Source organism: Macaca fascicularis, chromosome 2, assembly GCF_037993035.2.
Source record: "Macaca fascicularis isolate 582-1 chromosome 2, T2T-MFA8v1.1".
Taxonomy (NCBI): Eukaryota; Metazoa; Chordata; class Mammalia; order Primates; family Cercopithecidae; genus Macaca; species Macaca fascicularis.
Window position 1 is genome coordinate 132,060,002 of NC_088376.1, and position 115,378 is coordinate 132,175,379.

A 115,378-nucleotide genomic window follows, 5' to 3' on the forward strand; every position below is an offset into this window, starting at 1 on the left:
TGGTGAAGGCACTGCCTGGGCCCCCTTTCCCCAGAAGGGGGCTTTAGCCATGGCAAATGCTTAGGGTAGCCTGCCTGGAGTGGGATTCTTGCAACACCAATCCTCATACCTCTTGAAGAAAAGATTCCATGGTCAAATAAACTTGCACGCAGTGCAGTGGCGGGATCTTGGCTCACTGAAACCTCTGCCTCCTGAGTTCAAGCGATTTTCCTGCCTCAGCCTCCCGAGTGGTTGGGACTACAGGTGCATGCCACCATGCCCGGCTAATTTTTATATTTTTAGTAGAGACGGGGTTTCCTTATGTTGGCCAGGATGGTCTCGAACTCTTGACCTCGTGATCAGCCCGCCTCAGCCTCCCAAAGTGCTGGGATTACAGGCGTGAGCCACCATGCCCGGCTGTAACCTATTTTTTATGGAACATCTTATGGACACTCAGTGGAAGATACTTTGGCAAATTCTGGCTTAGACCTCATGAACTGTCTACTGCCACCAGCTTCATCAGTGTCTCCAGAACAGCAGTTCCCAACCCCTGTATATCAGAACCACCTGGGAACATTTAACAAAATATAGTCAGCCAGACTGTGCCGCTAGGGATTCTGATTTACTTGGTCTGAGGAGAGGTCTGGAGATCAGAATTTAAATGCTTCCCAGGTATTAGACCCTTAAATAATAACTCCATGTGTAATAGCGCAATAATAGCATTTACTAAACATGTTTTGTGCCAGGCACTAGGTAAGTGTGACATTATTCTCTTAATTTATCCTTATAGGAACCCTGCCTAATGTATATTACCACCAATCTACAAGTAAAAAAATATAACCTAGAAAACCAACATAAATTTGGTCTGAAGAATTGAAGAGTTCATGTGCCAGCTATAGATCCTAAATAGAACTAGAGTCCTCATCAAATTATCTACCAAGTCAAAAAGAATGCATTCCCCTAAGCAGCTTCTGTCACTAGAAATCATCTTCTGAGAACCAAGCACTCTTCCCACAAGATGATCAGGAGATATTATACAGGATCCAGCTATTGGCGGCAGCTAAGCAATTCCACACTTAAACCTGAAAGCCGTCCGTGATCATTTTCCCACATTCCCTCAAATCAGGAATAACAAAATCCATCACACTCAGAAGAAAGGCCTTACTCCTAACACTCAGGTGCCTGGAATCTGCAATGAAATTCAGACATCGGGCTTCAGACCACCCAAGAGGCCATTTGGAAGGGCTTGACTGCCACCTTGTGGTCCTGTGCACTACCAGCCAAGGCGAGGGCACACAGCTAGCGAGAAAGAATATGTGAGCAAACTGCTTTAACCCACTTCTGTTTTGACAAGAACGGTTATAACATCTTTTGACATGGCCCAGTAAGCTGAAAGAGAACAAAGGTATTAAAATATTCTGGCAACAGCCCTTGCTTGGGAGCAGGTTATTTTAAACAATTGCTTTCTCCAGGGCAATCATACCTGAGTTGATTTGTGTATACGTTCCTAGTTTAGAAAAAGTATTTTCCATATTTTCTCTCTACTGACTAGGTTTCAAAAAATAACTATTTTGGGCCAAGAGTGGTGGCTCACACCTGTAATCCAAGCATTTTGGGAGGCTGAGACCAGAGGATCTCTTAAGCTCAGAGTTTGAGACCAGCCTGGGCAACATAGTGAGATCCCATCTCAACAAAATATGAAAAATTATCCAGGCCTGGTGGTGCATGCCTGTAGTCCCAGCTACTTAGGAAGCTGAGGCAGGAAGATCACTTGAGCCCAAGAGTGACCTATGATTGCGCTGCTGCACTCCGGCCTGGGTGACAGAGGGAGACCTGTCTGAAAACAAACTAAGAAACAAAACAAAAAATTCATTTTGTAGCGGCAAGAAAAGGCCCAACCACAGGACTGTTTTCTCCATGTTCTATATCCCCCAACTAATTTCTCCCTTATCTTTCCCTTCCTTCTTCCCTTCCTCCCTTCCTTCCTTCCTCCCTTTCTTTCCTCCTCGACCTCCTTCCTTCCTACATTACATGTAAACATCCCTATTTAACTCGAAATTCCTTCACCAAGAAAGCCCTATGTCCAATCCTTCTGCTACTGACTGTGTGACTTTGGCCAAGTTCCTTAACCTCTATTTAAACATCTTAGAAGAATGGTTTTTACATTTCTAAAAGACTGCAGGAGGAGGGCAACAAATAATAACACGCAACAGAGACCATATGTGGCCCACAAAGCCTAAAATATTCACTATCAGCCCTGTACAGTGTGCTGACCCCTCCCCTAGACTTCTACCATGTGAAGTACACAGTACAAACTGTAAGTATTCTTTAAAAATAGACATTAAATCTGAATCTTAAGGAGATTTTAGATGCAACTTCCAGTTGACAGGAAGCAGGAGGGAGAGTAGGACAAGCTAAACGCACCACCTTGGCACCACCTCACCTGCTGAGCTCCCCTCCAGACTGGAGCACTCAGTCCCCAGATTGCTTGAAATGTGGCCGCTGATGGTTCACAGCTGAGCTCCTCACCAGGCCTTGCCCTCAAATGAAGGGAGTGGCCTTGCTAAGGCCCCACCCTTCCCTGGGATGGCCCCTATTTGAACTTGTTATGTGCATTTCTTGCCTCATCTGGGGACCTCACTGAAGGACCACACCAGCTCTACAGCACCCCACTGAGGCCTCACCTGACATTGCCCCTCTATTTCTCCCTCTGCCCAAGCCTGGACCCCTTACATCCTCACAGGTATTGTGAGAACCTTCCCCCGCAAAAAACTATCTGCATTCAAATCTCCATCCCAGAGTCTGTTTTCCTAAGCCATCCCTCCACACCATATTCTCAGCATAACAGCTGTTATGAGATAAGGCAGGTCTTTACCCCTTTACTCAGATCCCTTCAATGGCTTCCATCTCATCAGAACCGTGCCATCTACACCCTTGTTGCATTATTGCTTGACTTCGCCTCCTACTCCTCTGCCTTTGATCACACCAGCGACACTGGCTTCCTTGCTGTTCCTCAAACATACCAGGCATGCTCCTGCCTTGGGGCCTTTGCACGTGCTCTTCTAGCTTCCTGGAATGCTCCTTTTCCAGTTGTCTGCATAACTCCATCCCTCATCTCCTTCTAGTCTTCAGTCAATGAAGACTTCCCTGACCCCCTACTTAAGTGTGCAGGACTCCACCGAACCCCAGACTCCATATCCCTCTTTGGTTTCTCCATAGCATGTATCAGAATCTGGCACACTGTACATCTTATTTATGTTAATGTCTGTCGCCACCAGAATGTAAGCTCCATGAGGGCAATGACTTTTATCTAGTCGTTTCTTTGCTATATTCCCAGAACTTAGAATAGTAACTGATACAAAGTTGCGGCTCAGTCAATATTTATTGAATGAACAAGTAAATAAATGAATGGAAGACTGTGAACGTGGAATCAGAAGGCTTTTGATCTTTAGGGAAGTCCCATAACTTCCCTAAAGTGGAATGGAAGACTTCCCTAAACGAATGGAAGACTGTGGATGTAGAACCAGAAGGCTTGTGATCTTTAGGGAAGCAATCTTCACATGAAAAACAGGAACCATAATTCTCATGTCATTTTGGTAATGATTATACAATGTACCATTTATAGAGGCATCATGTAATAAACTGCTAAATAAAAGGTATAATTTTTGATCAAACTGAATTCTTCACCAGAGAGGTACTTAATTTTTATAATCTACGAGCTACCAGATTGCCAAAAAGGAAGCACAGAAACATTCAGACACAGAAAACCTTACCAATGGTTCTGATATTCAAATAAGATATAAAACGATTTATTCCAAAGCCATACCCAAAACATACAATGAAATGCATCCCTGTTAAAGACTTAATAAAAAGAGCAATCTTTACATTTTATAAGGTGAAGAACTTCTGTTCCCACAAAAAGTCTCATGAAAGTTAATTCCATAAAGTGTCAAATGTATTTTCCTGTTTATATAAAATGTATCTCTTTAAATGCAAAATATTCAAATACAGCATTTTATTTCAAAATTGTTCTCAATTTCTGAAATTCTCACTACTCTACAGCATCCCATTTCCACACGCTTCTTAAAATGAGGTAAGAAGACAAACGGTGAAACCTTTTTTTCAGAGCATTTTTTCAGAAGTCAGTGCCTTGCTGACGCGAAGTACAACATGCTTTTGTCATTCCTTTCATCTGAACTATTTTCCCAGTGGTTACTCAGTATTTTGCACAAAAAAAAAACTTGCAATACCTGTCATTTAAAAATCTGTAACATGTAATTCTTTTTATACGATTTTAAGATCTGAATCAAAGCTATTGCTACAGTGATTCACTATTTTCTTTACAGGTACTTTAATAAATATTCCTCAATTCTAGAAGACTATTCAAATCCTTTAAAATGGGGGTCAGCAAACATCTTCTGTAAAGGTCCAGATATTTTGTTTTGTGTGTCATTTTTCTGATGCATATTTTTTACAACTGTAAAATGTTTTTAAAAAATTATTTAGCTATTCTGTAATTTGCTACCCCACTATTTTAAAAAATAGAACTAGTCTCTAAATTAGACTACTCAAGTGTTAATAAAATGTAAACTTCACATTGTACAGTAAAATAAATCCACGGTTTCTGACTACTAAATTGAAAGTTCATAAGCAGTAAGAAATGGATCCCATTCAAAGAGTAGGGCTACATTCCAGATATTCTTTTTAATCAACGACACTTTCTTGTGGCTTTTCACTTTGATTGAATGTCACACATCTGTAGTTTGTTTTTTCTTGGTCTTACTTTTTTATAGAGAAAAATTATCCTCATGAGGCTAATTTGAAGTTTTTGAAATTAAAGACTAGAATACTTTGATGCTGACAGAGGTAGATGCACACACACTGGTATATGCAGTTACAAATACTCACATAAAATGGAAACCACTATTTCATTTACAAATTAATCACAAATGCACTCCATGGCTAAGGAGGAATCAGTGGAAACCAGATAGAAGGTATGCAAAACAGTCCTACAGAATATTCTAATTTTCTTTTACCACATATAGTTGCTACATTTTAGGAAAACATGATTTGAATATGAAACATGTAAATATAAATTAATATAGTGGCATGATTTATTCAGGTTCTTGATGCATATAAACTGGAGGTGACTAAACTGATCTATATAACATGGTCCTATACCTTGGTACTGAGAATCACAACTCTGCGTGTGTGTGTGTGTGTGTGTGTGCGCGCACGTGTGTGTGTGTTGCATGTTTTCCTTTCCTACTACAAACAGTGTTATAACCAGATTATGGCAAATAAAAGAAGAGTTGTAAATTTACCCAAATATATCATAAACAAGTTGGAACACTCTGGAATTAGAGTCATATGATATTCCACAAAAATATTTACAAATTCTAAAGCTGAAAAAGTTGAAAACTTTGGTATCCGTAAAAAGAGAAAGTTCAGGACCATGCGTGGTGACTCACACCTGTAATCCCAGCACTTTGAGAGGCCAAGGTGAGAGGATTTCTTGAACCCAGAGTTCAAGACCAGCCTGGCCAACATGGTAAAATCCCATCTCTATCAAAAACACAAAAATTAACCGGGCGTGGTGGTACACGCCTCTAATCCCACCTACTTGGGAGGCTGAGGCACAAGAATCACTTGAACAGAAGGCAGAGGTTGCAGTGAGCTGAGATCATGCCACTGCAGTCCAGCCTGGGTGATAGAGTGAAACTGTGTCTCAAAAAAAAAAAAAAAAAAAAAAAATTAGCCAGGTGTGGTGGTGCAGGCTGTAATCCCAGCTACTCAGGTGGCTGAGGCAAAAGAATCGCTTGAACCTGGGAGGTGGAGGTTGCACAAACTGAGATCATACCACTGCACTCCAGCCTGGAGTTAAGCAACCTATATCTTTAACGTTATAAAGTCAGCTTCATGAAATTTGGGCTTAGAAAAATCTATTAGGTTATATATATCTATTAGGTTTTTTTTTTCTGTTTCAGAAAAAAAAAAAGAAAGAAAGGTAAAGTGTACCAGGGAGTCCATGCTCAATTTTTGAACTATAAAAAGATTTCAGTGCAAAATTATTGCTATTGATAAATAGCAATGACACAAAAACCACATGAAACACTTAACGTCTACAAAACACATAACAATATCCTGAAGGTATGTTTTGGCATAGAAAAGGTAATTCGGGGATAGGAAATAACAGATTGCTTTACTGATTTAATTCTAAGTCTGGGTGCTGGAGTGTTTAAACACTCTCTTTTTGCAAACAGACTCAACATATTTATAGCTCATCACGTTTCTTCTTAAATGGCCACTTTGGGTGTTGCAATACGTGGTCTGCAGCCTGAAGGACAAGATACATAAATTCTTCTACATCGAAAGAGTAGTTGGTGAACTTCGGGTGCTCCCCCAGGGTTGGATGGTGGCCCTGCGAAAACAAACCAAAACACGAATCCATAACTCACTAAGGGCATGGTTTTCTCTACAGCAAGAAAATTATGTTACTTTGGCTAAGGCAACTAATTTATGTTCTACATCAGAGACCAGCAAACTTTTCCTGTTAAGGGCCAGAAGATAAATATTTTCAGCTCTGCTGACTCTAAGGTCTCAGTCACAGTTACTCCACTCTGTCACTGAAGTGCACGAACAACTAGAGACAGCGCATAAACAGACAGGCATGACTGTGCTTTCTTTACAAAAACATGTCATGGGCTGGATTTGCCCACAGGGCTGTTGCTTCTTGATCCCCTCTCTATATATAATCTAGTAGATTTTTCTAAGCTCAAATTTCACGAAGCTGCCTGTACAACATTAAAGATACAGGTTGCTTAATTCCCCCTTTTCTCCTATTTGCAAATATAAAATAAAACAATTCAGTATTCCAGAGAACAGTTTATCTTTGCAGCACTCAAGTTCAATAACTGTTTTTCATATCAATAATTGGATACTTTAAACCAATTAAAAATGAAGCAAGGTAAGTTTTGTGATTGAACTTTACCTTATCCTGAGGAAAGACTTTGTTCTGCCTTTGCCAAGTGATGTAGTGAATGCCTCTCAGCCTGGCCAAGTCTAAGTAACAGCGTTCATCTTCACAGTTGTACCTAAGGACACAAGGGTGTCACAACATGAGGCTTTTGTCCAAGGTTTCTGCCAAATCAACAACTCTCTGTGAAAATAAAATGCAGCTCCCAAATATGTCCTTGCAAAAGGTTGTAAACAAGACTGAGGAAGATAGTAAACAAGACTGAGGAAGAGAAAGTAAAAATATTCTCTGAACTAAATGAACTTAACTTTTAAAAAACAAAATAGGGTCATGGAATGGAAAGAACTGACCTTGTTCAGTAGGGCCTGCTGCCTATGAACTTGACATCACCTTATAATACCTGTCTTCAAATGTATTTAAGTGGCAAGGGGGATAGGTAACACTTCCAAGGTCATATAACTAAATAGTGAAGGATGCAAAAGTAGAACCCAGGCCGGGCGTGGTGGCTCAAGCCTGTAATCCCAGCACTTTGGGAGGCCGAGGCGGGTGGATCACGAGGTCAGGAGATCGAGACTATCCTGGCTAACATGGTGAAACCCCGTCTCTACTAAAAATACAAAAAACTAGCCAGGCGTGGTGGCGGGCGCCTGTAGTCTCAGCTACTTGGGAGGCTGAGGCAGGAGAATGGCGTGAACCCGGGAGGCGGAGCTTGCAGTGAGCCGAGATCACGCCACTGCACTCCAGCCTGGGAGACACAGCGAGACTCCGTCTCAAAAAAAAAAAAAAAAAAAAAAAAAAGTAGAACGCAGGTCCATTAGACTCTAAGGCTTGAGTTTTCTCAGTTACATTTCTCTCCCTTCTCTCTCCTTTTTTCCATCCTTCCTTCTCTCTCTATAGGAGAAATGACAGAGACAGAATCCATTATCTGGCTATTTCTCTACATATATCATATATATTTTTGAAATGTTTTGCAGGGCATTGGAAGTTCATGACAACTTTTTTTCCTAAATAGCCTCCTATATAAATACAGAGTCAAATCATTTTTCAAATGAAACCATAGAATCCAGATATTTAGCATAATGGGGGGAAACAGGTAACAGTAACTGCTATTAGTGTCTCAAGAACTAAAATGGAACACAGTGTCAATAGCAGAATTATTATGAGAGGGAAGGCCATGTCTCCATAAACGAACCACTGAGTTAAAAGCATGCCCTGGGCAAGTCACTAGCACCCAAGGGCCTCAGTTTCCCTGTGTATGGGATCAGCAAGCACTAAGTGAAGTGATTGGCTTGTGTTTTGGAGCTATGTTGTGCATGAGCCATTAATGCTTTCTTTTAACACAATAACTACACTGTTTGCAAGAAGACGCTCAGAGTTTGGGAGGTATGCAGGAACAAACTCAGAATAAGGAAACCACAGATTCACATCTTCCGTATCATGCTGGGGATGGGAAGATGAAGGGGTAATTGGCTTACTAAGCGCAATGGCAGGCTACGGACTTTGTATTTTTAGCTTCAGGCCTTTTTTCTTTCCAGATGTCTATATGATGTGACTTCTGTTTTTGAATGATTAAATATTAAGCCTTTTGATGCTCAGCATGAAAGCCTTAGCATGCATAAAAAGCATTATCAGTTGCTTCAATGTAAAACTGCCTCCAAACACTTACAGTTCAAATACAGCAGCCCAGTCTGGAAGGAAAAGTAAATGGGTCAGACCAGCTCCATGCATTCCAATAAATATGTCTGTGTTGTGTGTGATCCTCAGTTGATCCAAAAACCCAAGTTCTCTGTGAACATACAGAGTAACACGAGAGAGATGGGGAGAAGGGAGAAGTATCAGGTTGAGTTAGTTCATGATTCACAGTAAGGATATTTATAAAAGTGTATTGCCCATTTTAAACCACATTCCATTTTTAGAAGCATTTTTGCCAATTTCAAGTGCTCTCCAGTAATTAATAAATTTCTTAATAATTTAACATATTTTCTAAGTAAGCTCACCTATCCTTTTAGGTTTAAGCATATTTAGTTTTAAAGGAAACTTTAACATCTGTCTTAAATGGAAAATCAGTGACATATGACATTAACAAAATTGTAAAAATTGACACAATCAAACTAAGTAGTGTTCAAATCGAGATAGATACTATTGCAAGACAAAGCTCAGAGCCTGAGGCCTGCTCTTTCTTCATGAAAAAGAGAAATTGGCACGGTGGCTCAAGCCTGTAATCCCAGCACTTTGGGAGGCCGAGACGGGCGGATCACGAGGTCAGGAGATCGAGACCATCCTGGCTAACACGGTGAAACCCCGTCTCTACTAAAAAATACAAAAAACTAGCCGGGCGAGGTGGCGGGCGCCTGTAGTCCCAGCTACTCGGGAGGCTGAGGCGGGAGAATGGTCTAAACCCGGGAGGCGGAGCTTGCAGTGAGCTGAGATCCGGCCACTGCACCCCAGCCTGGGCGACAGAGCAAGACTCCGTCTCAAAAAAAAAAAAAAAAAAAAAGGAAAAAGAGAAATTGGCAAGTGTTAAAGAGATGTTATGACACGCTAGCACTAAATTAAAAACTATTTCCTTAGGATAATATAAGGACTTCTCAAAAAGAAAAATTTCTCCTTATGTGATTTAAGTTTTTTAATGCCAGCTGGGTACATCCAAAATTATCTCAGATACCATCAAGGCATTATCCTGCCTTTGGAACAGACAAATACGCAATTTTATCCATGTTAGGACTGTACAAGTGTTCTCTAAACCCAAGACACTAATAAGTGTGTAACCCTTGAACCAAAAATCAGTCCCCAAACAGTTCACTGAGGTGAGGCTAGGGAGAAATGTAGGAATAAGGGTGACACTCTGAATAAACAGAAAGAAATGAGATCTCCCAGCCCCATTTTACCCAAAGTAAAGAAAAAGAAATGATCAAGATTATTTTGGATCTAAGAAGGGAAGGTGAATTCCCTTTTACACCAGCTAATAACAAAACTCCGCAGAGGAAAAGGAAGACAGCTCCATGCGTATATGTATCGCAATAAGAACATGTGCCTCAGTTTCTCCAGGAATGTGAACTGGTGCCAAGGGAAGGACGGCCATTCACCCAGATGAACATACCCCTGGAGCTGCCAGTTGTGGAAACGCCTGTGGTCAGCACTCACCAATCCCCATGCTAACATGTTACTAATATTTCCCGCAGACTGGCAAGATACGAATTCATTGTCATTCTTGCTTATCTGAGAAACTACAACATATCCTTAAAAGCCAGTCAATGATACAACCTCAGAGGTGCCCTCCCCAGTTCCTTCCATTTCTTCCCAGCCTCATCTCAGTGAATGGTTTTGGGACTGATGTGGGGGCCCCATCTTGGCTCACTCATTTCTTCAAGCAACACTGACACAACATTTCTTCAGCACTGCAGAGTATAATCTGTAAAATGGGACTGGATGGGCCAACTCAGAAGACTGTTGAAAGCATGAGATGAGATAAATAATAGCTGTTTTTACGATTGCTATTTATCTCTATTCAGTGTCTGAGATCCTCAAGACCAGGGCTATGCCATCCGCCATAATGGGATGGGATTCCTACTGCTGAGACTGGCGACCAGCTCATGGGTCCCCAGTAGAGATTTACTGCACAAATGAACTAATGTATGATGAATGAAGTGCAAAGCTCCCATGCTTACATTCTCTGAAATTAAGTGTATCTATATTAGATACCCACATGCTGGGACGTGTACTTCTTTTAACTGGAAAGTCTTCATAGTGTTAGATTTGGGAAACACAGCTGTGATTGCAGGTGGACATGGAGACAAAAGTTTTCACTTTTCCTTTTGATCTTTTCTATACTGCTTGACTTTTTCAACCAGAAACATGTACTACTTTTACCAGTAAGATGTAATTCTAGCAACAGGAATTACCTAAACTGTGAATAATAGACATATTCTGTCTTTCTAAGTCTTTTAGTTGTATTAAGAGTTTTAAAAGAAATGTAAATATTTCATAACATTTTTTAAAATTTCATGTTATTCTGACCCTCAAATTATCCCCATATAAATAATTTTAAGTCAGATGTTGAAATCTGGCAGCAGGCAGGGCAAATTAGGTTTATAACATCTGTAAATTTTGAACTAGTTGCCCTTTTTTTAAATTTTTTATTTTTTGGAGACGGAGTCTCGTACTGTCACACAGGCTGGAGTGCAATGGTGCGATGTCAGCTCACTGCAACTTCCACCTCCCGGGTTCAAGCCATTCTCCTGCCTCAGCATCCTGAATAGCTGAGACTACAGGCACATGCTGCCACACCCGGCTCATTTTTTGTATTTTTTAGTAGAGATGGGTTTCACCATGTTGCCCAAGCTGGTTTCCAACACCTGAGCTCAGGCAATCTGCCCTTCTCGGCCTCCAAAATGCTAGGATTACAGGCATGAGCCACCGTATCCAATCTGCTAATTTTTTAAAATTATGAAATTTTAGGCCGAGTGTGGTGGCTCATGCCTGTAATCGCAGCACTTTGGGAGGCAGAGGTGGGCGGATCACTTGAGGTCAGGACTTCAAGACCAGCCTGGCTAACATGGTGAAACCTCATCCATACTGAAAATATAAAAATTAGCCGGACATGGTGGCACATGCCTGTAGTCCCAGTTACTCGGGAGGCAGAGGCAGAAGAAATACTTGAACCCAGGAGGTGGAGGTTACAGTGAGCCGAGGTGGCACCACTGCACTCCAGCCTGGGCGACGGAGCAAGACTCTGTCTCAAAAACAAACAAACAAACAAACAAAAAATTTCTGAAATTTTAAATGAAAATCTGAATTCATCACTTCTTTTGAATAAGGAGATGGAGTCCCAACATCAGGCCCCAGAAAGAAAAAGAGTAACTGCCCTCGTTCCCAGGGCCCTCACCTGCCCATTTCATTCATTTATAAGATCTACTTGTCCCTTCTGGGCCTACAAATGCCAATGACTCCCACTGGAAAAATGCTTCCTAGCCCCCTTGACCTCATCCAAGCAAAAGTTGACAGTGTCTGCTGAGATTGGCTATTACTTACCTATACTTGTAATCAACAATCTGGACTTCAAATGTAGGTACTGTTTTCAGTGCATTTACAAGCTGGGAAAAAAGAGAAACATTTAGCATCTCTTTTCCTTCTTTCTCTTCTGTTTTTCCTTTATGAGTCCTAAAATTTCTTTTTTTGCATATACTATTTCAGAGATTAAATATCATTTCGTAACAACAACAACAAATAAAAAGAAAATAAATATCATTTGGGTCAACAGTTTTGAACTGTCATTAAGTTCAAATCCAGGCTCCACCTGTGAACACATGACTCTACCTCCCTCAATACCAATGCACTGTGTTGTTGTGAGGCTGAAAGGAAAAGAAAATTCATGGAAGCAAAGTGCTAGGCACAGAAGTACACTAATCATTAACTGTTACTCCAGCCTTTACCTTAGAGTTTTTGTCCCATCCATTATCTCATTTCAGACAAACCACTAGTGCTTTGAACTTCATCCTCTGAAAATACTAAGGTCTTGGCAGAAAAACATTTTCAGTACTTCTACATAGAAAAACTATTACTCTTCTAGCAAACAGAAAGTAACAAAGCATTGTTAATCTGTTATGAAAAATATAGTCATGGTTCTCTGTCCCTCACAATTAGGTCATAGAGGATCACCACCATTCAGAAATGTCTGCACCTGAATCATGTTGCCTTGTGGCATGCACTACACTGCAATAGCAACATCAATAGTTGCATGTATCACTGACGGGGCATATAAGTGGTGCTGGCATTTCTAAGTGTGTCATTAGGCTTACTTCACTTAATCCTCATAAGAATCATACCAGTGGCCAGGCGCAGTGGCTCACGCCTATAATCCCAGCACTTTGGGAGGCCAAGGTGGGCAGATCACCTGAGGTCAGGAGTTCGAGGCCAACCTGACCAACATGGTGAAATCCCATCTCTACTAAAAATACAAAATTAGCTGGGTGTGGTGGCGCATGCCTGTAATCCCAGCTATTCAGGAGGCTAAGAGAGGAGAATCACTTGAACCCAAGAGATGGAGGTTACAGTGAGCCGAGATCATGCCATTGCACTCCAGCCTGGGCAACAAGAGCAAAACTCTGTCTGAAAAAAAAAAAATCATACCAAGTAAGTATTAGTACTATGCCCACTTGATAAATTACACAAGATAGGCTCAGAGAAGTGAAATAACTTTCTCAGGATCTCACAGCTCCCAAATGCACAGCCAAAAATAAATCTAGGTCTTCTGACCCCAGAACCTGTGTTCTTAACCTTCTTAACCAGTGCGCTCTATTGTCCTGCTTACAGAAAGCAACAAGCAGTGACCAAGATTGAATCCCCCCCATGTCACTCACACACACATACACACACACACACACAGAGAGTCGTGACTGGAAATTTCTCTCTCCAGACAGCCCCTGAACTCTTATGAAGAGTTGAAGGGGTAAGAAGATTAGCATTCTGTTTTACAGGAGAGATGGCAGATGGCATAAGCGTTGGTCTTTTTTTTTTTTTTTTGAGACGGAGTCTCGCTCCGTCGCCCAAGCTGGAGTGCAGTGGCGCGATCCTGGCTCACTGCAAGCTCCGCCTCCTGGGTTCACGCCATTCTCCTGCCTCAGCCTCCCGAGTGGCTGGACCTACAGGCGCCCGCCACCGCGCCCGGCTCATTTTTTTTTGTATTTTTAGTAGAGACGGGGTTTCACCATGGTCTCGATCTCCTGACCTTGTGATCCGCCCGCCTCGGCCTCCCAAAGTGCTGGGATTACAGGCGTGAGCCACCGCGCCCGGCAAGCATTGGTCTTTTAACGAGATTGCCCACATAAAAGGAATCACGTGTGCTGAGGGTCTCAAGGTAAGCATGCCCTTTTTCATGACTTCTAGTTGCACGAGAAAGGTGGCCCTATCCCTTCCAATAGCTATTCAAACCCTGCAGTTGGGCAGGATTCCACAAGCCATGATTTAATGAGGCTATTTAGGTTGTATTATCTATTTATTAATCAAAGTATAGCCAAAGGTGCTTTCTTCCCTGCCCGGGAGCTGCCTTTCTAGTGAGATCCAATCCTCAGGACAGAAGCAGCCAGTTGGGTGCTCTTTGGTTTGGAGTTGGGGGCTGAATGATCAAATTTCACCTTTGGGCACCATCATCTGGGCAATGTGCATGACTGAATCTGAAAATCTCACGCCTGCATTAAAGCATCTACCAGCACCACACCTTTCTTTCTTTTTTTTTTTTCATTATACTTTTCAGTTCTAGGGTACATGTGCACAACATGCAGGTTTTTTACATATGTATACATGTGCCATGTTGGTGTGCTGCACCCATTAACTAGTCATTTACATTAGGTATATCTCCTAATGCTATCCCTCCGCTTTTCCACCTCCCCACAACAGGCCCCGGTGTGTGATGTTCCCCACCCTGTGTCCAAGCGTTCTCATTGTTCAATTCCCACCTCTGAGTGCGAGCATGCAGTGTTTGGTTTTCTGTTCTTGAGATAGTTTGCTGAGAATGATGGTTTCTAGCTGCATCCATGTCCCTACAAAGGACATGAACTCATCCTTTTTTATGGTTGCATAGTATTCCATGGTGTATATGCGCCACATTTTCTTAATCCAGTCTGTCACTGATGGACATTTGGGTTGGTTCCAAGTCTCTGCTATTGTGAATAGCACTATACCTTTCTACTGGACTTCTCTGCAGCAGCCTGATGCTGTTCCTCAGCCTGCCCCTTCCTGATGGACAGGGGCCAGAGGTAGATTCTGCCTCCTCTGAAATCTATTCGCTGTTTCAGTAGTAGCACACTCTGGCTAGGAAAGCAGTTTCAGTCCCCGACTACCTTGACTCATGTCCTCGTTACTCTAATCACCAGCTGGGTGACCTTAGGCATGTTTTTTAACCTCTGAGTCTCAGTGTCCTTGTCTAGGATAGAGGATAATAATACAATACCTACCTCATGGGTTTGCTGGGAGGGTTGGGGGGCACAATGTACAAAAGGAGCACACAATAATATGCGTGACCTCCAATTGCACTCAATATGTATGGTCCATACCAATATATACTGTTGATCTGTTGGCTACTGAGGTTTCCCATTTGTATACCCAACATTGCACTATTTGATACGTTATTTCTAGGTCTTTAAACACACACATACAAACACACACACCCTCCACACACACACTGCTCATTTCTTCCATCCACAGAGCTTACAATTAACACCTCATTATGCCATATGTTCATGTCCTCTGTAATCCATATGGGTCTCAGGAAGAGACGTTAATTACATAATTCTGATCAGCTTCTTAGGCAGCCAAATTAGTCTGTGTAAAATATTTTACCCATCAAAACATGACCCCCCTCCCCCAACTTCCCTCTTAATAAGTATTGTCCAGTTTGTTCCCACTTACCTGCTCAAGTTAAAAGCCTCAAATCACACTTGATCCTTGATACTTTTCCTGGCCTTCTCTAGTGTGAATGTACTTCTGCATTCCAAAAGTAAGTATCATAGGTCCTATCTCCAAAATATATCTTGAATCCATCTACCATGTCATCTCTACTGTCATCACTTTGGCTAAACGCTCTCCCCTGGGCCACAATAACAGCTTCTGATCAGTCTCCTTGCTCTCACTCTTGCAGGCAGAATGACTTAAAAATAAATGTCAATTCATGTCTCTCCCTCTGTATTTGTTTTCTATTTGCTGCTGTAACAAACTGCCACAAATCTAGCAGCTCAACACAACACAATTTATCCCCTTACAGTTCTGCAGGCCTGGAGCCTGACATGGGTCTCACTGGGCTAACATCAGGGTGTCAGCAGGGCTGTGTTCCTCCTGCAAGCTCCAGGGAAGAACCCACTGCCTTGCCTTTTCCAGCTTCTAGAAGCCCTCCACACTCCATGACTCAAGGCCTGCCCCCTTCATCTTCGAAGCCAGCAACATGGCATCTCTCTGGCCCCATTTCCCTTAGATCTCCTTCTCTGACTCTCTTTCCTGCCTCCCTCTCCCACTTTTAAGGAAATGATGAACTGAGATCTGATCAGTGAGAAGAAGCCAGTGAAGAAAAGAGCTGTCCAGGCAGAGGCAAAAGTTCTCTGGCAGATGGATTTTAAGGCCCATTTTGTGATTTATACTGGGCTCACATGGATAATCCAGGAAAATCTCCTTACTTTTAGGACAGTTGGTTGGGGACCTTAATCCCATCTGCAACCTTACTTTCCCTATGCCATGTAACCTAACCTGTTCGCAAGTTCCAGGGATTTGGATGTGGACATCTTTCGGGAGGAGGAGGAAGAGACATTATTCTACCAACAATGCCTTGCTTTAAAACTTCACAGTGGCTTTCCCCTACACTGGAATAAAATCCCTCTCCACCAAGGTCTAGAAGGCTGATATGATCTGTGACCTCCCTGCCCCATGCCTAACTTCTTGGATATTGCCCCACCTCTCTCAAGATGTTACAGTCATATTGGTATTCTCTCTGTTTCTAGAATACTGAAAGCTCAGTCCACTAGAATACATTTGGCTCTGCCTGGGAGGCTCTTTCCCTTGCTAGATCCTTCTCTGATTAGGTCTCAGTCTAAGCAGTGTCTCTTTGATGCCCTCATGTGAGTACCAACCCCCTCCATCCACATTCCCAGTCTCTATGACATCACCCTGGTTCATATCCTTCGAAGCACTTATCACTGCCTGACATCACCGCACTTACTGACTTTTTTACTTACTTCTTATCTGTCTCTCACCTCTAGAGTGTAAGCTGCATGAGGTCAGGCACCTTCCCCATCTTTGCTCTACTCTATCTCCAGGACCTAGAACATGGCCTGACACATAGCAGGTGCTCAATTAACTATTGTAGAATAAATTCTTACTACTGAGAGGCTACCTTCAGGCCATGATGTTGTAGGTAGTGGACCTGCATGGTGATCTCATTGAGGTTAAATATAATTTATGAGTTGGTGCTACTGCAATGAGTCAGGATGCCGAAAATGCAGTTTCTAAGACATGGTCATGTAACAGAATAGAGATTCTTCCAACTGAATCTGCTGCTGATACCACAGGATTAATGGCCTCAACCATCTTTTGCATCAACTATGCAAAGAAAGTCTTGCCTTTTTGCTACTTGTTTGTCTGGATGCCCTCTACTGCAGTCAAGGCAAGATTCAGACAGCTTTCTCCAGGCTGAGTTGATGCAGATGAACATTTACTATAAGGCAAAGCTAGTTTGCCCATGGTTGGTTTGGTGAATCTCACTAGAAATTCAAATCCAATAAATAAACTGGGTATAGGCCATCGAACTTTTCTCAAAACTAATAGTTTTAAACCAAAGCTTTTCTTTTTTTTTTTTTTTTTTTTTTGAGACGGAGTCTTGCTCTGTCGCCCAGGCTGGAGTGCAGTGGCCGGATCTCAGCTCACTGCAAGCTCCACCTCCCGGGTTCATGCCATTCTCCTGCCTCAGCCTCCGGAGTACCTGGGACTACAGGGCCCGTCACCTCGCCCGGCTAGTTTTTTTTTTGTATTTTTTTAGTAGAGACAGGGTTTCACCGGATTAGCCAGGATGCTCTCGATCTCCTGACCTCGTGATCCGCCCGTCTCGGCCTCCTAAAGTGCTGGGATTACAGGCTTGAGCCACCGCGCCTGGCCTAAACCAAAGCTTTTAATTGTAATGCAAAAAAAAGCACAATTTCCTTTATAAATTCAATATGAAGGCATTAAAAACGCATACCAAAAACTAACCTCATTTTGGTTTAAGATTTTCCGGTATTCTGTGCTCCGTGCAAGAATGGTGACTCGAATTTTTCCATCCTGTAATCAAAATGAAATAGTAAAATAACACTGTATATGCCTGGGTAGATGAAAGAACATCTGAACCTAAAATGTGATTTTCACCAAGAGATGAAACTCAACCAGGATACATTAATAGAACTATTCTTTTTTAGCCTGATTCCTTCACCACTCTCAGAGAATAAAAACGTGTCCACTTCAACCACCGAAGGCAAAAATCAGTTCATTACATTGTCTGTTTGGTTGGGTGGGTGAATTTTTTGGCAGGGGTTGTGTAAGTTAAATGAACATTTGTGGAGGTGAGGGAGATATAGCCAATGAAGGGGGAAAGGAGGGCACGAGGAAGCACATTCTTGCAATATCCCTTAGTTTCTCTTTTACAGGTTTTTGACATCTGGTTTCAGATGACTCCAGGTCAGAAAATGTTTTTGGGTTTTGTTTTGGGACAGCATCTTGCTCTGTCACCCAGGCAGAAGTGCAGTGGCATGGTCTTGGCTCCCTGCAGCCTCTGCCTCCTGGGTTCAAGCAATTCTCGTGCCCCAGTCTCCTGAGAAGCTGGGACTACAGGCACGTGCCACCACGTCCAGCTAATTTTTGTATTTTTTGCAGAGATGGGGTTTTGCCATGTTGGCCAGGCTGGTCTTGAAATCCTGGACTCAAGTGATCCACCTGCCTTGGCCTCCCCAGAAAATGTTAACACGAAAACATGGTCTCCTGATTATTTCTGTTTCTGAAAAGGTGGTATCAACTTTTATTAGGGAAGAAAACTCAAGCCCATCTCAGAATCCATTACCTTGGGTCCTTCTTGTGTGATGTTTAGTCTGTGTAGCACATGCTGGGAAAATGCCCTGAATAGTCCAGTATTTTGACAGCCAGATATCTAAAATAAAAACACTGGTTGATATTACAATGAATACTTCTGTATTATAATTTAAAATACTGTCAAGTTATGTATAAATGTTATAATGTCTGTAAATATGAATGCTAATGGTAGACAGCATGCTTACCAGAGGAGTATTATAGAACAGCCCATACCTCATGCGGGGGAGTAATGAAAAAACAGCTTCTTTAAAACATACCTAAGAACAAAGATACATTAAAAGATAAGAGGATGTAATTTGCACCCTTCACACCAAAATAGCATGTATAATTTTGAAAAACTGATTTCAATTAATCTCCATTTTGCATTAAGATTGTTTGAATAGCATGCTATTTCATTCAAAGAGAACAGAATTCATATTTTTGGAAAGATTATAGAAAAAAGTTTTCAAAGGCTGCATGATTAACAACACTGAGGATTCTAATTATAATAAAAGAAATTCAGAATTCAGAAATCAGTGGTAATGGCTAATAGGAACTCATAATAAATGTTTATTTTATGAGTGAGTCATCTGCACTCAAGAGATATTCACAAACATTTCAGGAAAATTTCCAGTACCCTTTTGGAATCATAAGTTTTCAAATGTATAATGTCATAATCAGTAAATGCATTCCATGTGTCGGAGAATAGGTCACCATATCCGTAAGAACTCTGAAAGTAGAAACAAAACAAGGTTTTAGGGCAATGAAAGGATACAACATGACTTTTCAAAGATGCAACAAAATACCTGAATTTGCTTGTGTTAAAAACTAACAATCCTACACAAAATCCGTATAAGCAAAATGGATCTTCATCTTGGGCCAGAGCAAATGCCTAATTTCATGAAATATCATCAGAAATAATTATCACAATTATACTCTTAGCCATTAACAGTGTTTCATTTTTCTACCTAAACTTCTTTTATTCTCACGTCTTTGAAGTTGTAGTTCAGGGTTTTTTCCTGTGAACATCTTATCCAAATTATAGATGCACACCACACACACATATGCCACCGTTTGTACACACTCTGTTATGCTCAGTGTGCAAAAACCATCAGGGTGAATGAAAAATACTTTAGAAAAAAATTTCAGAGCAAGAAAATGGGTTCAAAGTTTTAACATTGGCTGGGTGCAGTGGCTCACAGCTGTAATCCCAGCACTTTGGGAGGCTGAGGCAGGCAGATCACCTGAGGTCAGGAGTTCAAGACCAGCCTGACCAATATGATGAAACCCTGTCTCGACTAAAAATACAAAAATTAGCTGGGCTTGGTGGCATGTGCCTGTAATCCCAGCTACTCGGGAGGCTGAGACAGAAGAATCACTTGAACCCGGGAGGCAGGGGTTGCAGTGAGCCGAGATCATGCCATTGCACTCCAGCCTGAGCAACAAGAATGAAACTCAGTCTCAAAAAAAGAAAAAAAGAAAGTTTTAACATTAAAAATAAAGGCTGGTCATAGTGGCTCATGCCTGTAATTCCAGCACTTTGGGAGGCAAAGGTGGGAGGATCACTTGAGCCTTGAAGTTTAAGGCTGCAGTGAGCTATGATCATGCCATATACTCCAGCTTGGGCAACAGAGCAAGACCTTGTCTTTAATAAAATAAAATAAAAATATATAATATATGTAATTCTATGAAATATTCCCCCACCCATTGACTAGTGAATAAAAAGTGGTAATTTCCGATTAATATTAATGGTGTCAATAACAACTTTATATAATAATAATAGCATCCTACACACTTCCTGTGTTCCAGGCACTGTTTTGGGCACTTGACATTATTAATGTACATTAAGCCACCCACAAGCCTAATGAGTAGATAATATCATTTTCCCTATTTTGCAGATGAGGAAACTGAGACACAATTTTAAGTCATTTGCCTATACTGCAAAGCAGCTGAGTTATAGAGCTGGGATTCAACCTAGCCTTTGCTGCCAGCTCCATCTGACAGTTGCCTCTCAGTGGGAATTAGTTCTTTCTAGTATAATCACATGGTTTTTTGGTTTTTTGTTTTGCTTTGTTTTTGTTTTGAGATGGAGTCTCACCCTGTCGCCCAGGCTAGAGTGCAATCTGGGCTCACTGCAACCTCTGCCTCCCAAGTTCAAGCAATTCTCCTGCCCCAGCCTCCCGAGTAGCTGGGATTACAGGCGCACGCCACCACATCCAGCTAATTTTTGTATTTTTTGATAGAGACAGGGTTTCACCATATTGGCCAGGCTGGTCTCAAACTCCTGAGCTCAAGTGATCTGCCCACCTCGGCCTCCTAAAGTGCTGGAATTAAAGAAACCACACCCAGCCTCATTTCTCTTTTGAAAAGTAGTTAATTACAAGCTCCATTAGCTAAGAAGAAGATCAATTAATTTTTAAATGGTTTCACTTAGATTGAAAAATTCAGCCAACAGAAATCAGAAATATGCATTGTAGCATTACATTCAAGCTCATATATAGACATTATGTTCATGTCTTTTTATCTTTATAGCATTTTCTCAGATTTTGAAAATTTTATGTTGCACATACTGCAGTTATTTCAAAGTTACTGAGATCTGTTGGACGTGAAAATTAAAAAAAAAAAAAAAAGGCTTCTTTCCATGTTCCTCCAATGCCATTCTAATAAAGGCCCTTCTCAACACCATCTAAAATGAAATGTCCCTGTTCTGGCTCAATAATAAATAAAGGGCAATTAAAAGAAGTGATTCTGGGTGGTTTCCTGAGATAAAATACTCCAGATAAAATAAGATATGTTTGAAAGGAAATTTTAATAATAAAATACTATAATCCTGACCGATCCTTCCTCAGGGAAGTCATACATTATTTAATAAGAACCACTTCCAGAAGCTTCTTTTCCATGTTTCCCAAGTCCAAATTATCTACCATGAGGGAAGGAGGGGCTTCTTCCTACACTCATGTTGAAGAATATTTGGATAGTCTTCAAGATGACACAAAATTTCCTTTAGTGTGTCTCAAATTTAAACATGCACATAATCTATGACTTAGAAATTCCACTTACAGGAATCTGTCCTACAGAAATGCTAGGATGAGGATGTGAAGATATAGGTATATTGAAAGGATGTATGTGTTTACAGTAACATTTCAGTAAATATCAAAGAACGAAACAAAACCAAATGTGATGGGGGGGCGGTGGGGTGGGAAATGAATACATGCACTGATGCATGCATCCAACTTCCAAAACATCCATTAAACAGAATACCACATAACACCTAAAGCAAGGATAGCCCTAAAGGTACTGACTTAAAAAGACATTCCAGAGATAATACTAAGGTGGCAATATGAGACAGAGAGTGTATTTTCCACAAGAATATAAACATATTGGCCAGGCATGGTGACTCATGGCTGTAATCCCAGTGCTTTGGGAGGCTGAGGTGGGAGGATCACTTGAGGCCAGGAGTTCAAGACTGTATTAGTCAGTTTTCACGCTGCTGATAAAGACATACCTGAGACTGGGAAGAAAAAAAGTTTAATTGGACTTACAGTTCCACATGGCTGGGGAGGCCTCAGAACCATGGCGGGAGGTGAAAGACACTTCTTACATGGCAGCAGCAAGAGAAAATGAGGAAGAAGCAAAAGCGGAAACCCCTGATAAACCCATCAGATCTCATGAGACTTATTCACTATCACGAGAACAGCATGGGAAAGACTAGCCCTCATGATTCAATTACCTCCCCCCGGGTCCCTCCCATAACATGTGGGAATTCTGGGAGATACAATTCAAGCTGAGATTTGGTGGGGACATAGCCAAATCATATCATTCTGCCCCAGGCCCCTCTAAATCTCATGTCCTTACATTTCAAAACAAGCCATGCCTTCCCAACAGTCCCCCAAAGTCTTAACTCATTTCAGCATTAACCCAAAAGTCCAGAGTCCAAAGTCTCATCTGAGACAAGGCAAGTCCCTTCTACCTATGAGTCTGTAAAACCAAAAGAAGGCTAGTTACTTCCTAGATATGATGAGGGTATAGGTATTGGGTAAACACAGCCGTTCCAAATGGGAGAAATTGGCCAAAACAAAAGGGTTACAGGGCCCATGCAAGTCCGAAATCCAGCATGGCAGTCAAACTTTAAAACTCCAAAATGATCTCCTTTGACTCCAGCTCTCACATCCAGGTTACGCTGAAGCATGAGGTGGGTTCCCACAGTCTTGGGCAGCTCTGCCTCTGTGGTTTTGCAGGGTATAGCCTCCATTCCAGCTGCTTTCACGGGCTGGCATTGAGTATCTGCAGCTTTTCCAGGTGCACAGTTCAAGCTGTCAGTGGATCTACCATTCTGGGGTCTGGAGAATGGTGGCCCTCTTCTCACAGCTCCACTAGGCAGCACCCCACTAAGGACTCTGTGTGGAGGCTCCAACCCCACATTTCCCTTCCACACTGCCTTAGCAGAGGTTCTCCATGAGGGCCCCACCCCTGCAGCAAACTTCTGCCTGGGCATCTAGGTATTTCCATACATCTTCTGAAATCTAGGTGGAGGTTCCCAAACCTCAATTCTTGACTTCTGTGCACCACAGGCTCAACACCACATGAAAGCTGCCAAGGCTTGGGGCTTCCATCCTCTGAAGCCACAGCCCAAGCTGTACATTGGCCCCTTTCAGTCATGGCTGGAGCGGCTAGGACACAGGGCACCAAGTCTCTAGGCTGCACACAGCATGGGGACCCTAGGCCCAGCCCACGAAACCACTTTTTCCTCCTAGGCCTCCAGACCTGTGATGGGAGCAGCTGCCATGAAGGTTTCTGACGTGGCTTGAAGACATTTTCCCCACGGTGTTGGGAATTAACATTAGGCTCCTTGCTATTTATGCAAATTTCTGCAGCCGACTTGAAATTCTCCCCAGAAAACAGGTTTTTATTTTCTATTGCACAGTCAGGCTGCAAATTTTCTGAACTTTTATGCTCCGTTTCCCTTTTGAAACTGAGTGTCTTTAACAGCACCCAAATCACCTTTTGAATAGTTGTCTGCTTAGAAATTTCTTCTGCCAAATACCCTAAATCATCTCTCTCAAGTTTAAAGTTCCACAAATCTCTAGGGCAGGGGCAAAATACCGCCACTCTCTTTGCTAAAACATAACAAGAGTCACCTTTGCTCCAGTTCCCAACAGGTTCCTCATCTCCATCTGAGACCAACTCAGCCTGGATTTTATTGTCCATTTCACTATCAGCATTTTGGACAAAGCTATTCAACAAGTCTCCAGGATGTTGCAAACTTTCCCACATTTTCCCGTCTTCTTCTGGGCCCTTCAAACTGTTCCAATTGCTGCCTGTTACCCAGTTCCAAAGTCACCTCCACATTTTCGGGTATCTTTTCAGCAACACCCCACTCTACTGGTACCAGTTTACTGCATTTGTCCGTTTTCAGTCTGCTGATAAAGATATACCCAAGACTGGGAAGAAAAAGAGGTTTAATTGGACTTACAGTTCCACATGGCTGGGGAGGCCTCAGAATCATGGTGGGAGGTAAAAGGCACTTCTTACATGGTGGCGGCAAGGGAAAATGAGGAAGAAGCAAAAGCGGAAAACCCTGATAAACCCATCAGATCTCATGAGACTTATTCACTATCACAGGAATAGCACCAGAAAGACCAGCCCTCATGATTCAATTACCTCCCCCGGGTCCCTCCCACAACATGTGGGAATTCTGGGAGATACAATTCAAGCTGAGATTTGGTGGGGACACAGCCAAACTATATCAAGGACCAATCTGGGTACTATAACAAGATCTTATCTCTACAGAAAATAAATTAAAAAATTAGCCAGATGTCAAATCAGAAGACAGTAATATATATTATATATACACACACCCATGTATATATGTTATGACAATATATATATTGTCATAACACATATATAACATATTTATGGAAAAGAACAGCCAGGGATGGTGGCATGCACGTATAGTCCTAGTTACTTGGGAGTCTGAGGCAGGAAGATCACCTGAGCCCAGGAGAGCAAGGCTGCAGTGAGCTAGGATCATATTCCTGGACTTTAGCCTGGTGACATATTTGCACTTATTAAAATAAAGAGTCCTGCAAGGGACTCACATACAACTGCAGTTACCCTTGGGGGAACAGGGAATTGGAGAGGAAGAAGGAGACTTCTTAAAAAACTTTGCATACTTCTGTGTTGTTTGAATTCATTATAAACAGGTATTACTTTCATAATTAAAAAAGTAATCACGGCTGGACATGGTGGCTCACATCTGTAATCCCAGCCCTTTGGGAAGCCGAGGCAGGCAGATCACCTACGGTCAGGAGTTCAAAACCAGCCTGGTCAACATAGTGAAACCCTATCTCTACTGAAAATATAAAAATTAGCCAGGCGTGCTGGCACACACTGTAATCCCAGCTACTAGGGAGGCTGAGGCAGGAGAATCACTTGAACCTGGGAGGCGAAGGTTGCAGTGAGCCAAGATTGCAACACTGCACTTCAACCTGGGTGACAAGGCAAGACTCTGTCTCAAAAACAAAAAAAAAGTAATCATAAAGCTATACTACTTCTCAGCACAAGCAAATGTGGAAAGCCTACAGTAATTTCTCCTTTTATTCATTCTGCTTGATAAGAGCAACCCTGCTGTGCCCAGAGAGGCAACTGAAGATGGGTCCCTTTATGCATGTTTGCAGGTTGGTGGCCTTGCCCATCCCACTGAGGATGCCACATGCTGAAGGAGGTAAACTGCAGAGCTTTTCAAGGAGGAGAGGGAAGGCCCCATAGGCTTCCTTGTGGGGACAGCTTGGAAAATATCACCAAGATGTGAACTGCAGTAACAGCAACCTCCCTGCTCTTCCCTGGGCAAACTGCTCGTCCAAAACCATCAGGACTCTGGCAACACTATCCACTGTGAAGGATTCATGTCATAGTCAGCCTGCAGGTCACAGTGCTGCTTAATTTAAGGCCTTACCAACAAAAGGGAAACAGCAGCCACACAAACCCTTACTTAGTGCCATCCCCATCCAACCTACCATCTTCTCTGGGCCTGATTTCTGGAGCAATCTGGCAGAGCTGCCTGTCCTAAGAACCTGGCTTAGTAAATGGCAAAGACTTCTTTGACCAAGAATGCAGGTTTAAAATGGATGCACAGGGAGTGGTAAAGGAGGGGGGGTAACACCGAGCAGCCACCCTACTGGGCTACCCCCATCCTGCCTATCTGTGCCAGAGCGGAGGTCAGACTGCCCTCATGTCTCATGCTCAGCAGACTGAATAACCTGGAGTCTTCATGGTGGCCGTGCATCCTACTCCAGTAGCCACAGAGAAGGGGAGGGTTGTAGAAGCTGGCTCACTATAACAGTCCATTTGAGGAAGATGTGGAAAAGCACGCAACAGGTACAAGGAAGCTTCTGGAAGGCATCTGATAAATTTCTGTCAACTTAGTTTGGCAACTTAGGTACAGTCCTCTTCAGAGGACTTTAAGAAGACGACACAGCACTGTGGTGTCCAAGCACAGGTCTGGGGTCAGGCTGCCTGGATGGAAACCTTGGTTCTGCCCTCACTGACTGCATTATCTTACAACACTCACCTGCTGCTCAGGCCTCGGCCTCTTGTCTGTAAAATAAGCTAATGAAAACTCAAGTCCATAGGGTGTCATGAGCAGGAAATGAAGTAACATAATTTATGTTAATTACAAAATTTAAAAATAATTTTGTTTAAAAAGGGCAAAACAACCATGAATTAATAATTTAGGGCTTGTAATGGCTGCTGAGTGTGGCCTGACTTCACTGATACAAAAAGAAGAAAAGAAAGGGACTGTTGTTCCCTTTGCTCACAAAACATTTCCAAGAAATGAAACTGTGGTGGCAGCAAAACTGAAATACAAAAGGGAAACGTAAATGTATATAGATGGAAAATAAAAGAAAGTATTAACATACCAAGAATTATAGTCTCATCAGACTTCAAAATCTAACTCAAAGTCTAGGGAGCAGTTTTCCTGAAAACCTTTTTACACAGCTCTACTACAAGCCTCTTATCAGTGAAAAAAGGGTCAGCAAAACTATCTCTCCTTCTGCATGAGAATTTGACCTCCTGTTAACTAGCTAACTCAGCTCTCTGGAAATGGCAATGGCTTGTGTCAACCGTGCACCTAGGCAGCATTGCTTCTGATCTAAACAGATAGATGCTTGATGGGTAAATTGCATCTGGACTGGGAAAGCCATGTTCCAGCTTTCCTGAGTACACTGACTCCTGAAACCAGGCATGTCTCTTTCAGGGGTCCTGGGGACTTTGCCAATGCAGTTGTGTCAGGAGATGTTGGGCTCTACAGGATATGAGGCTCTTAAGCCAAGGCATCGCCTGTGCCTGCCCCAGGCGAATCTTGTCTCCTTGCACCTGAGCTGTGCTGTGTGAACTGCTAGCACTCCCTCTGGAAGAAACACCTGAGGATGCCCTGCCAGCAAGCTGTGGTTCCCCTGCAATGTCATCCTGAATAGACTCACATCAAGAGCCGAGCATATGAATGTCGTGAGTCAGAATGTTGAGTGGAACCTTATATGACCCCTTGGTAGGTGTTCCAACTTCCCAGTATAGGCAACCTCTCTCATGTACACTACAAACCATTTATTCTCCTTATTGTAATTGTCACAGTTAACATTCAGAGCACAAGTACTGTGTACCAGGCATTGCGACTGTTCATTCACTATATGGTTCATTCTCAAAGTGACACCTAGGTAAGCGTCATTATCTCACTATCTCATTTCAGAGCTGAAGATTCTGGGGCACATCTTGGGGTTTCCTTAGCAGGTGGAGGGGCCAGATATGGGAAGAAGCAGGGAAAAGGCAGGCAAAGAGAGAGAAGGAAAAAAGATTGCACTAAAAACAAATAAATAGCAGTTGTCACTCAATGCATGTATTTATGGGCATGCCTAAGAACTGCCCTATACAGTGAGCTGAAACTCACAGCATAATTCAGCACAAAGGACATAGTAACGGGGAAGCTGCTATTAAGCAAAGGCAGACAGTAAATGCAAAAGGTCAAACAGTAAACAGAGGCAAGCACTTCCAACAAAGGTTATACAGGTTGAGTGAACGACAGCCTTTTTTTTTTGAGACAGAGTCTTGCTCTGTCACTCAGGTTGCAGTGCAGTGGCATGATCTTGGCTCAATGCAACCTCCACCTCCCAGGTTCAAGTGATTCTCCGACCACAGCCTCTTGAGTAGCTGGGACTACATGTGTGTGCCACCACATCTGGCTAATTTTTGTATTTTTAGTAGAAACAAGATTTCACCATGTTGGCCAGGCCAGTCTCGAACTCCTGGCCCCAAGTGATCCACCCGCCTCGGCCTCCCAAAGTGCTGTGATTACAGGTGTGAGCCATCACACCCAGCTGAATGGCAGTCTTTCATATGTGTGTCCCAGAGGAACACTGAGCCAAAGTCACTAAATCTCTGGCCTTGGGAGCTCCACCCATCCAGAAAGGGAAAGAAACCTTCCCCACTGCCTCATTCTAAAATTCAAAGAACGAAGGTACACACATACGTACCTATCTGCCTATATGTATATGCACATGTCAACACATATATGTACAGATGATACATTTGCACCCATCCGCATATGCGCGGGAGTGTATATTGAAAAGTATGTGTCTGAAAATTCTGTTTCACAACATCAGAGTCACACACTAATAGAGTCACACAAGGGAAAGACAGTACTGAAGCAGAGAGCACATTCATACTTACAGTGTCCCACATCACGATGTACACGTCAGTACTGAATGAGCTATTAACATGCTGAGTAAGATAAAGATTGATGAAATCACAGAAGTGATGATACATGTTAACACCTAGTGTTGGAAAATGAAACTACATTAATTAACACCAAAGAGTACATGATCAAGCAAGTTTTATTCTATCCCATCTATTTACGGTTTAAGAGAATTTTAGTTGAAATAAATGGGGGAAAAATAACTGTTTTGTTTTTCCAAACATGAAATGATCTAGATACATAGGTAGTCCTCCATTTACAGCCTGAATCGGTTTCAAAAGTCACTCTAAAATTGGTTATTTAAAATCAGGAATGCATTTCCCCATATATCCCAAGTAACAAGTGATCATTAAGTTTCCAGAAAAAAACAAGGTAGGTCTATTGAACTCAAAACCGAGTTGAACTACAGGGCCAGGAAGACAACTCATTCTTTCTTCTGACTTTATTTATTTATTTTTTATCAGGGGTAGGGTCTTGCTATGGTGGCATGTGCCACCGTGCCTAGCTTGATCGTTTATTTTTTAAAGTCAATTAAGGGGCCAGGCGCAGTGGCTCACACTTGTAATCATAGCACTTTGGGAGGCTGAGGCAGGCCAATCACTTGAGGTCAGGAGTTCAAGAACAGCCTGGCCAACATGGTGAAATCTCGTCTCTACTAAAAATACAAAAATTAGGCAGGCGTGGTGGTGCCTGCCTGTAATCCCAGCCACTCAGGAGGCTGAGGCAAGAGAATTTGCTTGAACCTGGGAGGCGGAGGTTGCAGTGAACCAAGATCACACCACTGTACTCCAGCCTGAGCGACAGAGTGAGACCGGATCTCAAAAAAAAAAAAAAAAAGAAAGAAAGAAAAAGAAAAAAAAAAGCAATTAAGCAACATCTGTTCATCATGGAAGTATTGGCAATGATGGCAACTAATATTTTGGTAATTTTCATTCCTGTCTCTTTTTTCCCTATTTAATTATTATATATATCATTCCGGGAAAAACATTAACCAACTATCATATAAAAGAGGTGAATGTCTTGTGTTCTGATTGAAAGAGAAGGAATTCTGGAGTAAGAAGCTGAATTCCAGCACAGCCATGCATGTGCAACATTCTTAGATGAGTTCATCAAGTCCCTAAGCTTTAGCTTCTCTATAGAAATGGGAAATAGTTACCTAAGTGCCAGCTTTATTATGAGAAACCCAAAGATAATACATCTTAAAGTACCCATCCCAGTGCCAGGCACATAGGAAGACCTGAATGAAGACTAGCTGGATCCCACTAGGTCAGATAGAGTGGAGAGGGCTGTGGGTGCCACTATTTGTAAGTTCACATTCCACTCATTAAAAAGAAACAGAACATGCACCCTCTCCACTTAGGTATGCAGGACCCAATATTCATCCTGGAAATGTACAAATCTAAATGGGATGAAATTCCAAGAACTGACACTTAGAGCATGCATTTTAAAGGTGGGAAAATGTTAAGTAAAAAAAAAACAGGGAGTCTCAAAAGCAGAAATCATAAAATATTCTGACTTCATTCCCACAGTGAATAACAACATTGTGTGCCAGAAATAACAGTATAAAAATACTCTGTTTTTTTCAGCCTGGTTATCTTAGATGATTGTTTGGAAGGGCTAATTTTTTCATCCAGAAAAAAACCTGGCAAAGAATGTATTTTCAAATTAACAAGAAAAATAAAGTTCTATCAGAATCCATCGTCTTTTCCCAAGTTAGCCATAGAGCACACACAAGCTCTTTCACATAACGTTTAGTGAGTTCCTAACAGTTACTGAGGAATGCAGCAGGCACCAATCAGTGCTTGGGGCTGCAAGAATTTATAAACAGAGAAGAAAACATAAGCTCCATCCTTGAGGAATGTGCCCCCTAATGAGTCTTGATCTGTAGAATTCTCATTTTCCTAAGGTACAAGTTAACATGAAAAGGAAAACTGAACCAGGCACAGTTACTCACACCTGTAATCCCAGAACTTTGGGAGGCCAAGGCAGGAGGATCACTTAAGCCCAGGAGTTCAAGACCAGCCTGAGCAACCTAGTGAGATCCCGTCTCTAAAAAAATATTTTAAAAATTAGCCAGGCATGGTGGTGCATGCCTGTGGTCCCAGCTACTTGGGAGGCCAAGGTGGGAGGATCACTTGAGCCCAGGAGGTTGAGGCTGCAGTGAGCTGTGATCATGCCACTGTACTCCAGCCTGGGCAATAGAGCAAGACTCTGTCTCTAAAGAAAGAAAAGTAAAATTGGAAGACAGCATAATTTAGAAGAAAAAAAGCAGAGTTATGAATATAGGAAAGAAATGGGACATGTCTACTCTAGCCTATTATTCTCACTTTATATACTTTATTGTATAAGTATCTGCATAAATTTAATAGCTCACACATATTTGCCACTTTTACAGGCAGTTCAGTGTTTTCTTTGCCCCTTTTTAATCTTCATATTTTAAAAACGAGTCAAAACCTGGAACATAGCATTTTTACTTGCTCTTAGTTCAAAAATCTAAACTTGTCTGATTTCTGAATTTAATACTCTGTAATACAAGAATTATGACTTCAGAAGGCAGAGCACATTAAAACTATGATCAATAAATTATAGTAATTCTGAAATATGTGTGACAGAGGCTCTCTATATTTCACTGTAAACCCAACCTCTCATGAATTTTGATATGATCTAGCACAGTATTCCTTGTCTCTCATAATGAGAGAGACAATATAGTACAATCTGTGTTTCTCCTCTCCAGTGTAACTAGTTCACAAAGTTAAAGCTCTACTTGCAAGCTGAGAAAGAGGCTATAAGTATAAATGATAAAATAATTTTAATCTTATTTCAAGAATAAATTACACTGGTAACTTCCAGAAGAATTTTAAGTTCACTTTAGTCATGGAAATTACATAGAAGGTTTGCTAGCACAGGTCATGGACACTTCTTTCCCACCCATACTATACACATGGATTTTAATATTTTTTTAAATTTATTTTTTATTTTTAAGACGGAGTCTTGCTCTGTCGCCAGGCTGGAGTGCAGTGGCGCGATCTTGGCTTACTGCAACCTCCACCTCCTGGGTTCAAGTGTTTCCCCTGCTTCAACCTCCTGAGTGGCTGGGACTACAGGCGCCCACCACCACACCCAGCTAATTTTTTGTATTTTTTTAGTAGAGATGGGGTTTCACCATGTTGGCCAGGATGGTCTTGATATCCTGACCTCATGATCTGCCTGCCTGTGCCTCCCAAAGTGCTGGGATTACAGGCGTGAGCCACCGCGCCCAGTCCGGCTTTTGATTTTAAACATCTTTTAATGAAAGACCATCTAAATCAAGTGATTAGAGAAACGAGATGGGGTAAATTTAGTTACAAAAGCATAAATATGCCTTCATCTCTCATTCTTTGATTTTGGTTAAGTCCTTTGATACAAATGTGAAGGTTTCTTCTAAAATGCCAAACGTGTAAAATAATGGGAAGTTCAAACTAGTTCAACTACTACATCAGAGAAGAAAGCAAAAAAACAAATCTACTGTTTGTCATACTGCCTCCAAAAAATTCATAGAGAATTACTGCATCCAAAAAAAGGAATAACGTCTCATTAACAAATACACAAATAACAGACAAATTAACTTCTCACCTGCATCTAATTTCATGAAATATGTTGGTTTTTCAATGACAATGTCACATTTAGCATCTTCTATAGGTGTGAAGTTGAGCTGAGTATAGCTTTGTAGCTCAGCAAACCTGAAATTATGAATTAGGATATGACTTTAAACTGATTCTCCCAAACTTCCTATTACAACATTGTAACTTAGGATCTGTTCATTAGGCAGATTTTACCTCTAGTTGCTAGAGACACTCCTATGGACACTTGTAACTTCTAAAACTTACATTTATATAGGTTGATATCAATTTTAATGTTAAGACAAAGAACACGCCAGGTGCGATGGCTCACGCCTGTAATCCCAGCACTTTGGAAGGCAGAGGCAGTCCAATCACGAGGTCAGGAAATCAAGACCATCCTGGCCAACATGGTGAAACCCCATCTCTACTAAAAATACAAAAATTAGCTGGGCATAGTGGTGAGAGCCTGTAGTCCCAGCTACTCAGGAGGCTGAAGCAGGAGAATCGCTTGAACACGGGAAGCGGAGCTTGTAGTGAGCCGAGACTGCGCCACTGCACTCCAGCCTGGGCAAGAGAGCAAGACTCCATCTCAAAAAAAAAAAAAAAAAAAAAAAATGACAAGGAACAAAAATTATTTTAAAATTCAATCTTATGTGCAAGATAGTTAGACTGGGAACTTACCACACAAAGAAGATATTTATATATTGGGTTGTCTAAATAACCTACCAGTAAAAGGAGAAGACTCAAAAGATTTCCCAACGAGGCTCAAAAAGAACAATGAGCCAGAGGAACTCTTGACAGACTTCTTGGATTCTGAGAGACAGCATTCCAAGAATCACCCAGTGCCTCAGAAAGACAGCGGAGACAGCTAAGCGTCCCAGAAGAAAGGAAGTTTATCTCTTGGAAAACATCTTTGGAAGCCACACAGCACAATTTTCTTCCAAACAAAAGAAGACAATCCCAAGCATGAATCATCTGTACCTCTTCCTTCAGATCATACCTCATGTAAAACAAATACCAAATAGATCCTTTTAAAACACAATGCCAACATAGTGTGGTGGTTTCAAACATAGGTCTACAAACTCTTTAAAACCTCTCTCTTCAAGAGGAAGAAGTTAATTCCCTCCCTTTAAGAGTGGGCTGGACTTAGTGACTCACTCCTAACAGGCAGAATACAGCAGAACTGATGGTAGGACACTTCTGGGATTAAGTTATACAAGTACTGTGGCTTCCATCTCAGAGCATGTACTCCCTCAGACCATGTGCTCCTGGGAAAGCCAGGAGCCATGCTGTGAGCAGCAGTAGGGAGAGGCGCATATGATCAACACTGAAGTCCCTGGTCAAGAGGAGACAAGGCTTACAACAACAACCTGAGTGAGTTTAGCAGCAGATTCCCCAGGCCCAGGTTGAGTCTAGAGATGGCTACAGCCCTGGCCAACTCAGCCAAGCTGCTCCCAAACCCTGACCTTCAGAAGTATTGTGAGATAATAAATGTCTGTATTTTAAGCTGCTAAATTTTAGAGTGATTTGTTATACACAATAGGTAATAAATACAAATATACCCTAGGGTACACTTTGGAATAACCTGTCACACAGCAATAAGTAACTAATACAATTAAGCCCTGTGCAACTACCATGTGGAATCAAATATCAAAAAGTATCAGGAATCAAAAAGCCCACTTGATTATAGAAACTACCTCTTGTAAAAGTCTGCTAAGTGACTTGAGAGACTGCATTGCAGACTGCAAAATGCCAGATAAATGTGTGGTAGATTATTATTCTGAATGGTCTGCAGCCAGGCAGTGAGGCCTCTTTGAGGAAAAAAAAAGGGTTTGCTCAACATGAATTTTTTTTTTTTTGAGACAGGGTCTTGGTCCATCACCCAGGCTGGAGTGCAGTGATACAATCATAGCTCACTGCAGCCTCAACCTCCTGAGCTCAAGCAAACCTCCCAGCTCAGCCTCCCAAGTAGCTAGGATTATAGTGGCGTGCCACCTCACCCAGCTAATTATGTTTTATTTTTTATTTTTTAGAGATGAGTTCTCATCCTGTTGCCCAGGCTGGTCTTGAACTCCTGGCCTCAAGTAATACTCCTGCCTTGGCCTCCCAAAGTGCTGCAATTATAGGCATGAGCTGCCATTCCTGGCCTTGGCATGGACGTTTGACCTTGAAAATTAACATTATGTAAGTAACCTATGTGACTATACAGGAGTAGCAGGAGAGTTTCTTTGGGATGATGGAACGATACTGCATCCTGATTATGGTGGTCCCCACCCCACCTCCCCCTCCCCCTTCCTCTACTGCTCCCTACCTACACACCCGCACCTACACACATGATAAAATTTTAATGAGTGCAGGTAATTGCTGGTGAAACCTGCACAAGTTAATACTACTGTACCAATGTCAATTTCATTGTTGTGATCATTGTGCCATGGTTATATGAGATATTATCATTAGAGGAAGCTCAGGGAATTAGACAATGTACAAGTTCTCCTTGTACTATGATATGGTTTGGCTGTGTCTCCACCCAAATCTCATCTTGAACTGTAGCTCCCATCATGGGAGGGACCCAGTGGGAGATAACTGAGTCATGGGGGTGGGTTTTTCCTGTGCTGTTCTCAAGATCTGATGGTTTTATAAAGGGCATTTCCCTCTGCACACACTCTCTTGCCTGCTGCCATTTAAGACATACCTTTGTTCCTCCTTTGCCTTCTACCATGATTGTGAGGCCTCCCCAGCCATGTGGAACTGTCAGGACATTAAACCTCTTTCCTTTAAAAATTACTCAGTCTTGGGTATATCCTTATAGTAGCTTGAGAACGGACTAATACATACTATTTTTAAACTTCTATGAGTCTAAAATTATTTTAAAATAAAAATTTTTTAAATTCAAAAAGCTGGCCAATGATGTTAACAGTCAGAGTAGCATTTACCTTTGGAGAGGGGGATGGGGGTAGAGCCTGGAAGGGAGCCTGAGGTGCGCACGATGTTCTATTTTTGGACCTGGGTAAAAGTTACATGGGTGGGTTCACTTTTTCACAATCCAAACTGTACCTTTTTCTGTATGCTTGTTACATATTTTAATATATGTGTATTGTTTTTTAAATGTGTTCCCCAAAAGACATTTTTATTTTTTAGAGATGAGGTCTCATCATGTTGCCCAGGCTAGCCTTGAACTCCCGGGCTCAAGGAATACTTCTACCTTGGCCTCCCAAAGTGCTGCAATTATAGGCATGAGCCACCATTCCTGGCCTTGGCATGGACGTTTGACCTTAAAAATTAACATTATGTAAGTAACCTATGTGACTTTGTAAGTGAATAAAACTCAGCAATTGTGAGTTAATAAAAATGGATTTTTGAGCTGATTTTTTCTTTCATTAGCAAACAGTAAGTACTATATCTACTATTATAAACACATATTTAATTCAGATGCAGCTGAGGGATTCACTCGGTTTCTGTCACTTCCCAGAAGCTCACGCCAAATTATGTACAAATGAAGTAACATTTTCCATTTGAGAGTCCCCATTAATATCTGCAAGTGCCAAAAATAACGGCAAATATTTCTGAAACAGATATGTTAAAAATATCTTACCATGACTGCAGAGGGCTTTTGCGCTGACCTTCAGACATCAATGTACGGATGTCAAGTTGACAGTGCCCTCCAATTTCACCACGCTGGAAAAAGTCCTCCTTAAATCTGGTGTAAAACAAAACATTAAGGAGAGTTCAGAAAATTTCTTCACGACCCAAGCACGTGGATTGTAACTAAAGAGGGTTACCAACTTCCAAACTCAATTTTTTAAAAGAATTCAACTATTTATAATAGAAAATTTCAAGTGTATATGAAAGTAACAGAATCATATCAGGACCTAATGTATCTACAACCCAACTTTGCGACGCGATCTGAGTCATCCATCCCCCATCCATTCCCCAACCCCTCTGCCATATCATCAAAAACAAACTCAAGAAATATCCCTTCAGCCAGACCTGGTGGCTCACACCTATAATCCCAGCACTTTGGGAGGCTGAGGTGGGGGGATCACCTGAGCTCAGGAGTTTTAGACCAGCCTGGGCGATGCTGGGAGACCCCATCTCTTCAAAAATTAAAAAACTAGCCAAGCTTTGTGGTGCACTTCTGTAGTCCCAGCTACTTGAGAGGCTCAAGTGGGAGGATCACTTGGGTTTGGGAGGTCACAGCTGCAGTGAGCCATGATTACACCGCTGCACTTCAGCCTGGGCAACACAGCAAGACCCTGTCTCAAAAAAAAAAAAAAAAAAATCCCTGGATCTGAAAATATTTCACAATTTATATTAGATGTTAACATTAACCACTTAAGTACCTGTCATGATTTCTCTTGATGTTTCTTAAATCAAGGTAGAGATTGGTTGCTCTGCAGTACTGAAGATAACGGGAACACATCAGACTTGAGTCACTCTGAAGGTTGTGTAAAAGAAAAAAGTAACCATAAGTATTAACACAGCAAAGACTCACCCAGACTTGCTGGACATGTTGACAGCATGGATACCCTCACGTTCGAACCACACGACGTGACAAGGAAGGCTCTCCAAAGACTGCATCTGCTGAAGGATATTTTCTCCTTCCCAGCTGACCCTGGCCAAGCACACTTTTGCCAGTTTCCCACTTTTAAGGTACTATGGAGAACTCCCAAACAATCTGTCACCTCAAATTTTAAAACCAAGAGCTGTAGAGGTGGCTCAGTTCAGTCCCCTTTAAAAGAAAAAAAAGCACCCAGAAACAGTACTACTACCCCCACAGCTACGTGAAAAAGCAGCTTTCAAAAGCAAGCCAAAAGAAACAAGAAAAATGCACACGTAAGAGACATTAAAAGCAGGGAGGGAAGTTTGCCAGTTTTCATAAGAGGTACTTTCTGCAAACCGTAAAGCTTGTGGGAGCCTCTATCTCAACAGCAACATGAGGGCAATATTTTCTAAATAATTGAAGAAAGGAATTGAAGAGTCAGCTACCAGAGTCTGATTCTATTTCAACCAATCTGGGTTGTGCTGAGAGCTTCAAAAACTTTTATCTGCTCTGGGTTTTATTTATCGATTTAAATGTCATTTTCATTGTTTTTCCCATAACTCCCAATGAACACAAAGCCTTAATCTTGACCTGCATGGCGTTTTGGAGTCTGTAGTTGGTAAAAGATTGCAATGGACTGAATGTTTGTGTCTCTGCCAAATTCATATGTTGAAATTCTAACCCCCAATGTGATGATATTGTTTAGAAGCCACCCAGTCTATGGTATTTTGTTATAACAGCCCAAACAACTAAGACAAGGATCATACTCTGCTAGCACAAAGCAAATCAAGGTAAATCTTAGCCAAAAGAACATTCTACAAGCCATCTTGAAAGAGGCGTGCAAGATAGGGGTTGTCATTCTTCTCTTGCCTTTTCCACGTGAACAGCTAGACTTGAGCCAAGTGTGCAAGACAGAACAGAACTCTGTTAAAGATACCCTGCAGCCGTGCAGTTTAATGGCATGCCTCACATCCTCAGGCCTCATTCTCCTTGCTAGAATGCTCAAAGCTCTATGACGTGACACCCCCCAATAGCTCTATAAAGCATATAATCAGTCTTTGAATGTGAGTAAATTAAAAAGTTTTTTAGGTCCCCAGTGTGGTTGGAGATTGGAGACCCCTGAGATGTTAGAGACTCAGGGTTCAGGATCATTGAGTTAAAGAATAGTGTACCTTAATCGTAAGTGCTTACAACTTCACCAACCTTTAAAAAATAATGCTGAGCCCTTTGCTGGGAATCAGGCCCTGCTGCACTGAGCATTTTTATCTGCAGAACCTCATTTCTTCCTTACCATATACTACGTAATGGGCATGGCTTTAAGGCAGAGGAAATTGAAACAAGGAAAGCCTAAGTACCTTGTCCAAGACTCAGGATCTGAGTTGTAGTTGAGAGCCTGCTCTTGTATTTACTACCCCAAACCACCTCTGGACAACGTGTTTATCTGATCCACTGAGGTACAATATGGTATGGTTGAAAGTAAACTGGAAAAAACCTGCATTTTAATCCTAGATGTATAATTAATTCTAAAGGGCAGCTGTGCAGTCTTGGAGAAGTTGCTTAACTCCTCTGAGGATCCTGTTTTGCACACTGATAAAGTGGCATCAGTAGTATCTGCTATAACGCTTATGAGCATCAAACCAGATAACATACATAAAAGCTTTCTGCAAACTGTAAAGCTCTGGGCAAACATAGAGCGGTATGGTGGTATTATATCATCTGTCCCAAACTATCTGAGAATAAATTTGTAAAGATGCAATTTATCAACTTCTCTTCTTTAGCATATGTTTGGGGGAAAGATTCTAAACCTAAAAATATTTCAACTGTCTTAAAATATGACTATCTGATAAACGTGGGATAAGGAGGACAGGGTTTCCAAAGGAAAGAGAACAACCTATTTAGGAAAGTTACATAAAATTCTAAGCCAATAACTAAGTGAGAGTGAGGAATTCCTTTCATAGTGCCGTCTATCTTATTTTTACATTACAACCTAAATGATAAATATTAAAAATCAATAATCAATAAATAATAAAAATAAAACAGCTTGGTTGGACACAGTGGCTCACACCTGTAATCCCAGCACTTTGGGAGGCTGAGGTGGGCGGATCCGTTGAGGTCAGGAGTTCGAGATCAGCCTGGCAACATGGCAAAACCCTGTCTTTACTAAAAATACAAAAATCAGCTGGGAGGGGTGGCACACGCCTGTAATCCCAGGTACTCGGGAGGCTGAAGCAGGAGAATCCCTTGAACTCAGGAGGCAGAGGTTGCAGTGAGCCAGGATTGTGCCACTGCACTCCAGCCTGGGCAACAGAGAGAGACTCCGTCTCAAAAATAAATAAAATTAAAATTAAATAAACAAGCTTATTTAGTAAGGAGCGAAATACCCACCGTTTCCTTAGGCTGACAGAGCACATGCATCTCCTCCAGCCTCTCTCTGGCATATCCAAAGTCAGCCTGTTTCCAGAATATGTCCTCAGCTGACTCAAGAGTGTCCGTCCTATTTGCAAACAAAAATATTCTGTGGTTTTTTTCTTTTTACTTTTTTTGGACCTTGAATTTTTATTCTAAAGGTTAAAATGCTAAAGGTTCCTTATTACTTTAATTTTGTTACAGTATACTATCATCATAGTTTTTCCAAAACTATGCCTCACTATATGAAATTACCAAACTAAGTTATTTACAGAATTATTCCCTTATCATAAAAATATGTAACAGACATGTATGAAGTTATCCCCTGAAACTGAAGACAATGACGCATTCTTAATTACTATGTTTTCTTTACCACATTAACACTGCATGTATTAGAAGTACTAATTACACTTAATTCTCCCAGGAAGAATCAAGAGGAAACCATCCATTTATCTTTTTAGTATACACTGGGGGAAAACATCATCTATGGTCCCGGCTGTTTCTCCCTCTGGCAGAGGAAATGACAGATATTCCTATCCCAGTGTGCAATAGTCAAGTTGAATTCATGACTGTGTAAGCAAATTAATATCTAACTGAATTACTATCTAAAACCAAAAGAATCCAGCTAGAAATTAGGGCATCAACATACACTGTATAGAAAGAAGAAGACTTGAAGAGGGTATTCCATAAGGAAACTTACCATCCCATGTCGACATAGCTGCAAACTGGGTAACCAAACCTGAACTCTGGTTTACAGGATTTCTCATAACCCCAGCAGTACTTTAGCTTTTCTAGGTGTTTCTAGAACATAAAACTTACATTGATTTCCCTTCTTCTGACATTTAGAGAAGACTCTTACATTTTTCCATTAAGAAAACAAATCATTATAGAGCATTCATATTTACCTTTTATAATATGTCATCTTATCATAATAAATTTAAAACTTACAGTTAATTCTAAAAAGAGCAGTCTCAAGGTTCTTAACAATCCTCCTTCCTTATCACCCCCACCATATCTGTCCCCTAACCAAAAGTCTGGGCTTTACCTAGATGCTCAAAGACCACTTGAATTTGAATTTCTTGAAGTAGCTTAAGAAACTGCCTTTCTCAGTGAGCAAGCAGATTCTAAAATCAGTCCCTAAAAGACATATAAACTGGAATTTGTGCTACCAAAGGAATCACAGCTAAAGTGAATGAATCAGCAACTTTACTCAGCAATCGAGATCAGCAGAGACCCCACAACACATGGACAACTCTGCCACCCTTGGGAACCGCCCAGCTGCTGCTGGACAAGGAGCTCAGAATGCATTTCTGCACGGCCCCAGGAGCGATGCTGGTCTGGTTCCCAAGTCTGCTTTTCCATATGCTTCCTGTGCCAGCACCATGGGAAAGGAAGTGTCTCACAATGCCCAGCTTTGATCTCTGAGGCCCTGTGAGATGTCTTAATGGGCTCCTATTTGAGACCTTTCCAACTCCTCTAAAACAGAAAGAAAGCCACAGTAACAGGCTTAATTATGTGGAGTCAGAGGCTGAGGTGTCATTACTGAAATTAAGTGCTAAGCGATCCTCTTATGTGCCATTTAAGAAAGAAGAGGTGTGAAATTCTTTAGTTACTTTAAACAAGATGTTCTTTCCTGCATAAAATCTAATTGCTTCTTTACAGAGTTTACAAATAGTAAACTTGTTTTAGAAGTGATTTCGATTTTAAATTTCTCTCTTACGAATGGGACATAATTTTAAGCAGTTTAGTCACTTAGAAGTATTATATGAAACTGAAACAATGATTAACTTATACAGTGACAACCAAAAATTAGAATTCTACCTTCAGCTTCAGGTTATAAAGCAGAACCAGTAAGCCAGCCAAAATTGCATCCTCATAAAAATAAGGAAAGAAGAAATAATACCTACCTTATATGGACAAAGAGAGTCTTTCTTACAGACAGTGGCAATATGCCTATTGTTGTGCAAAAAGAAGGGAATGTGCTCCTCCGGCAAGCGGATACTGGCATAGTTATACAGAGGTTCGCCTGGAATGCTGTGAGTGTTAGGAGGAGCTTCATTCTGATCACTCAGTGGGACTTCATGAAGTAAGACTCCAAAGACAAACAACATTAACATAGCAACCCACAAACCTAGAGATCAAATTGAAGACATCTTTGTTAACAAATTTCCTTTAAAAGCCAAAACAACAACAACAACAACAACAACAACAAAGGGTCAAGAGCTAAGTATAATTACAAAGCACTTTGCTATCCCACTGTGTAATGTTCCTTTGTTAAATTTTCTTTTAGCACTTGCTTGGTGCCAGGCACCACATTAGCAAATGGGTATACAGAGGTGAACAAAACAAGAAAGAGCCTGGCTCTCATGGTGCCTTTAAACCTAGTACGACTGTCGTAAACAAGCAATCAAATAAATAAACAACTTCAGCGGATGACTGGGCCTGTGACTCAAACCAACTAGGGGCCAGCAAACTTTTCCTGTAAAGGAGAAGCAGTAAATATTTTTGGCTTTGCCAGACATAAGATCTCTGTGACAACTACACAATGCCTCTGTCCAGAAAGTAGCCATGGTCTATTATAAAAGAAAGGATGAGGCTGTGTTCCAATAAAACTTTATAACTTAAAAAAATTATGGAAGGGCTTGATAGGATCCAGTTTAGTGATACCTGAAATAAAATAAAGCAATATAATAGACAACGTAGCATGGTGGTTAAGAACCTGAACCTTTAAAGCTTAACCACCTGGATTTGAATCGCAAATCTGCAGCTTCCCAGCTGTTAAGACTTGAACAAGTTACTTAACCTTTCTGCACCTAAGCATTCCTCATCTGTAAAATGGAAATAATAATAAACCTTCATTGTAGAGCTGTCGTGAGTTAAATGAGTTAATTATTGGTAAAGTGTTTAGAAAACTATCTGGCACACACTAAATGCTATGGAAGTGTTTATTAAGTAACTGTTTAAAGCCATGTGGGGCAGAAAAGGGGCCCAAATAATATTGGAGCTGAGATCTGAATGATGAGTAGGGGAAAAAGCATCGGTGAGAGAGCAAAGGGAGTGGGATGGCTCCAAACAAGTGTGTGTCTGCTGAATAAAAAATTATAATCACAATCAAGGTGTGAGAACAATGTTCCAGGAGCTCTTCTGAACCCAGGATACAGCAAAGAAGGTGCAGTCATGAACTAAACTCATTGCCCTTATGAAGCTTACATGCTAGTAAGTATAATAATCAGCTATGATAATAGCTAAGACTTAGAAACTCCAGGAGTGATATTAAGCAGTCTGCGTCAATGACTGCGCCCTTAAACTCTCCCTTCACGCCTCTACATTGTGAACACTGACAATGGTCACAAACCTCACTGCACTTCTAACTCACCCAGTAAGTGTTAAATCTCTTAGACCAGATTTCTCCTATATATCCCAGACAATGATCCTGCCATTCTCAAATGCGGTGGCTCATCCCTGAAATAGCAGCACTTTGAGAGGCCGAGAATGGCAGATAAGCTGCTTGACTCCCTGAGTTTGAGATCAGCCTGGGCAACATGGTGAAACCCGGTCTCTGCTAAGAATACAAAAAATCAGCTGTAGTCCCAGCTGAAGCGAGAGGATCGCTTTAGCCTGGGAAGTCAAGGCTGCAGTGAGTAGTGATCTCGCCGCTGCAGTGAGTAGTGATCTCGCCACTGCACTCCAGCCTGGGCAATGCCAGGGAGACCCTGTCTCAAAAAAAAAAAAAGAAAGAAAGAAAGAAAAATGGAAATTGACTGCTATGTTCCATCAAACCTCAAGTTCCAAGGCCATGGAATTCTAAGTGAACAGTGGGGACACCCAGAAGAAATCCATTTTCCCCCATTTTTCCCCCCTGGAGTAGTTAAGTACTACAGATTTTCACTTTGGCAACCCTCAAGAGTATGGTGTTATCTGCTGTAAATCTGATCTGAATTATAATAATATTTTCACTTGGGGCTTTTACCCAAGAATGAGTTGACAGTAGTGTTATAAAAATTTAAAAACACATATTCATAGTAACAATGACTCTACTTAAAAATATTTACCTCTTGAATCCTCAGAACCACTCAGAAGCTTCTGTGATGTTTCAGGTCTCTAAAACCTGTCAGAAATGAAACATATTACCTTAAAAGGATGCTAAAGTAAACTTGATCATTCAGGTGATGTTGTGAATTAAAGGAAATATTAAGAAAGAAAATAATGTAACGGGATAACCCTCAGCCAGAGGGCCTGGCCGGTGGTGCGCTTTCTTTTCCTTAATGAATACCACACTGCTAACCGAGTTCACAGGCACCACCCCCAACACAGCAACTCTGACCAGATTCCAATGGGGAACAGGAGGAGGTGGCCCACTTTCTACAGGCATCCACTGGAACCGGCCAACAGGATAGTTAATGGATCAAACATTCTCAGGAGCAAACAACTGTCCCATTCTCACAGCAGTAATCCCCGTTGGCTGAATCACAGTGCTACCCACCTAGAGTGGCATGCCTGAGGGTTCCGAGGCCTTCCTATTTTTTGAATTGTCCTTCCCGGTAATAAAGTCATTGTTATGACCAAGCCCTGACCCTTGTTATCCAAGTCCATTGTCCTCCAGTGAGCTCTGGCCATCACTAAACTCACCGATCAGTTGAGAAGTAACGCTCAGGCGATGGAAAAAATCTAAAGACGCAGATCAGAAAGCTGGCTTCTGGCGACGGCATGTACCCACTTGCATAAGGCGGGTGGGGGTGGCTGCCGGGCCTGGCACAAAGCCTTCCTGGTGTCAGTCCTCCTGCAAGGCCCGCGGGGATGGGTGGCTGCACTCCTCCAGCACAGGGACGCTTTGGTGGCCAGGCTACTTTTCCTTCAGCTCAAAGCAGCTGGACTCACTCCACTCCAGAAACCCTTGATTTGATTTCCACAGGCCTAATGAGGGAGGAAAAAAGGGAAACATCTGAAAGATGATGGATAGGAGGCAAAACCTGGGGCTGACACAGTGGGCGAAATGGGGCAATGTTGCAGAGAGACAAAGCTTGGAAAAGTTTAAAGAAGGCAGTGGGCAAATGCAAAGTTCAAGACGTGAGACTCCGAATGACTCCTCAACGGCTGGCCCCCACTTGAGCCAAAAAGTCTCTCGGCGGGTGCCAGGCAGGGCTCAGGAAGTGCTCGGCTGCCCGAGAGCCCAGCTGTCCGCTTGAACGTCAGTCCCGGCCCAGGGCTGAGGGGTCAGCGGCGAGCGCCCCGCCGCGGCTGAGACGACGCGCTGGGGTTCTGGACCGTGGGTGCTGCCAGGGGCTGCTTTGGGGGTGGAGATCTCCCGGGGCCGCCGGCCACCCTGCACCGCGGCGCCCCGGGTCCCCAGCGCGCCTGGGAGGGGCCCCGGGGAGCGGCTCCGCCCCGGCTGGAAACCTGGTCAACGCGGCTAGGGCCCGGGGCCCGCCTGCGCTCCGGACGCAGGGAAGGGGCAGTGCGCCCGGGGCCGGGGAGGGCCAGGATCGGCTTCCGACGCCCGCCTCCCAGCCCGCAGGGAATGGGAAGGCGCGGGCTGAGTACGTGCGCAGGCTATAGCCCTCCGGGAAGCCGCGCCGGGAGCTGGAACCACCCGGGGCAGGAGCGGCGCAGAGCGCGGCCGCGGCGGGAAGGAGAGCGGGGGAAGGCTCCGCAGACTGCGGGCGAGTCCCACCTGGAGCCGCTGCAGCCGTGACTATCGAGGAGGAGGCGGAGGAGACTGCGGCTGTTGCAGAGGAGGGAGTCGTCATAACCGGCTACTGCCGCTCACCGGAAACCTCGGGCGCCGGAGCTGGGCCAGGGGGCGCCAAGGAGCAGCTGGGACACCTTGGCCAGCCGGCGCCGTGGGCGGGCTCGGGCCCCGCAGAGGCAGGACCGGACGACACCCGGGAAGGCCAGGGCACGGGGTCCGACGCGCGGAGCGGCTTCAATCCGGCTAGCGGCCTGGACCCGGAGAGCGCGGCAGGGAGGTGCTCAAAGTGAGGGAACCATCTGCCTTTCGTGGCGCTCTTCCGCGAAGGTTGGCGCGAGTCCGCCAGCTCCCTCACCAGGGCCGGAAAGACCCGCGGCACGTGCCGGAGCCGGCCGCCCATGTCCATCGCAGCAGCCTGCGCCTTCTTGAGCGAGAGCGTTAAAGCGCTCAGAGGATATTAGGGCCTGGTGGGTAGAAAACCTGACTCTTCTGCTTGCACTGTGGCGGATTTTTACTTTTGTCTTATTTCAGGCAGAAATTGCCCCCCAACTTAAAAATTTCAGGACTGAACATTGTTCACCGAATACACTTTGTGATGGTGAGGATACTTTGGAGCCAACACACATTTTAAAAGCAGTATAGTTTTACCTATCTGTAAACGCATCAAGTTCAAGTACTACTCTGTGGAGTTTAATTTTTATGGTTTTGTTAATTTACTTTATTACTGGTTATTTATAATTATTTGAACTCCCATTCCCCCATTGTCTTTTCCTCTAAACTCCCCCAGGCCTACTATTCCATCTGCAGCACAGTAGAGTTGATCATTAATGACTAAAGTTGAACTGATTATATGAAGGTGATGCCTTCAAAATAGACATGCTCAAATGCATCAAGTCACCAGAAGTTAAGTAATATCATAAGGAAACAAGTTTGTTTCCAAAGGCTTACATGCTTTTTACGTAATTTTTTAAAGTAATGTTGTTTAAGAATTATTACAAGTTCCATTAGTGACTTGCTAAATTAGGAATCTTATCTGGATTTTTTTTCAGATAATAACAGCAAAAACATATGTGGTGGTTAACATGTGCCAAACATTATTCTAAAGCACTTTACAGTATTTATTTATTCTTTTTATTAAAAAGATTTTGCCTCTAAGGGAACTGTCAGAGGTATGTGAACCAGAGCAACACCATCTTAAATAGGAGCTGAGTAAAATGAGGTTGAAACCTACTGGGCTGCATTCCCAGACTGTTAAGGCATTCTAAGTCACGGGATGAGATAGGAGGTCAGCACAAGATACAGATCATAAAAACCTTGTTGATAAAACAGATTGCAGTAAAGAAGCCGGCTAAATCCCACCGAAACCAAGATGGCCATGAAAGAGACCTCTGGTAGTCCTCACTACTACACTCCCATCAGCGCCATGACAGTTTACGAATGCCATGGCAGTGTCAGGAAGTTACCCTATATGGTCTTAAAAGGGGAGGCATCAATAATCCACCCATTTAGCGTATCATCAAGCAATAACCATAAAAATGGGCAACCAGCAGCCCTCAGGGCTGCTTTGTCTATGGAGTAGCCATTCTTTTATTCCTATACTTTCTTAATAAACTTGCTTTCATTTTGCCCTGAATTCTTTCTTGCTCGAGATCCAAGAACCCTCTCTTGGGGTCTGGATCGGGACCCCTTTCCTATAACAGAATTACTGCTCTATTATTTTATACTTTGCATACTTCACCCATCCCACACTAATAAGGACAGTAATTTTTTAAAATACTTCCTCAAGCCAGGCACTGTGGCTCATGCCAGTAGTTCCAGCTACCCAGGAGGATCGTTTGAGCCCACTGAGGTTGAGGCTGCAGTGAGCCATGATTGAGACACTGCACTCTAGCCTGGGCCACAGTGAGACCCTGTCTAAAAAAAAAAAAAAAAGCTGCCTCAGCCTGCTTGCTACCATCCTGTTTTTATCACATACAAAAAGGTTCAAATTAGTATGACGTGTGCATAGTACTATTTTATTATTATTATTTGTAGAAACAGGTTCTTGCTGTGTTCTTAGCACTTACTTCCAACTCCTGGCCTCAAGTGATTTTCCAGTCTCAGTCTCCTAAAGTGCTGGGATTACAGGTGTGAGTCACCACGCCTAGCTACATGGTGCTATTTTAAACAGCTACATATTGAGTGGTCATTCAGACTTACAGGAAACCAGATATGACAGACTTGAACATGAGATTGAGTCTCTCTTACTGCAACAGCCATTCTCAAATAGAATTTCTCTCCAAAATATCAATGTTAGAATTTAAATTTTCTTTGAGTTGACATAAAATTTAAATGGCTACTGATAGAAGGTTGGTTGAATAAACTATGGTTTATCCATAGTGTAAAACTATGCATGCATAAAAAGGAATTGAGAAATATCTCTATACACTACAGGATATTGAGTGGGAAAAGAATATGTAATATGTAAATACCATTTTTATAAGAGGAAAATGTATGTATACATGTGTATACACATATATGTTTACTAATTATTATTTTACAAGTAGATTAACATTTAAAATGACTATATGGGCAAGGAGGGAAGAGGAGGGGTATAAGGAACAACGAAGACATAACTTTGTTTTTTGGTTTTTGTTTATTTGTGTGTGTCAGACAGAGAGAGTCTCATTCTTTTGCCCAGGCTGGAGTACAATGGTGCAATCTTGGCTCACTGCAACCTCCGTCTCCAGGGTTCAAGCAATTCTCCTGCCTTAGACTCCTGAATAACTGTGATTACAGGCATGTGCCATCATGCCTGAGGAATATTTGTATTTTTAGTAGAGATGGAGTTTCACCGTATTGGCCAGGCTGGTCTCGAACTCCTGACCTCAAGTGATCCGCCCACCTCGGCCTCCCAAACTGCTTAGATTACAGGCACGAGCCACCATGCCTGGCCTGAAGACATGACTTTGGAGCCATGTAAATATGTTACATTATAAAGCAAAATTCTATTTTTAAAAAGCAATCCTTGAAAGTAAAATGAAACTAAATGAACCTAAATGTTTTCCAATTGTGGCATATACCCGGAGGAGCTATCCCAAGTGACTTTAAAACTTAATTTGTATATACTTAGTGGGATGTAGTCTCAGGACTAAAGTACAAAAAAACTCTTGTAGACTGCATTCTGTAACCAAATTGTTGGTGGCAATATTGGTATTGTGGGATACACCAAGTTGAAGTAATTATGATGGTACCTTTGAAGCTGAAATTTTTGACATGAGATAGAGATATGAAAGCTTAATCAGGCTGTATGAACATCCTGTAGTTCTGAATTTCATTTAGAGGCCTCAGTATGATTAACAGTATGGTTAATCTTTAAAAACACATCTCTCCTACATGCTCCATTGGAAAGGCCTAGAGACAAGCTACCCAGTAGAAAGAAGCACCCCCTTGCGCTCACACTGTGATCTTTATAAACCATTTCCCATTAAAAGAAACACTGACTCTGTAGAACAATGGATGATCTTGGGTCTGGAGCAGGAAATGTACAAGATAAGCCTGCAATATCTTACACCAGGAAGCAGCAAAGCAATCAAAAGGCTATTAGGGTCATATCAAAAGGACTCAGGAGCCACCTTGAAAACCTTCCTACCAGTCAAAGATAGGATAATTTAAAGCATAAATAAAGGTAACTAATTGGATGAAGGACAGATAAATTTAAATAATTACATCAGACACAACCAGTCAACCAAACATGCAAGCCAAAAAGGTATCACCGTTCATTTTTAATGATAGAAGGAAACCACCTCTTATTCTGAAAACTGGTAAACAAAGGGAAAGAATCAGGAATATTTATACTGTCTTTCCTATATGAATTATGATGCAAGTAACAAAATAACTGAAGTAAATTTTTTTTCCGAAACATTCCAACTACTAAATGAAAAAGAAATGACAATACCACTCCACAAGCTCTGTGAACTAATAGATTTAAGAAGTGATCATCAATGATTTATTTATCAAAACTGAAAAACCATGGGACATTATCTGTCTCCTGCTGGAAGAATATACTTCCACCTAATGAAGTATTTTTGTTGAAAAATAATTGCCTTTAGATTTAAACACAGGAGGCAGAACACACTAACAAAAGGTAAGAAATCAACATCCAGATGGAGGGAAACTCTACAGGACAAATGACCTAGATTTTTCTACAAATAAGAAACTCCATCGAAATTGCAAGAAGAAAAAGAGAGAGATGGAAGAATGCATTGCTTAAAAAAATTGAGACAAATCCAACAAATTACAATGAGTAAATTGATAACAATATCAGCAGAATATAGTATACTGGTTCTCTGATATATCCAACTGTTAGACCACAATTAAAAGGTGTTGACATTTTTAATGAATAAATTTTTGCTATAACTGATCTATATGCTTATGATTTTACAGAAAAGCAGTAGGAAAAGTAGCACCATATAGTTAATAATTCAAAACATGGACTCTGGAGCCAAACTGCACAAATTGGAATCCCAGCTTTGCCACTTACTTGCCATATGACCTTGAGCAATTAATCTTTATTTTTAAAAATGGGGGTGATAATAGCATCCACTTTAAAAGGTTGACTTGATGATAAAGTCTGGGTACACACCTCCTTTTCCAAAATCCTTGGGTCCCTGTGTGTGCCTGAACTTTAAAAAATAGAAAAGATATGCCCATCGTTTAACTTAATACCACCATTGAGTCCTGGTGAGTACCCCATAATCTCACACAATATTTCTGCAGCAAAATGTATGAGTATTCACACCAAATGAGTTAAAGACTATACATAGCCCTATGTCACTGCAGTGTAGGCTTTACCACCAAAGTAGATTTAACAGCAAATGTATTAAAATATATGTGGTTTTTAGAGCTTTGTGGATTTCAGAACAATGATTATGGGATTATAATCCTACATTACTGAATTCCTTACACAGTGCTTGGAACAAAATAAGACTGTTTCCCAAAAGAAGAAAAAAGAAGAAAAGACTATATTTCCTATTACCAACCTGACCACAGATTTTTGAACAACATATATTTTAAAAAATTAAGACTGTAATTTTAAAAGAGACAAATTGGCATGGCATTTTATAAAAATGGAAGGAATACCTCTATCTACCATGCTGTGCTCATACCTGTAGAAGCAATAAGAATGTTTAATATTAAACAAACAGAAAAACCTACCATTACCTTCTTGTTTAATATTATTTGCGATTCTAAATATTAAATTTAGCCTACTTGGGAGTAGGGCAGTGCGGGAATTCCAGACAGTTCTACGAGTAAATTCTCTTTACCATATTTGTGAATTACTGAAGCATTTTGAGTTTTTTGTTTTGTTTTGAGAAAAGGTATTTAAGTACTAAGAAGAAACACATTTAATTTCCAGTCTATCTTACAAAAAGGTCTTAATTTGCTAAAAGGTAAAATGCATACGTATAAAGGCAACAGATTAAAAGTACTTTAAAGGTTACAGAGCTTAATCCAAACAATATGAACTCAGAAATAGAGGATAACTTATTTTAACTGTTATTACTTGAATAACAGAAACATAAGAAGACTTTTAGAAGAATGTCTTGATACTGTTTAAGATTAAAAATGGACACAAATTATCCTTACAGTAGTTACCAGCAAGTTATAAATAAATTCTTATAACTGTTTTCTGAAAACATATCTTCATCAGAAAAACTATACTTTGGGCCAGGTGCAGTGGCTCATGCCTGTAATCCCAGCACTTTGGGAGGCCAAGGTGGGCAGGTCACTTGAGGTCAGGAGTTCGAAACCAGCCTGGCCAACATGGTGAAACACATCTCTACTAAAAATACAAAAATTAGCCGGATGTGCTGGTGTGCACCTGTAAACCCAGCTACCTGGGAGGCTAAGGCAGGAGGATCACTTGAACTTGGGAGGTGGAGGTTGCAGTAAGCCGAGATTATGCTATTGCACTCCAGCCCAGGCAACAGAGTGAGACTCTGTCCAAAAAAAAAAAAAAACTACACTTAATACTAATAATATAACTTACAGAAAATTGGGGCTTATCTTCATTTTCTTAAAATATTAATCTCAAATGTAAACAAGTTATATTTTCATAAAACAGTATTGATTCCCTCACTCATTACTATTGACCACTATACATTTTGTTAAAAATGAAATACACTATTACTATTTTAAAATCTTTATTCAATCAGATCCATGCTTATTTACATTATCTTTCATTTAGAATTAAAATATTATGTCAATCTGTAGTTTAAATCATACTTTTAGCCCTTTACAAAATATGTGATAAAAGTTTTCATGGTTTAAAATGGACCTAGAATAGGGAAATTTTGATTCACTTTAATGAAAATGAAAAATTATGATACACTACAACATAAATGTATATGTACTAAACATACAGTATTAAAACAAGATAAAACATCTACACTTTTCTTTTTTCTTCTATTTTCTAAATACTATAAATCATATACTTTTAATAAGCATTCAAATAAAACTCTCAATAAATGCCAACTGAAGAGATGGCGAAAAAAAATTTCTTGAACATTCTTTTCACTTACTTCACTGCAAACTTTATGTTTCCTAGGTCAGAAGTTATCCACATTTAGAATATCTTAAGTCACAACATAGATATATTTGGTACATTCCACATGCTAAACACTGTACAACTGGCAATTCCCAAAAAAGAGGTAAAAGAAATGTAAGAAATGGTAGACTCAATTTAGCCTCCCAAGAATTGGAAGGACATCTACAGTCTGTGCTTAATTGTCTATAAATCACCACACAACCTTCCCTCTGTTTACTCACTTTTTATATTATTGAAAATGTTATTTGCAGCTTTTTTCTTTCAAGAGTGGAAACATCTAATTGCAAATCATTTTCCTATCCATTAAAATATAAATATTATTTTGCAAGAATATGGGTAGAGATGTTTTAATGACAAACAGCAAAGTATAGCAATGAATATTCAACAGGTATTCTGCCACCTACTGGAGTTTTTCAAGAAACTATTTAAGTTCACTTTAACTTACAGAAGTATTGAGAGATCCGAGTGTATAACAATCAAAATATGATCAGTGTGAGTATCAGCTATTTATTTGTAGATAAAGAGTAATACATGGTAATATGTAGCCAGAAACTTAAACAGCTGTTTGTCATTTTAAAATACAATGGAAAACACTTGAAAATTTTCAGTGAATTGATCTTATTAATGTTAATAAGGATTTAAAAAAGAATGTTTAATATTATAAAATTGAAAGGTTTAGGAAAGAGTTTTATTGCACTTTTTTCTCTGCAAATGAAGTTTTTTCTACTAGTGGATACTTTAAAGGGACTACTTCATAATTCCGAAACGTCTAGTTTCAAATGCTTCACAGAATTTTGTAACTTAAGTTTCATAGTCTCCCCTTATCCACAACTTTGCTTTCTGTGGTTTCAGTTACTCATGGTCAACCACAGTCTGATTACAGGTCAGTACAGTACAATAAGATATTTTGAGAGAAAGAGACAGAGAAATCACATTTACATAACTTTTATTACAGTGAATTTTTATAACTGTTCTATTTTGTTATTGTTTATCTCTTGCTGTCCCTAATTTATAAATAGAACTTTATCATAGGCGTATATGTTTAGGAAAAAACAGTGTATAGAGGGTTCTATACTATCCATGGTTTCAGACATTCATTGGGGGTCTTGGAACATATGTCCCATGGGTAAGAGGGAACTGCTGTATTTTCTAATTCTATACATTTCTTATTGCTTATCTGTCCTGTCATTCTGCCCTTGAATATTACCAAAAAAAAAAAAAAAAAAAATCATGCTGACAAAAAGCTATTAGACTGCTTTTTACCACTAAAATGAAGACAATTAATTTTATGAATCTGGCTCACACTGAAAGAATATTTATTAATGCTACAAATCAGAGATCCAATGACAGAAACACTGTCTGGAATACAAAAAGAACAAAAATGAGGTCATTTGAATTGCCCTGAAAAACTCCAAATTCTTCAAGATGTCTTACTTGTATTCATACTCTGAAGTACCAGTGTTTTAATTTTATCTAAAAAATGAGTTTTCTTTTCTTTTTTTTTTGAGACGGAGTCTTGCTCTGTCACCCAGGCTGGAGTGCAGTGGCGCAATCTTGGCTCATTGCAACCTCCACCTCCCAGGTTCAAGCAATTCTCCTGCCTCAGCCTCCCAAGTAGCTAGGATCACAGGCTCACACCACCACGCCAGGATAATTTTTGTATTTTTAGTAGAGATGGGGTTTCACCAAACTGTTGGTCATGCTGGTCTTGAACTCCTGACATCAGGTGATCCGCCCGCTTTGGCCTTCCAAAGTGCTGGGATTACAGGCGTGAGCCACGACACCCAGCCGTCAATGAGAGTTTTTATGTGCAAGTAAAGGCAGTTAAATAACTTTCAGTAATAAAATGCATCAAAATATTTCACAGGTTTAAAACACAGCCTGGTTACCTTTTTGAATAAAATAACACTTGGAAGAAAGCATAGCTATTTTTAAAAGCTATTCCATGCCTTCCTTGTGTTTGAAATTTCAAGAAAAAATAAAATGATAAATCACACAGAATTATAAAATGTCAAATTTAAGTTAATTCCTATAATTTTTCCATTTTGTTATGAATATTCTGTAATATCAAACATTCATTTTTAATGTGCTAAAAATATGGGTTTACAAAATATGAACAGGTAATTTTTAAAGAGCAAATTATGTTAAGAACTTTATTATTTTCGATTCATTTTATAGGGTAGTAAAATAATACTTCTTCAAAATCATTTAAATGTTATTGATGCCACTGCAAAATCATTATAAATTTTCTCCATTATCCAATCACATCTAGATAACATTGAATATGTACAGGTTTCTCTGGATAGGTACCAAAAGGTACCACATTTTATACAGACTTAATTGTGAAAGCTGGGTGAAATAAAATTTCAGACCAAAATTTTATTTTTAAGTTTAAATCATTCACTCTTTAAATTTCAGACAGTGTCAGTGTTACTCTTACTTTTAAAGGAAAAAAAAATTAGTTTAAAATTTAATGACCATAGATGTAATAATTTTTTACTTTAACACAATGTACATTTTCATGAGTAGTAATTAAGATATGTTGAAAATTTAAATGTGAAAGATTTCAAAGTTTCAGTATGTTAACATTACTCTTTAAATGTTCTTAATATATATATAAACACTTACAAATTATAGATACAACTAGTTGTATATCTATAATACATATATGAACACCACTCTTCTTCCCTAGCCATATTGATATGAGGATAAAGTAATAAATCTCTGTGCTATTCAAGGGAAAAAAAAATGAATGCTTTAAAAAATAAATCTTTAAAGAATAGTTTCAAAAATAAAGTTCAAATATTGCACAAAATAATTTAATTGTAAATATTACTATATAGTGTAAAACAATTTAAAAAAAATTTTTATGCTCTACAGTAAATCCCATTTTCTAATTCTATAAAAGAATTTATTGGAAGTCCACATTAAATGTTTAGATATTAAATGTTTACATTCAGTTTGACGGGAATTTAATTTTCACAAGTTAACTGAGCCTTTGTCTTAAAAGTTCATCTATTTGAGTTTTATACATATTTTTTACATCTTCGAGATCTAATCGAAGTTCTTCCGCCTCTTCTGCTTTTTCTCCATACATCTGCAGAATAGTGTTGTATCTTTGATCCAAATCCTGCAAAATGTATTTGTTTACAATTTTTAAAATAACTACACAAAACATCTTTAATGTTTATATTGCCATAGGAGTCAACAATGAAAACACTACAATTTAAATAAAAGTATATACTCATCTCTTTTAAAAATTAAACTCACACTTCAATGTTGAACTAAATAGCAAAAAAAGGAATTAAAGAAAAAAAACAAGCTAGAAGGCTATCAATGTTACCCCCTCTCTTCACTAAATCTACAATTCTTCCCATTTATGAGTTCTCTCCCATTAATGTAAGCACATCTGATATAAAATTTAGTCTCTTTGTTCCGTGGTGGTGTAAGTATTACCTGGCATTTAGCCCACAGGAAAGATCAAAAGAAAACATATTCTCACTTATGGCTTAACAGTGTCTTCTAACATCCAGATAAGACAATTGTGATGATACATATAACATCAATCAATAGAATATTACCAAGATCATACAAAGTTCAATGTTATAAATGAAGCGTAGCCAAATCTAGTTCTTTTCCTATACTGGGACTAAATGTGATTGTGAAAATTACTTTGAATATGTAAAGACACAGCAAGATAAAAGATTCATTTTTAAAGTTCTTTGCTCAAATATTAATACTCTTTAATTTTCAAAGAAATCACTAACACATACTATAAACTAAAAACATGAGATTTAATGTAAATGAACTAAAATATCTTAGACTCATCCTTAGGTGAAGAATACTTACTCTTAGCTGAGTTCTAAGTTTGGGTATCTCCTTCACCTTCTCTTCAAGTTCATCATTTTGATTTGTTAATTTAACTAGTTCTTCAGCCATTATTGATCGAGTTTTTTCTAGATTGCCAATTTCTAGCTGAGAAGCATTACCACAAAATAGTTTAAATCAAAACATATCTTTTTTAATATTCCCACTAATATAAAAATATTTAATGGGGTTTTTTTTTTGAAATAGATATGTCAACATACAACCTTGAGCTAGCTCTTTCTTAAGGGAACAGTGGCAGAAAAAGGGTGCCAACTTTCCTGAGAGATATACCATTTATAAGATTTACTATGCAACAGAGATAAAGAAGAAAATCCAACTTTTTGTTTGAAAATATTCAACCGTATATTTTTCTAATCTAAGGAAATGACATATATTTCAGTTATTCTAAATTACTACAAGAACCCAGAGAAATAAAAACATACTTTAATGTAGCCCCACCTGTGTAGGTTGTATCGACAGAAGCTTTCATCACTACCAAAGAAATTTATTAAGTCCCTGTATAGCGTACTGGTTATACAAACATCTGGGATTAAGATTAGTCTGATCTACTTTTTGCCAATTCAAGTTCTTTAATAGAGTAATATTTTCATATAACTGAAAGTATATAATGGGAGTTGAATTTTTACCTACTTCTGAGTGTATTGTGTTTAACACTGAAAAAAGGTATCCTGATTCAAAATGCTTGAGACCAGGAATGTTTCAAATTTCTTTTTCTTTTTCAGATTATGGAATAATTGTATTATGTACTTACTGGTTGAGCATCCCAAATCTGGAAATCCAAAATGCTAATTTGAGCACTTCCTTTGAGCAGCATGTCAGCACTCAAAGTTTTGGATTTGGGGGCATTTCAGATTTCTGACCTGGGAAGCTCAACCTGTAAAACATTTTAACATTTTCTGACTGCATAAAGTTTTTTAAAAGCCAAAAAGGTAAGATGGAAGGATGCTCCAACAACTCCTGTTGTTTCCTCCCATGTACAGTGTGTTACAGTTCGAACATCTCATCCCTTTATCCCTTCCTTCCCGGGGTAGTTGGCACAACTTATCTAAGAGGTAAATCTGAATAGAACAGGCATTCACAGCTCAGCAACTTCCCTTTATTCTGTTGGGAAACAGCTGCTTGAAAGGAGGAGGCATTCTCTGCTCCTAGATGCTTATGTCTTATGTAGGCAGGTTGTAACACACGGGAGGCCTGCTCCAGCCCAGTATTTCCTGTGACAGATCACTCAAAACTGCCTAATTCTGGCAATCAACAGGTTCAGTTGGCTGTTATCCTTAGCTAATTTCTCTTTTTAGCCTTTATCACTGATATATGTGATACATTTTGGGCTTCACATGCCACTACGTCATCTTGTTTCTCAATTTGCTCAGAATTCAGATGGCAATGAAGGGTGCTATTTATTGGGACTCAAAACTTCATTTACTTCTATAGCAAATTTAATTTTTCCAATACCTGTAAATGAGTAATTTCCCCTTCCCTTAGCTTTAGCTGAGACTGTAGGTTTTCAATAATGCTTGATCCTGCTCCCATCCTTACAGCATCATAAAGATTGCTTCCATTTGCTGATACAGACATTGGTCCAAATGAGTGATCATGAGATTCATCCTATGTTAATTAAGAAAGTTTACACAGTTACTCAGTTATTATAGCTTGTCTTCCATTACCAGGTTCTAACAAAAATGGTTCTGTCAATTTTTGCTTTAAATGTCTTCTCAAAGGCAGAAAATCATTCATGTATTTCCTCTCACTACAATTAGCACTCCTCCACAAGTATTCAGATGAATTGCCTACAGAATGGCAAGGTCATGATGACAGACAATATTGCCATTTGCATATTTCCTTTATTATTATCCTAAGAACTAAGCACATATAAAAAATAAAACATCACCTGAGACAGAAAAGATGTCTGTAGTCCTGCCATATCAACACCACTTATTGAACTTGAGCGTGACATGGTGGGAGTGCTAGAAACAGAAAATGGCTTGCGTTCCTTAGGGAGTAAAAAAAATTCTGTTCAGATTAAAGAGCAAAGAGATAAGCAGAGAAAGCAAGCACATTTCCCAGGGTTAACGAGAACAAAGATTCAGTCTTTTAAAAAAGCCACACTACAAAGGAATTCAATACAATCAAAAGAAGAAAAAAAAATTTTTTTAAGATTCATTCTAATTTCCCCATAAAATGGCTTCTGAAGTCTTATCAGAAAGATAGTATTTGGCCAGGCGTGGTGGCCCATGCCTGTTATCCCAGCACTTTGGGAGGCCAAGGAGGGTGGATCACCTGAGGTTGGGAGTTCAAGACCAACCTGATCAACATGGAAAAACCCCATCTCTACTAAAAATACAAAATTAGCTGGGCGTGGTGATGCATGCCTGTAATCCCAGCTACTTGGGAGGCTGAGGCACAAGAATAGCTTGAACCCGGGAGGTGGAGGTTGTGGTGAGCCAAGATAGCACCATTGCACTCCAGTCTGGGCAACAAGAGTAAAACTCAGTCTCAAAAAAAAAAAAGAAGTACAATATTTACTAATTAAAACCGTAGATAGACTTGGTTGGATCATCACAGGACCCATTTATTACAACAATGTAATTTGTTGGGTTTTATAATGGAATGAGAATGTTTCTGTTAAGTTTCATATTGTACAATATACTATCAATTAAACCTATTTTTTTAACATAAAATTTCTAATGAGTGTTACAAACCATAAAATTTCTGGCTTATCCATTTTATTTTTAATGTATTTTTAAAACTCCAAATAAATTCAATAGGTAATTTAAATTTACCTGTCAGCAGTTTAAATATATTATGCTAACTCCAAGTACACGGTAATTCTTTCAATACGGAAAATTCATTTTATTTTATATATATATATATTTTTTTGAGAAAGAGTCTCGCTCTGTTGCCCAGGCTGGAGTGCAGTGATGCGATCTCAGCTCACTGCAGCCTCCGCCTCCCGGGTTCAAGCAATTCTCCCACCTCTGCCTCCTAAGTAGCTGGGATTACAGGCACACGCCACCATGCCTAGCTAATTTTTATATTTTTAGTAGAGACGGGGTTTCACCATGTTGGCCAGCTGGTCTTGAATTCTTGGCCTCAAGTGATCCACCCACCTCAGCCTCTCAAAGTGCTGGGATTACAGATGTGAGTCACCATGCCCAGCCTCAGAAAACTCATTTCAGAAAAATTACCCTCATTAACCAGAAAGAAAACAAGCCAGATTTACTCCTTAAGTGCCTATAGACCAAATGAGGTGCACTGGTTTCAGTGACAGGCAATTAAATTCATTTTAAAAAAAGGGCAAGAGGTTTTATATTTCAAGTCCTAGAAATCATAGATCTCTTTGGATAAACTCAAAATTACTTTGGGTCCACTCTGAGCAGGACACTGATTATAATACTAGAATTCATCACTATATTGATTTTTAGACATTAAAAAAATGATACTTATAAAGCAGGGATGTCCAATCTTTTGGTTCCCTGGGCCTCATTTGAAGAACAAGAATTGTCTTGGGCCACACATAAAATACACTAACAATAGCTGATGAAATAAAAAATAAAAAAAATAAAATCATGAAAAAAAAATCTCATGATGATTTAAGAAAGTTTATGAATTTGTGTTGGGCTTCATTCAAAATCATCCTGGGCCACATGCCAACCAGGGCCACAGGCTGGACAAGCTTGTTATAAAGCATAGCTACAATTAAAAAGCAATGATTAATCACAGCATCTACTAAATGGTTACACAACAAACAAAAACAAAATTCAATACCTTTTCTTTTATTGCTTCTTGAGTAAAAATGGCTTTCTTCCTTTCTTGTTCAACTTTCATTCTTTCCATTTCTAACTGACTATTCAACAGTGTCTAATGGAGAGAGATAAAGTTAGACAATTTCTGTGACAGTAATTCACACCATGATAAGTCAGTCTCAAAGTTAGAAGCATAAAGTATAAACTCATATTTGTTTTACTACTAAAGACTAAGTTCCAAAAGCAGTGGCATCACCCATTTCATCTTGTTGTCTCATTAGTTTGCTGCCATCCCCAACCATTCTCTAATGTAAGCCCTAAGAGGTTAGTGATCACGAAGAGAAATACCTTTTCTTTCCTTGTCTCTTCAAGTGTTCTTACATATTCATCTTTTAGGTTTTCTAATTCAACCTGGTACCTATTAAACAAGAGAGAATTAAAAAAAAAAAAACAGAAAATGAAAAAGATGACAGTATAGACTATTAAAAACTCAGTACTTTATTAACTCCAGCTACATATTGAGAAATCATTTTTATTTCCAGCTTGACATCAGTGATTTTCCAACAGTGTATTCCAGATCCCATCTGAGTTTCACTCAGAAACCAAACCACAACGGAAAAAGCTCCACTTTTGTGCATTTTATTTATTGGTGCTCTGGGTTAAGATTTCATTTAAAAAGAGACTTTATAAAAATAATTTTGAGTATTATCATCCTATAATATGCTCAGATTCCACAAAGCCTATTAGGGAGTTCTATGAAAATGTTTATAAAAGTTCAGACATTTTACTTTAGAAATCATTTTTACTTGACTACTTTTTTAAAAAGTAAAATTTCCAAGGAAGAACACAGAGGGTAAAAAATACTAACCATTACCTTAATATAATCTCAGATGGATGGATTTTATAGCCCATGGTTTCCAAGAACCCAGAAATTTATTTAGAAAAGACTTAAATTATGCTACTAAAACCCTTGTAATATAAAAGTAACTCCGAAGAGTAGTCTCAAAACTATTTTGTGGTGTTACAGGCCCCTTTAAAAAATCTGATTAAAGGTACAAATCCTTTCCCTGGAAAAATAAATAAATACAAAACATGTCACACAATCTCAACAACCTATATGACATTCAATGAAGCCCAGTACTAACTTCTTGCTGTAATATATAATATCCTGTTACGTTTTTTTTTTTTTTTGGAGACGGAGTCTCGCTCTGCTGCCCAGGCTGGGGTGCAATGGTGCAATCTCTGCTTACTGCAACCTCCGCCTCCCAGGTTCCAGCGATTCTCCTGCCTCAGCCTCCCAAGTAGCTGATTACTTTTAGTTCTTGGTACTCTGAAGCTAAAAGCCAACAACATACTTTGTTTATTTAGTTATTTAATTTTATTTATTTATTTATTTTTTGAGACCGAGTCTCACTCTGTCACCCAGGCTGGAGTGCAGTGGCGGGATCTCGGCTCACTGCAACTTCCACCTCCCGAGTGTAAGCGATTTCATGCCTCAGCCTCCAAGTTGCTGGGATTACAGGCACACGCCACCACAACCGGCAAATTTTATTTTTAGGTTTCACCATGTTGGCCAGGCTGGTCTCCACCTCCTGACCTCAAGTGATCCGCCCACCTTGGCCTCCCAAAGTGCTGGGATTACAGGCGTGAGCCACTGCACCCGGCCCAACAACATACTTTAAAAAAGTGCTTTAGGATGTCATGGAACTACCACAAATATCACTCAGAAACCATGCTCACCTATTGTTCTCATCCTCCAGCTTACATAGCCTATTTTTCTCTGATTCTAGCTGGGCTTGAAATCTACTGTTTTCCTGTCTTAAGAGAGAATTCTGTGACTCCATGGAAGACATCTGAATTTTGTTAGCAAGAAGTTCTTCTGTAGCTGCACGTTCTCTTTCAACTGCTGCTGCCAGCAAGGTCTGGGATTCACCTGATTATAGGACAGAAAGAAAAATCACATACACATATAGCCCAGAGACCAAACTACCAAGTCAATTCTGATTTCAAACATTTAATGATGCAAGTAGCCACACTTAAAACTGATAACTATTTATTGCCTAAGGCAGGACTGTCTACTGAGACCAATGAACCAATCTTAACTTATATTTGCTTTATCATTCTTTTCCAAAAGTATTTTAACTTCAAAATGGAGTCATGCATTAAAAGAGTAGTGGATCAACAAATGATCCTGGAGCAACTGGACATCTATATGCGAAAAAACAAAAAGCCTATACATCACATCATTCATGAAAATTAACTCAAAATGGATCATAGACTTAAATGTAAAACATAAAATTATAAAACTTTAAGGAAAAAACAGAGGAGAAAGTCTTCAGGATCTACAGCAAGGCAGATTTGATACAAAAAGCAAGAGCCATAGAAAGAAAAACTGACAAACTTCCTCAAAATTTTCAACTTTTAAATCTATGTAAAGAGGATGAAAAGGCAAGCTACAGAGTGAGAGCAAATAAATGCAAACCATATATCTAGGACTAGTATCAGGAATATATAACAATCCAGTTAGAAAATGGGTAAAAGACATCGAAATTTCACCACAGAGCATATATAAATGGAAAATAAGGACACAAAATGATGTTCAATAACATTAGCCATTAGGGAAATACAAATTAAAATCATAATGAGATATGACTACATGTTATCTGAGTAACTAAAAGAAAAAACAGGGACAACATAAAATGTTGGCAAGGATGTGAAGAAACTAGACTACTCTTATACAGTCACTTTGAAACAGTTTGGCATTTTCTTAAAAACACTAAACATGACTTGGCAATCGCACACTTGGGCATTTATCCAGAGAAATGAAAACTTAGGTTCACACTAAAACCTGTATGTGAATATTCACAGTAGCTTTATCTGTAATAGCCAGAGCCTGGAATCAGCCTGGACGTCCTTTGTGTAGTGAATGGTTAAATAAACGTGGTACATACTATGGAATAACACTCAGCAATAAAAAGACTGAACTACTGATATGAAAACAACTGTGTTAACCTCTTCCTGGGAATTACACTGAGTGAAAAAAGCCAATCCCAAAATGTCATACACTGTATAATTTTATTTATGTAACATTTTTGAAATGACAGAATTTTAGAAATGGAGGACAGATGAGTGATTGCCAGAGTTTTGGGACAAGGGAGGAAGGGTTGAGAGAGTGGTAGGTGTGTTTCCAAAAGGGTAACATTAAGAGTGATTATCTTCAGCTTAGAAAAAAAGAAAAAAAAGCTAACAGGAAGGACTCAATAGTGTTGGAACTGTTCAATATCTTGACTATGGTAATGGATATGTGGTAAAGTTGTACAGAACTTAATACACACACACACATACATACACACAAATGAGTACCAATAAAACTTTGCAAATCTCAATAAAATCAGTGGATTGTATCAATGTCGATACCATGGTTGTGATATTATATGTTAATTTTATAAAATTTTAATGCTTGGAGATATTAGGCAATGTGTACAAAGGACTTTTCTGTATCATTTCTTATAACTGCACATGAATCTATATTATATCAATAAAAAATTTCAATTAAAAAAAGAGCAATTGGTAAGATTCTGAGATTTAACCTAGGTAAGAATTATCATATTTTTTCTCCACCAAAGTAGAGCTAGTAATACCTCTATTTTACATTTTACACTCCGCTCCACAGCATATCTATGGTCTTTTTAATAGCACTCCTTGGTTATGTTTGTCCTGTGGCTTTGCCTATATGCTAGCACAATACCACACATTGCTGAGGGTATGCAGACTTCAGTCTAAAAACCACAAAAGTACCAGTTTCTAGCATTCATTTATTGCTAAATATTTATTTCAAAAGGTATCATTTTCAGATGTCTCATATTTCATATCACATTGGTCTCAAAAGCTGTCAGAGATAAATGGCAGACCTAACATTTATACCTATAAATTTAAATATATATGAAGGTTTATCTAGTTCAGTACATTTTTTTTTTTTTTTAAGTAGATGAATCTTTTGCTAGACCAAATCTTTCATGGAACTCCAATAAAAAAAGATAGACAAAGTAGGCCCTATTTTCATTAAAGCAGCCAGAGAAGCCCAGCCTCTTATTTATCAGGCTTCCCTCTCACCATGACAGCAGCCCCAAAGGTATCTAACAGTCCACTGAATACCATTTGAAAGTCACTAATCTAATTCACCCCTTCTGATTCACAAGGAATAGCACAGAGAAAGTTGGAACAATGTAAGTGACTTGTTCCACACTGTTTTGCTGAATGATTCAAAACAAAACACACTGAGTCCCTGTCTCCTGACTCATATTCAGGTCTGATTTTATCACTACACTGTGATTTCTCAAATTACAGTTAGTGTCAGGCATAGAAGGCATACATGAATTTTTCATGAATTTGCTAGCTTCTGGGATACCTATAATATACATACACTACCTGTCTGTGCTTGAAGGGAAACATTTTAGAACAATACTTTTCTTTTTATTAACATCACAGAAGGGCAACCTGGGGCATGACTGTAAAGAAGCAGAATATGGAATCTTTTTTTTTTTTGAGATGGAGTTTCACTTTGTCACCCAGGCTGGAGTACAGTGGTGTGATCTCAACTCACTGCAGCCTCTGCTTCCCAGGTTCAAGTGATTCTTTGCCTCAGCCTCCCAAATAGCTGAGATTACAGGCGTGCGCCATGACACCTGGCTAATTTTTGTATTTTTTTGGTAGAGACGGGGTCTCATCACGTTGGCCAGGCTGGTCTTGAACTCCTGGCCTCAAGTGATCCGCCCGCCTTGGCCTCCCAAAGTGCTGGGATTACAGGTATGAGCCACCGCGCCCTGCCAGAATATGGAATCTTAAGACTCCCTAGTATCTCTCTTCTAGGGTCGATCTTGACTCTCCTTAGACCTATTTTCACTCTTGGAATTCTACCAGTGATGAGAATCAGATCTGATCTCTACCTCCTATACTATGGCAGACAAGCTTCAAAGGGGTCAGATTTAGCAATGGACAAGAAAAAAATCGAGTGCAGCAGTCTACTAAAAATACAAAAAATTAGCCAGGTGTGGTGGCAGATGCCTGTAGTCCCATCTATTTGGGAGGCTGAGGCAGGAGAATTGTGTGAACCTGGGAGGCAGAGCTTGCAGTGAGCCGAGATCGCGCCACTGTACTCCAGCCTGGGCGACACAGGGAGACTCCGTCTCAAAAAAAAAAAAAAAAAAAAAATGAATGAAAGACTGACATGGAAGTACTTTAGCCAGTATCTGATAACATTGTGTAATGGGAAAAAATGGTTTGAAACAGACATAATAAAGGTATTAAAAATACATGTAGAAAAAGAGAAAACATAAAAATCTACATATTAGATACAAAAGGTAACTATCAGATCAAACAAATTTCAATTTCATACCATTATTCTAATTCTATAAACAAGATGGAAGGGCTTCTGCATCGAGCATAAAAACTAAAGCAGTTACCAAGCCTATCAGAAAGATTCTTCTCTAATTTCTCCCACGACGATGTCTGGGATCCCAGGGTTGCCTGCAAATTTTCTATTTGTCGAAGCAATGGTCTTGTGGTTGATGAAACACTTTGACTCAGTTCCTGGTTTCGATTCTCTGCTTCCTGGAGTCTCTGAATCATGAAATTCTCAAGTCATTACCAATGACAGCAATAAAAACATTAAAAACACTAGCAAACCTAAACTTTATGAGAAGTTCCTGGAAAATTATTTTTCCAAGAGAAAATTATTTGCTTTTTAATAATTATTATTATTAATTTTAGAGACGGGGTCTTGCTCTGTCACGCAGGCTGGAGTGCAGTGGCACAATCTTGGTTCACTGTAGCCTCAACCTCCTAGGCTCAAGCGATCCTCCCACCTCAGCCTCCCAAGTAGCTTGGACTACAGGTACACACCACCACGCCCGGCTAATTTTTGTATTTTTTTGTAGAGACAAGGTTTCATCATGTTGCTCAGGCTGGCCTCAAACTCCTGAGCTCAGGCAATCTGACTGCTTCAGCCTCCCAAAGCACTGGGATTACAGGCATGAGCCACCATGCCCAGCCCTTAATTATTTTTCTAACTGTTCGATCCTTCCAATAGAGTTAGACTGTGTAATACAGTATCTTAGTAAGTGCTTCTTTGGCCAGGCATGGTGGCTCATGCCTGTTATATATATTCAGTATTGCTTTTCCATTTGTAATGGCTTATTAGTGATTGTCAGGCTTTGGTTACTGTGGGACAGGTAATAGTTCCCGGTTTCTATGCCTCTGTTAATTTTCAGTGATTTACAACATGCACAGGAAAAAGGAGAGGAAATATAATTTAGGTTTCTGTTTTTAAAAACAGTTAGAAATATTTGGATGAGGAGGCAACTACTGAGAGGTTTGGATGAACTCTTTTTTAACCTTTAGATAATTGAAGACTAACTTAGAAATGTTTTTTGAAGAAGCACTTATTTATTTATTTATTTATTTTATTTATTTATTTTGAGGCAGAGTCTTGCTCTGTTGCCCAGGCTGGAGTACAATGCCATGATCTTGGCTCACTGCACCCTCTGCCTCCTGGGTTCAAGCGATTCTCCTGCCTCAGCCTCCAGAGTAGCTGGGATTACAGGAATGCATCACCATGCCCTGCTAATTTTTGTATTTTTAGTAGAGATGAGGGTTCACCATGTTGGCCAGGCTGGTCTTGAACTCCTGACCTCGGGTGATCCACCCGCCTCAGCCTCTATCATAACATTATTTTCTATAAAACAAAATAAGGAATTTCCTTGTATATATTTTTAAGGTGCCCATTCTGATTTATTCACACAAGCCCCAAAAATACAGCAAATGCTAAGTGTGATAGTAATCCTCTCAATTCCATGAACATTATCCCGCTGAGTAATTATTTTATTTCTAGAAAAACACATACTTCTTGGATTTGTGTTTCGGAAAACTGTGACAGTACCTGCTGAAGTTCACTGATCTCATGGCGTAAATAATCCTCCTTTCTGGCAGCTGCTTGTTCTGTACGCTGCAATGCAAGCCTAAGGTCCCCCACCTGTAGGAGGAGAAACAATACATTCACAAACAATGGTATAGTATTATCTATAACTTCCCGCTAACTACACATTTTGTGTTGTGTCGACATTGTTCATGTATAATATTTCATACTCTCCAGTGAACTTTTAATATGATTATCACACCTCTCATTGATCAAGCAATTCCAAAACTGTATGTATATTCAGTGCTTACTTAGAAAAGCACTCTGTTAAGGCAAAGAAACACAAACAAATATATATAAGGCACAGCCATTACCATATAATATTGGAGAAAAGACAATGCATCCATAAATATTTGCCACATCAGACAGAAAGTGATAGGTGCTATATGGGTTATAAAAGCTAGGTGCTCCACTCATATGCAGGAGCATACATTATAAACTACCATAGCCTTTTTGGAAAACATTATAACATGTTTAAAGAATCATCAAACTTCTCATATCCTTTCATCTGGCCATCCTAGTCTTGGGAATTTACTCTAAGAAAGCAGATATGTAAATATACAGGGATATTCCCTACAGTATTAAATAGGCTAGCAAAAACAAAGTTGGAAATATTCTAAATCTCCATCACTAGTAATCTATATTTGCAAATGTTGATACAACATGAATATAACCATTAAAAATTACAATAAATGTATAAAACGTAAAAAAATTTCTAATTTACCATTACATGGAAAAACTATAAAATAATATGTAAGACATCAATTATGAAAAATACATATATGGAAATAGAATAAAACACTAATACATAAAACTGACAGTACTTGTAAAAAGTGATAGATTCATGGATGGTAACTCATATATGCTCTATCTCCCATTCCGACAATTTTTCTGTACCATTATTCTAATGTATTTCAAATTTAAATTACTGATATTTTATCTATCTCAGTAATAGAGTAGCAGAAACACAAAGGATATATGGACCATAGCATGACTTATAATAGCAAAATACTGAAAATAACCCAAATATCCATCAATAAGTAATAGCTGAAAATACTTCACCTAATAAACTATTTTAAAACTGTAAAAAGATATTTTTTAAAAACCTCTATGTTTACTAGAGTGATCATCAGGATATTTTATTAAGTAAATAAAACAAGTTATAAAACAGTATAAATAATAAACTATCACTTATGTAAAAAGGATGTAGGAGACAGAAATAGGTGTATAATCCATCAATAAGAAAGAGCTGAAAATCCTTTACCTAATGAAATATTATAAAACTGCAAAAAGAGATTTTTCAAAAACCTCTATGTTTTACTAGAGATCATCAGGATATTTTACTAAGAAAATAAAACAAGTTATAAAACAGTGTGAATAATAAACTGTCATTTATGTAAAAAGGATGTAGGAGATAGAAATAGGTATATAAGTGAATGTGTATGTATACAGAACATGTAAATATATAGATACATATATTTTCTTGCATTTTGCCAATAGAAACACTGAAAAGATAAGCCAAACTCTAATAAAACCGTTACCTACAGGCAAAGAGAGGAAATGGGGAGCAGCTAAATTGGAAGTAAATGTCTGAATAGATTTTGCTCTCACTTTGGAATCATGTAAATGTTTTACATATACAAAATTTAAAATTAAATCAAAAGGGCATAGGAGTCAATAAAAATAGTTTTCTCAACAACCGGTCCTGCAACAACTGGATATCCACATGCAAAAGACCTAAATGTCAGAGCTAAGACTACAAAACTCTTAGAAGGAAACTGATGAAAATCTGCATAAATTTGGATTAAGCAATGGTTTCTCAAATATGATGCCTAAAGCACAAATAACAAAAGAAAACCTAGACAAGCTAGACTTTATTAAAATTAAAAACTTTTGGCATCAAAGGACACTACCAAGAAAAAGACAACTCACAGAGAGGCAGAAAATATTGACAAATCCTGTATCTGAGAAAGGTCTAGTATGCAGATTATATAAAGAACTCATAATAACAATAAAAAGATAAACAGCCCAATTTAAAAATGTGTAAAGGATTTGAATATTTTAATAAATTTCTCCCAAGAAGATATGTAAATGGCCAATAGGCAAATGAAAAGACATCCAACATCATTAGTCATTAAGAGGACGCAAATCGGCCGGGCTTAGTGGCTCAGGCCTATAATCCCGGCACTTTTGGAGGCCAAGGCAAGCGGATGACGAGGTCAAGAGATTGAGACCATCCTGGCTAACATGATGAAACCCCGTCTCTACTAAAAATACAAAAAAAAATTAGCCGGGTGGCAGGGTGCGGTGGCTCACGCCTATAATCCCAGCACTTTGGGAGGCCAAGGCGGACGGATTACGAGGTCAGGAGATTGACACCATCCTGGCTAACATGGTGAAACCTCGTCTCTACTAAAAATACAAAAAAAATTAGCCTGTAGAGGGGCGCAGTGGCTCTCGTCTGTAATCCCAGCACTTTGGCAGGCGGAGGTGAGCGGATCACCTGAGTTCAGGAGTTCAACACCAGCCTGGCCAACATGGTGAAACCCCGTCTCTACTAAAAAAAAAAAATACAAAAAATTAGCCGGGCGCAGTGGCGGGCACCTGTAATCCCAGCTACTCAGGAGATTCAGGCAGGAGAATCGCTTGCACCTGGGAGGTGGAGGTTGCAGTGAGCCGAGATTGCGCCATTGCACTCCAGCCTGGGCAACAAGAGTGAAACTCCGTCTCAAAAAAAAAAAAAAAAAAAAAAATTAGCCAGGCATGGTGGCACCCGCCTGTAGTCCCAGCTACTTAGGAGGCTGAGGCAGGAGAATCGCTTGAATCCGGGAGGCAGAGGTTGCAGTGAGCTGAGATCGAGCCACTGCGCTAAAGTCTGACAAGAGTGAGACTCCGTCTCAAAAAAAAAATTAAAAAAAAAAATGCAAATCAACACCATACCATACTCACTTCACACACACTAAAATGCCTATAATTTTAAAAACAGACAATAATATATGTTGGCAAGGATGTGGAGAAACTGAAACCCTCACCTATTGCTGGTGGGAATGTAAAGTAATGCAGCCACTATGGAAAAGTTTGCCAGTTCCTCAAAGAGTTAAATATATAGACTTACCATATGACCTAAGGATATATATCTAGGAGAATTTAAAATACATGTTCACACAAAAATTTGTGCCTGGATATTTATAGCAGCATTATTGATAATAACCACAAAGTATAAATAACCCATATGCCCATCAACTGATGATTTTATAAGACAAAGCCTCACAAATTTTGTTTTTCCTACTTCATCTGAGGTCCTTGGACTCCCACAGATGTTATGAATGAGCTCAGGAGTTAAATGGACTCTCTCAAAATTATATGCAATATGTATGTGCATTTTTGCTCTTCTCTTGTAAGAGGGTCCCTAGTTTTATAAATACTCTCAAATGGGTCTAAAACTCACAAAAAAATTAAACAACACTGGTATCATGTAAGCATTACTTTGTTTTAAAAAATACAACTGGTTAAATTTAGCAGAATCCAGTACTCTGAAATCTAACACATGTATCACTACATAAAGGTTGATTCAAATCAGCTAATAAATTGTTTAATTGGTAGAAGCATAAACAAATATTTTTAAAACTACTCTAATTCATCATCCATTGCTTACTTGAATGGCTAATGTTTCTTGCTGCTGACGGGCTTCTTCTTGGGCCTTCTCTAATGCTGCAGAAAGTTCTTCTTTAGCTTTCATTTCACGGCTCAGAGCAGCTTCCTGTGCCTCACTATCCTTTGCAGCATTGGCTTTGTGAAGATCAGTAAGTTCTCTTAAAAAATTAGATTGAGTTGATAAATGTTGCCAGTCATCAGATAATAGAAAAAGTATTTCTTCAACATCCTACTCTGATAATTCATTCTAAATGGGTTGCATATTTGTTCATTTTCTTACTTGTATGCACTATCCAGGGCAGCCTGAATACTTCGGTTCTTTTCTTCAAGTTCATCCATGTCTACCTGAAGACGGCCAAGATCTTTCTCCTGGCGTTCTACCACGGAATTCAGTTTTTTAATATTTTCTCTATGTTGTTTCTCCACCTCTTCTTTGCCATCAAGGACCTATATGTTATAAAAACAGACAAAAGTATTTTTCAAGAAATAACAACATGATAAATAATTGTATTCCAGCAATCTATAATAATGGAGAAAAATATATATATATTTTTAGACAGAATCTTGCTCTATTGCCCAGGGTGGAATGTTCTGGCTCACTGCAACCTCTGCCTCCTGGCTTCAGGCAATTTTCATGCCTCAGCCTCCCAAGTAGCTGGGGCTACAGGTGTGCACCACCACGCCTGGCTAATGTTCGTATTAGGTTGGTGCAATATTTTTAGCAGAGACAGGGTTTCACCTTGTTGGCCAGGCTGGTCTCGAACTCCTGGCCTCAAGTGATCTGCCTGTCGCAGCCTCCGAAAGTGTTGGGATTACAGGTGTGAGCCACCCCACTCGGCTGAAAAATCTTATCATTTATCTATTGTTTGAAAAATTCTTCTTACTACACCCCATTAAATCTTTTCAAATGCTCCATAACCATGGCCAACTGCTCATACAGGAAGTAATAACAATATATATGTAGAGAATTATGATTGCTATTCACCTGTTTCAAATGCTGCAACTCCTCTTCTAGCTCTTTAACTTTTTTGTTCAGTTTTGCAACCATATTTTCATTCTCCTTGTCTTTAGCTCTTAATTTCTTGATGATGTTAGAATTATGCAGCTGCTGTTTTGAAAGTTTTTCTCCTGGTGATGGTAAAAAAGTATAAACTCAAATGACAACTATTCCCTAAAAATCTCAATAGAATGTTTTATCTAATCAATAACACAAAATAATAGAATTTTTTTAAATCACAATTTTGTAACCCACAATGTTACAACTAATTTGGACAAGAATCATCAATGAATGTTAAAATTACTGAGTAAAAGGTTGTTGGGAAACTGGATATTGACACGGTCTTAAAGAATCACTCTCACATATCACCTACTAATTTTAAAGAGAAAAATCTGGCAGTCAACTCCTTAACTAAGCATTCAGTTTTGGCATCACCAATTGTAGTACAGTTTGACAATATGTGCCTGCTGATGTGAGGTAGGTGTTCAATATCACCTAGATATTTCCTACTAGAAATATGACCTAAATCTAATCATGAAGAAAGTAACAAATTCCCAAACATGGGACATCCTGTGGGACAACTGCCCTGGACTCCACAGAGTCCTCAATGACATAAAGAAGAGAGAACTGTCCTAAATTGATGGAAGACTAAAAGGACATAACAACCAAATGCAATGGGCAAACTTTGGATCCTGGGACAGAACAAATGATCAACTACAACAGACACTTTTAGAGTAAACTAGGATAAATATTTAAATATATGCTGGACTATAATTCTGAACTAATGCTGATTTCTTAGGTTTGACTATGATGTACCTGTCAAGGAAAATGTACTTGCCCTTGGGAGATGCAGACTGAAGAATTTAGGAGCAGAATGTTAAAGTATTTCTTTTTTTTTTTTTTTTTTTTTGAGACGGAGTCTCGCGCTGTCACCCAGGCTGGAGTGCAGTGGCCGGATCTCAGCTCACTGCAAGCTCCGCCTCCCGGGTTCACGCCATTCTCCTGCCTCCGCCTCCCGAGTAGCTGGGACTACAGGCGTCCGCCACCTCGGCCGGCTAGTTTTTTTGTATTTTTTAGTAGAGACGGGGTTTCACTGTGTTAACCAGGATGGTCTCCATCTCCTGACCTCGTGATCCGCCCGTCTCGGCCTCCCAAAGTGCTGGGATTACAGGCTTGAGCCACCGCGCCCGGCCATGTTAAAGTATTTCTAACCTCCTTTCAAATGAGTTGACAAAAGGGTAGTGTATGTATGTGCAGAAAGATATGGAAGAGGTGTGGCAAGATGTTAACACTTGATGAATCTAAGTGATGAAGTAATCAGGTATTCATTGTAGTGTGCTTTCTGCTTTGAGTTTTACAGCTCTTTAGCTTTTAAGTTTTCAAAATACTGGCCGGGTGCAGTGGCTCTCACCTGTAATCCCAGCACTTTGGGAGGCCGAGGCAGGCGGATCACCTGAAGTCAGGAGTTCAAGACCAGCCTGGCCAACATGGTGAAAACCTGTCTCTACTAAAAATACAAAAATGAGCCAGGCGTGGTGGTGGGCACCCGTAGTCTCAGCTACTTGGGAGACTGAGGCAGGAGAATCACTTGAACCTGGGAGGTGGACGTTGCAGTGAGTTGGGATCATGCCACTGCGCTCCAGCCTGGGCAACAGAGTGAGACTCTGTTTCAAAAAAAAAAAAAATTTCTGGGGCATGCGGAAACAGTATGTAATACCCTTGTGTAAAATGTAAATACTCTGTGAATATAAAATACTCCCATGTGAAATTGCTCTATTTTCTCTGTAAAAAGTTTCATTAAGCAAAAGAAGACATCAGTCCATTCTCTGACAAAATTACTAAATTATAAAATAGTTAACATTTGATATTAATATTTTAAATAACTTTTTAAAAATAAGGAAACCATGCAGTCAGCCTTGCCCTCGGTCTCCAATATTGTAAGGCAAGGCAGTCAATGACTTCAAGACAGCTTGAGAAAATAATTATAACAATTCTTCCTTCATTTTTCTATTTTAGTGCTTAGAACTGTGTTTTATAATTATCTGTGTTCCTATATTTCCCTCTCACTAAACTAAGCTCCTAAAGGACAGAGTGTGTCATATTTATTATTACATCAAACATAATATTTGACATACTAACTCTTCAGTAAATATTAGTTGAATAAATTAAAAAGTTGAGTAAAGCTAACTTTGAAATAACTGCTTCCAACTGTTCTCAAACTCTACACTTTCTCTGGAAATTCACTTAGGTTCAATGATTTAAGCACAAAAACATTCATCCTACCACTAACTATAATATTAATATTACAGAAATAAATATACAGCATTAGAAACAGTAAAACATATTATGGTATACTCATATAATGGACTTTAATGTAGCCATTAATAATGATAAAAAGCATTTAATGGCATAGAGACATATAAGAGAAGGAAGATTGCAAATTAAATATATGATCTTAACTATGTTTAAAAATGTATGGAAAAATGCATTAAAACTAGAAAAAATTAATAGTTCCTTATAATATTGAATTATAATCTACTTTTCCTCTTTATTCATATATTTTCCTATAACTTCAAAACTTTCTACAAGTAGCAAGTATTACTCTTATAACTACAAAAACTTTAATTAACAAGAGAAGTAAAAAGAGAGATTCACTTGACCACCTTTTCCAAAACCTCCTGTCTTCCAGGATATTACATGAAGAAATTAATTCAGTGTCCATTTGTAATGATTTATTTCATGAATAGATCTTCAATTTCTATAATGCTGTTAATTTTATTTTATTTCATTTTTTGAGACAAGGCCTCACTCTGCCGCCCAGGGTAGAGTGCAGTGGCATGATCTCGGCTCACTGCAGCCTCCACCTCCCAGGCTCAAGCAATCTTCCTGCCTCAGCCTCCCGAGTAGCTGGGATTAGGGGCATGCACCACTACCACTTGGCTAATTTTTGTATTTTTAGTAGAGGCGGGGTTTCACCATGTTGGCCAGGCTAGTCTCGAACTCCTGACCTCAAATGATCCACCCACCTCAGCCTCCCAAAGTGCTGAGATTACAGTCATGAGCCACCACACCCAGCCAACCCTGTTAATTTTAAATCTTTTCAGAGACAAAAGTGCTTAATAATTTAAAAATTAAAACAGTACAATGAAAAATTCACTATCAAATGCCAGAACAATACAGTATCATATAGTAGCCAAGCTATAAATCCCAGAATTATACACTTTGAATGTCTTGGTTTAAATGACAGGCTCTTAAGATCTGTTTAAAGTTTTCTTAGGGCAGCACACAAATTTCTGTCAATTTTACAGGGATTTATTTTTTTTTACTCCCTAAAAACAAAAGCTAGAAACACATATCTCTGTCTCAATATATCTTACTCCTCATTCTTCTGTAAACTGTCACCTACTATTTTTATGGTTTACGTCCAAACCCTCCTTGCTTTCAGTATTTTTAATTAGGAAGCATCAGCTAGTTATGTGGCAAGAACTTCTTACATAGTCAATCAAATACTTTACGCACCTTCTTCCATTAACCCTCGGATCTGCTCATCTTTCTCTTTCAAAAGGTCTGCAGTTTCACTACTATTTAATCTAGTGGCAAGCTCTTCTTTTATGTTTTTGATTTCCTAATAAAAAAGAAATCTGTGAATACCATAAAGAATTACTTTCACTCTAAGTACAGTTCTCATTTTTCCCTCATCCAAAGAAGCTATCCATAATCACATTCTCAATAAAAATCTGTAAGTTTTGTTCAGTTAATCTACTACCTTGGTTAACTAAGACTAAGAAAACAGCTTTGAAAATGATATACAAAACCTAAATTCAGATATACAAGCAAGTTTTAATATGAAAATATAAATGGGAATAAACTCCTTTTTTTTGAGACAGGATCTTACTCTGTCACCCAGGCTGGAGTGCAGTGGTACGATCACGACTCACCACAGCCTCAACCTCCCAGGCTCAGGTGATCCTCCCACCTCAGCCTCCTGAGTAGTTGTGACCACAGGCGCCTGCCATCATGGCCAGCTAATCTTTGTATTTTTTGTAGAGATGTAGTCTCACCATGTTGCCTACTCTGGTCTTGAACTCCTGGGCTCAAGCGATCCACCCTCCTCGGCCTCCTGAGTAGCTGTGACCACAGGCGCACACCAGCATGACCAGCTAACTTTCTGTATTTTTTAGGAGCGGCAGGGTCTCACCATGTTACCCAGGCTGCTCTCTAACTCCTGGGCTCAAGTGATCAATCCACTTCATCCTCCCAATGTGCTGAGATTATAGGCATGAGCCACCACACCTAGCCAAAAATCTACAATTTAAATGTTAATAGATGATATCCTTTTCACCTTACTTCTCTTTTTTCCAATATCAAAATATGATGAATGCACTCCTCAAAAATCTATGCCTCTATAGAGTTTAATTAATATTACTTTACATTTCAATTACCTTTTTAGCAGCATCTCTCTCTTTGCAGGCTAGTTGAACTTTCTTTTCTGCTTCTGCAATTCTTTGAGTAAACTCATCTTTCAAGGAAGAAATGCTACTGCTTTCTTCTTTCACTCTGAACATTTCACTAAATTTAAAATAATATTTGAGAATGAGGATGGTGTTTACATATCCCAAAGGTATATATTAGTTCAATTCTCAAAAGGAAGATAACTTTTCTGTGACATATACCTTATTAAAATAGAACAGTTTAAGGCCTATTAACTTCTAAGAAAAAAAATAAGGAAATTTCCCTTGTTAAATTTATTTTGAAACACCTCAAAGAAAACCTGTTAGAAAGTGAAAATGTCACCAATATCTGACATGCAAAAATAAGAGAAAAGTAAATACAATGATTCAATTCTGAATCTTCTTAAGTCCCATTTTCCCAATGAGCTCCTTATAGCAAAACTGTGTTATTGTATAATACAGTTTTCTTTAAATACATGTTTTAAATCTCTAATACTAAAAGACTAAAAATGAAAGGAGAGAGTTTTGCAGTTTTTGCAAAACGACTCTCTTCAACGGCAAAGGTAATATGGTAAAGACAATTAAAAGAGAAAAGGAATCTTTAGGGTTATACTTGAAAGCCATACAACTTTCAATAATGATAAAATTACAAAACATTTTAATTTCAAAAACATTCTTAAATATGTACAAAGTATACAGGCTTCCAGAAAATGTGTAACATTATTCACATTTGCAGAATACTTACTCTTTCAGGTTATCATAAGCTTCTTCTAGAAGTGCTTTCTCCTTACTAAGAGATAATAACTGAGCCTCCCTTTTTTCCAGCTTTTCATTCAGAAATTCAACTGTCTGGATAAGGCGAATACATAAAAATCAGAACACTTAGCTTTAAAAAAGACCATTTTTACATGCAGTTGTATCACTGTAACAAAGAAAACAGCTTTATCTCATAAAAACAATTAAGAACAATATGAGGAACACAGAGGATCCAGAACAAGAAGAACTCTTAGGCAGCTGATAGGAGAGTAAAAGTAAGTACAATCAAATAGCTAGTGGGAGTGTAAGTTGAGAAACCACTTGGGAAAATGATTAGGCAATATCTAGTTGGGGATCTACACACTCTTTGATATAGAAAATTTCACTTTTAGGTATAACTTAGAGGAGAAAATTCTTGCATAAATGCAGTAGATGACATGTATAAGAATACTTACTGCAGCTTCCTGGTAATAGCAAAAATCTGGAATAATCTGTGTATACATCAAAAGAAGGGAGATGGACGCAATCAAAAGAGGTCAAAGAGGGAATTTAAAGCCTCTATATCTTAGCTAGGTTGTGGATACACGAGTGTCTGTTTTCTGTATTATTCTTTACCTGAAACACGTATCCTTTTTAAAATATGATATATTGCATTTAAAAAATAAAAGTAGGTCGGGCACAGTGGCTCACACCTGTAATCTTAGCACTTTGGGAGGCCAAGGTGGGTGGATCACCTGAGGTCAGGAGTTTGAGCGCAGCCTGGCCAACATGGCGAAACCCAATCTCTACTAAAAATACAAAAATTAGCTGGGCATGGTGGCGGGCACCTGTAATCCCAACTACTCAGGAGGCTGAGGTTGCAGAATCGCTTGAACACAGGAGGCGGCGGTTGCAGTGAGCCAAGATCATGCCATTGCACTCCAGCCTGAGCAACAGCGAAACTCCATCTCAAAAAATAAAAATAAATAAATAAATAATAAAAGTAGAGGCCGGGCACAGTGGCTCATGCCTGTAATCCTAGCACTTTGGTAGGCGGAGGAGGGCAGATCACTTGAGTTCAGGAGTTCGAGACCAGCCTGACCAACATGGTGAAACCCCATCTCTACAAAAAATACAAAAATTAGCCAGGCATGGTAGCACGTGTCTGTAGTCCCAGCTACTCAGGAGGCTCAGGCAGGAGAATCACTTGAACCAGGGAGGCAGAGGTTGCAGTGAGCCAAGATCGCGCCACTGAACTCTAGCCTGGGTGACAGTGCAAGACTCCGTCTCAAAAAATAAATAAAATAAAATAAAAGTAGGGCTGGACACAGGTTCATGCTTATAATTCCAGCACTTTGGGAGGCCAAGATGGGAGGACTGCTTGAGCCCAGGAGTTCAAGACCAGCCTGGCAGCACAGTGAGACCTCATCTCTACTAAAAATCAAAAAAATAGCCCAGCGTGGTGCGAGCCTGTGGTCCTAGCTACTAGATTGGATCAGGTGGGAGGACTGCTTGAGCCCAGGAGGTCGAGGTTGCCATGAGCCGTGATCGCACCACTGCACACCAGCCTGAGCAACAGAGAGAAACCCTGGGAGCCGTGGTTGCAGCACTACACACCAGCCTGGGCAATAGGGAGAGACCCTGTCTCATTCATACATACATACATCCATACTAAAAGTAATTTTAGAAAACTCATAAGAATTTTTAAATCTCCATAATGTATCAGTATAAAGCTAAACAAAAAGTAATGCTTAGAATGTCTCATTCCTTAGGTCCTGCTCAAACAGTGATAAACTTAAGTATAAAAAGAGTAGGAATGGTTCCTTTTTGGACTTAAAAAAATGAAGTCTTACCTGAGTTTGGTTTAGATGAACTTAGAAATCACTTACCTTCTTAAATACACTGAAATTCAAAAATATCTGATAGTAATTAGTGCTGGTTCCTAAGAATTCAAACTCCTATTATAATCTTGCAGTACATAGCTATTACTAATTGAAATATTATTGCACAGCATTTTTGTTTGTGAATATTTAACCTGAATAACAGAATCTGGCACTTTAAAAAAAAATTAAGTAATTCAATACATGGCACTTACAGGACATTTCTTCAAGACATCCTACATCTCAGAAGTCTATTAAAGATGCCAGATCCAACTCAATTTCTATATCTAAAAATCACAGTAAAAACCAAAACTAGGACTTAATGTTAGTTAAAGAATTTATATCACTTTCTTTTCATATGTATTGGGTAGAAGCAATTTGTTACTCCTAAGCAATGCTTTTGTTCCTTAGACATTTCTCTTTCTTGTTCATGTGAAATATAGCTATCAATAGATCTCAAAAATAACATAAACAGAAAACAAACTGAAGCAATATAAGGATATACACTCCTTATATATGAATGAAAATACTAATAACAGAAAAGCACCAATAATAAAAATCTTAAATTATCATTTAATATTTGCTACAAATAATGTAAACTTGCAAAAACAAATTCTGATACAAGAAAAACCATAACATTTAGGGTTTTTTTGGCACATCCATCTGCAAAGGAGGTGAAGATACATGTTAATGTAAGAAAATATTCCTTTGCAAACTGACATACTAATGAGCATAACAGAATTTGAAAGTGATAAGGACTCAACAATAAAGATGTAAGATGAAAATTTTCATGCTTAACTATATTGAAGTATCAACTTATTCTACCATAATTGCCTTGGAGAAATTTCAAATTATATTAACAATTGTTCAACTTCAAGGTCCTTAATGCTACACTGAAATGGCAAAAGCCTATGTTTTTAAATCTGTACGAATTATCATGCATCGATGAAAATATATTTTAAAACAAATGATTTAATCTCTGAAAAGCACATCTAAAAATCCCTTCCACTTACTAGAGTTACCTTGCAAACATCTTCCTTCTCAGAAAGTGCTTCTGGCTGACTTTCAGCAGGTTCACACTGCTCAGCCACCCTGTCTAACACAGTGTGTCCTTCATTTATTGGTGTAGAAGAAACCAAGATATCAGGCTGTTCACAGTTAACAGGAGTTGCACTTCGTCCACTTTCTTCCATTTCTGCTTCCTCAGTGGGTATAACCAATGTTTCATTTACTTCTTCAGATTTTCCTTCAGCAGATTCAACTGTTTTAGACTTTGGAGTTGAAGAATTAACTGTAATAGGCACTAAAGCATATCCCTTGCCTGACAATTCATCATCTGAATTGATTTCACTTACACTCCGGCTATCTAATGACTGTACACTAAATGAGTCTATTCTTTCAAAAGCATCAGATGAACAGCAACTCTCAGTGAGTTTTTGGAAATCATCTAAACGATTATATTCAGGACAAGCAGATGCAGAGAGAAGCTGAAAAGATGTCTGCATCAAGTGAAGACTTGATTTTGAATCTGTAGTCTCTTGTCTCGAGCTCGCTGAGCTCTCACTTATTACACTTTCATGATCTAAAACTTCAATATCACTGGTGGTAGAAGTACCTGATGAAAAGGTACTAACAGGAGGAGAAGGTGTATTGCTCTGCCTGTCTTCATGTTTTTGTTCCTTAGGTTCCAAAGCCATGTCCTTTGTTTCTGCTGTGAGAGACTGTGTAGACATATTAGATATACTTTCCATAGTTGTTTTCGCATCAATTACACTTTCAGATACTTTCAAACTTACAGTTGGCACCTTCATATCCGATTCTTTATTAACAGTTTCTTCATGCTTGCCTTCAGTTTTAGGTGATGAAGTACCTGCTGCCAGAGTTTCCCCTGAAACACACAAAGAGTCTTTTACTTGTGACTCAGTTGTTTCAGGAGTTCTTGACTGTCCAATGTGCAAGGATTCATGTAAGCTGCTTTTCACTTCTTCTTCTGGTCGTTGTGATTTTGCTGGAGGTTTTGATACCACTGGACTCTTCTGAATGGTCTGGACATCAGTTGGTGAGAGAAAGGCACTGAAGAAATTTTCAGATTCATCAACCACAGTCCTCCGAACTGGCTTTGTGATTGCTTTAGGAGAGGCTATTGGTGGACTCTGAGGTTCAGTGTTTGATTTCAACCCCCAGGTTGAAGTATCCCATCCTCCACTGACAGGCGAACTTATTCCTTTGATAAAAAAGTAAATATTTAAAAAAAAAACACATATATGTTACATTAATATTTCATTCATCATTATAAATCAGCATAAATATAAATTTAGAAAAAAAATACCCTATGAAATACCTATAATTTGCACCTGCTAAACTCCTTGCTTACTAGATCATTAAGTAGTTTCCAAGTTAATACTGGGACTTAAAGAAGAAAACTGGTGTGAGTCTACCTGAGAGGAAGGAGGAGCACAGACAAAAGACTGGGTCTGGCCTGGACTACCAGATGCAAGTATGTTATTCCTCCCTACAACAAATTAAGGAAGTAACAGTATATGTTTTATAACCCACAGAAAGTCTAAGATACCTATGATTGATTTCATAATAAGAGGCTTTACTTATCAATATGAAATAAACTAATATGAAACTGACTGAATATGTAGGGCCATGTGCAGTCACTGAAAAATTACCCTACCTATTCAGTCAGTTTCATATTAATTTTTACTTGTAATATCAGTAATATAGTTAAGAGGCAGACAAAGGGCAACACTCAAAAACTGAACTCAGTGAGTATGGAGGTTCATACCTCTAATCCCAACACTAGAAGAATCATTTGAGCCCAGGAGTTCAAGACAAGCCTAGGTGACGTAGTGAGACCCCTGTCCCTACAAAAAAAATTTAAAAATTAGGTGGGCCTAGTGGCCCACATATGTGGTCCCAGCTACTCAGGAGGCTGAGACGGGAGGATCATCTGAGCCCAGGAGGTAGAAGCTGCAGTGAGCCATGATCGAACCACTGCACTCCAGCCTGGGTGACAGATCGAGAACCTGTCTCGAAAACAAACAAAACAACAAAAGCCTCAAACCAAGATGCTGGTGAGAAATGTTCTTTCGCGAAGATCAAATTAAACTGATGGGAATGGTAAGTTTTAGAGAATAAATTCATTTTCATCCACTTAATCACAGGCTGATTTTCTAAATTCCACTCTCCAAGCCCACTCTAAGAGGAGGTTTTGTTCTCAAATTCTAAATTATGTCAGAAATTACAATGTCATTATGAATTTCAGAAATGTGTTTTTAAGAACTATTGCTCTTTGACATAGATCTAGGTAGTTGACACTAGGGTTTTTAAAAAAATACTGCAAAGAAAATGACTATTTTCTTGGGGAAAAAGGTAATTATCATATCAGTCATACAAATAGCTACTATTAAAATCCTGATTTTTAAAAATGGCATAATCAGGATCTTAAAAATGGTATATTTGTTAAAATATTTAAAGCATTTCTTTAAAAATGTTTTCTTTTCCAAATTAAAATGTGGCTGAACAAAATATTCACAATTAGAAGTTGGTGGAGAGAGCACAAGTAACTAAAAGCTTCTCAAAACTATCAAGCCTTACAGTAGAATCTATCCTTTAATATGACTTCAGGCCAGGCGCAGTGGCTCATGCTTGTAATCTCAGCACTTTGGGAGGCTGAGGCGGGCGGGCCACCTGAGGTCAGGAGTTGAAGACCAACCTGGTCCACATGGTAAAACTCTGTCTCTACTAAAATTACAAAAATTAGCCAGGTGTGGTGGCGCAAACCTGTAATCCCAGCTACTCAGGAGGCTGAGGCAGGAGAATCACTTGAGCCCAGGAGACAGAGTCTGCAGTGAACAGAGATGACACCACTGCACTCCAGCCTGGATGACAGAGCCAGACTCTGTCTCAAGGAAAAAACCAAATATATATATGTAAATATATATATGACTTCAAAACCAAATATATATATGTAAATATATATATGACTTCAGTTAGGATGAAAAGTAAGTAGAAAACTTCAGTTTGGAGGCATAGTTCTACACATCCATTTGCATAATATATCCAAACCAGAGAAAATCAAAATTAAAGATGCAAATGAACAACCAAGATTATGTCTGATTAATTTAAACACATTCAAAGGATGACAGGAATTAATGTTGCCTCTTGGAGAATACTTTATATAATCCCAGGGTTATCTGGCATCTATCAAAATTATACCATTCTGAAGACTGTGGTCATTTTCAGAAAACAAATATCCTTACATATAAAACCTATATTCTTTCTTGTCTAAAGTTTAGTAATTCTAATTAACTGGGGCACATATGAAAAAAAACAGTTACTCCAGCAAGGTTATATGGCATCCTGAGGATCATGACATACACACATGGACTAAAATGCCTTAAAATGAGGTACCTCAAATTTAGGTCCTGACTTTTCACTGATGTAAAATTAAGAACAGAAACCAGAAAGGAGTAGTCAAGCACATCTCTTATCCTTTTTCACACAAAGGTTCACATCCCCCACACCTGCAAATCTTTACCCCACACATCAAATGCTAAACTGCTCCTTAGACTTAAGAGTCAAAAGCAACTGAATGAAGATCCCTGAAAGATTAAGCTCAATGAAACTGCAAGAGAGATTTGGCTATTCAGAAATAAAATGTGATACAATCCAAAAATCTTGGATCACACATTCCTTGGGTAATATCTCCAGCACATTCTAATCCTCATCCTCCGTGTGACCTAGAGCAAGTTACTTGGCCATTCTGGGCCTCATTTTCCTCTTATGTAAAACACAGATATAAACTAAGCTCACTCTGGGAGTCGTTCTGAAGATGAGAAGGCCATAAAAAAGCACATTACAGGTTTACGCCTGTAATACCAGCACTTTGGAAGGCCGAGGCGGGGGATCGCCTTAAGTCAGGAGTTCGACCAGCCTGGCCAACATAGTGAAACCCCGTGCCTACTAAAAATACAAAAATTAGCCGGGCATGGTGGTGGGAGCCTGTAATCCCAGCTACTAGGGAGGCTGAGGCAGGAGAATCGCTGGTACCTGGGAGGCGGAGGTTGCAGTGAACCGAGATCGCGCCACTGCACTCCAGCCTGGGAGACAGAGTGAGACTCCGTCTCAACAACAACATAAAACCACATTAGGCGCTACCAAGCGTGAAATGTTCACGGAATGTTAGCGATTGTTCTTCCCTTCCCTGATGATTTACGTACTTCAGATCTTGGATCCCAACAGTGCAGGAGACGCGAGGCACTTTGAGGTTCAGGTTCGGGAAGGTTGTGCTTGGAAGTTGCGTCGAGGGAGGGCTTGAGGGCAAGACCAATCAACCAAGTCCCCTGTCATCGAAGTCCACAAGCCTCGCACCCACGACCAAAGACAAGGGGGAACCTGGGGCTGGGTTTTCCCTCAGGAAAACGGCAAAGACCGACTTGGAGGCTGAAGCAGCATTAGGGAATGGGCCGGGGAGAAATTACTTCCAGAGAACTCTCTCAGCAAGGAAGGACCCCTCTCTACACCACTTAACCTGTCTGCATCAGGAGAACAGCAGCCTCCGAGAGCCGGGAACCCCGCTCCTCTCTCTCTTACCCGGCTCTCCATACGGAATGGTCTCGGCCCAGATGCTCGGCTCCTCTTCCTGGATGTCCAGAACCCTGTCGATGGACTTCTGGGCCTGGGACAGGGCCTGCTTAGCGAAGCTGGAGAGCTGGGAGGCGTTGAACCAACTCATCGCCCCTCCTCAGCCGGCAGTAGCGGCGGCAGCACCAAGCGGGAAGGTCTCAGGCCTGCGGAAGGGTGCAGAGGAACGGCTTGGCTCCCTTTTCCACTCGGCTAGTTCTGTCAGCGTGTGGCCATGACCCCGAGAGCCTCCCGAGCGCCCGGGATGTTACCCTCTGCCGTTCCCGCACAGCTGAGATGAAGGGGCCCGTGTGCGCATGCGCCTGCTTCTTCCACGTACACAGCAAACAAACCTGGCACCCTAGAGTCCGGTCGACAGACGGAAGAACAGAAGACAAGAACGTTGACGTCACATCCGGGAGCGCTGGGTTGCCCTTAGTTACCGAGGAACGCGGAAGGGTTTCTGTTGATAGCGATTCCGTGCTTACAGCAGTTCTTAGCGAAGGGGGAGCTATGGCTACCAATAGAGGTCGATTTCCCCGGAAGGAATACTCCAGTTTTCATGTGTGTGCTTTCCAGGAAAACAGTTCACGTGCTAAAAGCTTGCACCTTGCCAGCAATAATTACAAAGGGAAATTTGGGCCTCACATTTCTCTTGGCCCTTTGTCTCAAATATTTAATAAGCTCTGTATTAACTTGGTATTATAAGGAGAAACACTTGTTTGGGCTTGCCTAAAAGGCAGGATCACGTATGAACACTGTGTCCAACCCGTGGAACACATGATGCATAAAGCACAACCTCTCTCTCAAAACAGCAGCAAACTCATTGCTGCAGTCAAAATACCCCTAATACTGTGGTCTATCGCAAATTCCTATGTTGAAACCTAATCTCCAATGGGACAGTATTAAGGGGAGCCTTTAGGAGACGATTAGATGATAAGGATGGAGCCCTCATGAATGGGATTAGTGCCCTTATAAGAGAGGCCCAAGGGAGCTCACAGCAAGAAGGCACCAACTCTAAGCCAGAAGAGCAGCCCTCACCAGACACCAACTCTGCCAGCTCCTTATCTTGGACTTCTCAGCCTCTAGAACTGTTAAGAAATAAATTTTTGCTGCTTATAAGCCACCCAGTTTATGGGAATTTGTTACAACAGTCCAAATGGACTAAGACACCTAGGAAGCACTAAAGCTGTTATCCTTACAATGTGCACTGTGCATATTACTTAAAATATAACCTTTTCTGTGTGCATTCTCTTCAAACATTTGGACATGGAAAAATACCTTAAACTGGTGGCCTTCCTAATCCAGTCTGCAGCTATATTTGGTTTGAGCCCAAGTTAAAGACAAAATCCTATCAACATTTAAAAGCCAGACTTCATTCAAAAATCTAGATTTCCAGCTGCTTTTGAAAAATATGAATACCAAGCATGGGAATAGTCAGCTAGAGTGGTCACCAATAATTTTCACTCACTCCAGTTTGCCACAGACCTCTATCACTCATCTTATTACACCCTCCCTGCTGTGGTCATTTACCTTATATGCCTGCCTCCCATATTTGAATATTTTACCTCACTGCAAGGAACTCTGCAAAAAAGAATTATTTTTCTTTTAAAAAATCAGATTGAACCCCTTAAGAAGTTATAATCATCTTCCAATAATTTTGTCTAACTACAATAAAAATGTGCATGTTAAAACTAACAATTTAGTCATTTACACAAGTAGTACTAAGTAACTCAAGTACTTTCAAAGAGCTAGTCTGCAGAGGAGATTTGGGGCAGATTCGGGTTGAAATTAGCTATATAATTACAGTTCCAAGACTTCTAATTGTACAGCTTTGGCTAAATAACCTACCTAAACCATCTAAAACTATTTATTCAGCTCTCAGATGGAGATAGTCACCTTCTTACAATGCTACTTTGAGAATTATTATAGCACCTATATGGTGTTAAATTTTAGTTCCTTCACTTTCAAAATTGTAGGCTGCATCTGTAACTTTTCAGATAGAGCATATAAATTTATTCCGTGTGGTTTTATAATAAAACTTATTTGTCAATTTGTAGCTAGAAAGATTAATGAAAACTTGAGTGACACATAAGTAACCAAAGAACATTTGAACAGAAAACTGCCTTCTAAGTCAAAAACAAGGAATGAGAACACATACTTGTTCTCATATTAAAATACTAGCACCTACTTTCTTAGTATTTGTGCTTAATTTTGTTTCAAGTTTTATTCACTTAAAAGAAACAAAAACATAGTCAGGCATGGTGGCTCATGCACTGACCAGCACTTTGGGAAGCTGAGGCGGGTGGATCACCTGAGGTCAGCAGTTCGAGACCAGCCTGGCCAATATGGTGAAACCCCGTCCCTACTAAAAATACAAAAAATTAGCCGTGCATGGTGGCAGGCGCCTGTCATCCCAGTTACGCAGGAGGCTGAGGCAGGAGAATTGCCTGAACTGGGGAGGCAGAGGTTGCAGTGAGCTGAGGTCACACCATTGCACTCCAGCCTTGGCAACAAGAGTGAAACTGTCTCCAAAAAAAAAAAATTATATTATTGATACAGCAAGTTAAATTAAACCAGTAAATTTTTACTATAGAAATTGCTGTAGCAAAAGTATTAAGAGAAATAAAAATTTGATGTAATTCTGCTACACATTTAAAAATTATTCCTATATTACCATGGAACTACTGATTACCTTCAATGTATTTTTAAAAACTTCAGTGAAAGAAGTATACAATATATGATTTTATTAATAAATAGTGCAAAAGCATCAGTGATAACTGTTTGAACATTAAATTTTTTAAACAGCCATATCTTGGCATTAGTTAATATTGTGCATATTGGCCTCTATGGCACTACAAGTAAACAGATGAAAATATTGCCCATTTTCATGCACAGGTATTCAGCTATAACACCATTTACAAATTATTATGGACAAGATAAATTCTGCAATATTCATTTGGATGGCCACAATTAAATGAGTATTAAATCAAGAAATAGCCTATGTTCAATATACTCCAGATGTCGGATTGTAAAATTTAATGTTATTTAAAACTTAATTCTTTATTTTCTTTAAAGGGAAATCTTTTGTGTATTTGGGTGCTCAAATGAAAACTAGGAATGCATTCTTTGACCATAATAACAAAATTCACACAAAAGAGGGTGTATGCCTCCTCCTCTAAAAGAAGCAATACATTTGCTCATAATCTCTCTCTCCAGGTATCATTTCTCATATTATTAACGAAAATGCTTACAAGCACCAACACCAAAATTCTGTCTTCAAGGGCAAGTTACAAAGTTAAAAAAGAGTGGTTCATTATATAAAAAAAGACAAATCGCAGCAACACTATTGCTAAAAATGACATCAATTAAACTTCTTAGCATCCACAAAGTATATTATTTCCATAAGTTTTCTATTGTGTGGAGATTTTCCTTAAGAAGTAAAATGAAGTTTGAATAGTACAGTCTGTGGGGTGGTGACATCAGCAACCGCCAGTTCTTGTCCATCAACGAGCCCCAATTCTAAAACAGAAAAAATATAATTAATACAAGCAAAAAAAATCTCAACAGAAAGGATAATACACACATAAACAAACTATAGAGTATTATGGTCTAGAAAAACATGAAAATCCAATCCTCTTTAATCAGAGTAATATTTGATATCTTAGAGATTTTAAAATAATCTACTAAAAGAGCAATTAATTCTATTAATGTCTAAAGTTATAATTATTACCTGACCGTATACAAGGCATTAAGAGGAAATCTAGAACAAGCACTGATTACTTTCACCAAAAAGAGAGAAAAGGAAAAAAAAAACCAATTAGTAAATACCCTATTTAAAATACCTTTCAATGTTTTGGAGAGATTTGGCCTTGTTCGTTCTTCAATAGAGGTTACCGACTAGAAAACAAAATTATTTTAATGTAAGACACATTAAAGTAAAATAAAACTTGATATAATTTTCTGAAAAAAATTAAAAATACACATTGATAACCTGTAAGTAAAGTGTTCTATTTTTTCCCTCTAGAGTGGCTGTAATGGCTGGAGATTTCATTTGCCTGAAGATTATGAAGAGAGAGAAGCATCAAACATCATTTTTATCAAAAGATAACGTTTCTAAGGTTTCAAAAATCACAAAGATGATTTTACGACATAACAAAAATCTACAATACTTACAAAGAAGCACTATTGGTTAGATAATCCAAAACCTCCTGTAGTTTAGCTGATGGAGAAAACTGAATATTTTGAGGAAGCTGGCTACAAGCTGGGCAGTTTTCCTACACACATAATACACAACAAATTACAGCAGCACATGTACCAATACTAGTCTCTTTATGAACAATAAAATAAAAATCAGGTTGTTTTATAATCATGCATATTTCCTATGAAAAAATTTTTATGCTTTAAAGCCTGGCTTTTCATAATAGACCATTTCTTTTAAATTACCTTGTTATAGAGTTATTTCAGGCTATAAAGCAAAAGATACATAATAAGTAGAGTTCTGGAAGTTAGAAAATGTATGGGTGACTTTGTTCAAATTTCTAACCAATAATATTTAAAAATCAAAATATGCATGATCAAAAATGTGTTAATACTACTAACCTTTCTTTCTGCTTCAAATGTGTATGTATACAGCCCATCTACATCATTGAACACTAAGTAATTATTCAAGGGAATGTATGCACTGTAATGAAAAAATGTTCATCTTTATATAATTGAACCAAGTCAAAACATGGATTTACATACATATTAAAAATGAAACCCATTACCTTGTGGCTATTTTAAAAACCTCAGTGGCACACACAGCTGAAGGGGGGAGAAAATACAGGTTCTTTAACTCAATGGAAATCAGGCATGTTAAAAGTCAGTTATAAATCAGAACAGATAAATCTACATTGGCTCTTCATTAAAAAAGATATATTCCAATTTTTAAAAACTGAGAAAGTAACAAATTTTATATTTGTTTTGTGTGATTCAAGTAATAGAGTAACATTACATGTTTTTCTTGTTTATCAGATTAATAAACGGCCTGCTTCAAATGGAACTAAAATGTCTCTTGACTGCAGAGAACTTAAGATATAATGTAAGAAAAAAATATGCAAAGTCTAATGGCTAGTTCTTTTTCGACAGCTTAGTTACACAACCCATCCAAGAAGATATCAAATTCCTACAACGTAAAAGCTGCAGCAATGTCAAAAACTAAAGGAAGCAAAATAAACTACGTGATGGCCTTTTTTTCCTCACCTGCAATGACGGCATTTGTGGAAGCTACTGCAGGAATGATTCTTTTTACTACCCCTGAAAAAATATATCAATTAAAATATGGTCATCTCTTTAAAATGAAAGAGTTCTCTTAAATTAGAAGGCATGATTATTAAATACCATTTTCTAAAACTTGATTTTTCAGACTTTCAAGCCAGAAAATAAATTTAACCATGAAACAATCTTTCACATCCCCATCATTTTGTAGTAAATTCAGAATCCTAAGCTACTGTAGCAAAGAAAACTCTCTCAAGTAAGTACTACAGAAAGGTGAAACAATAACATCATAAAAGTTAACAATTTAGAGTATTTACTATGTTCCAGGCACAATGTAAAGACTAAATAAGATATTATTTAATTTTAATAACATCCTCATGTTAATTACTCTGATTTTAAACATAAGAAAAGTGAGACTGAGAGAAATTTAATAATTTATCCACAGCTATATACTTAGCAAGAGGTGGGGATGGTATATGAACACAGATATTAACTGATACACCATGAAGAATAAGTGTTATCTAATTATTCCTATAGCAGTTTCAGTCATTTGATTCACAAACATTCACAAAAAAAGAAACGCTGCCCTTTATTATCTTTTACAACTGAGGCTACACAAAATATTAAGTACAGTTCTCTACTTCAATTCCACATTTTTCACATCAGTATTATTCACATATTAGGAATAAACAAAGCTCCACGTTAAACCATTTGTTAAAAGTACAAAATAAATACTCCACTTTATAACTATATTTGAATTGTTCATTTTAGAAGACAAAAACTTCAGGAAAAAGTAGCCATATTATTTCAGAGTGTGAGGAAGCACTATAAGATGTGTTCCCAAGACTCCAAGTATAGGCAGGTTTCAAAAACTTAAGGAAAAACGGCAAGTAGTTAAGAAGACATGGAAGAAAGACAGTTACGAAGGCTGGAAAACTTTTTTAAAAAGTTGACTGTGACCATACGATTCTCTATAGTTTTGGAGAAGAGGAAATTTAAAAAGAGATAAACTGCATGATGGTTAAACTGGAAGCTCTCCAGTGAACCACATGTAGCAGGATGTACTGAAAGGAGGAAGTGGTAGTCACAAACAGTGAAGAGTATAAGAGATGCTGCCCAGTAAGAACATTGCCAAAATGGTAAGGACTCCCCTCTTTCTCCAACCCCTGCCACCCATACCCCTGCCCTTTGACCAAAAAAAGCTAGAGTGGGCAGAAAGGTAACTTTCTGTTACACTGAGAACAAGGGGGGAAATCACAGAACAGATAGAACCACAGGCTTGTGCAACTTCACTTCCAGTTCTCTTTCTGTACTCCTTGTTGAGGCCCTCATTCATCAGGCTAGAAAGTACACACCAAGCCCTGGTAAAAGGTAAAGAAGGATGAATGAGACTGCATATTAAAATGGGGAGTTTACAGTTCCTGATTAGCACACACTGAATTCATTTGTGAATTCTAACAATTAGCAAATATGTGTAACACATGCTGCAGACACCATTCTAGGTGTTGTGCACAGTAGCAGTGAAAAAAAGTATCTGCTCATATAGTGATTTCATTTTGGTAGGGGAGATAACACAAAAGTAAATACTTGGAACACCTCAGATATTGAAGGGTTCTATGAAGAAAATGAGGTATGTGTTAGAGTGAGAATGAAGGATGCAGCCCATTAGACAGAATGGTCAGGGAAGGCCTCCTTGGAGAGGTGACAATTTGAGCTGAAACCTAAGCCATGAGAAAGATACAGCCATGAAACGACCTGAGGAAAGAGCTGTTTGTAAACAACAACGGCAATGGTCCTGGTCCTGGGGCAAGGATGTAAGATAGTGTAAGTATGAAATATTCTTTGCATAGGAGAATGAGGCTACCATTAATTAGTTCTGAGCAATTACCAAAAAAATAGAATGGTGAATGGCTCAGAAGTCATTTCAGGTTGAATGATTAGGAAAACTAGCTAAGCAGACACCTAAGAGATGAGGAGTCAGCCTGAGGGGATCCAAGGAAAGGAACTGGGGAGTATTAAAGCTCTAAGGTACAAATGAACTTGGTGTGTTCAAGAAACACAAAGCAGGTCAGTGTAGTGAGAATGCAGAGGGCAACAAGGATTAAGTATAAAATGGAATTTTAAAATGATGTTATGAGATCAGTAAATATAAGGAAACAATCACAGGAGAGAAATGGCAGATTTTCAAAAAGAAGACAAAGCTCATTCTGGTGAATTTGGTAATGATCTTGGGCAAAATTCTAAAAAAGGAAACTGTAACTAGATTGGAAACATCGATCACTACAATTGAGCATGACTGGTTACTAGACAAATCATGTTGGAGTAGCCTCATTTGGCTACTATGACTAGCTTAGCAACTCAGGAAAATGCAAAAGATAGTATACCTAGGCTTCAGGAGAGGATCTGGAAAGGTTTTTCATGACATCCTCGTGAACAAGATAAAGAAATACAAAGTACTCAAGGAGGTCTGATGAACAGAATGAGATAAACCTAAAAGGGCCTGGCCAGAAGTATGATTCAGATGTTTGTTCTCAGACAGTTCAGTCTTATTACAATTTTTAATCAATTATTTGAAAAAGAAATAAAAGATATAATTATCAAAACAGGAAACTAGAAACACCAGGTAAGTTGGCAGAATACATATAAAGAGAAAAAAGCAGGTTGAATTTTAAGAATATATTTGCAAGGACCTATACTTGGATATTAAGAAAAAAAAAAAAGACACTCCCCAAACTGCCAAGTTTATAATAGGCAGATGTGGCTTAGCAATTGTATATGTGGACAAAACATCCAGCTTTCAGTGGCTAGTAACATCAAAGAATCGAAAGTAGAGCATCAATGTAAACAACGAACAAACAATAACATAAATACCTGCTCTCCTTTAAGACTGCATCAGTTATCAGAAGTCTATTATCTAAAATACGACCAGTCACATAATGCTGCATGCTGGCCTGAACAATTAGGAAAAGTTGTTTTCTCTAACTATATTCCAGTTAACCAATATGGATAGCTGGAATATGATTAGAGAAAAACAACATGAGAACCTGAAGTTGTACAACATATCAAAGGGTTGGATATAGTTTGGATATTTGTCCCCTCCAAATCTCATACTGAAATGTGATCCCCAGTGTTGGAGGTGGGGCCTAGTGGGAGGTGTTTGGACAATTAGGGCAAATCCCACATGCATGGCTTGGTGAGCTCCCTGCGATATTAAGTTCATGCAAGAGCTGGTTGTTAAAAGAAGCCTGGTATTGCCTCCTCTCTCTCTTGCTTCCTCTACTGTCATATGACATACCTTGCCATCTCCCTTAGCTTTCACCATGAGTAAAAGCTTCCTGAGGTCTCACCAGAAGCCAAGTAGATGTTGGTGCCATGCTCACACAGCCTGCAGAACCATGAGCCAAATGAACCTCTTTCCTTAATAAATTACCCAGTCTCAATTATTCCTTTATGAACTAATACAGGGTTAAAGAAAGTAACTAGGGAGGTTTATGGCACTGATAAAAATGTGCAAAGGATGTGATCACTGTCCTCAATATATTAAAAGTTATTACTTAAAAGGGAATTAGATTGTATATGGTACTGAGACAACACTCAGACCAAACCAAAGACGATTTCCATTTTTTTGTTTGTTTGGTTTTTTGAGACGAAGTTTTGTTTCTTGTTGCCTGGGCTGGAATGCAATGGCGCAATCTCAGGCTCATTGAAACCTCGGCTACCTGGGTTCAAGCGATTCTCCTGCTTCAGCTTCCTGAGTAGCTGGGATTACAGGCATGCACCACCACACCCAGCTAATTTTTTGTTTTTAGTAGAGACAGGGTTTTGCCATGTTGGTCAGACTGGTCTCGAACTCGTGACCTCAGGTGATCCGCCCGCTTCAGCCTCCCAAAGTGCTGGGATTACAGGTATGAGCCACAGCAGCTGGCCTGAAGACAATTTCTGTTCAATATATAGAAACTTGCCTAACAGTCCTGTTCAAATGTGAAACAGACTGTCTCTAGGAGGTCATGAATTCAGTGGAAGATAAAGTGGACAGTTTGACTTGGATGACTTACAGCCTAAGTAAGTAAGATTCAATAAATTTATTAAATTCCCCCTAGCTAATAAGTACTATAATTACATGGTACCTTTACTGAACTTCAAGTGGACGGTACTGTCTAAACTCACTTACCAATTATTCTCCTGAAAGCATCCCAGCCCTAAGTCATCCCAACATCATAATTCATGACAATTCACTGACTTACCTTGAGTGAGTCTATACGTAACACCCCTAATATTATATTGTGATGCTCTCTCTAGGGATTTTTGGAAAATCCATTGTATATGTTCAGGATCATCTCCATCTAATGGAACCCCTTCTGTTTAAAAAAAAAACGAAGAGAGAGAGGGAGAGAGAGAGAGAGAAAAGACAGGAATATGTAATCATAAAACAGTATGTTTTTAATGAAATTATCCAAAGGAATAATATAGAAAAAATACGTATTTTATGTAATCCTAGATTATTAAATTAGGTTTATTACCTCCAAAAGGCTGCTCCTTAGGCCACTGCAACATCCTTACATACTCAATACAGTGTTCTGGTAGCCTGGGCATAGATGCAATGGTGCACATGGGAAAATTAACCTAAAACCACAGTTTGTCCTTTTTAGTGAATTTTAAATGATGAATTATTTTAAAATGCAACTTCCAGTTATGATCTAGTTCTTAACAGTTTCATATAATTTGTTTCAACTCAAAATATTGTATACCATTAAAAATGCCTCTCAAACTATTATAGATTATCTGAGTCACGTCACTTAGGTTGACGTGCCCATAAAGACAGGTTTGCCTTACATTTACAAGGTATATAAAATTTAAGCTTTGTTAGACTATGAGAAGAAAACTACTGAACAGATTCTCAAATATGAAGACCTTGTTATGTTTACCTAATATTTAAGTATAAAACAAACCAAAACAAAAGCAAATTCAGAGCTAAGTGAATCCCAAGTGAATACTCATAAAATTGTTTACATTTATTATTCAAAATTTCAACTGTTCTTTAAAGCGGGTATGTAAATCAAAAAGCCCCATCCTTGGAAAGATCATTCTCATCCCTGGTATCTTTATTTCCCTGAAATAAATACAGGTGAAAACCACATAGATTACAGCTTGACATCAATATACAGCTTTGTAATTCTACTTGATATCTACTCCCCAAATAAAAAATACAAATAAAGTATGAAAGCAGAATAGTATCAAAACAAGGTACTCGGTTCATATCTTTCCTCAAATAGAGCAGAATTTCATATTTTATCTTTCTTCTTAGTGTAATTTTTAAAATACAGCTACCTCTAATTAAAATTTCTAAATATTAACTAGACTTAATAATTAATCCCTAATTCCATGCCAAGATACTATAAAAGAAATACAGGTGCTTTTTTGATTACCTGTGGTGGATAAAGTTCCAGCGTGCATTCGATACAAGCAGTCATTCCAGGCAGAATCACCCGGGCATTTCCTTTAAAACCTTCTGTCCCCCCATCTATCAAAGGGACAATGGAGCTTGGATCTAAGACACCATCTTCATAATTTAGAAGCGATATCTAGGAAAACAATTTGAAGGGCTTTAATGGAGAAGGGGATAAGAATTCAAAAGAAGAAGTATGCTTTCAAGTAATTCTATGAGTCGGTTGTGCTATTGAATACCAATGTATCAAATCAAGGGATTATAATATTAACAATTTGTGTCTTCACCTGAAAACCAATGACTGGCAATAAACAATGAAGTAAATATGCTTAATTCAAAATTATACTCTGATTTTTCAAAAATATGATATCAATTCTAATTTTGCGGATGTGAAGCACAGCAGCAAGAACTTCAGAGAACTATAACAAAACCAAAGTCTTTACCAGCATGCCATTTATCCATCTTCTGGCAATGATAGAGTCCAGTCCACATACAATAATATGAAATTCTACAAAAAAAAAAAAAAAAAAAAGCAACTTTAGTTTTTAAATATGCAGTTGCATGATGATCTTTCAATGTAGATTCATCAACTGCAACAAATGTACCACTCTGGTGCAGGATGTTGATTAGGAAGGTTGTGTGTTTGTGGGAAAAGGAAGCTCCAAGCTCTATGAGAACCCAAGTTTTCAAAAATTTTCTGTTCAATTTTGTTGTAAACATAAAACTGTCCTAAAAAATAAAGTTTACTAATAAAAAAAAAAAAAAGCACTTGCAAAAAATAATTTGCACTTTCTAAGAAACAAACAAAAAACCACAAGCACTTTTTATTGTAATCCCACATACGCTCTCAGAGTTCCTATTCCTTGAGTGAACTCTCATTCAGGTCAGCATAGAAAATTGTAGCTAGTCATGTCAGCTAAAACTAGCACTCTCTTTTCAGTCTATCAGCAACATTACTGAAAAGCCAACTGTGAGAGAGGAAAGCAAGTGAAGAAACAGCCTTCAAATAGCTAGCAATATTCGAACAGCTACCAACTAAAAAATTCTGAGAATCTAGTGAGCATTTAATTTCAAGTAAAAAACTTACGTCGATAGAAAGTGTCGTTAAAATCTTGAATCTTGTTGAAATGTCTGAATATAAGTAAAGGAACTTAAGCGGCTAAGTTTTAATTTCTAAAATGAATTTGACAATGCCATAAGGAACACACTCTGCGTATATTTAAAACAAGAAATAAGTAATCAATGTTCACATCAGTGGAATTCAAGGAATCTGACTAAATGAACACAACTCTCCTTTCTGACAAAACTTTTCTGCCATTCCTCCCCTAACTACTTACTTTTTCTCATTCCTGAACCCCCATATCATTATATTTATGCCTTTGGTAGGAGGTATACTTTCTACTTTGCTTTGGTTTTTGTATAAAACCGTAAGTCCCAGGAAAGCAGAATGTGTATCTTCAATCATCAGCATCAAGAAGAGATGCAATAAATGTTTTAGTGAAGGAAAGATGCACATTATAGTTCCTATTTGCTAGGTGATTTTAAGAGTTACTGCAAAGCTCATTTTTTTAACATACACAAAATTTCAAAGCTTTTTCAGGTGGTAAAGATTTTACTGTTTTTATTTTTTGTGGGGAGGAGACAAAGTATGAATTTTTTCTACCTTTCTCATTTAACTCAGTTTTCAAGTTTCCCTACCAAACCCTTGCCAGTCTTCCCATCCCTGGAGGCTAAAAAGGAAACCCCATTCAAAATTGACTGTGGGTGAGTCAATATAGCACTTAACGTTTTAATAGCACATGTGTGCAAAAACTTGTTTTAATTTTTCTAATGAATGGAGCAATTGTTTAATAATTTATAAATTATGCTACTTCTCTAAAGTGAAGATAAATAGTCCACTATAAATTTTTTAAAAGCAATACAGAGAAAAAAGGGACAATCCATGCTTCCTCTAGATTTTTAATTCTTGCCTACAAATAAAGCTATGAACAATAATTTCAATTCTAGCCCTCAGCCATTCAGACCTCTATTCCCTTTGAATACTAGGCAAGCAGGAGACCGAAGCCACAGCTACAAAGAGGTCAAAAAACAACGCAAACAGTGGAGGAATGACAATCAGGGAACCAAGAGTCAGACTAAGAAATCTAATCTGGATTTCTAGAAAATACCCAAGGTTTCCCAGACCCACATAATGGGGATAGACTGAGTGCCCCCCACTAACCAACCCACCCCCACCAACTCAATTCTTCCTTTTTCCCTACAGGGGCCTGTATTTGCATTTTTAAGCTCTTTATTTTGAAATAATATAGATTTCAAAATAAGTAAGTTGCATAGACAGTATAGGTAGGTACCATGCACCTTTCCCAGTTACATCTTACTATAGTACAGTACCAAAACCATGAACAGAACATTGGTACAATGTGTGTTTATAATTCTGTCATTTAAACACACATAGATTTGTGTAACCACCACCCCAGGCAACACACATAACTATTCTACCACAACAAAGATCTCTCTCTTGCTATGTCTTTATAGTCAGTCAGACCATTCCTCACCTCCATGCCTAGTCCCTGGTAACCACTAATCTGTGCTCCATCTCTATATATTTTTTTTCTTTCTGAGACAGGGTTTCACTCTGTCACTCAGGCTACAGTGCAGTGGCACAATCAAAGCTCACTGCAGCCTCCACATCCTGGGCTTAACTGATCCTCCTGCCTCAGCCCCCTAAATAGCTGGGACTACAGGCATGTGCCACCATGCCCGGCTAATTTTTCTAGTTTTTACAGAAATAGGGTCTCATTTGTTGCCTAGGCTGGTCTCAAACAATCAGTCTCAAGTGATCTTCCCGCCTCAGCCTCCCAAAGTGCTGGCCTGAACCACCACACCCAGCCATCTCTGTAATTCTGTAATTTCAAGAATATTATATAAACAGAATCATGTAGTATACAACCTTTTGACACTGGCTTTTTTTTTTTTTGGTCTAATAGCTGTATAACAGTATCGCTCATGGTGGTCTTGGTTTGATGTGAAATATCTTTTCATGTGCTTTTGTCATCCTTTTTAGTAAAATATCTCTTCCTATCTTTTGTCTATTTTCTAATTGAATTTTTTTTTACTGTTGAGTTTTTAGAGTTCATTATATACTCTAGATATGAGTCCTGTCAGATGCTTTACAAGTATTTTCTCCAGTCTGTGGCTTTTCTTCATCCCTTTAAGACAGTCTTTCACACAGCAAGTTTTTAATTCTGATGAAGTTCATTGTAGCAATTTTTTCCTTGTATTGGTCATGCTTTTACACAAAATTATTTTAATTTTTTAGAGATGATGACTCACTACATCATGCCCAGGCTGGAATGCAGTGGCTATTCACAGTATGACCACAGCCTACTATAGCCTCAAACTCCTAGCATCAAGCAATCCTCCCACCTTAGCCTCCCAAACAGCCAGGACTCTGTAGTGGTGTGACAAAAGCTCACTGCTTCCTCAGTGATCTGCACCACCATGCCCCACCTTTTACAGGTCTTGCTTTTGATGTGGCTGACCTAAGCACTCTCCACCAAACCCTAAAGTTCTATCATTTTATGGTTTTTTTTTTTTTTTTTGAGATGGAGTCTCACTCTGTCACCCAGGCTGGGGTGCAGTGGTGCGATTTCAGCTCACTGCAACCTCAGTCTCCCAGGGTCAGGCGATTCTTCCATCTCAGCCTCCTGAGTAGCTGGGATTACAGGTACATGCCACTGTGCCCAGCTAATTTTTGTATTTTTAGTAGAGATGGGGTTTCACCATGTTGCCCAGGCTGATCTCGAACTCCTGACCTCAAGTGATCCACCCACCTTGGCCTCCCGAAGTGCTGGAATTACAGGCATGAACCACCATGCCTGGCCCATTTTACATTTTATATTTATACCTATAATCCATTTTGAGTTAATTTTGTATAAGATGTTTAGGTCAAAATTCATCTTTTGCCTATGGATATGAAATTGCTCCAGTACAATTTGTTGAAGACTATGCTTCTTCCATTGAACTGTTTTGCATCTTTATCAAAAACAAATTGGCCATACTTATATGGGGCTATTACTGGCTTCCCTATTCTGTTCTAGTCATCTATATATCCCTCTGATAATGCCACTGAGTCTGGATTACTACAGCTATATAATAAGTCTACAATTTGGATAGTGATTCCTCCCACTTTCTTTTTCAGAACTGTAGTAGGTATTCCTTTGTTTATGTAAATTTTAGAAGAAGATCATCTGTATCGACAATTTTGCTGGGATTTTAATAGAAACTATGGTATATATGTATACAAATTTACAGAGAAATGACATCTTTACTATATTTAATCTTCCAATCTTTGAAGATGGACTATCTCTCCATTTATTTAGATTTTCTTTGATTTCTTTCATCAGCAGTTTGTAGTTTTTCACTATATAAATCTTACTTAGCTTGTTAGTTTACATCTAAGTATTTATTTTTATTTGTAAGCACTTGTAAATGGCATTGTATTTAACGTTAGTTTTCACAAGTTCACTGGTATGTTGATTTTGAATTCTGTGGGACTTCCTACATAGAAATCACATCTTCTGACTTTCTATAAAATGCCAAAAGTTCTCCAGATCTAAATTCAAACTACAGTGTAAATACTCCTTTTTAAAGACATATTTATTGTAAAAATAAATTTACTCTTAAGTACCTTCCATTTGGCTAATACTATATTGACTGTCTACTCTGTCTGCTACTATAAGGAAACAAAGATTAATTGGATCCAGTCTAGGAATTTACACTCTAGTAAAGGAGATATGTAATTGATACTGATTAAGGGCAATAATGCAAAATAAAGTAGATGATGAAACAGGCTTTATAAACTTAAGTTAAAAATCAGGGCCAAAAAAATACTTATATAACCGTAAAGAAAAGACTGGAAGAATAGATAGCAAAATGTTACCAGCAGTTATCTCGGTAATAAAGTTACTACTGCTGATTTTTTTTTCCCTCTTGCTTATCTGTATTCTCTTTTAAATATCTCTTATAATAAAGGAAAAAAGCTTTTAAAAATTAAGAATTTTCTTTTTGTCAAAAGGATACGGAACTACATTGCAATTAGGAACTCTGTCATTTAGAAATTCTGCAGCAACTTCAGCCTTAGGTCTTCCAATATCTTTAGGCCTACAGGAAAAATATTTAAATTATAATTCATATTATAAATCTATATGATCTACATAACTTATTTTCAAACATAAAAATAAATTCACAGTAAGTTTACTTATAGGAAATTTAGAAGGAATATTTTTGCCTAAGTATTTTGATTTCAGTAATAACTTTTGGTAAACGGTCACTTAACCTTAAATGTCAACGCTTGCTGACGGTCCAAATTAACATGACAAGTCTAATTAAGTATTGCTTTAATTAAGTGAAAATCTGAACAGTGTTCTTCCTCCCAGATAAAGCATAATAATGCTATGATTCCTGGCCACTTTCCACTGTAAAAAATTATCCCACTCTTAGAGCTTAGAACCTTATGGTGTTACTCCGCAGGTCTTGGCTGAAATATACACAATAAGATTCATCCTTGGGATGCAAGAACCTTCATTTATCCCCTTCTTCCTGTGTGTGCTGATTAAGCAGCAAACTTTGTGTCCCCTAAGGAGCTACATGAAAAAAAAAATCTCACTGAACCCTATATAAAATGGAAAAAAAAAAAAAGAAGTCGTAACCATGTTTTTTTCTTTTTGAGATGGAGTCTCACTCTGTTGCCCAGTCTGGAGTGCAGTGGCACGATCTCGGTTCACTGCAACCTCCACCTCCCAGGTTCAAGCAATTCTCATGCCTCAGCCTCCAGGTAGCTGAGATTACAGGCGCCTGCCACCATGCCCAGTTAGTTTTTATATTTTTAGTAGAGACAGCGTTTAGCCATGTTGGTCAGGCTGGTCTCGAATTCCTGACCTCAGGTGATCTGCCTGCCTCAGCCTCCCAAAGTGCTGGGATTACAGGCGTGAGAAACTACGCCCAGCACCATGTTTTTAAAGAAAGAATAATTCCAAAAGTGTCAGATAAAATTGCAAATGTTACTATTATATCAAAGAAGCTGAATATATAAAGCCTCAAAAGGTCACTCTTAAATAATAACCACACATATGGATAGGAAAGGATATGAATTTCCTCCTCTAAGTTCTATACAAATGGTATTTTCTTTCCTAATATTTCCATATTCTCCTCAGAGAAATCACTCCACGTATATAATAAGAACATTATTACTTTTTTCATAACATATTTGTTTGTTATATATACGTCTATGATACCCACTAGACTATTATTTGGATGAAAGTGACCATGTTCTTACTCTCTTCATATTCCTTCATATCTAGCAGAGAGTAAATACTTTTAAAATAAATGAAAATAATAAATCGTGTGCTTAATAGAAAAAAAATCTGGAATTTCAAAGAAAAACACTTTAGCATGTCAATTTTTCTTTTTTCTGAGACATAATCTCGCTCTGCTGCCCAGGCTGGAGTGCAGTGGCGCAATCTCGGCTCACTGCAGCCTCTGCCTCCCAGGTTCAAGCAAATCTTCTGTCTCAGCCTTCAGCGTATAGCTGGGACTATGGGCATGAGCCACTACGCCTGGCTAATTTTTGTATTTTTAGCAGACATGGGATTTCACCATGTTGGCCAGGCTGGTCTCCAACTTCTGACCTCAAGTGATCTGCCCACCTCAGTCTCCCAATGTGCTGTGCTTACAGGCATAAGCCACCGTGCCAGGCTAAAGCACTGTTCTTTTTTGATTCAAAACTTTTGGTAAATGTTTTATCCTCACTTTGTACTAACTTACATAGAAAAGGCCCTGTCATAAATCAAAGAACTTAATTTCAGTATTGCATTCAATGGCTCTGCACACAGAAAGCTCCTTAGGTATGTAAAAGGGATAAAGCAGACTTCTAAGATTATTTTAAGTAATATATTCTATGTGCTTTTACAGCAGATCCCAAACAAAAGAACTCCTAGATGGTTTCTGGGAACTGTTTGTTAATTTAGCATTCCAGGATGAAGCGATCAGATTGCTCCACCTCAATAAAATGGCCTTTCACACACATCATCCTTGCAGGACACTCTGCCCAAATTATTTAACGTTGAACACAAGAATCTACCCTGAGGTTGTTGAGATTAAATGAATAATATGGATAGTTTAGAAGTACTTGCTACATATCATTATTACCATCTTCAACCATTTTAGCCACAAATTAAAGGGTATGGCCTGTATCAATAACCAATCAATTCAGTGGTATCTTTTTCAGAGCATTCACAACTCAAAATTTGACAAGCTGGACAGAGCCCACAAACTTTGCTATAGAGAAGGGAAATTTCAAGGGTTAAAAAACAAACAAAAAATAAAGCTTACGAGTTAAACATAAAGGTCACACTGCAATTACACTTCATTAACTTGACTTATTTTAATCCATACTTCAGTCTCATTAAGATATTCCACAAAGATAATGTAGAGGTTTTATGCCTATCCAAAAATTTAATGTTACCTTTTTGGCTAGCTCAACTTTATTCTATATACCCAGAACAATTTGAGCACTGTCAGTAACAGACGCAAACTTACTAACTAGAGAGAGAAAATAAAAGTCCTTATCTCTATGTATCTGTATCCTTTGACTAACAAATACATGCTTTTACCTAAGCTACTCAAACCCCCTCAATATTACATACTAAATTCATGAATGAACATTTCTTCATGTCTGGATACATGGCCTACTTCAGTTTTTGTTTTTCGGGTTTTATTTATTTATTTATTTATTTATTTATTGAGATGGGGTCTTGCTTTGTTGCCCAGACTGGATTACAGTGGCATGAACACAGTTCACTGCAGCCTCGAGATCCTGGGGTCAAACGATCCTCCCACCTCAGCTTCCTATGCAGCTGGGACCACAGGTGCACAACACCACAGCCGGCTAATTTTTTTATTTTTTTGTAGAGACAAAGTCTCCCTTTGTTGCCTCTTGGGCTCAAGCAATCCTCTTACCTCAACCTCCCAGTGTTGGGATTACAGGCAAAAGCCACCATGCTTGGCCTCTACTTCTGTTCTTAAACTCATCTTTAACAAATCACTCCTTGATGTTCTCTATATTCCATATATGCCTAAGGTAACCATCCCTCTTTGTTCTACTCCAACTGGTTCTGGTTTTTCTCTCCTCGATTTTCCATTTTCTTTCCCCTTGTAGGAAAAGCTCAAACTCTTTCCCAACTTTATTGCTCTAGTCACCATTCAAACCTTGGCTCACAAATCCCCGCCAATCTCTCACTAGGGCCTAATACTCCAGCCAGTATTCTCTTCTGACATCAACTAGAGGAAGAGCTACCGTTCTTTTCTTTCTTCAGAGCACAGTTAACCTGAGGATATTCCCCAAAATCACATAAACCTTTGGAAGGAGACCTCTTTGAAAAAACAAAAACATGTATTTGTTTACATAACTACTATCACCAAGATGCCGGAAATTTTCTTACAAAACTTTACCTAAAATGGGAGTAGTAGTTTTGTTTTTTTTTTAAATAAAATTTGTATTATCCTCTCAGTCATTTTTAAAAATTAGTAAACTGCAATGTACAAGTTCAAATGATTATCAGAGCTTAAAAAAAGAAAACCACTAAGATATTAAAACTTACCTAAATAAAAACTGCCTATTTAGATTGGAAACATCTATAGTGTCCATATCTATAACATGAATCTGTCTAAAACCAGACAAGGCCTGTGGGAACAAAAACAATCCAATTAAGCAGAAGTTTCCTCACATTTAAATATGTTAATATTTGTTTTCAATGTAGTCTTAAGTCTACAAATTCCCAGTAATAAATTCTGTGTAATTGTATTCAATGGCTGAAAAAGAGTCTTGCCAGGTATATAAAATTCAGAGTTCTTGAACAGGTCAAAAGTGTACACTTACTTAGTTTCAAATAATCTATAACCAAAAGAGAACAACTCAAAATTTATACAGATTAAAACTATTTTACATATGTATATAATTCCATAAACACATCTGTAAAATTTGTTGCTTCACTGCTATTGATGGATACTTTAATTTTACTATGCTTGCTATTATTTTTTCAAAATAATTATTAAAAGCAATTCCTACAAGCTTTATCTTAGTTTACTTAACATTAAGCATGCCACAATTCAGAAATGGTAACTATTATAAGACATATAAAAACACACACATAGGTAGACTGTATATGTAAAAGGAATATCTTAAAAGACACTGAGTCAAGAGCAAGCAATTTAAAAAGTAGGGAAAGGCAAAAAACAAAAAACCTGTTAGGTTTCAATAACAATGCCATGAATTCTAATACTACAACCACATTCAAATTTACCAGCAGATGTAAAAAACTGAAAAAAATAAGTCTCAATAACTAATTGATTTTCTGGTCTTGGTCAGTTTACTTAGATGATCAAATAACTTGACAATAATTTCTCCATTTTTCTGTACCCCTTTATGTACCAAGAGATCTTTAAGACTTATCCATATTTGTGCTTTCAAAGTCCTGACTGTTCTCAAACTTTAGCCCCAACCACTCCACAGAAACTGTACTTGTCAAGGTCACCAATAACCTCCGTGTTGCTAACTCCAATGACCAATTCTCAGTCTATCTGACCTTACCTTTCTGAGGTATTAGGTGGGGTGGGTCACTTCCTCCACCCTAAAACATGTTCTTCATTTGGTCACCACACTCATGAGAATTTGAACACTTTTTAAAAATTGCTTTCCAGTTCATTCAGTTTTCCTCCTACTTTACTGGCTAGAATTCAGAGCAGCCTTGTGCTTTGTTCTGGTGATCTCAGATGATCTTATAAGATACAGACCATCTAGCAGACATCTCAGACTTAACAGTTTCCAAAACCAAACTTGATCACTCTTGCTCACCACAACAACCAAATCTGTTCTTTTCCAGATCTTCCTCATTGCAGTAACTCCATCTTTCCAGGTGCCTGCCCCCAGAGCAAAAACTCTGTTGTATCATCCTTGATTCCTCTCTTTCTCTCACAGCACACCACCAATCCATCAGTTAATCCTGTTGATTCCATCTTCAAAATATATCCATAATCTGACCACCTGTCACCACCTCCAATGCTACCATCCTGTTCCAAGTCACATTGTCTCTTGTCTAGAGGACTGTAATAATCTCCTAATTAGTCTGTTTCTTCCCCCTCCCTGCTCTTCCCTTAGTCTATTCTCAATGCATCAGCCTCAGTGATCTAGGTGAAAAGTCAGTCAAGTCTCTCATTGCATAAATCTCTCCAATGACTTCATGACTCAGAGTAAAAGCCAGAGCACTTACAATAACCTCCGAAGTCTTTTGCGATACCCACTCCAAGCTCCTCCATCTCCCATTATCTCTCTGATATGGTCTCCAAAAATGCTCCCCCAACCCACTTCTGCTCTAGCTATGACAGCCATCTTGCAGTCCTTGAACAAACAGGAGTGCTCCACTTCATAGCTTTGTACATGCTATTCTCTCTAACTAGAATATTCTTCCTACAGATATCTGTATGGCTCATTTGCTCACCTTCGTACTCAAACAGCACCTTTTTGTAAACCTTTTCCCTTCACACCATTTGACATACTATATACTTACTTTTTCATTCAACTAAAATGTGAGCCCACCAATGCAAACATCTCTATTTGTTCAATGCTGTATCTTCAGCATCTAAAATGGTGCTTGGCATATGGGGGAGGAGGCTCAATAAATATGTGCTCAACCAGTATTATTATTATTGTTGTTATTATTATTATTATTATTATTATTTGAGGCAGAGTCTCGCTCTGCCGCCCAGGCTGGAGTGCAGTGGCGTGATCTGGGCTCACTACAAGCTCTGCCTCCCGGGTTCACGCCATTCTCTCGCTTCAGCCTCCCGAGTAGCTGGGACTACAGGCGCCTGCCACCACACCCAGCTAATTTTTTTTTTTTTGTAGTTTTTAGTAGAGACAGGGTTTCACCGTGTTAGCCAGGATGGTCTCAATCTCCTGACCTTGTGATACACCTGCCTCGGCCTCCCAAAGTGCTGGGATTACAGGCGTGTGCCACCGTGCCTGGCCTAATATCATGTTCTTTTTCATTAGAATGAGCCTTTAGGGGGCTTACAATGAATTAAATAAGCAAAACAAGGAGTCAAATTGAAAACCCTTAGTTTTCCTCTTTTGTGTAAAAGATTACTATAATGCAATAAAGAACAGGGCCAGTCCTTAAAGTTGCTTGGTGACTAATCTTCAGATCTAATCTTCAATTATTTTACACTTAAAATTAGTAAATATCACATTTGCAAATAATGGCTTCAAAATTTAATAAGCTTTAGGAAACTTTTATAGGTACATTTATAATACCTAACAAAAACCAATGCCCATCCTCCATAAACCCTTTCCTTCTATAAGTCTTTGGTTATCACACTGCTAGAGTATTTATGTTTGATACGGTACTGTCATTTTGGCATCCCACCACAGAGTATTATCATACAGACTGCTATTCATTTCATGTGAAATTTATCTCCCCAGTAACTTCAGATTCATTGAAGACAGAGACCATGATGACATATAATCCCCACAGAACCCAGCAAGGCATTAAATACAGTGAAGTATATTTAAACTTTTACAACTTCACTCAAGTGACATTAGTGTTTCTTAATAAAACTAATGTGGCTATGTTTATATTTAAACTTTAAACCCCTTGGCCAATTATTAGGGTCCTCCATCTGGCTGTGACCTGCTTTATGTTCTAAAGAGTCTATTCCAGCATTTCCACTTTTCTACACAGCAATGAGAAGCCTAGCATATAACTCTAAACCAATTCTGCCTCTACTCATTTGTGTTAAATAAACTCATGAAGATTTATGAAAAGTTATTTTGTGATTAGAAAAAGTCAAGGAAACCAATTAATTAAATCAAATTGTATACTTAATTTACTTCCAAATATATGGAAATAAGTTCAGTAAAGGTTTAGCTTTCCCAAATCTTAGGTGTCCACAATTGTCTTATTAGGTCATATAATGACCTAATGGTTCACTGAAAAAGAACACTTAACTAAGAACTGATGACCTGGATTCAATTCCAGGCACATAGCTATAATCCAGAAAAACTTCAGCAAGTCAGTCAGCATCTCTAAACCTCAATGTCTCCCTCTATATTAAATTGGGCAATGCCTTAGCCGCCTAGCTGGGTTATTTGGGGAAGCAAAAGAAATAATAAATTATTTGAAACTATACATTAAAATATGAATTACCAGTTTTGTTATTTACTTCACTGAAGTTAGGAGCGTTTTGCCACAGGAAGAACCAAAATTTGTTTGTTAAAGATCAGAGAAAAAAATGGAAGTATGAAATTTTATCAATAACCTTATAGGTGAGAGCTTTAGAATTTAAAAAGTTCCAAAGTTCTACCATTTTAATTACTATTTGGAATTTGACGTGCTAAACTTATCTAACAAAGGCTCAAGAGAAAAGGTTAATAATCACAAGAAATTTCCTAGTATGACAGATAAGTAAGGTTTACTTATCACAAAGAAGAAAAAAATATGTATTTATATATATGTGTATATTACCAGATTTTTCAGGAGCTCACATCCTAAGCCGCCAGCTCCAATGACTAGAACTTTACATGTATCTAACAAGAACTGGAGAGACTGTAAAGAATGGAAAGGCATATTAAAAGCTGGGTGATAACCACAAGGACTATAAATAAAGCAATAAACTTTAAAATGGTTTCTGATGTTTCCATGAAAAAATGCAATTAGGAAAAAGAGCAGACTTTGTATTTGATCAATTATTTGAAATTTATGAATTCTATCGAACCAGGAATTCTAAAACTCTAATGATTTCAGAAGTTTCAATGTTAATTTTTTTTTTTTTTTTTTTTTTTTGAGACGGAGCTCACAGGCTGGAGTGCAGTGATATGACCTCAGCTCACTGCAACCTCCACCTCCCAGATTCAGGTGATTCTCCTGCCTCAGCTTCTCCAGTAGCTGGGATTACAGGCATGCACTACCACGCCTGGCTAATTTTTATATTTTTAGTAGAGATGGGGTTTCACCATGTTGGCCAGGCTGGTCTCGAACTCCTGACCGCAAGTGATCTGCCCACCTCGGCCTCCCAAAGTGCTGGGATTACAGGCAAGAGCCACTGTGTCCAGCCGTTAATGTTTTTAAACTGCCTTTTATTGTATGAAATTAAAAGGCTATTTTTAACAAGGAAAATTAATCTCTAGTTTGTTTTTTAAATTTTGGAAAGGGATACAGAACATCAAATTCAGTTATTTAACTGACTTCCCAAAAATATAAAAGTTTAAAAATTTTTAAAACAGAAGATCAAGCACTGCCCCAGGTTTTTAAAGGACTAAAACAATAAGGTAAAAAGAGTAACAGGGCTGGGCACTGTGGCTCACACCTGTAATCCCAGCCCTTTGGGAGGTTGAGGTGGGCGGATCACCTGAGGTCAGGAAAGACCAGCCTGGCCAACATGGTGAAACCCCGTCTCTACTAAAAATATAGAAAATTAGCTAGGTGTGATGGTGGGCACTTGTAATCCCAGCTACTCGGGAGGGTGAGGCAGGAGAATCACTTGATCCTGGGAGGCAGAAGTTACCATGAGCCGAGATCCTGCCATTGCATTCCAGCCTGGGTAACAAGAGCAAAACTCCATCAGGTGGGGGGGGGGGCGGGGTGGGGAGAGTAACGGCTGTTTTTTTTTTCTTTATGAGACAGAGTCTCACTGTGTCACCCAGGCTGGAGTGCTGTGGCATGATCAGAGAGCTCCATGCAGCCTCCACCTCCAGATGCAGTCAAGCAATCCTCCCACCTCAGCCTCCTGAGTAGCTGAAACCAAAGACATGTATCATCATGCCCAGCTAATTTTTTTTTTTTTTTTTTTTTAGAGATGGGTTCTCTCTATGTTGCCCAGGGTGGTCTGGAACTCTTGGGCTCAAGTGATCCTCCCGCCTTGGCCTCCCAAAGTGCTGGGATTACAGGCATGAGACACCTTACCTGGCCAACATCTCCTTTTGAATAAAGTGAGCAAAACTCACAAAACATGAGATAGACAATTCCTTATCAGCAGAAATACAATCATTTAACAGAAGTAATAATCTTAAATTATCAGGCAAAAAAAAAAAAAAATTTAGAAGCACAAGAAAATATGGTGTATTATCCAAAGAAAGACAGAATTAATGCTTTCAAATCTTTTTTTCTTTTTTTTTATTTGTAATGCTTTCAATTCTGCCCAGCATTAAAGGAGAAAGTTATTCAGATGAGACACTGGGCCAAACCAAGAGTTTGCATGTTATTTTATAGGAGTAACACAATATTTCTATTTCAAAATATTATCTTTTTATAAATACAAAAGGACATAAAGATGTGCTATAGAGTACTTTTCCCTACCCTGTAATAAAAAAATAAGTCACATATAACTGAACACTTGCCTTAAGACACTATCAGTCCAAAATTCTATGCCTCTATTATTTAGTACTCACATAATTCTTAACATGCAATTAATTATACTCAAAGCTAAGATGTTCATTCCAATTCAATTCCAAAATTTAAATAAGCACATCTATATTCCTATCAAAATTAATTTCTCACAGTAGCACTACAAAAGGGGAGTATGTTTCAGAAAGCATTTTAAACTGAAATTTTAAATTTTTACATGAGGTCATAACGTTATTTTTCTCACGAAAACTTTCAACTTATATTACATGAGAAATGTGATGACTCAAATAGTCATTCAAACAAAATCAGCTGTGAATATTCAATTTCATATTTTAAGAAAAATTTAGTTTCACAAAACAATTTTATTAGTATTTTCATTGTAAGAGCAAATTAAAAAGGAAGCATTCTATTAGTTTTGAAACATTAAACTATTAGAGCAGTTATTTAAAAATAAACGTTTCTCACTTCAGTGCTCGGTTCGAAATCAGGGTGTGTGAAGGGTCCAGATCGCTCGAGGAACTTCTTTACATGGTTCCAGCGACCTTCCCAGTCTCCAGTGTCCCCACACCCACCATCAACAGCCATTCTGCACAGAACACAGTAAATTCAGCTGCAAAGATCAGTACGAAAAAAAAAACACCTACAACTATTATGGTATTCCCAAATGAAAAGGTAACCACACCAGACCTGCTCAAATAAAAAGGGAAATATTCAACGTGATTATGTTTATGCTTTGAAATTTTTTCTTGCCTATTATACAATTCACTTAAAGTTAAGAACTGCATGTTTCTATTTTTATTTCACCCAATGGATGAAATAAATCAGTCTACATGTTTTTGGTTTCCTAAAGAAATCCAAGGTCCAACTTAGGATATTGGTCTGTGTGAGAAATTGACTTCTCTACATTTGGTATTTACAAAAAAATCACTGCAAACTTCCTCAATCTGTTGCTTCAACACACTTGCATTAGGAAATATGAGATACAACAGAGAAAAAAAGTCACACTTTGAGAATTTTGATGCTTATGTGTCTGATGCAAATTTAGTATTTATGTGTCCTTTCCAAAGGTGTAATATAAAAATCATTTTGATGCGAGGACTTTTCACACACTTTTCTCAGAAATAGAGGTTATTTTTTCTTTTTCTTTTTCTTTTTTTTTTGAGACAGAGTCTCACTGTGTTGCCCAGGCTGGAGTGCAGTGGCATGATTGCAGCTCACTGCAGCCTTGCCCGCCTGGGCTCAAGCGATTCTCCTTTTCTCAGCCTCCCAAGTAGCTGGGCCTACAGGTACGTGCCACCATACCCAGCTAATTTTTGTATTTGTAGTACAGACAGGTTTTGCCATGTTGCCCAAGCTGGTCTGGAACTCCTGAGCTCAAGTAATCCGTCCACCTCGGCCTCCCAAAGTGCTGGGATTACAGGCGTGAGGCCACCGCACCTAGCAGAGGTCCTAATTTATTAAATAATCTCTTAATACTGTGAGGCGGCTTTTCTTGCCACTAAACACAAAGTTTTAGGTTACAATTACGCCACAGATAGGCATATAGATAGGCAGATAGAAACCTTTTAGAACGTACAACAGAATAAGGTGGGACTCCGCTACAAAATGCATCTATTTTATAATTCGTGTAAGATTCACGTTTGGCTGTGATTATTTTTAATTTTCTAATTTCCTATAACCCCACGGTTTCTACCGTCAAATATATTAGTAATATCCAATTTTTACAAAAGGGACCAAGAAGTATTGCCTAGCAATAAAAACCATAGGTTTGATGTCTGAGCTGTGTAGGGTTCCACGATCAACAGCACTGTGACCTTGAGCAGATTATTCATAGCCATAAACCTCATCTGTAGGCCGTTCATAGCTACTTATTTCGGCCATGAGGAGAGAGAATCACATAGCAGACTCAGTACAGTACATGGGATATGGTAAGCAATGTTTGTGATTTCATGTAAAAGTGGGAGGGAAATAAAAGGCAGGAAAGAATGTGAAATTAAGTTTGTCATTCCAGTCCTCTTGCAGCTGAAATTCAACTATCTGAGGGACATACATAAAGACCAAAGCACTGCTACTGGGAACTGGCACGGAAATTACAAACTCACCATAACCAATGCAAGAGTATTTTTTCCCCGCCCAGGCAGGGAGGGGAGTAAATTTTGTGGCGCTGGCCAGGTTAGAAAACACTTCGATTAAATCTGTCTCACCAGCATAGAACTAAGCATCTGATAAGAAACAGGTTGTGTAGTAAGTGGGAAAAATAGGCTGTTTGAGGTCAACAACCTCTTTTAAGAGTCAATTATTTTGCCAAAATGACTGGAGTGGTTAGCACAATATCTGACATGTAGAGTTATCATTAAAAGTTTGCAATTAGTACTACTGTCTCAGTGTTTGCAAAAGGTCACAAAACGGTCTTGTGCCCTTTTCCTGTGTGTTTAAGGTAGATTGCCTTTTCACAGGGTCACGGCTCTGACAATTTGGGATGGAGGAAGAGGAGTGCACAAGGGTCCTTCCTCAAAATCTTTACGTCAGGCACCCCGGAGGGCCCCTGCAAGAGCTGGGGCAGTGCAGCCTGGCCCCGATGCCCGCACCGGGCAGAGACCGGGAGCGGCCCGCCAGGCCCCCGGGGTTGCGGGACGGGGATCAGGGGATGAGGCCGCGCGGCCTGCGCTCCGGGTGTCCCCCTCCCAGCCCCCCGGGCCCGCTGCGGCTGGTCCCCTAGGCCTGGGGTGGGGGGAGGCGGGGGTCCCCGGAGAGGGCCCCGGCCTCCCGGCAGCACTAACTTCTCAGCCAGCAGCTCCTCTATTCTCCTTCTTTTCTTCTCCCTAAAAGAGAGAATAAAAGAAGGGTCAGCATCGCGCTACACACTGGGCGCCGCGAGGGGAGGGGGGCGAGGGGACGGGGCGGGGGGTGAGGGGATCCCGGGTGGCGGCGGCAACCGCCCACCGCCGCGCTCTCACAACCCAGCCCAGCCCTGCGCGTCTGCAGAGCCCCGGTACTTACGGCTCCTCGCCATCCGCCATATTGTTCTCCGCCTCTTCCCAGGTGCCCCCGCGCGGCGGGGCGGGGAGGAGAGGGACAGGCAAAGTGGGGAGGGGCGGGGCCGGCGAAGCGGGGAGGGGCGAGGCCAGGAACTGAGCCGGCAGGGAGGGGCGAGGCTGACTGCTGTCGATCTCCCGTGGGCTTTAAAGCCTTGCCCTGTAATTATAATCTTAATTACCTACGCTTAATTAGGTAAGTCTTATACAGTGCATAATGTTGCTCTGCAGCGTGAAAATGTAGATAACACATTATGCGTTTATACAAATTATATGTTAATACGTAATTATATAAAATATTGGTATATTCTATGAAAAACTCCTGAAGAACCATCCCAATATGCCACAGCTTTCCTCCGGGGGCAAAGATCAAGGAAAATTTTCACTTTCTGCTTTTCAGGATGGTTCCAAAGTCTTTGCCTTTATAAGTACTCACTTGAATAATAAATTTATCTAAATCAGTTTACAGTGGTAGGGTGGGAGATTATTTTCTTTGTACAAATCAGCATTAATATTTTCATGTCACATTCTGTTTGATAAGTTCAGCGGAAACGAAATGACTTTTAAAAACTTTTTTCCTGAGACAAATGTGTATATTTAGATACAAAGAAAAAAGTATAAAGGAAAACAATCACAAAAATCAAAAAATAAAAGTTTCAATTATTTTCTTCTAGAGTCAGAAATACAAATATACACTGTGAATCTGAATGGCTGGGTAGAGGGAAATGATCATGTTCAAAAATGTATATATATACATACACACACATCTCCTTTTATGGAGTGGGACAAGAATGAGATTTGGAATCAAAAGTAACTGATTTTAAATTCTTCGCAGTTATGACCTATGAGACCCTTAGACACTTCTATTTCTTCATTTGTAAAGTAGGCATAACACTATTCACCTTGTGAGACTGGTAATTAAGTCAAATCCAGAGTGGCTCTGAAAATACAGTTTCTGATCAACGTCACTGGGGAATTTTTTTACACAAATTTTCAGCCCCCCCTCCTCCCCCACCCCCACCACCCTCCTCCCCACCCCCGTCCCTGGCCTTCTGCAAAGCCTGGGGTTATTCTCCCTGGTAAAGTTTGAGAGCCACTGAAATGGGGTACATAAAGCCTGATGGGTACTCAGTAAATGTAGCTGCCGTTACTACACTGTGATATTTAATCTCCTCTTGTCCTAGTTTTCAGTGAACCTTAAGGAAAGCTTGTCCTTTATGGTCCCTCAATTAGGTTCAGTTCAATAGCATTCATTGAGCTGAAAGTCAGTGCCAGGCAGTGAGTGTGGGAGTAGAGTTCACAGTCCATATCAAGAGATACCAGCCTCCTTCTGCATCACGTGTCTCAGCATCAACTATGAAACCATTTTTTCTTGGCCAGACAACTCCACAGATGGTTTCACTGAGGATTTAACCTCAGTGCTTATCAAAATGGGCTCTTGTAGTCTGAACCCCCAACAATACTGGATACCCTTTGATTAGTGGTAGTGAGCATTACAACTGTCTCAGATGGCGAAAAACAGCAGGCACCTTAAGGCCACCTAGTCCAGTCTCACCCATTTCACAGGGGAGGAATCTGAGGCCTAGGGATAGAATACAGCTAGCAGATGAAGAAGTCTGCAAAGGCATTGGCCCTGCATCTGCTTGCTTTGAGACTAACACCCTGACTCACCATGGTGGTATTTTGATAAATGACACCAGGCGCTCTCACTGGCTTAGACTGATTGACGGATTACAAATAGCCATCTGCCCTTGCCAGGAATGAAAGCAACAGAGACATGCAAGCAAAACCTTCAACAGATTTATTTTACTTCAAATGGAACAGATCATAAACAATTAGACTATCTGCCATGGTTTTTAAACAGACAGTCTGAATGATCCTATCTAGACACACCATCCCATTATAAAAGCCCCACGAAGCAGGACTCGGCTTCCCATGCCTGTAATCCTGTCTACTTGGGAGGCTGAGGTGGGAGGACTGCTTGAGCCCAGGAGTTTAAAACCAGCCTGGGCAACATAGCAAGACCCTGTCTCTAAAGATAGTAATAAATTAAAGCTCCAGGAAGACCTCTACAGTTAATCTGACCCCTCCCTCCCCGGAATGAACACTAACAAAGAGCTGCTACTAATAGCATTTCAAACAGTTACTGGAAAAAGTAATGACTCATTATGTGTTCATTTTTATTTAAAATAATTTAACAAAGGTAGAAATATTTAGAGAAAAAAAAAATCTCTCACACCCCAAAGAGAGACACAGGGTTAACATTTTGGGAGGGAGGCAGAAGGGAATCATGCTATAAACATCTTTCTCTGTCTTTTTAGAATTTATTTATTTATGTTTAAACCTCTTTAGAGAAATAACTATTTCTTGGGTATCAATTGTCTGTGATCAAGGAGTAATCATATTGTTACTAATATACTCTTGACAGCTTTTGGTCATGCAGTTCTGAGCAGTTGGAAGATAAAGTTCTTGGTCATAGCTTCTAATACTCATCAATCTCACCAACAGGTGTGGGGCCTCACTGGAGTTCCCACTTTCATCTTGACCAAGATGATTTACTCAGCTTGTACACAGTGATGCTGCTTGACATTCTGAAGCCCTGGGGAATTCCTCCACACCCTCTGACTTCCTGTAACTGATAACTGAGGCTCGGTGCATCTCTATTTAGCACTCCTCTCACCATCTCATATTTAACTAGTGTTTCCACTGGATTGCAGGAGTTTTGAAGGCAGAGCAGGATTACATCTTTCTCCTCTTTAAAAAAAGAAAAAATACCCCACAGTGCTTTCACAGAGCCTCAAAAGAACTCGAAATATTTGTTGGCATTGTACTGAATGTTCTCAGCCTTTTCCCCCTACCCAGATACAACCACCACAATAAAATTGGAGCAAGGTAGAGAAAAGTCAGTAGATGTTTATAATGAAAGCATAGAAAACAAATCAGATTAAAGCACTATTAACAGCAGACATGAATCGTGGGCTATCCTATTACTAATAACAATAATAGTAACATATAACTGTGAACCTTTATTATACACTAAGCATTTCCTATACATTCCTTCACTTATCCTCACCTATGTGGCAAATGTTCCATTATCCCCACTTTACACATGAAGCCACTGAGGCTGGGAGAGATTAAGTAATTTATCCAAAGTCACCTGCCAGAGAGGAAGGAGCTGGGACTCTAATTTTGCTTTCTCTGATTTCACACCATCCCATTTTTCCAGAATCAAGAACACATGAGCACTCAGGAATATTTCACATTTTAAACTTTATTCAAAAAGCAGCATATAAGATATATCTTAGTCAGCATTAATTCCATGCGATCACCAAACTTTCCTAAACACCAGTAGTAGTAGTAATTTCTTAGAGTCACTGTAAGCTCCTTAACTGTCTTCTAAATCAATAAGGAAAATTAAATTATGTTTTCTAGACTTTGCATTAGTATATTGCATTACTTTCCAAGTTTTCAAAAATTGGTGATCTGAGTAGAGTGAATTCACCTTGTCTAAGCCACTTATGGGCTTAGAGACTCTGTTATCTTAGAAATCTTCACCTTAGAATTCTACCTATTACATTATACAATTAAACTACTTTTTTTCATGCATTATACCAATCAGCCCCTTAACTGAAAAAAGATGACCCTTTGGAAGCTTAGAAGAGAATTTACAACGAATACATCTTTTGCCAGTTCTTTGGGCTGGGATACTAAACATCACCTTATCTATGAATATACTGTGGTCCCTCAGTGAAAGTTGTCACCAAATATTGCAATAAAACTAAGAAAACTTCTGAAGTGGAATGCATATTTCTGCCCAGAAAATGCTAGATGCATAACAGCTAGTTCACTGCAGACAACTGTTTGCTTTAAAATGTAAGCAACGTGCCCAGCTGAGGACTGAAGTGGCCAGAGTGCCTACTTTATCACTTTATCAGAATGGCACAGCAGTCCAACAATTTAGCCTCGAGAGAACAGAGATGGAGAATAAAGAAGAGAAGTGAAAAAAACAAACCAGCCCTTCTGTTCTATATGACCTTCTTTCCCGTTTTGCCAATCTGATTTCACACATAGTGACTCATGGTGAAACAGAGAAAACATGGGAATTGCATTCAGATGTGTAGAGC

The 115,378-nt window shown here is 39.0% G+C and overlaps 3 protein-coding genes across 29 annotated transcripts; all 3 read right to left on the bottom strand.

The window, feature by feature from the left end:
• Nucleotides 1–3,761: 3,761 nt before the first annotated feature.
• EOGT (EGF domain specific O-linked N-acetylglucosamine transferase) lies at nucleotides 3,762–44,606 on the bottom strand. Of its 14 annotated transcripts, none has more exons than XM_065538881.2 (20): nucleotides 44,497–44,606; nucleotides 43,543–43,739; nucleotides 42,878–42,933; nucleotides 40,733–40,956; nucleotides 39,526–39,626; nucleotides 38,805–38,913; nucleotides 36,220–36,314; nucleotides 35,472–35,576; nucleotides 31,893–31,999; nucleotides 28,256–28,359; nucleotides 24,006–24,059; nucleotides 22,075–22,128; nucleotides 19,170–19,262; nucleotides 18,739–18,810; nucleotides 18,525–18,611; nucleotides 17,684–17,752; nucleotides 11,987–12,048; nucleotides 8,622–8,741; nucleotides 6,971–7,073; nucleotides 3,762–6,400 (listed from the first exon to the last, which is right to left on the bottom strand). In XM_065538881.2, the coding sequence occupies exons 4-20, from the start codon at nucleotides 40,940–40,942 to the stop codon at nucleotides 6,254–6,256; spliced, it is 1,692 nt and encodes a 563-aa protein (XP_065394953.1). In that variant the 5' UTR covers nucleotides 40,943–40,956; nucleotides 42,878–42,933; nucleotides 43,543–43,739; nucleotides 44,497–44,606; the 3' UTR covers nucleotides 3,762–6,253. The 14 variants fall into 14 exon arrangements, with proteins under 14 accessions (XP_065394953.1, XP_065394956.1, XP_065394955.1 ...); XM_065538884.2 differs by having other exon boundaries at nucleotides 22,075–22,125; nucleotides 24,006–24,056; nucleotides 43,455–43,739; XM_065538883.2 differs by having other exon boundaries at nucleotides 24,006–24,056; nucleotides 43,455–43,739.
• Nucleotides 44,607–50,682: 6,076 nt separating this feature from the next.
• TMF1 (TATA element modulatory factor 1) lies at nucleotides 50,683–83,376 on the bottom strand. Of its 8 annotated transcripts, none has more exons than XM_074032660.1 (18): nucleotides 83,328–83,376; nucleotides 83,026–83,222; nucleotides 78,447–79,648; nucleotides 75,555–75,658; nucleotides 74,801–74,927; nucleotides 73,878–73,983; nucleotides 70,347–70,489; nucleotides 69,642–69,808; nucleotides 69,363–69,519; nucleotides 65,672–65,764; nucleotides 64,197–64,353; nucleotides 60,475–60,667; nucleotides 59,083–59,152; nucleotides 58,757–58,849; nucleotides 56,880–56,981; nucleotides 56,444–56,596; nucleotides 54,953–55,078; nucleotides 50,683–54,233 (listed from the first exon to the last, which is right to left on the bottom strand). In XM_074032660.1, exons 2-18 carry the CDS (start codon nucleotides 83,165–83,167, stop codon nucleotides 54,090–54,092), a joined length of 3,279 nt encoding a protein of 1,092 aa, XP_073888761.1. In that variant the 5' UTR covers nucleotides 83,168–83,222; nucleotides 83,328–83,376; the 3' UTR covers nucleotides 50,683–54,089. The 8 variants fall into 8 exon arrangements, with proteins under 8 accessions (XP_073888761.1, XP_045241828.1, XP_073888765.1 ...); XM_045385893.2 differs by having other exon boundaries at nucleotides 78,438–79,648; XM_074032664.1 differs by having other exon boundaries at nucleotides 82,653–83,222.
• A 2,411-nt stretch (nucleotides 83,377–85,787) lies between these two features.
• UBA3 (ubiquitin like modifier activating enzyme 3) lies at nucleotides 85,788–111,249 on the bottom strand. 7 transcript variants are annotated; one of them, XM_045385891.2, is made up of 18 exons: nucleotides 111,220–111,249; nucleotides 111,000–111,041; nucleotides 108,685–108,805; nucleotides 106,342–106,422; nucleotides 102,421–102,503; nucleotides 98,843–98,923; nucleotides 94,848–94,891; nucleotides 94,204–94,268; nucleotides 93,741–93,896; nucleotides 92,835–92,937; nucleotides 92,559–92,672; nucleotides 88,300–88,353; nucleotides 87,825–87,861; nucleotides 87,658–87,739; nucleotides 87,232–87,332; nucleotides 87,050–87,113; nucleotides 86,901–86,955; nucleotides 85,788–86,577 (listed from the first exon to the last, which is right to left on the bottom strand). In XM_045385891.2, exons 1-18 carry the CDS (start codon nucleotides 111,237–111,239, stop codon nucleotides 86,489–86,491), a joined length of 1,392 nt encoding a protein of 463 aa, XP_045241826.1. In that variant the 5' UTR covers nucleotides 111,240–111,249; the 3' UTR covers nucleotides 85,788–86,488. The 7 variants fall into 7 exon arrangements, with proteins under 7 accessions (XP_045241826.1, XP_005547636.1, XP_015300825.1 ...); XM_005547579.4 differs by lacking the exon at nucleotides 111,000–111,041; XM_015445339.3 differs by lacking the exon at nucleotides 106,342–106,422.
• Between the last annotated feature and the right edge of the window lie 4,129 nt (nucleotides 111,250–115,378).

What these genes read in the sequence shown, in the direction of transcription:
- EOGT (XM_065538881.2), bottom strand. Translation starts at nt 40,942, where the DNA reads ATGTTAATGTTGTTTGTCTTTGGAGTCTTACTTCATGAAGTCCCACTG. An exon ending in ATCAAGAGAAATCATGACAG is followed by an intron (nt 35,577 to 36,219) that starts GTACTTAAGTGG and finishes GTTTTACACCAG; the next exon opens with ATTTAAGGAGGACTTTTTCC. An exon ending in TCACACAAGAAGGACCCAAG is followed by an intron (nt 17,753 to 18,524) that starts GTAATGGATTCT and finishes TTTTGATTACAG; the next exon opens with GATGGAAAAATTCGAGTCAC.
- TMF1 (XM_045385893.2), bottom strand. Translation starts at nt 83,167, where the DNA reads ATGAGTTGGTTCAACGCCTCCCAGCTCTCCAGCTTCGCTAAGCAGGCC. An exon ending in AGTTGCAGCATTTGAAACAG is followed by an intron (nt 69,809 to 70,346) that starts GTGAATAGCAAT and finishes TATAACATATAG; the next exon opens with GTCCTTGATGGCAAAGAAGA. An exon ending in AACTTAGAACTCAGCTAAGA is followed by an intron (nt 54,234 to 54,952) that starts GTAAGTATTCTT and finishes TACATTTTGCAG; the next exon opens with GATTTGGATCAAAGATACAA.
- UBA3 (XM_045385891.2), bottom strand. Translation starts at nt 111,239, where the DNA reads ATGGCGGATGGCGAGGAGCC. An exon ending in GTTTTTAAAATAGCCACAAG is followed by an intron (nt 87,740 to 87,824) that starts GTAATGGGTTTC and finishes TTTTCATTACAG; the next exon opens with TGCATACATTCCCTTGAATA. An exon ending in ATAGAACACTTTACTTACAG is followed by an intron (nt 86,956 to 87,049) that starts GTTATCAATGTG and finishes TTTGTTTTCTAG; the next exon opens with TCGGTAACCTCTATTGAAGA.